The sequence below is a fragment of the Schistocerca piceifrons genome, chromosome 2 (assembly GCF_021461385.2).
Source record: "Schistocerca piceifrons isolate TAMUIC-IGC-003096 chromosome 2, iqSchPice1.1, whole genome shotgun sequence".
NCBI classification, from domain to species: domain Eukaryota; kingdom Metazoa; phylum Arthropoda; class Insecta; order Orthoptera; family Acrididae; genus Schistocerca; species Schistocerca piceifrons.
The window spans coordinates 596746419-596868314 of record NC_060139.1 but is presented as its reverse complement, the minus strand read 5'-3'; the positions used below and the strand labels follow the sequence as shown (position 1 = coordinate 596868314).

General features: G+C 36.7%; 2 protein-coding genes and 1 non-coding gene across 3 annotated transcripts; all 3 read right to left on the bottom strand.

The window, feature by feature from the left end:
* Positions 1–4085: 4085 nt before the first annotated feature.
* LOC124775644 (esterase E4-like) lies at positions 4086–24086 on the bottom strand. Its single transcript, XM_047250473.1, has 5 exons — positions 24011–24086; positions 20850–21031; positions 15489–15621; positions 15240–15360; positions 4086–4340 (listed from the first exon to the last, which is right to left on the bottom strand). The coding sequence occupies exons 1-5, from the start codon at positions 24084–24086 to the stop codon at positions 4184–4186; spliced, it is 669 nt and encodes a 222-aa protein (XP_047106429.1). The 3' UTR covers positions 4086–4183.
* Trnas-uga lies at positions 13734–13808 on the bottom strand. The gene has a single exon. It is a non-coding gene; the product is annotated as a tRNA-Ser (tRNA).
* A 7399-nt stretch (positions 24087–31485) lies between the features above and the next one.
* Positions 31486–69913, bottom strand: LOC124775643 (esterase FE4-like). The gene is made up of 6 exons (XM_047250472.1): positions 69746–69913; positions 69233–69367; positions 62543–62693; positions 50294–50479; positions 31814–32013; positions 31486–31551 (listed from the first exon to the last, which is right to left on the bottom strand). Exons 1-6 carry the CDS (start codon positions 69911–69913, stop codon positions 31486–31488), a joined length of 906 nt encoding a protein of 301 aa, XP_047106428.1.
* Between the last annotated feature and the right edge of the window lie 51983 nt (positions 69914–121896).

The window sequence follows — 121896 nt, the reverse complement described above, 5'->3', positions numbered from 1 at the left end:
TATTTAGGTTGTTCCAATGTAACTTTGTGAGCTTATCATTTCTGAGAATGCATGTTGTTACAGTGTGATTACCTGTAAATACCACATTAATGCAATAAATGCTCAAAATGATGTCTGTCAACCTCAATGCATTTGACAATATGTGTAACGACATTCCTCTCAACAGCGAGAAGTTCACCTTGCGTAATGTTCGCACATGCATTGACAATGCGCTGACGCATGTTGTCAGGCACTGTCAGTAGATCACGATAGCAAACATCCTTCAACTTTCCCCATAGAAAGAAATCCGGGGACGTCAGATCCGGTGAACATGTGGGCCATGGTGTGGTGCTTTGGCAACCAATCCACCTGTCATGAAATATGCTACTCAATAACACTTCAACCGCATGTGAGCTATATGCCAGACATCCACCATGTTGGAAGTACATCGCCATTCTGTCATGCAGTGAAACACCTTGTAGTAACATCAGTAGAACATTATGTAGGAATACATTGCACCATTTAGATTGCCGTTGATAAAATTGGGTCCAATTATCGTTCCTCCCAAAATGCCGCACCATACATTAACCCACAAAGGTCGCTGAAGTTCCACTTGTTGCAGCCATTGTGGATTTTCTGTTGCCCAATAGTGTCATCCAGGATATGGAGCAGCATTCATAGCACACACCCATTGGGCATTTTAATCACAACAGCGATGCACCAACACGATATTGACCTTTTCTGCAATTGGTAAACGGTCCATTTTAACATGGGCAATGTATATGAAGCAAATACTGTCCGCACTGGAGGAATGTTACTTGATACCAAATGCTTATACGTTTGTGACTATTACAGCGCCGTCTATCACAAACCTAAAAAGTGGTCCAACTAAAACATTCATATTTCTTTATGTACTACACGAATATGTAATTAAAAAAATGTAGTTAATATCCGTTTGACCTATGGCAGCGCCATCTAGCGGGCCAACCATAGCGCCATCTTGTTTCCCCCTTCAAGCTAGATGAGTTTCGTTCTTTGTAGTTTTTTTGTTTGATGCTTATTTCGTGAGATATTTGGCCCAGTCACTATCAATGGACCACCTTGTATATAAGAGAAAGCGCATTATATTTCAGACAAATAGTGGGTCTACTTACCTTCTAAAGTTACTCTCAGCATCAGAGTGCTTCCTTCCTTCTTATATAACCTACCGAAAAATGTTTGTCCAGGGTTCATTTAAATGACAAGTCATTGTAACATTATGTTGCTGTTAACTAGTTTTTTTTATTTTATTTGCATGTTCTTCTAACACATGTTAGAACCAAATACTTAACGTTTCTCCAAAAGTACACTGTGCAACTTCCTTACACTATGTTTTTGTTGTTTCTGTTGTTGTGGTCTTCAGTCCAAGGACTGGTTTGATGCAGCTCTCCATGCTACTCTATCCTGTGCAAGCCTCATCATCTCTGAGTAACTACTGAATCTGCTTACTGTATTCATCTCTTGGTCTCCCTCTATGATTTTTAACCCCCACAATTCCCTCTGGTACTAAATTGGTGAGCCTTTGATGCCTCAGAATCTGTCCTACCAAATAATCCCTTCTTTTAGTCAGGTTGTACCAGAAATTTCTCTTCTCCACAGTTCTATTCAGTACCTCCTCTCTAGTTACAAGATCTACCCATCTAACCTTCAGCATTCATCTGTAGCACCACATTTCACTAGTTTTTATTCTATTCCTGTCCAAACTGTTTATCATCCATATTTCTCTTCCATACATGACTACATTCCATACAAATACTTTCAAGAAACACTACATGACTCTTAAATCCATACCCGATGTTAACAAACTTCTTATCTTCAGAAACGTTTTTTTGCCATTGTCTTTGTACATTTTATATCCTCCCTACTGTGACCATAATCAGATACTCTGCTTCCCAAATGCAAAATTCATTTACTACTTTAAGGGTCCCATTTCCCAATCTAATTCCCTCAGCATTACCTGACTTAATTGGACTACATTCCATTGTCCTCATGTTGCTTTTGTTGATGTTCATCTTACAGCCTTCTTTCAAGTTACTGTCTGCTCTGTTCAATTGCTCTTCCAAGTCCTTTGCTGACTGTGACAGAATTGCAATGACATTGCCAAATCTCAAAGTTTTTATTTCTTCTCCCTGGGCTTTAATTCCTACTCCAAATTTTTCTTTTGTTTCCTTTACTTCTTATAGGGGACAAGCTGAGCTCACATATCACTCTTGACGTACTCTGGTTGTGTAAAGAGTACAATATAAAAATTGTAGCATTGCCCCCAAATGCAACACACCTTCTGCAGCCCACTGAATTGCCAAATAGTGCTGAAAAGGCTTCCATCATTCAACATGGCTCGGGAAACAAAACTCACTTCAGTCATCAATGATACCTTTCCCAATCACTGTTTGCAGAAGAGAAATTAAGCAACTGAGAAGGATCAAACAGTGAGGTGTAGAAGGCTGTCCTGCAGGAAAGAGCATTTCTCCAGAAGACATTCTTGCTGCCAGGCTGAACAAGCAATCCACTTAGGAGAAAGAACTAAAACTGCACAGAGTGCTCCTCACCTGACAAATACAACAATAAACAAAGAGGATACAGACAGTGACACTGATGAGACCTTGTCTTTTGTACTTTATGCAGAATCAAATGACCGTGTAACCATGGATGTTCTGGATGAGGAAGATCAATCTGAAGACACAGATTGTGCGAAGGGATGTAAGTAATTGTTACATAAGAAAGTAAACTGTATCCAGGATGAGTCACAAAAAGGACAGGTTACATGTTGTCTGCCATGGAAAAATGTGGAAATAAGTGGAAGTGGCCCAAGAAAAAGATGTTCTAGAATATGATGCAGAAGACTTTATCCAAATCATCAGCCCACCAGAACAAGTTGGTCCTCCAGGTATTTTTTATGTAAAGAAATTAGGACTGTATGAAATGCATTGAATTTTATTAGATGCCTTTTCCATTTGCAGTTTTTTTCATGATTTTGTGTCTTTAGTATCTGTTCACAATTGCTCAAACTCATTGATGTGTTCAATCTACTATCTTTATAAAAATTTTATGTTACTAATTACTTTTATGTCACTGTAATGGAGCCAATACTGGTTCAAATAAAGAGCAGAATAGTTATTTTTATTTACTGATTTTAGCCTTAACAATGACTTGTCCCAGTGTAACCCCCAACTCATGCGGTAAAATTGGGACAAAATCAGGGGGGCTCACTTGAAAAGGAATGAGTACAGAACAAAATGCCTTTCATGTTCAAAAAGATGAAGGTTAAATATGTCAAACTAACCTACATTTAGTCATTTTGCACAAAATCTTTTCAGAAAACGAGGAAAATACTAAAATCCATCGCAAAGTAGCCCAATTTATAATATTTTACTCTACTACATGCTTTACCACATATGTGTTGAAATGAATATTTCTCAATGATTTAAATTTAGTTTTGAATTAGGCACTGAAATCTTACATACTACTAATAATTACAATATGTGATGGCAACAACATGGTGAGTACAGGATGGACAAAGGTAGTAAATAACAAGGTTCTGTGAGGGCATACCATCAAACACATTGGAGAACTTCTTGAACAGTATGTAAATACCAAAAAATGATGTAAATTTAGGCTTATGTATCAAGATTTTATCTCTCTTTACAGACACTGACAAACAGTACAAGTACAGGAAAATGTATAAGTCAACAGAATGGCTCTTAATTTGTGGCATATTTTTGAATTTCCAACTGGTACAATTCCAAGATATTTAAATAATTGCTTCTGACATTTCCAAAAATTCTTTTGTATTCTGTAATCAGTTTTTGTATATTGTTTTATCCACAGTTTTTATAAATTTTGTGAAAGGGTGCATTAATGTTAATCTGAGGTATTAGAAGAAATTAGGAACTTGTTTACCAGACAGTAATATTTCCATATGAACATTCAGCAGTGTTGAATTTATTTTCTAAACATTGGAACTTAAATTAGCTACCTACAAGACACACAATATATAGAAATTAAATAGATTCATAGTTTTATGATATTGGAAGAAGTATTTCGTGTGGATGATTCTCTTCCATCTTTTTGAGGTATATTCTTTAACAGTTTTTGTGATATGATTTTTCAATGCAAATTAAGGTATACAGGTTGCTTATCAGATTTTGTAATATCACTAACTAACTTATGGCATCACACTGTGCCAGAAATCCATCCGTTCCTTGTTGAGCCCTGTACCTGCTTCAAGAGTGGAGCCTATTCCTAGATAATTTGTGCTGTCTGCCTCATATTGTTTCCAGTCTTCTGTAAGTAATTCATCAGTGTCATATGGAATTGGATCACTGAAAGGAGAAAGTTCAGAATTACAGTCAAACTCTGTAATACTTTATTACTGTTGTTTATAATAGGAAGTAAGCTTAAGACTTTATGTATCTTTCCCAATTTTATAATAGTTTGTAAAAATTTGTGCAGAAAGCTCCCTTTGTAACACTGACAATACTGAATCAATATTAGATCCTCAGTCTCTGTAAATATTATGTAAATACTTTTATAATTTAGATTTTACTACATTTGCAATTTGAAATCTGCAACATTGTGAAATAGCAAAGTGTCTTTTAAGAGCCGATGTCATGTAAAAGCTGAGTAGAATTATATATTAGAACAGCAATTCTAAATTTGTACTAGTTTGGTTACTGATGGTTACAAATTCAGCGTAATCTGTTGAACTGTTTTTCCTTGCCTGTGATGTGAATATAAATGAATCAATGAAAACAACAGTTGCAAATCACTGAAATGTCAAGTTACAGTGGGTAGTTACAATTTACTCAATTCTTGACACAAAGCAAAAACTGTCGAATCTGAAAAATATTAAAGTGTAGTCCTGAAATACATTACTTCCCTTGTGATTGTTGGGATACATACTTTTTGTACTGTTTATTTATTAATTTGTACATGACATGTTGTGGGTACATAGACTGTACAGTAAGATGTCAGTCAGTATTTGACAGAGTGCTATTTCTATCATTATAAAACATCATTAATTATTTAGAGCTACAATTCAGATTATTGGTGCATTGTTATTAGAACTGGACCAATGGTTATAATGCTACTATACTTTCAGTTCATAATAATGGTACATTATTATTTGTATTTGTACAGAACATTATTGTTTATCAAAGAATAGTTTCAGACTTGTAAGCAATAGTTAATTAGATAGGCCATCAGTGCAGCTTTGAATCCTGTAATACTCTTTACAGAATGTGTGTTACTCAGTAATTTGTGTGTGTGTGTGTGTGTGTGTGTGTGTGTGTGTGTGTGTGTGTGTGTGTGTGAGAGAGAGAGAGAGAGAGAGAGAGAGAGAGAGAGAGAGAGAGTGTTGCAGAACTCCATTTTGGAAGAGCTTAATTTTTGTTCAGTACATATGGAGACCCATTTTTTGCCTCCTATTGTGGACATGTACAACTTTGTTTCTGAGGAAGATTGCAGGATTTTCAGTCACGTACTGCTTTACGAATACTATGGTTTTATGTATGTGCAAGTATGGAAGTTGAAGGATTTGCAGTTTTTTGGAGAAAGGCTTGTAATATTTTCCTTGTGTGGTCCATTTTATGATTCTTATGAGTCTTTTTTTTGCATTGTGTTTAGCTTAATGCTGTTTGGAGAAGCTCGCAATAAAATAACTCCGTATGTCAGAAGTGACAGAACATTTGCATAGCACGCACTTTTTAGACAGTCTTTGCTGCAGCAGTTATCAAGCATCCTCACCACAGAACGTGAAGTGCTCAATTTCTTTTTGTGAGGTTGTCAGTATGAGTTTCCAACCTGCAGAACCCAAAAAACTTTGTTAGGTCAACTCTTTTTACAGCTTTGTTAGACAACTGGATATTTACATTTCATGGAACCTTTTCGTTGACATTATATAAGTTGAGTGCTACAGTTTTTCCTATATTTATGATTAGCTTATTGCATGTGAAACATTCTTCTATGCTATTCATTGGCTTTGTTGTATTTTCTTGTAATAATTTTGTGCACTGATGAGAAAGCTTGTGTCATCAGCAGACCGATAAGCATTTTGACAATAAATGTTTGTTTGTAGGTCATTTGTACAGGAGGAACAGTGCTGGTCCCAGTACTGATCCTTGAGGAACACCATGTTCACCTCTTGGTAACATGAGAAAGTGGGTGATTTTGTTGTATTCATTGTGTTGTATTTCCACTGTTTCTTTATGTCTACAAAGCCATGACCTGACCCTTCACAGCGGTGCTTCTGATGCCATGTTAATTCAATTTCTGTAGTAGCTTCTCATGATCTATAATACTGAATGTCTTCAACAAGTCAGGACATAAACCAGTAACATATTTGACACTGTCCAGTTTCTGGTAAATTCCACTCAGGAATTCATAGATAGCAGGGTCAGTTGGGCAGTTTTTTTCAATCTACACTGTGCTGTGGACATAATTTGCTCTTTTTGCATAAAGCCTGTAGACGTTTGTGCAAGAAATTATCTAAAATTTTTGAAAAGTCAAACAATAAGGCAATTGGTCTGTTATTGCCAACTACTTCTACATTTCCTTTTTTTGTATATCAGTTTCAATTTAGCAGTTTTTAGACAGGACAAGAGTGTTGCTGATGCCAGTGAACTATTTTTGCATAATTATACCAGTGATTTTACAAGAGCTCACTACACATTTTTTTCTTATTTTTTCAGGTATGCCAGGTACTACTGAAACCTGTTTCATTTTTAAGGTTTTTATGATGTTCAAACTTTCTTCTTCTTTCATTGGGTGCAGATACAGTGAGGTAGCAGAGCTGCTGATCCTAAATGATGAACCTCTTGCACTTTGATTGCTTGGGGTAATCATAATGATTACCTGCCCACTTATATCTGAAAAATAGCTGTTGAAGATATTTTGACTTTCCTTGGGTCTGTTATTTTCTTTTCATCTTGTCATAACTTGATGCTGGTAGTGATATTCAGAAATCTGTGGATGTGTTGTACATTTACAGATAAACAAATGATTATAATTTCAGAAAAATTGATGATTTATTCAAGAGAAAGCACTTCCTAAACTGAGCAAGTTAAAATGTGTTGGTCCACCTTTGGCCTTATGCAAACTTGGCATTGATTGACAGAGTTATTAGGTGTCCTTCTTAGGGATATCATAACAAATTCCATCCAGTTGGTGTATTAGATCATCAAAATATTGAGATAGTAGCAGGACGCTGTCCATAATGCTCCAGACGCTCTAATTGGAGACAGGTCTGGTGACCTTGCTGCCCAGTAAGGGTTTGGCAAGCATGAAGACGAGCAGTAGAAGATCTCACTGTGTGCAGGTGGACATTATCTTGCTGATGTGTAAGCCCAGAATGACTTTCCATGAAGAGCAACAAAATGGGGCATAGTATACTGTTGATGTATGGCTGTAAAGATGACAACCAAATGGGCCCTGCTATGAAAATAAATGGTGCTCCAGACCATCACTCTTCGTTTTCACACTGTATGGTGGGCAACAGTCAAACTGGCACATCTCCAGACACATTTTCAGCCTGGAATCTCAATGATTGTAATAAAATAGTCTTCAGTGATGAATTTCACTTCAAACTGAGCCCCAATGACCAGAAAAGACATGTCTGGAAATGGCCCATACAGTAGTGGGATGCCACCCTGACTGTTGCCGACCATACGGCACAACAACCATGAAGGACGGTGTGGGGTGACTTTTTTTTCATAGGATGTCAGTCAGTATTTGACAGAGTGCTATTTCTATCATTATAAAACATCATTAATTATTTAGAGCTACAATTCAGATTATTGGTGCATTGTTATTAGAACTGGACCAATGGTTATAATGCTACTATACTTTCAGTTCATAATAATGGTACATTATTATTTGTATTTGTACAGAACATTATTGTTTATCAAAGAATAGTTTCAGACTTGTAAGCAATAGTTAATTAGATAGGCCATCAGTGCAGCTTTGAATCCTGTAATACTCTTTACAGAATGTGTGTTACTCAGTAATTTGTGTGTGTGTGTGTGTGTGTGTGTGTGTGTGTGTGTGTGTGTGAGAGAGAGAGAGAGAGAGAGAGAGAGAGAGAGAGAGAGAGAGAGAGAGAGTGTTGCAGAACTCCATTTTGGAAGAGCTTAATTTTTGTTCAGTACATATGGAGACCCATTTTTTGCCTCCTATTGTGGACATGTACAACTTTGTTTCTGAGGAAGATTGCAGGATTTTCAGTCACGTACTGCTTTACGAATACTATGGTTTTATGTATGTGCAAGTATGGAAGTTGAAGGATTTGCAGTTTTTTGGAGAAAGGCTTGTAATATTTTCCTTGTGTGGTCCATTTTATGATTCTTATGAGTCTTTTTTTTGCATTGTGTTTAGCTTAATGCTGTTTGGAGAAGCTCGCAATAAAATAACTCCGTATGTCAGAAGTGACAGAACATTTGCATAGCACGCACTTTTTAGACAGTCTTTGCTGCAGCAGTTATCAAGCATCCTCACCACAGAACGTGAAGTGCTCAATTTCTTTTTGTGAGGTTGTCAGTATGAGTTTCCAACCTGCAGAACCCAAAAAACTTTGTTAGGTCAACTCTTTTTACAGCTTTGTTAGACAACTGGATATTTACATTTCATGGAACCTTTTCGTTGACATTATATAAGTTGAGTGCTACAGTTTTTCCTATATTTATGATTAGCTTATTGCATGTGAAACATTCTTCTATGCTATTCATTGGCTTTGTTGTATTTTCTTGTAATAATTTTGTGCACTGATGAGAAAGCTTGTGTCATCAGCAGACCGATAAGCATTTTGACAATAAATGTTTGTTTGTAGGTCATTTGTACAGGAGGAACAGTGCTGGTCCCAGTACTGATCCTTGAGGAACACCATGTTCACCTCTTGGTAACATGAGAAAGTGGGTGATTTTGTTGTATTCATTGTGTTGTATTTCCACTGTTTCTTTATGTCTACAAAGCCATGACCTGACCCTTCACAGCGGTGCTTCTGATGCCATGTTAATTCAATTTCTGTAGTAGCTTCTCATGATCTATAATACTGAATGTCTTCAACAAGTCAGGACATAAACCAGTAACATATTTGACACTGTCCAGTTTCTGGTAAATTCCACTCAGGAATTCATAGATAGCAGGGTCAGTTGGGCAGTTTTTTTCAATCTACACTGTGCTGTGGACATAATTTGCTCTTTTTGCATAAAGCCTGTAGACGTTTGTGCAAGAAATTATCTAAAATTTTTGAAAAGTCAAACAATAAGGCAATTGGTCTGTTATTGCCAACTACTTCTACATTTCCTTTTTTTGTATATCAGTTTCAATTTAGCAGTTTTTAGACAGGACAAGAGTGTTGCTGATGCCAGTGAACTATTTTTGCATAATTATACCAGTGATTTTACAAGAGCTCACTACACATTTTTTTCTTATTTTTTCAGGTATGCCAGGTACTACTGAAACCTGTTTCATTTTTAAGGTTTTTATGATGTTCAAACTTTCTTCTTCTTTCATTGGGTGCAGATACAGTGAGGTAGCAGAGCTGCTGATCCTAAATGATGAACCTCTTGCACTTTGATTGCTTGGGGTAATCATAATGATTACCTGCCCACTTATATCTGAAAAATAGCTGTTGAAGATATTTTGACTTTCCTTGGGTCTGTTATTTTCTTTTCATCTTGTCATAACTTGATGCTGGTAGTGATATTCAGAAATCTGTGGATGTGTTGTACATTTACAGATAAACAAATGATTATAATTTCAGAAAAATTGATGATTTATTCAAGAGAAAGCACTTCCTAAACTGAGCAAGTTAAAATGTGTTGGTCCACCTTTGGCCTTATGCAAACTTGGCATTGATTGACAGAGTTATTAGGTGTCCTTCTTAGGGATATCATAACAAATTCCATCCAGTTGGTGTATTAGATCATCAAAATATTGAGATAGTAGCAGGACGCTGTCCATAATGCTCCAGACGCTCTAATTGGAGACAGGTCTGGTGACCTTGCTGCCCAGTAAGGGTTTGGCAAGCATGAAGACGAGCAGTAGAAGATCTCACTGTGTGCAGGTGGACATTATCTTGCTGATGTGTAAGCCCAGAATGACTTTCCATGAAGAGCAACAAAATGGGGCATAGTATACTGTTGATGTATGGCTGTAAAGATGACAACCAAATGGGCCCTGCTATGAAAATAAATGGTGCTCCAGACCATCACTCTTCGTTTTCACACTGTATGGTGGGCAACAGTCAAACTGGCACATCTCCAGACACATTTTCAGCCTGGAATCTCAATGATTGTAATAAAATAGTCTTCAGTGATGAATTTCACTTCAAACTGAGCCCCAATGACCAGAAAAGACATGTCTGGAAATGGCCCATACAGTAGTGGGATGCCACCCTGACTGTTGCCGACCATACGGCACAACAACCATGAAGGACGGTGTGGGGTGACTTTTTTTTCATAGGAGAACCCCTTTTTTGTCATCTGTGGCACCCATACAGCACAACAGGATGTTGACAATATTCTGTACCCACTTTTGCTTCCCTTCATGGCAAGCTATCCTGGGCTTACATTTCCGCAGATTGAGACCCACCTGAATATTGTTAGGGTTTCTACTGCTTCTCGCTATGCTTGCCAAACTCTAACTTGGCCAGAAATTTCACTGGATCTCTCTTCGAGTGAGAATATTTGGTGCATTATGGACAGGGCCCTCCAACCAGCCATGAATTTTTACTATCTAATGTACCAATTGCACAGAAGTTGGCACAATATGCATCAGGAGGACATTCAACAACTTGATCGATAAGTGCCAAGTCAAGTAACTGCTTGTTTGAGGGTTAGAGGTAGACCAATGCATTATTGATCTGCTTAATTTGTGAAATCCTTTCCAATAAATCACCTAATTTTCCTGAAATTATAATAATTGGTTTTGCTGTACATGTACATCACATCTTGTGATTTCCATCCTATTTGGAAAATAACCTTTTTTTGTCTTGGAATGTATTTGTTTTCTTAACAGTTTTTTAAAGTATTGTCTTGGATTTTCTGCAGTAGGCAAGAAATTCATCACACACCCACTGTATCTTTAAAATATCATATACTTTTATTGTTTTTTGCTTGAGATCTTAATTCCGGCTGTTATCCAAAACTTGTTTTTGTTATTAAATCTCAATGTGTGTTTCTTAATTGGGAACACATGTTCGAGTAGTTAGTAAATATTTACACAAATCTGTTGTACTTTTCACATGTGCTGCAATTATAATATACTTCATTCCATGTTTCCTTAGCTAACAGTTGTCTGAGGATACTTATAATTTTTTCACGTAGGATTCATTCTTCTTTAACTAATTGTGTTTGCATTGTGGTTTTGGGTTTAGTATGGAAAGCAATATACTCCCTGTTATTGTCACTAAATCTCATATTTATGGATTCAGCTCAATAGTGGTATACGTGGTTTTAGTAATTCTAGTGGGAATGTTTATATTGGTCTATAAATTACAGATTGAAATTATGGTCATGAGATTTTTGCTTTTCATTTGAGTTTTGCTGGAAATTTATGTTAAAATGACCACATACTGTTAAATCTTTTTTTATTAGCTTTAAATTTACTGAGCGCACTGTCTAGTTTCGTAAGAGTGTATGTAAGACCCCATCTGGACTTCTGTAGAGGCAAATTATAACTATTTTTATCAAAGCAGTTTCTATAGCTGAAATTTCAAAGTCTTTCTCCTTTCATTATTATTGTTACACATTTCTGAAAAAGATGAAGCTACAACTACAGGCTAATTGAATTGTATATGTGAAATGCTTTGAGCTACATTTTGTAACATTATTGTTAGGAACCGGACAACAGATGGAAAAGTATGGAGTTTCTGTTTAATGTTGCACTGACACTGAGGCTATTGGAAGTTGCGAATGACACTATTACAATCAAATGTACTAAGTAAGGCATCAGATCTAACACATTACATTAATTCAACAATATGGAAAAGATAGGTTGGTACTAATCACGTGAGAAAGGGCCTAAATGAGAATATTTGGAGCATTATGGGCATGACTCTCCAACCAGCTCAGGATTTTGACTGTCTAATTGCTTATTTTAGTTACTTCCATGCACTGTTGTTGTATGGCATAGTTTCCTGGGATAATCAGCCACTTTCCAAAAAAAATATTCATTACCCAAAAGAGAATTATTAGGGTAATGAGTGGAATCCTGCCTAGACATTCTTGTAGAAACCTTATTAGGAAATTGACAACTACATGCCAATATATCTACTCTCTGTTATGTTTCATTGGAAAAAGTGAGCAACTACACAAAACCAATGATTCATACCATACTCACAATGTCAAAAGGAAGATGGACCTCCATTATGAATTAAAACACCTTAGTATTGTACAAAACGGAGTCCATTACATGAGCTGCAAGGTGTTCAATACTCTCCCACCATCACTGAAATCACTTTCCCACAAGATTCCCAAATGTAAATAACAGCTTAAACACTATCTAATAGACAGTTCCATGTATTGGGTTGAAGCATATATAAATCGTATTCACTCCAATTGATTTTTTTCTTTTAATTAAATCTGATGTAGACTTACGCATTATGATAGTTAGAATCATTGTTAACATTACTAAGTCTTTTGTGTAGCTATTAGGATCTACCTTTATTTTAACTTTTTTAAGTGTAGTTTTGTCCTTACATGTTAATGTGTATTTTGTCTTATATCTCCTCTTTCGAGAGGGTTTTTTATGTGTTCCTTTTTTATAATTTCTAATAATCTGACATGTCCTACATCCATGCAAATCTCTTGCTGTATTGGATTGATGGGATCTAAATTAATAAATAAATAAAATTGAATGGAATTTGTCACAATACCTATAATGAGGGCATTCAACAACTTGACCAATCAATGCAAAGCCAAATAACTGCTTGCATAAGGCCAGACGGGTTAAGTCACAGACAGGCACAATGAAAAAGACTTGTAAAATATTAAGCTTTCAGATGAAGTCTTTCTTCCAAAACAGGTAACTCTGTGTGAATCCTTAATATTTCAGCAGTCTTCTACACTGTGCTTTTCTGCAATTCAATGCCTCCTCTCCTCCTCTATGTGGCAAGTAACAATTAATCCTTCCCATATTGCTGTTATTCCATCCAAGACTTTCCATTATTTGACATTATGTAAGTTCATCAGCTTTGGTGTATTGTCTTCAAGAATTTCAGTATCTTAGAAGCAATGGGCAAGAAGACATATTCTTTATAGTGTAACTGTAGGCAATTGAAGGTATAGATTAAGAAGAATAAGAGAACACTATAAATTAGAATGTTAATGATTAGAGAAGAAATTAGGCCAGTTTTTAGATGGTTGGTACTCCTAATTGGAGGGACAGAAATTAAAAATACTGTTCAGTTCCTTAGACAGTGAATACTACAAATAGGCACTTGATAAAACATGCAATCAGACTACACAGATCAGTCTAAGAAAATATACTGCTGTCTTGTTATTTCTGTAACACTGTACAAAGAAAGTGGAAATTATCAAATTGAAAAAAGAATTAGGCAAGATGATTACTTTTTGCAAGAGTATTTATTGTAATTTTAAACAACTTTTTTGAAATATTTAACTGGGATGAGAGAGCAATTCATCTTACATGATCTTAACTCATAGAAACTGAAATTCTTGTTGACATTGGTTTGAAACTTTCTGGCAGATTAAAACTGTGTGCTGGACCGAGACTCGAACTCGGGACCTTTGCCTTTCACGGGCAAGTGCTCTACCAACTGAGCTACCCAAGCACGACTCATGCCCTGTCCTCACAGCTTTACTTCTGCCAGTCTCCTGCGAACCTTGCAGAACTAGCACTCCTGAAAGAAAGGAGTGAAAATCTCGTTCTGGAAACATCCCCCAGGCTGTGGCTAAGCCATGTCTCCGCAATATCCTTTCTTTCAGGAGTGCTAGTTCTGCAAGGATCACAGGAGAGCTTCTGTAAAGTTCGGAAGATAGGAGACGAGGTACTGGCAGAAGTAAAGCTGTGAGGACAGGGCGTGAGTCATGTTTGGGTAGCTCAGTTGGTAGAGCACTTGCCCGCGAAAGGCAAAGGTCCCGAGTTCAAGTCTCGGTCCGGCACACAGTTTTAATCGGCCAGAAAGTTTCATATCAGCGCACACTCCGCTGCAGAGTGAAAATCTCATTCTGGAAACATCCCCCAGGCTGTGGCTAAGCCATGTCTCCGCAATGTCCTTTCTTTCAGGAGTGCTAGTTCTGTAAGGTTCGCAGGAGAGCTTCTGTAAAGTTTGGAATGTAGGAGGCGAGGTACTGGCAGAAGTAAAGCTGTGATGATGGGGCGTGAGTCGTGCTTGGGTAGCTCAGTTGGTAGAGCACTTGCCCGCAAAAGGCAAAGGTCCCGAGTTTGAGTCTCGGTTCGGCACACAGCTTTAATCTGCCAGAAAGTTTCATATCAGAGCACACTCCACTGCAGAGTGAAAATCTCATTATGTTGACATTGGTTTGTTTGCTTCAGCTACAGAAGAAATTCAACAAGGAACCAAAGAATTGGTTAGAACTAGTATGGTAACAGATTCATATTTGTTTTGTCATGTTGCGAGTCCTTCTAAAGATACTCAGCTTCTTCATCAGATTAAAGTATCAAATTTCATTACTTCCAATGAATAGCACCTATTTATTTATTTATTTTTTTGCTGGTGTGTTATTTGATATGAAATTATTTTAAGATCTGCAATCTGAGGTAAAATTTTCTTATTAACAATAAAACCTCCTTCTGAATATCTTCTTTGTTCTTTACTAAAAGATTCAGTGCTGAGCACAGGTCTTTATGGTCATACCAATGACTTTCTAATGACACCATAAAGTGAGGTGATCCAGAGGTTAAGGCACTATAATCGCATTTAGTAGGAAAGCTTTTCAAAGCCATCCAATTTCAGATTTAATATGCAAGAAGTGCTAACTTATTATAAGGCCTAACAAAGATCTGCCAGATCTTAAGAGCAATGTGACATATGTTAAATCTTGACAGAAAAGAGTCACACAAATTTCTGACCATATACTGACCAGTTCACTACAAACATATACCGAGAATAATATACATAAGTAGTTTATGTTATTTTCTTTTTTGTACCAGTACTAGTACGGATGTATTCATTGCCATTTTAAACATTCTAATAGAAAGTATGAGGAAAAACAGTGAATGAATGAAATGAATTACTTTACCTATATTTCACAAAATTTGTCCACAGTTGTAACAACTGCATTGCGATTCTGTATCCAGCAGAATCTGTTTCTAGTGATGTATAGTAACTCATGTATCTTCTGTCATCACCATGGGAAGCACCTGTGCAACACACACCATATTTTAAGTTGTAGCTTTATGGAAGAAGCATTCTCAAGTGAAATACTTAAAATTGAAAGAGAAAAATCAGATGGTGTAACTGACACTTTGAAGCACGTAAAATTGTTTACCTGGGAAATCAGGATATGCATTGAGAGGTCCACTGAAGGAAAACTGATAATAGTAAACAGGTTCTGAAGAATCCCTACTCATGTTTCGTACAGTGGTGTCTACTGCTTCCACAATCATAAGATCTGATATCATCTGCAAACAAATGAGATTTTCCCATATTATCCATACTTTACAATATGAAAAACAGTGAATATGATAAAACAGTACTGGATATAGTAAAACTTCTGACCATAATTAAATACAGAAGCAAATTACATGTTATTTATATTTGTCACTATTTTAACTATATTAAGAAAAGGATAGTTGCTACTCACCATACAGCAGAGACACTGAGTTGCGATAGGCACAACAAAAAGATTGTCACAAAATGAGCTGTCAGCCAACAAGGCAACAAGGCCTTTGTCAAAAAAGACAACACACACACACACACACACACACACACACACACACACACACACACACACACTCTACTCACAAACACATGACCACAGTCTCTGGCAGCTGAAGCCAGACAATGAGCAGCAGTGCATGATGGGAGAGGCAACTGTATGGTGGCAAGGAGGAGGCTGGGGTGGGTGGGAATGGGGAGGGATAGCAGGACATGGGTGGGGGATGTGAAATGCTGTTAGTGGGAGCATGCAGGGACAAGGTGGGGAGAGGGTAGTGCATCTAGGTGCTGTCAGGTGGGGGAGAGAGGGGGTAGCGGAAATAGAAAGAAGTAAAAAGACTGGGTGCACTGGTGGAATAGAGGGCTGCGTAGTGTGTCAGTGGGAACAGGGAAGGGGTTAGATGGGTAAGGACAATGACTAATGAAGTTTGAGGCCAGGAGGATTACCAGATCATATGATATATTGCAGGAAGAGATACCACATGTATAGTTCAGGAAATCTGGTGTTGGTGGGAAGGATCCAGATGGCATAGGCTGTGAATCAGTCATCGAAATGAATTATGTCATGTTGGGCTGCATCATCAGCAACAAGATGGTCCAGTTGTTTCTTGGTCACAGTTAGTCAGTAGCCATTCATGCAGACAGACAGACAGCTTGTTGGTTGTCATGCCATCGTAGCATGCAGCACAGTATTTGCAGCTTATCTTGTAGATCACATGGTTGCTTTCAGAGGTAATCCTGCCTTTGATGGGATATGTGATGTCTATTACTGGTCTGGAGTAGGTGGTGTAGGAGGATGCATGGGACAAGTCTTGCATCTAGGTCTATTACAGGGATATGAGCCATGAGGCAAGGGGTTGGGAGCAGGGGTTGTGTAGGGATGGATGAGGATATTTTGTAGGTTTGGTGGGTGGTGGAATACCACTGTGGGAGGAGTGATAAGGATAGTGACTTCATGTTGATTTACAGGGTGCAAAAGTAAATGTACCATATGCTATATAGGACGATAAGCATTCAACAGAAATGAGAAGAACATTGGTTGTACCTTGAGGAAACGTAGTAAGACCGTTAGTGTTCTCAACAATCATAAACAGTTATCAGATAGAGACAGCAGAACAATCAGAGTGTTTGCTGATGATGCTGTTGTCTACAGAAAAGTATCATTCCTGGATGCTTTCAAGGAATAATGTAAACAATACTTCATTTTGGTGTAATGAATAGATGCTCTATTTAAATATGGATAAATGTAAGATAATGCCCATAGAGAAGGAAAAGAAACCAAAGGTGTTCAGTTACAACATTAGTGATGAATTTCTGGATTCTCTCAGTGTTTAAATATGTTGATTTCATTTCATATCATTTTGTAGTAATATTGGGATGTATGATATGAAATGAGATCAACATATAACATCAGATGCAGGGAGGGAATCAGAAGGCTTTGAGCTTTTAAGATAATTCTGGGACTGTGTGATGCACCTTTAAAGAAAATGCTCATTTAACATAAGTCCAACCAGTCCTAGATAACACTCAAGTTTTTGGGGTCCTTGGAGTCCTGATCTGTGTAACCAATAAAAAATTAGAGCACAGATGCTCAGACAACTTAAATGGGAATCTAGGGAAGGAAGATGATGATGGTCCTGTAAAACATTTTAGGTAAATTTAGAGAACTTGTATTAGGTGAAACTGTATATCTTATGGCATCATGTTCTGGGCCAACTAGTGATTGAGAGAGAATGTGTCTGTTGCATGGAAGCACATAACAAGGATGACATGGGGTGTCCACTACATAACCCTTCGAACATACAAGGTGTGATTCAGAAGTTTCAAGACTGATTAATTTCTGAGTAGGGGAGCATGCAAAGATTGGTTCCGTTGCGTGGGGGAAGTAGTGGGGGGTCTCACAGAATGAACTGAAGCTGTGGCAGTTGCCTCTGGAATCCTGGAGGCTGCATATCACTTGCAGCATGAGTGCATGTCATTGATCTTGGTTGAAAAGTGGAAGAGGTGGAAATGGAGCAGCCATTGGAACAGTGTTATGCAATTAAGTTTTATGTGTGACTGAACAAAACTGCCATGGACACTCTCGGTATGATTCAAAAGGCCTTTAAGGAAGAAGCCATGTCCCATGCAATGGTTTTCATGTGGCACAAACATTTCAAAGATGGCCACGGGAATGTTGAAGACGATGACTGCTCTTGGAGGCCATCATCAAGCTGAACATGCAATGGTTTTCATGTGGCACAAACATTTCAAAGATGGCCACGGGAATGTTGAAGACGATGACTGCTCTTGGAGGCCATCATCAAGCTGAACATATTAAAATGTGGAGAGAGTGTGGGAACTTTTAAACAATGGCTGTTGTCAGAATGTCAGTGCTCCGACACTTGAGGGATTGAGTTCACCACGTCCACCCAGTGATCAAGGGCGATTGGATTCTCCTCCACGAGAACGCGCCCGCTCACCCGCCTAATAAATTTCTAGTTCTGAGATAAGTCTTGAAACTTTAGAATCACACCCTGTATATTTTTGAACAGTTTTACAGACATATTGACTCTTTAATGATGTAAACACTGAGGTGACAAAAGTAATGGGATGTTGATACACAAATATACAGCTGGCAGTAGTATTGTGTATGCAAGGTATAAAAGGGCGGTGTATTAGCAGAGCTGTTGCTTGCACTCAGGTGATTCATATTAAAAAGATGATGGAAATGGAAATGGAAACGTCAAGTGAAGGGGTAGAAGGTCAAAAGATCAAAGGAAAGCATCATAAGTGAAAAAAAAGAATGCACAGTTATAGGTGGTAGTGATTAGTCCTTTTGAATCACATGTAGTGCAGTTTTGTTGTCATGAGTATTATCAAGCTAGAACTAAAGAAAATATAAGCAGCAATCAAAAAGTTTCCATATGAAGGATTTGCTGCATAGTAAATGCATTGTAATGCATCTATGATGTGTGCATATAGGCACTAATTTATAGGCAAGAGATTAGTGTGGCTTTGTGTCTGTCTGATGTGTGTCTAGTAAATTCAGAAACGTGAGCTATGGTGATATTATTACTAAATGTGTCCAAACAGGACCAACATGCTATTATTACTTTCCTTGCCTCCAAAGGACAAACAATGGAGAGTGGAAAATGTGTACAAAGCAGCATGCTTGTCAGAAACCACCATTATGGAATGATGTGCGAAATTTTGTGCTGGTTGTGCTTCGACACAAGGTGGCCATCACTGATGTTGTAACACAGAAGTTGTGCAGACTGAAGTGGGACATGCTTGAACACTGACGCTATAGTCCTGATTTCTCCCAATGTGATTATCATGCCTTTGGTCATTTAAAAGATGCCTTGAAAGGTTGCTGTCAGACCAGAATATGCAGGAGGCAGTTATGGACTTCTTCACACAGCAGGACATGGTGTTTTATGAAATGGATAAATGAATTTTCTTATGAACAATACTTTTTTAATTGACTTCTCACTCTGGAACAGTAAAATTCTTACTGATATGTTATTGGGGCTGCTTATACTTAGTATATGTTCTCTCATTCTGCAATGAATCGATACTTGGCTGAAGCTGCAATGATCATATGCAGCCCATCGCATTCTGCACTTAATGGCTGAAGTCATACATAGAAATGCTTCATTAATGACTAGCAAAGAGGAAGCTAATATAAAAATGAAAATAATCAATTATTGATATTATAATGTAAATGGGTAGATAAAAATATCCACTCACCAAGTGGTGGCAGAGGAATATACACACAAAAGGATTTAACTTTTACAAGCTTTCAGAAACATACTCACGAAGGGGAACACACACACAAAAGATTTGACTCCAAAAGCTTGTAAAAGTAAAATCCTTTTTTTTGCATACGCTCCCCTGCTGCCACTTGGTGAGTGGGTTTTTTTATCTATCCTAAGAGAAAGCTAAGACAGAGGAGAAAAGGAACTGCATCTGAAGAATATTCATTAATCATAACAGCCTTAATTTCTTGCAAAATATGAATTAGTACATTTATGAACTTTAACTGTTCTCAAGAGCCAACATACTTGCTGCAGTGGTAACACAGGAATCCCATCAGATCACTTAAGTTAAGTGCTCTTAGGCTTGGCTAGCCCTTGAATGGAAAACTATCTGACTCTGCCAAGCACTGCCGGCAAAGGGTGGTGCACTGATCCCTTGTGATGCCAATTGAGGAGCTACTTCACTGAGAAGTAGCAGCGCTGGTCACAAAAACTGACAATGACTGTGAGGGTGTGGTGCTGATCACAAGCCTCTCCATATCTGCATCATGTGATGCCTATCAGTTGAGGATGACACGGTGGACAGTTGACACCCTTGGCCTTTCAATGCCTGTTTGGATGAGGAAAGAGAGAGAGAAAGAGGAAGAGGAAGGGAGAGAGAGAGAAAGAAAGAGAGAAAGAGAGAGAGAGAGAGAGAGAGAGAGAGAGAGAGAGAGAAAACTGTTCATGATATTGGTCATCATATGAATGCTACATTATTTTAATGTGTTACAGCTAAGTGTCTTCCATATCGCTTACACCTCTGCTCTTGTCTGGATGATATACCTACTCTCTTTTGAAGCAGAAGTTCTATGAAATGTCTGTGCCAGAGTTTCAGTAACTGTTGCTTTGATGGGCACTTTTTAACTTCGTCCTCCATCATCACTGCATCATATACAAGAATTTGTTTCTCACGACCATAGCACGCTCATTTACTCTAGAATCCTTGTTATTTATACTGCCTTCTTGCAGCATATGATGATACTGACTGGCCAGTTTGACAAAACTTTTTCAGATACTTTAATTGTTAAAAATCAAGTAATTTTCTTTTGGTTTAAAATATTAATTTCTGTAAAATTATAATCCATTGAATAATTTGTGGATATCCTATTAACTGATTATTTCTTTGTGAATCATAATGAAAATTACTTTAAAAATAAACAACAAAAATAATATTAAGGATTTAAACTTACAGTTGCTGTTGTGTCATTTAATTCTAGTGTTATCTCACTGTCTCCATAGTAAAACTGTCGAATCTGTGCTGATACATTCAATTGCTCTTCTCTGGTTGGAAATCGAAGCTCATGAGCAACATAGCCATCAAAGTTATCATTCAAATTCTGTATACCTTCTTCTGTTCCAAACATCTCATTTTCTGTTAATCAAAAGTAACATTATTTGTATAAATAAAAGAAAATTCCGTGTTCACTAGAATATACATGCAATTTCAGCTTATCTTTTACTTTACTGGCTAATGTAGTACTGAAGAGCAATGAAGTAGGTTAAAGTCTTGATGCGTTTGAAAGTGTTACTTCACCAGGAAGTTTCAATACAATTTATAGTCTGCTAAATGCTTCATTGAGAAACCTGCATTTAATTTATAGTTAAGCTGTTCTCCCCCGTACCATTTTTCCTGTAATGTTAGCCTAACAGTGTGTGCTAGATACCTTCTATTGTGTTTAAAAGTGTAGGCAAATGTACCAGTAGGCAGGAGCTTTGAGTCTGATTATTAGGTACAGTTTGATCGTGCAATTGCTACAGCTATTTTTGTGAAAGGCAAAGGCCTGAGTTGAGTTCCAGTCTAGCATGTTATCAAGCAATGTAAGAAAATGTATATCAGCAACTTTTTGGATGGTTTTCAAGTTTTATGACAGTAATGTAGGTAATCATTTTTTTAACTATAGTTTATGACAGACTAATATTAGTTTGTCTGGAGGTTCCTAAATAATCTGACATAAATAGAGAAATACCTGCATGTATTTAAAGTTTTGGATTGGTTCTGGGAAGGGTAAGTCAGTTTGAAAAGTCTCTCCATCAACTGGGTTGTGGGTGAGGTAATGGAATGGAGAGAAGGAGATACTAAGGTTAAATACACATTTACAAAAATTTGGATCAGCATTTATAATTTGCTATTGGTAGAAAGAAGATTTTGAAGGCTGTATTTTACAAAGAAAAAATTTCAACTGTTGGATGAAGATGCTATTCATAATCAAGAACATCAGCATCAAAAAATGAAACTTCATGGCAGATTAAAACTATGTGGCAAACTGGGATTGAAATCAGGGACTATTGCCTTTTGTGGGCAAGTGTTGTACTGACTGAGCTATCCAAGTCTGATTCACAATCCATCTTCACAACTTCACTTCCACTGTTACCTCATCTCATGCCTTCCAAACTTCTCAGGTTTGAGTCCTCATCCAGCAAACAGTTTTAAACTAACAGTTTTCAATTGGTGCACACTCCACTGTAAAGTGAAACTTTAATCTGGGGATTAACATCAAAACTAGCCACATGAATGTCTACTGAAAGTCACATAGACTGTACACACTACACAGAATAAAGTATCACATACAGATCAGTGGCCAACTGCTACTGTACGTAGAAAACGTGTGTGCCAGTGGGGCCTTGAATGATGCTCCATTATTTGGCATCTGTACACCTTGTTTCTTGGTAAAGCTGATTCTCAAAAATGAAGAGATTCTTGTCAAGGTTAAAGATAAAGTGGAACTGGATCACAATTTCACTAATTCGTGACCGACAGCAGAAGAAAATATCCACTAGTAGACAGGCCATGTGTATATGTATGTTTATATGGAGATGTTGAAGATGAAATGAAACAGATATGGATTTCAGGTAGTTCAGGATGTCATTAGTATCTCTAAGACACAAATGATGCTTATGGATAAAAGATTGCATTGTTATGATTCTTAATCTCCTCTCTACGTGATTCATGATGAAATAGTTCAGTAGTGAATGGTTGGATATCTGGCTATTCACCTGTGAACTACTTTGACTGCATTGTTGATGCTCTAAATTTGCAGTTTTACTGTAGGATTCACATACAGTATTTTAATTTTGCTTTCATACCTTCAAATGTAGCTCAGCCTAAACAAGAATTTTATCAAACCACAAACATCAAATTGAAATTATTCTCCTGTTGCTGTACTATTTCTCAATCCATTTCCCTGCAGTACTTTTGACCTCTTCTATTGCAAAATGTGTCTGTTCCTATCTCTACTATGCACTATCTCAGCTTCATGATGGGAAAGATTTGCTGTCCACTTGTCCAGTTCTGCTCCAGTAATTTTCGGTATATTGGTTTTCCTTTTGGAAATCTGTTTATTTCTGTTCCTATTATGCTTGTTTTTCAGCCTAACCATTGAGTATTTTGAACTTCCCTATCATTTTTTCTGAACTTCCAAATTCACAGGTTTCCAAACCTGCTCTGTTTTATTTCATTCCTATAAACTGCAAAAGTAACCTTGTCAAAGTTTGAAAGACACAAAATCTATGCACTAGCAAAGAATAAACGTTTTAGTTGCATTAATAGTAAAATAATTGCTGTATGTAGATTATTTAACCCACTAACTGTGCTCAATGAACTCAGTTCGAGCTGCCTGGTGATGCTGTGCAGCATACTCAATGAATGGTGCTCAGGCCTAGTGTTGGCAACATTCAGGAGTCTCTACAAAGTGTATTTAGAGTTTTACATCAGCTGATACTTTCATATTAATTTTAAACACTAGGTTGTTAACAACAATAATTGAAGTTATGAACAAATATACTGAACATTTTATAAGTTCACATTTGGGTACACTGAAACAAATTCTTGAAACATATATTGTCCAAAAATGTTTGTGTGTACATTCGCTCATCCAGTAAAAACTTCCATGAGACTGTCAAAGCAGATCAACTGTAATTGCTTATATTCATAGTATACATTCCTACTGCCAAAAGATTTGAATTGTTAACTTACAAGCACAGCTTGATTTGAGAAAATTGCACCAAAATGTGGCAGATTATGCCACACTGCAAGAAAGTGCTGTGAGGTACAGGAGTAACTAGTCAGGTGAGAACAGATAAAGGCACAAGCAACAGCCTGGTCAAGGGATTAATAAGCTAACTACTGAAAAAAAATGTTCTTTAGTGAGAATATACAGCTTTCTGTTTCACAGCAATGTGAATATGCAGAAATTTTTCATTATTAATTGTTAAATTTAATATCACCCTTAAGTTTTCTTTGAGTGCAGAACAGTAGAAATTGTTTGATTTCATTAACTTTTCATTTTATCCAAAAGAAATGTCAACTGTGTTACTGAATGTCATTTTAAATGTTTGTATTTTGTTTTCATACCTTGTGTCCTTATCAGCAATTCATAGTCGGTGACTCCCGTTAGGTAAGGAACATGAGTGTAGCGGTTTTCTGACATTATGACCCATGGCTCTTCTGTCAAGAAGGCATCTTCATGCTCTGGTTCCACGTGTGGTGCCCATACACAGATAAGAGTATTTAATCTATCCTGAAATGCATATTTATTTTCTGAATGATATTTACAGAATTTTAATGTTGTTCTACATTTCTGATCTTGAGTACTTTTTATCAACTTTCATATATTCTTTTATAGAGTACAATAAATAATAAAACAGTAGAACATTGTATAATTTGTTATGTAGTTTATAAATTTATTTGACAAAGAACTGAAGTGATTGTTGGACATACATAAAATGTATGCCACATATCACTGATTGCTATCTTAATAAACAAAGTATTACACTAATTGAGTTACATAACTATCAAAAGAAGAGGCATTTTGAGATACTACTACATACTCTAATGAAGACTCCAACACATAAAGTTTGAAAGAGATTTGATTTGGTTTAAAGTTATTTTGAAAATTTTTGTTTTATTAGTGATATTTTAGGCATACTGGTTAGACCATTGCCAAGTTATCTTGTAGCATACACCTTCAATGGCCACCATATTGCACCAATGAATTAACACTGATAAGCAACACATTTTAAGAATGCTTTCCAATTGATCTCTTTTACTACTAATTCTATAGTGTTCCCCACCTGTGGCTGAACAGATTGCATTAAGTTTGCAGTAACATTACCACAAAAATGAATACAATATTACAGTTTAAACAATGACACTAAAAGGGAACCTGCAAAACAATTAAGAACTAGATCATAATATACTTTACAATTGTTATACTATTATAAGACTAATATAATTTAGTTAAATAACAGAGTTGTTGATGTTGTCATGGCACTGAGTTGTGCTCAGATGGACACTTTTCTATTACCAGATTCTCAATACTGTACAAAAGTTACTCTTCCAATCTAAACAAAATTTTAGTTAAAATTGCTCCACTGGTAACGACTGAATATTGCTAGGTAGTGTATTAAATAGATTTAGGGCTTCCATAGGGAAGCTGATTTGTGTCTTCATTAATCAACATCTTGGCCAGTCTATGTTGTCTTCATTGTGAGCAGTGTGTTAATAACTTATCTTTGTGTGAATGAGGTAGCTGAGAGTATATTGGCTGAAAACACTTAGAACTAACTTGGAAAAAAAAATTGTTTACAATGGTGAGCTTTTTGCTTGAGATTACGATCCTCACTGCTTTCTTTTGAGATAAAAGCACATTCTTGCAACCCGCAGAAAGACCCCACAGAAACAGCCTGTGTCTGATGTGGCTGTGGAATACTCCATACTCCATAGTACACTGTTAGCAGGTGCTTTTCTTATATTGTAGTTTTTAGTTACCTCAAGTGGTATAGGACTAATAAAAGTTTGGCACACATATATTTCGTGTGTGGTTGTCGCGTTAACTTCGTATCAATGAAAAATTCCAGAAGTATAATGATTGCAGTATCATTCAGAGCTCCACTACCACTACCACTGTATATCTTCCTCTGCTTTTTGTCTTCATTAATTTTCATATTGATCTAGATAAAACAGGGATTCCTCTCAATGTACAGGACTTCTACTTGCTGAACAGCCTATAACATAGCAAGCTGGACCCTCCCCACCTGCTGTTATAACACTCCTACCAGTAATTAAATTTCTTTTTCTTTCTTGATTATCATGTAAATGTGACTATTCAAATAATGTATATATAATGCTTACCCAAGCCTGTTCACATATCATTCACATTCTATTTCCTGCTTATTAATTATTCATCTGATGATGTTCATTCCACTGATTGCAGTAGTATATTTATTTTTACTGGAAACTTTATTAATTAAAAGTAATCAATCACTGGGCATTAATAATGTTGTGTATGGGTAAATATGGCGGAGATGATGGATAGTTTTGGAAATATAGACACTACTTATTAGAAAGACTGGTATCAAGAGTTTACAGTAATGTGTTTGAATTTTCTGAACCTCATTAACTTACTAGATAATTAATATTAAACCTCACACACCAAAATTTCTATTGCAAATTAAGTCATTGAGCTTTTTAGATTCCAGCTTCCACCACTATACTTTTGTTGGCGTAATTTTCCTGGAAAGGTTCACAACTTTTACTAATTAATTAAACAATTAATTAAATTTGTATAAATTAATGCAAATGATTGTAAGTCTAAATATTGCTGCCATACCCATAAAGAGGTAATTCACAGAGTAGACACACACAATACATGTGTAACTTTTGGTGCATTATTAGTGCAGTACATACATTGTAAATCAATTTATTGCTGTAGGATACAGTTCACCTAAATTAGCAAAATTTAACCTAGCATTTTTTCAAACTATTGTTTGTGGTAGTTTTTTAAATACTAAAATATTCATACACAAGTCTTTATAAGTCAAAATCCATTCCAAAATTGTCAGTCTGGCCCTGGAAATCTTAGAGGCACCATCTGTGCAACAGTTTGGGAACTTGTGGCAGTGAGTATTATGTGAAAGTCCCATGCAATCTGGCATACAAGCAAGAGCTATGTGATAAGTCTGCCATCAGCATTCATTCGTGTGACATCTATGTGATGAAGAAGGAGTAATTTCATGTGCCATATATCTGTGAACCTCTTTCATCAGCTGTCTAATACTGGGAGGCTAATGTCTGTTTATATTTTGGTGTTAATTGCTCTGTGACAACTATATCCTGGGTGGTTATAATTGAACTGATGATGTTCTCAGTGCTGCAATGCACACTGTATACATTGCAGGTACGATCATTAATTGGTGTGCTTGCAGAATATGCTGAGAAAATAGCAGTTTCACTTTCTGGCACTGAGTGAAAGTATGGTACAGTCAGAATGTGGTGCAGGTGCAGGAAAATTGGTGGAATAATCAAACACATGACAAAGGTGGTAGAGTCACATTTATTAGAATATGGTCACAAATTACAGCATGTACTCAATATGGTCTCACAACTCAGCAATGTGCTGCATCCATAACACAGCGTGGTCAACAGTTACATGCAGCATATCCAGTATAATCAGAGTGCTGTGTCATTGTATGCTATCCTTTAGATCAGAAAGAGTCTGCATACATCCCTGACTGACTCAGTCTTTTAGATAACCAGAAGTCACACAGAATTAGGTTGTGGGATTTGCAAGGCCACACAGCTTGAAATTACCTAGAGATGCTGCAGTCATTACCAAAGGTTTTTGAAGCAAATTTTTCATTTTGTAAGTGATATGTAGTGTCACCCCATATTGCATGAAAACAGCTGTGTGGATACAGTCACATTCATGCAAAGCTGGAATCACGTGTTGCACAAAGGGGTCCTTATAATTTTCAGATGTCACTTCAAGAAAAATAGACTGAGAATGAAGGAACTTGTGAAACCACTTTACACAGTCATATAATCTGTTGCTACACAACATGCAATGGAGGAAAACCCCATATGTGACACTTCTTTGGATTAACAGTAGTGTGCAGAGTAAAACGTGCCTTGTCCATCTAAAGAAATTCTCCAGCCACATGTCACCTACGTTCATCCATTCCAAAAAGGGAAGGGTAAAGTCACAGCATTGTAGTTTACCTTGGTGGTTATTTGGTGCACATTCTGAATGTTGTAGGAATACAAGGGTAAAATGCACCACAATATCTTTTGAACTATTGACCTGGGTAGAGACAGTTCCCGTGACACAGCTGAAGGACTGGGTGCAGAATTTGTCCTGCTACAGAAATGTCAAGTGTTTCTTCAAATTTCTTGATTATATTCTTTGGTCCATTTATCAACTTTGGGCTTCTTCACAGCTGGTTCTTTCAATGATATTCCAAAGCAGTGCCGCTATTGCTGCCATTCTGATAAAACAGCCTTACCATCAGTGCATGGTCTTCTTTCTCAATAGCTATTGCATATTGCATGGAAAACATAACCCTTCTTAATCCTTTTCACCAACAGTCATATTTCAATAGAAACCAACGCAAGTTTCCAGATAACAAATGATATACTGACTTCAAAACAGGAAAAGTGTCATATTCTGACTGCTTCAAGCAGCAAATTTTTACCTTGTGGCAGAAAGTGGAACTATTACTTTTTCAGCATACTTTGTGAGTGAAGTGATTAATGAACATACCTATGACGTTTCAGCATCCTGCAGTGTATATTGTCCATGCTACAGCATTCAGAACGCCATCAGTTTAATTATAACCATTGATACACCTCTGTGCATTAATTTGAATCATTGTTGAACACACTGTGAAATATTTCCCATAAAGTCAATTTAAATGTAATGTGACCAAATTCTTTGATGAGACACCTAAACCAGAAAAGAATTTGCAGGTAGGTAACCTTTCCAGCCTGAACCACATTCTCCCCTTTCAAGAACAAAGTTGAATCATCAATGAAGTGCGAGTAAGCCTGTTAGATCCTATGTCATTAACAAAAATTTAGAACAATCGAGGTCCCAGTTTGGATCCCTAAGGCACACCATATTGTAACTCCTTGTCACCTGAGTCTGCTCTTTGCACTTAAACTATCCATTCAGGTAGGATTCAGAGCCTGTAGAACAAATCTCCCAATACCACATGATTTTAGGTCGCTGAAGAGGTTCTTATGTGGAATACAATCAGATGCCTTACTGTGGCCACAAAGTACCACTGCTATAAACTTGTTGTCTTCAAAGCCCTGACTTATATTTGTGAGTAGGTCAAGTACACTACTGCCATTTACCTGCTCTTCTGAAATATATGCTGTGTATCATAAGAGTTGATCTCTTATGGACTACATCACCTTGGGTAACACTGATAGTATAGATACGATACTGTAGCTTGACACTTCATGTGGATTTTGTAAACTGGCACTGTGTGTGTTACTTTTAGGAAGCCTGGAAACTCACCAGCTTGGAGACATTTATTTTTACTGTCAGTGGTTGAGCAATTTATATGTTGTATAAAAATGAAAAAGCTGGCATACTATGCTTACTTTCATTCCATAATGTCATATGGGATTATTTTCTGGGGTAATTCATCAAGCCAAGCTAAAGTTTTCCGGGCACAAAAACGTGCAGTAAGAATTATATGTGGTGTGAACTCAAGAACATCCTGCAGAAGCCTGTTTAGGGAACTAGGGATACTAACTACAGCTTCCCAATATATTTATTCCTTAATGAAATTTGTCATTAAAAATATATCACTTTTTCAAACCAACAGCTCAATTCATGGAATCAATACTAGAAATAAGAATAATCTTCACAAGGATTTAAAGTCACTTAGTCTTGTACAAAAAGGTGTGCATTATTCAGGAACACACATTTTCAATAACTTGCCAGCAGCCATAAAAAGCTTAACAACCAATGAAATTCAGTTTAAGAGAAGCCTAAAGGATTTATTGGTGGCCAACTCCTTCTACTCCATTGATGAATTTCTGAGGAAAACCAACTGATTTGTATATAAGTACAACATAACTTCTGCACAATTTCAGTGCAGTAATGTGTTCACTGAAAATTTGTGTGTGTGTGTGTGTGTGTGTGTGTGTGTGTAAGTATAATCTAACTTCTGCACCATTTCAGTGCAGTAATGTGTTCATTGTAAATAAGTATTACAGTAGTTGTATTACATGTTTCTTACCTTAGAAATAAATATAAAACTTTTTTATTTTAAATTCAGTGCAATAGTATTTGTAAAATGACTCTTAGTGTTCATTAAAAAATGACGATCATTCCACTTGGGACCTGTGGAATGGTACATTAGCTTATTTGTTTTAGTTTAAATATTTGTCATGTATTGTTGTTTTTCCGACATGTTCCACATCCTGGAGGACCTCCTCACTATGGATCAATTGGAATGAAAGTAAATCTAATCTAATCTAATCTAATTAGTTTATCTTTCAATTTGAAATCAGCTCCTATTCTGTAGCTATTATTTAATCCCTTTGTATCAATTTTTTCAACTGTAAAACAGTTGTGACTTATGAAAGAGATTTGTAAGAAGTTAGCTGAAGTTCCAGCATTGGTGTTACCTTTTAGTGTGGTAATGTGAAACCAGACTCTTTTTTCACCTTACAGCATTCCTTTTTCCTTGCCAGTACCTGTTATGAATTTACTTCTGTTTTTACTACTGATGTTTACAAACGTTTGGATAGTAGGCTTCAGAGTGTATTATTAACCAACTTTTCAATTTGTAGCACAATCTTGTACAACAGTTTCTGCATTGGTTTTGGTCAGTTCTTTTTTTTATTTTTCTACAGTCATATTTCTTCAATCTTCCCACTTGTTCTTCACTTCCTGCCAGTCTGTATTTATGTCTTCTGGAGAGTTTTCGTTCATATGTCTTCTGGAGAGTTTTCATTCATCTGTTTGTTTTCATCTGTATTTTGTCTGTTTTCAGTCATGGATTTTGTTTCGTTGGTGCACTCATTGTTTACACTTGAACTGGATGCCACTTCAGCAATGTTTAAATCTTCATCAACGTTATTTCTCATTGTAAAATTACCACTTGAAGATTTCATAGGCTTTTTACTATTTATCATAAGTGATTGTGGAAGGCACTTCTCTTATGCACTCCAGTATTCCATTTGGATTTTGTGTCTGGTTTGTGATTTTTACATGTTCAGTTCTTCTGTGTTATGCATGTCACTCTATTTTCAACCACCTATACACATTGTCTTTCCAAGTTCCTCAAAGACTGAGCTGCTTCTTCACTTTGTGATAAAAACAGTTCTCACCTATAGTATGTAGCAATCACAGTATCTAGTTTTTCTTGTATTTGTTTGTGATCATTGGTAAGTTTTCTCACCATTTTAAAAAGCAGCAATTTTATACTGCAGGCATCCAAAGCTGCAGAGTTGTGCGTTGATGAAAATGGATGCTTCACAGATATGAAATTATCCTATGCAGTTTTACAATAATGCCTGCAGGGAAGTTCTCTTTGTAGATTTGGTTCACATTGACTTCCATGGTACACTGAATCCCATCATGTTACTCATTCTTCTATTCAGTACTTTAAAAAAGTGTAAAGAAGACAGATGGCTCATACTGAATTATGTGTTGTATCAAATAGACATTATAGTTTGCAAAAACCCTCTGCAAGTAAGCCTATTCTATTGGTTCCTGCAAATTAGTACAATAAAATTGTGAGTTTTTTATGATTAAGAATACTGTTTGCATTTTCATGAAAATGGTATTATTTTACTTGAAGGTTGTTTGAAATGTATCTCCCAGTTGAATTTCTTGCAAATATTTGCTCCAAAATTAGTTAATGTAATCACTGGAACTAGCACAACATAAATACTGCTCTAACTACAAAGAAAGCTAGTAGTTATTAACACTACAAGAAATATTATGAAATCTCAAAAAAATACCAGTTTTCATTCTTTTGTCACATGCATACATGAGCAGTACAGTCCCACCAGCTACTCCTCAAGCTCTAATTTGCACATTTAACAGAGTAATATTGGAATTTGTTGTCATTTGCAAAAAAGTTAAGAAATATCTACATTAAAAGAGGATGCAGGTCCTTAATTTGTATTATAATTTCATTATTAAAACTTTTCCCCAGGTAGTTTACGTACACACACACACACACACACACACACACACACACACCACAGTACAAAAATGAATGTATAAATGTTTTAAATTAATTACGTATCCATTTTTAACATGAAAACTATATTTTTGGAAGCCCAAGAAGGTTAGATAGCTCTATTGTGTTTGCAAAAGCTCTGGGACTGAGAAAAATGTAAAATAACTACCTCTTGATTTAGTGCAGGGTATCTTGCTTCCACCAGGGCTGCTGCATCAACTGTCATCAGAAATTCCATCAGATCAGAAGAGTTCTGTGCATCATGTCCCAAGTATGATGTGTAACGATAGGTCCTGTCTGTAGCATTTTTAGAAAATGACCATGGGCAAAGTGCTGATCCACTTTGTGCTATGGCACGTTTGAAAAGACCTGTGAACAGGGAAAAGTACTCATGCACATCATCAGATGCCAATTTTAATTTTTAGTAGTTCTTCATGTTCTGTACCAACACTGTGAAAAATATGCATTCTCTCTCTTTGTTTGTTTCAGTTTCCTCACAACAAGGGGTTATTGGAATAATGAAAAGGTACAGTATATGATTAACATTTGGTGAATTACGGAGAGAAGAAAATTTTTAGGCTGCTGTGATAAACAACTTTTAACAAGAATAGTGCCAATACTGGTACTTATGAAGAGAATTTTGGCGCTGAGTTCAAGTATACCATTGATAAAAATGAAACAAAAAATTAAACTTTGAAATAAAAGGAAAGTGAATTTCAAAAGATGCTGAAAGAAGTGAATACTGATGGCAACAACTTTATAGAAGCAATTAAACATACTGCATTTCAAATAAAACCATGGAAAATACAAGGAAAGCACATATGGCAGAACAGTAAAAGTGAAGAAGTACTTCGACAATGCTTAGAATGACTAGAACAGTGAGAAAACAAGCAATAACTGAAAAATATATCAGTCTGAGAAGAAGCTTACTGACTAAATTATTAGGTACAAAAGATAAGTTTCGAAAAGGAATAACTTAAAATTACAGATAAACACTTTTAAAAATGTAATACAATGGACTATTACAAAAGATTTGAGAAATACATGTATGATTAAATTCTACAATCACTATGCTTCAAGAAAGCAAATAGAAAACTTGTATTTAACAATCAAGAAAATTGAAAGCTAGTGGCATATTTTGAAAGGCTATGTGAAAACTGATATGATAAAAAGTTACATTAAACTATTAAATCACAACAAACCCCAGCTGAAGATGACCTCACAGCAAAAATTTTAAAAAGCAATAGAGATCTAGGTGTCACTATTATGAAAGAAAAACTAGATCAGGCATGGAACACTTAAACAATTCCTGGAAATGGAAAGGCTATTGTAATTCACTCACTTCATAAAAAGGGGAGAAAACAGAATCAGTAATTAAGAGGAATTTCATCACTACCCTGTTGTTGTTGTTGTTGTGGTCTTCAGTCCTGAGACTGGTTTGATGCAGCTCTCCATGCTACTCTATCCTGTGCAAGCTTCTTCATCTTCCAGTACCTACTGCAACCTACATCCTTCTGAATCTGCTTAGTGTATTCATCTCTTGGTCTCCCTCTACGATTTTTACCCTCCACGCTGCCCTCCAATGCTAAATTCGTGATCCCTTGATGCCTCAAAACATGTCCTACCAACCGATCCCTTCTTCTAGTCAAGTTGTGCCACAAACTTCTCTTCTCCCCAATCCTATTCAATACCTCCTCATTAGTTATGTGATCTACCCACCTTATCTTCAGCATTCTTCTGTAGCACCACATTTCGAAAGCTTCTATTCTCTTCTTGTCCATACTAGTTATCGTCCATGTTTCACTTCCATACATGGCTACACTCCATACAAATACTTTCAGAAACGACTTCCTGACACTTATTACTACCCTTGGAATACAAAATCTTATCAAAAGCTATTATGGATGTATTAAACCCACAGTTAGACGAACAAACTGGTAAGTATAAGGCTGGATTTAGGAGTAGCAGATATTATCCATAGCAAATTCTAAAGATTAAATGAATAATTATACACCTGAAAATATCAGGTAAAAGGTATGATTTTAAAAGGGCATATGATTCAATAGACAGAGACTTCCTTCTCAAAATCTTGAAGTAATTTGCTTTATGTAAAAAAAAAAAAAAAAAAAAAAAAAAAACTTTGAAAATATTTAAACAAGCTCTTACAGACACAATATAAAAGTTAAATGTTTTGTAACAACTTCTTATTCCTTCTAAATTATATCAGGGGCCAGACAAGGAAGTAGTTTGTCACCACTGCTGAAAACATGTTTCTGGAACATGTTTCAAGAAAATGAAAAGCCAATACGTACACAAGGCCAGGTAGACTGAAAGAAGTAGTAATTTGTTTGGCCTTTGTAAATGGACTTATAATAATTGATGGAACCTCAGAGCATGCAAAGTAAAGACTACAAGTTCTGAAGGTATATGGCTATAATTGGAAAAGACAGAATGCATGACCAATGAAAGTAACCCTCTGAGAATAAAAAAAAGAAAAAGAGAAGTACTGCATCACAACATCAAAACACAGAGAATATAAACATTAAAAGTGAAAAAGAAGTAATTAAAAACTGAAGTGAAAAAAACTGAAAAGGGCATATGTGAAAGTGACAAGTCTGTACAATAAAACATGTTCTTACGAAGATCTTAAATTAAGGCATTGTATCATGATTGTGAGACAAGAAGCCATCTGTTGGCCAGAAACATTACTTTTCTCTGGATGCAAAATGGATTTGTAAGATTTGGAAAAGATAAAAAGAATACTATTGCCAAACAATATTATGTCCAATTGAGAATAAAGATGGCAACTGGGATTTGAAGCCAAATAAGGAGATATATTCATTTCGTCCTAAGATAGCAGATAAGACCAAGAAAAGACATGTTGTGCTCTAAGGACAACTAGAGAGAATGAAGGATGATGGACAAGAAATGACGATACACACATTCTCCCAAAATAGGTAAACAGACAGAAAAACTGGATAATCAGGCATGACAAAAAATTACTTAGAAGAAAAGCAAATTGAGCAGATGACTTACTCAACAGAGTCAAATTCTGACTAGAAGTCAAGAAATTCAAAGATTTTTAGGAAGGTAAAACAAAAAGAAAACAGCTGGAATGAAATGGTCAGATGAGGGAAAATGAGGTCATTCTGAGAAAATGAAAGTGATCTGGAGAAGGATGAAGCAAAAGAGAAATAAATAGTTATCTTGATGTGGTTCTTACTTGGCCTGGAACAAGATATGGAAAATGAAAAAAAAAGGGAAACTCTCTCTCTCTCTCTATCTCTCTCTCTGTGTCTATATGTAAGAAAAAGAGAGAGAGCATTTGAACATGCTACATTAGAAGAAACCTTCTCATCCAGTATGGAAAGTCTCCCCTCAAGTGGGTTGTGGTTGACTTTTCGGAACGCTAACCCTTTTTCTAAATCTCTCCAGTCCTTTTCCTTCACGCCTCATCCTTCCCCTTCAGCTGTCCCACCAGAAGAAGGAGCCTCTGGCTCCAATAGCTTGCATATGTGAAACCTTTTTTTATGTGTGTGTTCTCCTTCCATCATTTGGGGAGTAGATATTTTTATCTATCCAATTACATCATATTGTCAAAAATCAAATATTTTCATTGTTCTGTAGGTGTTGCTTCTAATCATCACTCTGGATGAAAATGGATTGTTTAAAGATGAATGGATAAAAAATAAAGTATATTTTGGAGTATTGAACATCAAATGAAAATCTTAAGTATTTCATTTTTATGTAGGTGATTTGAACATGTCTGTGTTATTCTGAGCTGTAAGTTTTAACACCCTATCTTTGGGTTTGCTCTTTAAATCCCATTTTCCTATCTTCCATAATATAATGTCTAATTTGGTGGAAAAAAAATGTGTCAAGTTTTGTAAGTATACATTTATTGTCCTTGACAATATTTAAAAGTTATGGATATGGTATTATTCATTTGAAACAGTCTCAGTTAATGGAGATCTATAACACTTGTTGGAATAAATTGGTTCTAAATCAGCCTGTTATCTTTCTGGAAAGGGTGAGTGATGTGGAAGATTAATTTAAGAAAGTAAAATTGTGTTCCTGTTGGTATAAGGAAGCTCTTACATATATTTAGAAACTGTATTGTTTTATATGTAGGTGTTCTTACCTTGACCATGAGATTCTCAGTTTTTTAGTTAGTAAATAAGTTTTATGTTCCATAGACCATTTGTATGGGTAATCATAAGGACTTGGAATGAGTCATTAAAATAATTACACATTCATATTGAAATACGGTTACATGCTGCTAATTTACAAGTATTTTAATAATATTTATTTTTAATTGTTTATCTTTCTTTTAAATACATGTATAAGTTAATAATTCCCTATCATCACCTTTTAAATATTACAGTAATAGAAATTCCTCTAAAGAATAGATGAAGTTACCAAATATTCAGTTTGGCTTCAAATTTAACTTTCCTGTCTGTCATACATTTTATGCCATTGAGTAAGTAATCAGAAGTTTTGCTGTCAATGTTGTACAACACTTTTTTTGCTAAAGACAACCTTAATGTGAAGTACTGAATGTCGGTTTTATTCTGGTATTTTAATTATCTACCTCATTGTTTTGTTTTGAACTTAAGTGGATTATTTATTACAAGCTTCTTGTCGAAATATATTTATGGTGAAGCAGTAATCAAAGTTCCTACCTCCTGAAACACACGTCTGGAAGGCGATCCTGGCTGAATACCACATATTGTTGTTACTGTATGGTCTTGAGGAATAAAAACTTTTCTTTCTTAAATGTGCTAGTTGGTGATCTCTGTAGATAAATTCTTAAACATAGTGGCAGTTGTACATTCATAAGAAATAATATAAACTTCATAAATATAAAAATTCCTGTTGAAATAATGAAGGAAAAAGATGTAGACCTAGCAGGAGCTGAAATAGTGGACACTAAACTTGTTATTATTTATTTATACAGAGCTCCAACTGGTGACATAAACACTTTCAAAAAAGTTTGGAATATTCACTTAACAGACTAACACAAAGAAACAGAAGAGTTATTCTATGTGATGATTTTAATATTGATTTTTCGAAGGACACTAAAGAAAACAATGAATTACTGAATCTCTTGCAAACTTTTAACATGAAATCTACCATAATAACAGCAAATTATATCACAAAGACTTCATCTACCACAGTAGTGTTTTGAGAATTTCTGCATAAATTCTAGAACTACTCAGCCTTCTACTGTCTGTAACAGCACCAACATGTACTTGTCAATCATGCTAAGGAAGTTGTAATATAAGAACATGGCAGTCCAAAGGAACTTCTGTGTTATAACTTTGACTATTGTACTGATTAAAAAAACAGTCGAGTTGAAAACAGATTTTTAGTAACTTTTAACACAGATGTGCTAGAGGCAAGACTTGTTCATGATTTCCATGGTTGTTGAATCAACTATGTGGTAAATGGATCTTAATTTGTGTCTAATGTGAGACAACATGGGTGACTTACAAGAAGTCTAATGTTTATGTGAGAAATGATAATTGTGTTCTTTATGGAAGTTGAAATACACCAAATGTGAACTAAAAGTGTTCTTTTAGTACCTACCTATTTCATGAGTAGAGAGAGAGAGAGAGAGAGAGAGAGAATGAGTCATATATATTACTTCAATTAGCATCATTCTTCAGAGAAGAAGTCTTTGGAGACTTACATAGCCAGCTATCCAGAGAATAAGATCAACTGTGTATACTAAGTAAGTCTACAGGAGTAAAAGAGGTGAGAAGGTTGCAGTCCAATTTAACACATTCTTGTCATCAAAAACATTAGACCACCATTGATAAGATATTTGTAAATGTAGAAATGAACTACAAAATAGAAACGCTAAACAAGGGCTTTGGGTATCACAAAGCTGAAAAACTCTCTCTGAGTGTGAAAAGTGAGCTGCAATTGCAACAGTGCCTAACAGCCACTGGTAGAAACTACAGCGATGAAAATCTACATCACTTTCTCCAGTACCTGAGCAAAGATCACTGGAAAGAGAAATATAACTGCAAACACACTTTCTCCATTACATGAGCAAAGAACACTGGAAAGAGATTTACAACTGCAAACACACAACTGGAAAATTTAATAACTTTATTAGGAATTTTTCCTAGTATTTTGAATTGTGCTTACCTCCAAAACAGAGCAAAACGTACAAAAGGGAAACAAAAAATAAAGGAATCACTTCTGGGATTCTGGTATCCTCAAAGAAAAAAATATTGCTACACAGATTGTCTAAACAATTCATGTCACCAGGATTTGAGACTAATTTCAAAACCTATAAAAAGATCTTCAAAAATGTCAAACAAGGAAAAATAGAGGCAAATGATACTATATAACAAATTTCACCAATAAGATGAAACCCATATGGAATACTGTAAGGAAGCAAACTGCTGCAGAGCAGACAGATTTCCATTATATTAACTGTCTAATGAAGAAGTGAGCTGTGCTAACTGACCCTACAAAAATTGCAAGTAAACTGAGAAACTTCACATCCTTGCACACAGCAAATAGCATTTCTTAGTCGTATTTATATCCTCTCCAAAACATTTGATGTCATCAGTCACAACAACTTGCTTAAGAAACTTGAATCTATGGTTATTAGGGGCTCAGCTTATGAATGGATAATATTATATCCCCAAAATTGAGAGCAGTTAGTTGAGCTTGCAATCCAAGAACAGAACAAGGTAAAGTCCTGTTGCTCAGAAAAGTAGAGAATTAAGTACAGTGCACCAAAAGGCTCCATTCTAGAACCAATTATATTTTTACTCTTTGCAAATGACTTGGTATCAACCAGTCCAGACCAAAATTACATAAAATTTGCAGATGACACAAATGTGATAACAAAATGAAGGACCAGAGAAGAATTACTGCATGAGATTAAAAGTGTGCCACCCACATTAAAGACTGGTTTTATGGAAACAATTTAGTAATAAATACAGAAAAAAGCAATTACAATGTACTTACACAAAGGGCAAAATATATGTCCACTAACAACAGTCATCAGCTTGTTTACCAGAACCCTTGAAAATGTAAGCTCTAAAAAATTTCTTGAAATATGGATCCAAGAAGATCTAAAATGGGTCCAACATGCAAAACATATTACAAATCAATTGAACACCATTTGTTATTCCATCAAAATTCTTTATGGTTGCACATCAAAAGAGACTAAAAATGTACACTTTGGCCAGGCAGAATCCTTACTGCAATATGGGATAATCTTTTGGGGAAAGGTATCTGTTAGTAACAGTTGTTTAATATGCCAAAGAGTCATAGAAAATGCTGCCTCTAGAAACTAATGCAAGCCCCTATTTTAAGAAACTTCACATCCTTGCACTACCATGTCTAAATACACACATCAAAATAAAGTTTTGCATCACCCCACCTCCCAGAACTCCTGAAGATAGATGTTGACTGTGGATATTGTATCACAGACACATCCAATTTGGCTGTTCAGAGATGTCACCAAAGCTACCCAAAAGTTTAAACAATGATGCATGAGCAGCACCTATTAGATGGAGGGGGTCCGGCAGCCAATCAATTCCAGTCAGTCCATCAGGAAGGAGATACACGGCTCCTGTTGTCTGTAGTTCAACCATGCCTAAATGGTCAATACTGTAGTTCAATCATGTTCACATTGTTACTTTGTGTCAGGAAGGGCTCTCAACAAAGGATGTGTCTAGGCGTCTTGAAGTGAACCACAGCGATGTTGTTCGGACATGGAGGAGATACAGAAAGACAGGAACTATCGATGACATGCCCTCCATGCCTTCTCTCAGGCCACCCAAGGGCTACTACTGCAGTGGATGACCACTACCTAAGAATTATGTCTCAGAAGAACCTTGACAGCAATGCCACCATATTGAAAAATGCTTTTCATGGAGCCACAGGATGTGTGTTATGACTCAAACTGTGCGCAACAGGATGTGTGATGCACAACTTCACTGCTGACGTCCATGGTGAGGTCCATCTTTGCAACAATGACACCATGCAGCATGGTTCAGATGAGCCCAACAACAAGCTGAATAGACTGCTCAGCACTGGCATCATGTTCTCTTCACCTGTGAGTGTCGCATATGCCTTCAACCAGACAATCATCGGAGATGTGTTTGGGGGCAACCCAGTCAGGCTGAACACCTTAGACACACTGTGGCATTATGTGAGGCCAGCATATCGACTGGTAGTCATGGAAGGTGCCATCACAGCTGTACAATTAAGAGTAGTTTTTGTAATATCCAACTGCCGCAGAACCTCTAGTTGTTTTTGCCAATGTAATGTACTTTATGATTGGCTTATGTGGAACTTTCCAACTAATAATATGAATCTACCATCGAAAAGGTTAAATTTTATGTCAGCATTTGGTTGTTTAGAAATTTCAACCTAGATCATCTCTTGCAAGATATTCTTAAAAACAATTGTCCTGGAGTCATTAATTATTATAGATGATTCAATGGGGAGTGTATGTACTGTAAGGTTCTATCCTTTTTGTTCCAATGAACTCCGCATCACAGTCAAAGAGAGCATTTGTTACTGGTTATACACTTATTTTCTTGTTTTAATTTTTATCAAAGAAAACATAGTCAATTAGAACTTACTGCCTTTACGTGCATGTATTGTAAATGTAGTTACTAAGATCAAACTGTAAGTTCGAGATAATGTCTCCAGATAATTTTTGTTATTCCTTAGAAAATCTACATTGAAGTAACCACAGTCTATTAATTGCTTCCTTCTGTCTAACAGACATCTATATGCAACAGAAACAGTTCATAGTTTCCCAGTTACAATTTAAAAAGTTCTTCAATATTAACTCACAAGCATACATTTCTATCAGTTGATCACTATAAAATCTACTTATTTCAGTGTTTTAAAGACTTCCTTTTCCAATATCAATTTTACATCAGTAAGGTGCTAGAGTGTAATCTTTTACATTTAACTTCTATAGCCCTGTTGTTATGTGCAGCTCATATAGGCACAGGATGTCTATTTCTACAGATGTCTCTAAATTTTCCAAACTGACAAGAAGCTCCTCTACCTTATTACTCAGACTTACAATGTACTTACGAAATAAGCTAACCCTACTCTGCACATTCTGAAGCATTTTGTGGGGCTCTTCTGCTGTTTTAATTTATCTCACAACAAGGTGCCTGAATCCTGATTCTAACCTAAAAGAAGATACCCCTTTGGCACCAGTAACCACAGGAATCTTGCAGTATGTGATGCAGTTTCTGCAAGAAGCTCAGGTAACCTACTTTCCCTTTTAATTCAGATGTTGGGCATGTGTAGTGTATCCACATCTCACAACTGTAGCAACAAATGTCAAGCTCAGATGAGATTTTGTTTCATTAAGCACTGGGCTGCTCATATCCATGTTTACGTGGTACACAGCGGTATTAATGTACGGCTTGTCATGGTGTGAAAACACTAGTTACTTTCTGATGATCAAACCAGCTATGAATTCACTGAGGTCATGTCAATGGCAACCTGTAGTGACTGGACAAGCACACAAAATATAATAATTATGGCTCAACTATGTCTAAGGGATGGCTGTGTACTGCTGCACGTTGATCAAAATAATTTAGCATTGATGTGTCTTAGCTTAGTAGTCACTAACATTTTATAGAATTAAGCATATGTTTCCCAAAATTTAAACAAGAATTATTAACAAATGACTGAGGTATAGTATCCCAAAGGAAAATGAGGTAGCCTAATGTGTTGGTTTAAATTCAACTTGTAAATCTACTTGCAAGCAAAGATACATGGAAAACATGTGCAAAAAATGGCCAAACGTTTCTATGTGGACTTGAAGCAGATACTTGTATATATCAATTTATAGAGTGGAGCAAAGTGTGCAGAGCATCTGACAAAACTTTCTGAACACTAACAAATCTTCCAGTTTGTAGTGCATGTAACACAATTTCAATGCTTTACAATATTTCCAAAGTTTCACTAAAACTCATTGATGATTAAATTAATTGAAACACTAATGTCAGTCCTACTCTTCACTTGTTTAATTCTTAAATATCCCTATGTGGTAAACCATAATTGCACCGAGTTCATACTACAACCATCCTGAACCATATTACCACAAGCAGCTTGTTGATCATGCATTCTTATTGACAAAGACCATAGTTCTTCCAGCAACAAGAATCATAAGACCATCTTCACTTCACAAATAACAGTGAAAAAACCCACAAGGCTCCTCTACTTGCAAACTCCAGTGCTTGGACAAATGACCAAATACTGCAGTCAAGTCTGTTACTTTCCCTGCCACACCTTATCAAAAATATTGTTCATGCTGTATTGTATACATTATGTAAATTCAATAAACTATTCTTAAATGTACAAATATTTACAATTTATCCCCTAACTAAATATCTATGCTTTAAACTTTTTATTTATTATTTTACTTTCGTTCAGAAAGGAAATCTCAGAACCTAGACAAATATAAGTCTGTATTCTATTTCTCATTGCACCACTATAAGACTGAAAGTGCATTTCTTAATTTTTTAGGAACATAATAAATAATTTTTACAACCCTGTGGTCATTAATCCCTGTATCCATTTTGATACTTGTCATCAACTCAGGATAATTTGCTGCTAAGAGGTCAGGTGTGTTTTCACAACAGTTTACTATTTGTGTGGGCTCATGAACTAACTGCTTGAGCCTATTTTCAGAGAATGCATTTAGCAGATTTTCTGACGATGTTTTATGTGTACCTCCAGATTTAAACATGTATGTTAAAGTCACCACCAACTATAATTCTATGAGTTGGGTAGATGTTTGATATTATACTCAAGTTTTCTTTGAACCTTTCAGCAATTGTATCATCTGAATTGGGAGGTCAGTAAAAGGATCCAATTATTATCTTACTCCAGTTACCAAGAATGACCTCTGCCCATAGTAACTCAAAGGAACTATCTACCTCAATTTTGCAACTAGATAAACTATTTGTAACAGAAACAAACATGCCACTGCCAACTGTTTTTAGCCTATCCTTTCGAAACACTATTGATTTCAGCTGAACTTATCTCCAGTTTTAGCCAGTTTTCAGAGAAACCACCCAGTCCACACCACACAGCCCCTGCTACCCATATAGCCAAGTCCTGCATATAGTGGACTCCTGACCTATTCAGCAGAACCTGAAACCCAACTACCGTATGGTGCAAGTCGAGAATTCTGTAGCATACATGGTTGCACAATTGTCTGAGGCTCTGATTCAGGTCCCCTCCACTTGGCTCTGTATCAGAGGTCCACAAAGATTCCTCTTGACTATGCTGCAAATTGTGAGCTCTGCTTTCATCTTGCAAGCTAGACTGACAGCCTTTACCACTGCTGTTAGCTGCTTGAAACCAGAAAGAATCTCTTCCAATCCAAAGTGACACACATCATTGGTATTGTTGTGAACCACCACCTGCAGTTGCCTGCAACCTGTGCTCTTCATGTCATCCAGAAGGACCTGTTCCACGTCTGGAATGACTCTATCCAGTACGCACCCAGAGTGCACACTGGCTTTCTTCCCCTCCTTGGCAGCCATGTCCCTAAGGGGCCTCATAATGTGTCTAACATTGGAGCTCCCAACTACCAATAATCACACCTTCTGTGATTGTCCTGGGTTCGCAGGCTGAGAGGTTCCCTCTGAAACAGGGCAGCGACTGCATCTGGCTGAGTGACAGTGTCAGTCACAGACAGCACCTGGAATCTGTATGTCAGTCTGACTGGGGAGGCCTTACGTACAGCCCCTGGGAAGTCTTTTGCCACCTACCATGCCCAGAGGTGACATCCCCTCAATTACAGGTGAGGGGTCAACCTCAGCATGAGCAGTAACTGGGCTGGCCACCAGTGAGGACCAATTGGAGGACTCGGACGTGCTGGATGTCTGTTGGATCCCCACAGCAGGCCTACAACAGTAATGCCCATCCATTGAAGCTTCAGGCTTTGTAACTGAAGCCATCGCAGTTTGGGCCTGAGAGCAGAGTGTCACCAACTCACCTTACATCCGCACACAACAGTCACCGTCTCTGTCCGTACTAAAGACCATAGAAAACTACACTACTAAGACAAATGAACTATGGACACATGCTGCAGAACTCTACTGTAGCCCTGACAAAAATGCAAGAACTGTGCCTAATAAATTAGGTTAATATGCAGAAATTCAAAAACGAAACTACCAAAGCAGTCAGGTCAGACCAAATAATTTTTCCCTCATTAGTAACTTGTAATATGTCACAAAATCAGTTTACTTTCCATCACAAATGAAAACTCAGGAACTATGTCTGTTAAACATTAAATTAATGTACAGAAACTCGAGAAACTAAACTATCAAAGCACACAGATGAAATTATACAATTCGCTCCTAGTTAGGAAATTGTAAAAGTCACAAAATCGGTTACTTTCCTGTTGCCTCTTCTGTTTTGGCTGGCTGCTGGTGCCTGACTGGCTACATAATGCCAACAAGCAATCACTAGCTTTCAAACCAAGTGAAGAAACAACTATTGACTCACACATGGAACTCTACATTAGAGTCCTCAGTCACTTTGCTCAAGCTGTGACACTGTCCAAATTTCCAGTTTCACCTAGGTCATTCAAACACAAAAACAAACTGGCTCTCTACTGCTCACTTCTGTACATCACTCAACAGATTGGCCAATCTGTTTGTTTTGTCAGGATGGTGCTGCTCACTTCTGTACAGAGCTCAACAGTTTTGCCAAGTTTCCCATGTTGAGTGCTGTAGGACTGCAACAAAACTTACATATGTGTAAAGTTGCTAGCTCTATTCCTTCCACATCACCCCTAATGCTGTAATTTTTATCATTAGACAGGCTTTCCCCTGCTTCTCCTTCTCAAGATGGCGGCGCATATGGATGTAGTGGCAAATCGCTCCGTGAATATCGGTAAATTACCATTAGTGAATTGTATGCTATGTGCAAAAAAAGTGATAAAAGGTGTTAAAATATGTGTAGTGGCACATAAATGGTATCATTCTTGTTGTTTCATGGAAACAAATCTCGGTCAACATAGGCCTACATGTGACTGTGGAACTGAGTGCAACGGTCTTGAAACTGCATTTGAAATGTGCAACGCTGGACTCGAAATAAGTGTGAGGGAAGAACTGCAAAGTGACTTAGGTAAAGCTAGACAATATGCAGAAATGCTGAAAAGTTTGATCGACTATATGGACCTTCCCACAGATATGCAAACAAGCAAACGGGAGTGTGTATATACTAGGCCTAAGAAAATCTCTCGACCTGTCTTAAATACTAATGTTTTTCGTGTTCCACTAATGAATAAATACGATGTTCTAATTGCAGACAGCTCAGAATCACGGACAAAAAATCTCAGTGTAACAGATAACTGCTCAGAAAGATCTGTTGAACAAAAAAGTGCCAGCAGAAACACGTTACCATCAAATACTATTAAACGAAAAAATCGTGTGAGAACAGCTTGTAATAAAACTGAATACGAGACAAAAAACGAAACAGAGAAGAAGAAGGAAGAAATATACATATTATCGACGAGTCATGGCAAAGGACTGGCTACAATCATGTCTGATATGCCGTCCGAATATAAAGTGACTGGAATTTCGAAACTTGGTGCTCCTCTACGAGAAGTGCTGAAAAACTGTGAAAGTTCCGTGAAAAGCGACGTCAACTGTGTCGTAATCGGAGGGGCAAACGATGTCTATAAAAATGAAAGCAGCCTTGCTGTAAGAACACTGAAAGAATCGCTAGGAAAAATTTCACAGGCGAAGGTATTTGTTGTAAACATTCCCTACAGACACGACTTAACGGAAGACTCGTGTGTAAACAGAGAAATCTTCATGACAAATCGGAAATTCAGGAAGATTTGTAGTGGTTTTGTGCACACAACTTTCATTGAAGCAACGAGTTCAGTAAGAGAGCATTTTACTAGACATGGACTGCACAGAAACAACCTAGGCAAGAAAGTGCTGGCCAAACAAATTCTCCAGGTGATAAAGACAGCCTATGTAAAAATAGTACTACCTGCAACAGGTTTTCTGCCAATGACAACAGAAAAGAAAAGTGCACCAACAGCATATGAGGAAGAAACATCTGCACATACACCCTACGATGAAAAAATTACAACTGTGCAAACATGTAAAGTGTCACAGTGACCAGTGGCATTATCAGTAGCAGCAGTGGAAAAGGAAGTAACAGTAGCAGCAACAGCAGAAGTTTCACCAGCAACAGTAACTATAGTGCCTCTAAAAATAGAAATGAGAATTGCAGTAGGAGAAGCAGCATCAAGTGTTACGGGTAGACGGAAAACAGCACCTCCTGTCCGTCTAAATGATTTTTTAGTGGAAGGCAGCAAGATGAAGAAGCCCATGAGAAAGTAGCGTAACAAATTTCATAACATCTCACCAAAACGTTCAATCTAAAATAAACAACAATTATGATCTTAAAATTTGCTATCTGAATGTTCAAGGACTAATAGATAAAGAATTTATTGTAAACAGTATTGGACTAGATAACAAATTTGATACTTTCTGTCTGAGTGAACATTGGGTTACTGAGAGTGTACTTCTAGTTGTCAAACTTGATAACTATAATGTAGCAAATAGTTACTGTAGAAAACTGCATATAAGAGATGGTGTGGCATTATATATTAATCAGTCATTCAGCTGCTCCATTGTTAAGTTGGACCTAGATTATTTATGTGAGGAACAGAACTTTGAAGCCACTGGTATAGTTATGGACAGTCTTAAGTTAGTAATAGTATCCCTTTACAGGTCACCTAAGGGTATCATCAATGTATTTCTAGAAAAATTCGACATGCTGTTAGATGTACTAAGAGGGACCAGATGGTTGCATTATGACATAGTAATTGGTGGAGATCTGAATGCAGATTTTGATATAACAACACATAAACGTACTGTGACTGAGTTGAAAAACCTTCTAAGACAGTGCAATTTGCACTCAATCAATAACAGGCCCACAAGAGATAAAGCATGTCTTGACAATATTTTTGTCAACTTTAAAACTACAGAAGAATCATGTGCTGTTACAGCGTTTCCATTTTCAGATCATGGCTCTGTATCTTTAAACTATACAAGTAGTTTCTGTATTGATAATAGTAATATTCCTAAGCCTATCCCAAAAGTTATAATCACCAGACCCGTCACAGATGACAAAATTGTTCAGCTCTGTAAGTCCCTTGCTGAGATAGACTGGTTCAACCAATGTCATGGTGACACAAGTTATAGTCTTACTGCTGATTTGTCAGGGAAACTATTATTTGAGAGATTTTTTAAAACATTTCTGACACAATTTAATGACACCATCCACATAAAGAAATGCAAATTAACTGACAAAGGCTTTACAAACAGGGCTACAAACAGACAAAATTCATGGTTCACTAAACAATTATCAAATATGAAAAACCAAGTTATGGTGTTGCACAATATATGTAGCAATCAGAAAACAGAACATGCCAGATTAGTCTATATAAAATGCAGGAATGAGCATAAAAAAGCCACCGTGGAAGCCAAAAAAGCACATAATTTCAATACCATTGATAATTCCACAAACAAGTGCAAAGCTGCATGGAAATTAATAAATGGTGTTGCTAAAGATGTAAGAAGCAAAAAAATTAATATAAGTCTCCAAAAATTCAATGATTTCTTTATTAAATCTGTTGAAAATGTAGGAAATACTATAATCAAACCTGATATCAGTTCATCAGAGTTACTTTCTAAAAATGTTTGCAGAACACCAACAGACACAGGTACGTTTATGTTCTCCGAGGTCTCACCTAGTCATGTCCTAAGCATTGTAAAATGGATGAAATCTTCAGACAGTGTAGATATATATGACATATCCTGTAATTTACTAAAGAAAGTAATAGACTGTATTGTGTACCCCTTAACATTCTGTATAAATAAATGCGTATCTGAAGGATATTTTCCCGAAGAACTCAAAGTGGCTGGGGTAATTCCAATATATAAAAAGGGAGATATGGACTCACCTTCCAGTTACAGACCAATCTCCAAAGTCCCAGCTTTTTCTAAAATACTGGAATGTGTAATTTATCAACAGCTATCTGTCTATTTTGAAAAATTAGGTATAATTAGTGAATCTCAGTATGGTTTTGGGAAAAAGTTGTCTACTGTGGATGCTATATACTTTGTAGTCAAATACTTACATCAAGTGTTTGAGGATAAGGGCTATGCTCAACTCACATTTTGTGATCTAAGCAAAGCTTTTGACTGTGTAAAGCATAAGCCACTCCGAGAAAAACTGGAATTCTATGGCATTAGACATAACAGCCTTAAATTAATAAAATCATATCTTCAGAATTGTAAGCAAGTTGTTTGTGTAGGGAGAGAAATGTTGAGTATAGAACAAGTCAAGGTAGGTGTTCCGCAGGGATCCGTGCTGGGCGCCTTTTTGTTACTGATAATGATAAATGATCTGCCGTCATTTATCAAGTCCACCACTGTGTTGTATGCAGATGATACAACATTTCTTCATGCTAGTGAGGATTTCAATAGCTTTAAAACTTGTGCAGCAAAGACAATTGATCAAGCATCTTATTGGTTCAAGGCAAATGGATTCCTGCTGAATGAAAACAAAACACAGCAGATGGTCTGTAGTCTTAGAGACTAGCTTCTGTCAGATGATCCAAGTTATGTCAAATTTTTGGGGGCATACATTGATGATAAATTATCTTGGGGTCAACATGTACAATATATTATTGGTAAATTGTCAAGAGTTATTTACCTATTAAGGCGACTTATGGATTGTGTTCCTGAAAAATATGTTAGAACATCCTATTTTTCATTCTTTCAAAGTATAATAGCATATGGAATTATTTTGTGGGGGAACTCTAGCTGTGTACATGACATATTAATACTGAAAAAAAAGCTATTAGGATAATTACTGGTTCTGCATATAAGGCACACCGTAAACCATTGTTCTGTGAACAGAAAATCATGACTGTTATAAACTTGTACATATACTATGTTCTAATTTATACGAAGAAGAAATTACCAGAAACAAACACCAGAGAAAATGTACATAGCCACAATACAAGAAGGAATAGGTGCCTCTATATTCCTTACCACAGATTGTCAAAGTCACTCAATAGCTACAAAATCATGGGGTACAAATTATTTAATAATCTTCCTCAATCTGTTCAAGAATTACCTGAACAATTATTCAAACAAACAATTCATGACTGGCTAGTCCTCCACCCATTCTATGACATAAGAGAATTTATCAACTGTAATATAATGCTATAATGTTAACAACAAACCTGTTGTTTCTTTCAAACTACTAATTGTATTTTAGTATGTATATGACGTTGTCTATTGCTGTAATGGCCGAATGACAATAAAATTATTATTATTATTATTATTATTATTATGAACACCTGGACCTTCTGTCAAAATCTTTGCACAGCTTCCCAATGTTGTCGGCCACCTGGCTAAGTCTGGCACTTTGCTTCCCAATACTTGTGAGCTGGTACTCCGTTTCTAATTTGCCCTATACCATCTGCCTACACCCCTACCATTGCTGTTATCTGGTGGCAAGATTTTTTTCTACACCTAGTTTCTTTGTTAGGTGCATGCTGCACCCTGTTGCAACATGCTGCTGGATGGGACTCTTCCCCTCCCACTTCAGGCAAAGGATCATTCTTATTAGAAACTGTAAGTTCAAATATAGTTGAAGAAACTGAAGAGCTATTCCCCAGTTGCTCACTGTTTTTACCTTTACCCAATTCCTATCTAGTTCAAATTTCATTCAATCTATTTCAACTTGAATGCCACAAATCTTTGCTCCTCATTCAGTGTTACTTTTTTCTTTTCCTTTTTTTCCTTCTTTTTCTTTTTGCATATCTTTCCACAGGGGAGTCTCATTGAGTTCTCAATTCAGATGCCCATTACACTCATCACCACAATAGAACTCCAACCCCCAACCTTCATATACCACTCCCTGTGTGACTACCCTGCAGTGATATCCAAACTTGTCATATGTTGCAACACAGATTAAATACTTAAAAATATAACTACATCATTTAAGACTCCTTAGTTTACTTGATTTTCATTATTTATGAGCTGCAAAATTTAGGTCTAGTGGTTAGTGCTTCAGGTTTATGATGTAGTATACAAAGTTATGTACTCATGTCTCCACTCAAAACAAAGACTCAGTACTCAGTTAACTGCATTATGTATTAGCTAACTTACTCACAATAAAATGTAACTTTGAATCACTATTTACCATGAGTATTACATGATATTAAACAGCATTTACTACTGGAAAAATATGGAATACTACACATAATCTAACAAATTGTTAGTTTAGTTCTCAGAATTATGTATTTAAAATAAGAATCATCACTGATACTTCAAGAAGTTTGCAAGTTTAGAAGAGAGAAAGTAAAATGAAAATCGAGTTATTTTTAATATCAAAATGGAAATAAATTTCAGACCAGATTCCAAAAAGTAACAAATATTGTGTCCAAATTTATTATATTCTATGTAAATATTGCATTTGTTTATATTTAGGCCTAAAATTGAAATATTTTCAAGTATTCATAGTGAATCCATGATTTTATCAATCAGGTGTTATTATTCATAATTTGTATCCTAGAGCTACAACATACCTTTTGACTTGGGTGACATCATGTGGTATTGAACTGCAGCTCCTCCTGAACTTTGGCCCTCAATGGTAACTTCATCTGGATTACCACCAAATGCAAGAATGTTTTGTTTTACCCACTGCAGTGCAAGGACTTGATCTTTCATTCCAAGATTTCCAGGCAGTAAAGAATCACCTGTACTCATGAATCCTGCAGACAAAAAAAGCACTTTCAACTAGAAGACAAATTTGAAGGCTTCAATTTTTAATGTTTGACACATTTATTTTATAAGGTATTACAAATTCTAGCAAAAAGCTACCCTCATCAGCCACACAAAGATAGACATCATGTGACAAATTATTTGAACTGTCTGAATGAATTATTTCTATTTTGAAATTCAGATAAGTTTTCCTAAAAAAAAAAAAAAAAAAGAAAACACTAGGCTAGAGGAACAGTGGATTAATTGCAGCTCTGTGTTAAAGAAATTAATAATGTCCTGTAAGGAAACATGCTATAATTACCTAAATTGTTCATAATGGTAGTAGCTACTAAAAGACTGATTCATAAAAGTACAGTAGCTAGATAATTTATGGAGGAACATTTCTTCTCAAAAACTGGTTTATTTTGAAGCATAATCACTTATAATTTCAATAATTAATTATTGGTAACAGTCAAGATGTGTGACATTATTACAGCTGAGGTGAGGACTGCTGGAGATGTGTTTTGGTACTAATGTGCTATTATGGAATGCAGATATTTGAATTACTGATGGAAGAAGTATGTTCTCTCCATGCATAGCCCTCTGAGCTCCTTTACTGGCTTCTGCAGTATGTATTTTATTCTGTAATCTGTAGACAATGGGATAGGATCAACTGTGTACAAGATACTACACAGAATTGTAGCAAACACTGATCCTGTATTACATTTCTGTGCATTCTCAAAACAATAATGTGCAGCACATTTATAAAGTACAAGCAGGCACTGTAGTTGTCACTCTATACTTTGTATTTGCAAGCACAGAGTAATTACACTGAAGCACCAAAAATAAAAAATGATATTGGTATGCACATTTAAATAGAGATTTGTAAACAGGCAGAATACAGTGCTGCAGCCAGCAGTGCCTGTATTAGACAACAAGTGTCTGTCACAGTTGCTGGGTCAGTTACTGCTGCTACAATGGCAGGTATCAAGATTTAAGTGAGTTTGCATGTGGTGTTATAGTCAGCACCTCTGAGGTAGCAAAGAAGTGGGGATTTTCCCATATGACCATTCCATGAGTATACCATGAATATCAGGAATCCACTAAAGCATCAAATCTCCATCATCACTGTGGCTGGAAAAAGATCCTGCTAAAATGGGACCAACAAAGACTGAAGAGAATCATAAAATGTGACAAAAGTGCAACCCTTTGGCAAATTGCTGCATATTTAAGTGCTGTGCCATCAACAAGTGCCAGTATGCAAACCATTCAATGAAACATCATTGATATGGGCTTTCAGAGCTGAAGAACCACTTGTGTACCATTGATGACTGCATAACACAAAGCTTTACACTTTGCTACGGTCCATCAACACTGACATTGGGCTGTTGATGACTGGAAACATGTTGCCTTGTTGGATGAGTCTCATTTCAAATTTTAGTAAGTGGATGGACGTGTACAGGTATGGAGACAACCTCATGAATCCATGGAACCTGCATGTCTGCAGGGTACTGTTCAAGCTAGCGGAGGCTCTGTATTGGGTTGGGTTGTTTGGGGGAAGAGACCAAACAGCGAGGTCATCGGTCTCATCGGATTAGGGAAGGATGGGGAAGGAAGTCCGCCGTGTCCTTTCAAAGGAACCATCCTAGCATTTGCTTATAGCGATTTAGGGAAATCATGGAAAACCTAAATCAGGATGGCCAGACGCGGGATTGAACTGTCGTCCTCCTGAATGCGAGTCCAGTGTGCTGGGCTCTGTATTGGTGTGGGGTGTGTGCAGTTGGAGTGACATGAGACCCCTGATATGTCTTGATATGACTCTGACAGTGAAACATATGTAAGCATCCTGTCTGATCACCTGCATCCATTTATGTCCATTGTGCATTCTGATAGACTTGTTCAATTCCAGCAGGACAATGTGACATCACACACATCCAAAATTGCTACAGAGTGGCTCTAGGAACACTCTTCTGACCTTAAGCACTTTGACTGGCCACCAGACTCCTCAGACATGAACATTACTCTGCATATCTTGCAGTGTGCTGTTCAGAAAAGATCTCCACCCCATTGTACTCTTACAGATTTATGGACAGCCCTGTAGGATTCATGGTGTCAGTTCTCTCTAGCACTACTTCAGACATTATCTGAGTCTATGCCACATCATGTTGTGTCACTTCTGTGTGTTCGTGGGGGGCCTACACAATATTAAATAGGTGTACGACTTTATTTGGCTCTTCATTATGAAGTCCATGAAACATTTCAAAAAGCTGGTACACATAAATGACCAAGAACAATGTAATAAATAATACCATAAGAGAAAGACTAATTCTCAAAGTTTTTATAATGTTTGTAAATGTTCTGTGTCCACCCTTCATCACATGCACACTTCTAACCAGGCCTAGTATATGAGGAATGAAAATAAGAATAGCTGCTGTTATGTGGTATTGTTGATCTTGGAGGTTCAGTGGTAGAAGCGGGACGTAAACACTATTCTTGATGTTATCCCACAAGAAAAAATTGCAAAGTGTCAAGTCTGTGACTAGTGGACACACAAACAGCACAAAATGAACAGCCACAACATGACATATCCAGTGACATGGTGGCGTCTCATACAGGTAATCTCATACACAACTGTGGAAATGTGGAGGAATATCACTTTGTTGAGAGATGAAATTACTGCTATCGGTTTCAAGTTGTGGCATGAGTCACAATTGGAGAACGTCAAAATAGGTGACGTCATAGAAATTTCTCTCACTGAGGAAGAAGGATTCAGAGACAATCTTGTTGGACAAAGCACAGAACACATCAACATTGTTGGAATCATGGGCATGTTTGAAGTTGAATGTGGATTCTCTTTCCCCCATATGCATGTATTGTGTTGGTGGCCTTTTCTAAAAGATAATAACTGGCTTTGTTACTCAAGATAATTTGCTTGTGAAGTTTACACTTTCAAGATAGTTCTTCACATCAGTGCACAACTACAGACAGAACAATTCATTGTGCATGGCATATGGTTTGGAGAAGCTGCATTTTGTATGGCTTCACTCTTAATTGCTCATGAAGAATTTTCCACACTGTTGACTGAGTTATGTTGATTTCTGCATGAGCTCAGTAGATAGACTCTATGAGATTTTGCAGCATGTTTCTCATATGGTCTGCTGTCTGCTTGGACATGCCTGGTCAGCTCAAAAACTTTGGATCACATGAAGAACCATCCTCCTCAAATTTATTGTACCACTTTACTATGTTGTTGTAAACTAGTGGTGTCTTGTGATACTTGCCATGGGAAACTCTTTCCCCAGTCACTACCAATTACAAATGGACAAATAGAAGCACGCAAAATGCTTTCTCTGCCAGGATAGCTATAATTTTCAACAACTTTGGTCCATGGTGCCACTGTTGTCAGTTTCCCAAAAGAACTTTCTGGCACCTCATCCAAGAAAGCACTTTGTTGTTTGTCTCTCACATACTGCAATATTTGTTTTATGTTTACCATCTAAGTTCAAAGAAGGGAAACTCATTTCTTATTGTTGTGAAATAGAAGAGATAGAGTCATGGATATTACGCACAATTTGAGGTGGAAATCATTAAAACAAAAATGTTTTTCTTTGTGGGTGAGATCTTTTCATGAAATTTCAACCACCAACTATCTCCTCTGAATGTGAAAATATTTTTTTGACACCCATCTATGTATAGTGAAATGATAAATGTAGTGAAGTTAGAGAAATCCGAGCTTTAAGATTTAAGTGCTTGTTTTTCCTGTGTGCTGTTAAAGAGCAGAATGGTAGAGAAATTATCTGAAGATGGTTTGATGAACCCTTTGCTAAGCACTTAGTACTGGTATCAAGTGTGAATCATAGAGTAGTCATGTAAATGTATATGTAATAATTTTTTTAATGTTTCATGCACTTTATAGTTACTCTGTATAGTTTGAAGACAGAATCTTTGCTTGTGTAACAGTTAACCAGCATTATTTGATATGTACTGACACTTGACAAAGACAACTGTGTATTAAGACATAATGAGTAATCCTCATTCTTCTCTGAAAGGCCATATTCTATTCAGTTTCAGTTCACATAAGGCAGGAGAAAAATACATATACACTACTTTGTACTTGGCATTAGCGAAAATATCTGATCTGAGGGTGCCAAGTAATTTATGGAGAGGGGCCTCCCATGGAACTTAAATGTTCTCCCATGTGGGATATGGACCGATTAAGAATTTAAAAGAGCATGTTTAATTGTCACATAGGAATGTTTGCAAAGGAAAATTAAAGGACAATACATAACTGGATTGAATTTATCTTGGCAGGGAGGTTGCAGCATATTATTCAATTCAATTCAATTCAATTTTTATTATCACATAACATGCCTTATACAATCAAAGATTGTGACATAGGTGACTTGTCAGTTTTTACACTATATATAACAATACTAAAAATACAACAAACTAATAATATACATGGTGTAACATCTTCAAAGAGGTATTTGAATTACAATTATAATGCATTGTTACCATTCATGAAATCTTCTACACTATAGTAACATTTATCTTTCAGATATTTTTCCAGGTCTCTTTTGGTGCCTTTTACATTTGGGTCATCCATATCTTTCCATATTTTATTTACAAATTTCATGCCCATATAGTATGGGGTTTTTTCATATGATTTTAAACGGTGGGTAGGTAACATGTAGCTCGTTCTATGTCTTGTATCATATTGATGCAAGAAGAAGTTGCCCTCAAAAAGTTGTGGGTTTCTTTTCGTGAAAGTGAGAGTTTCATAGATGTATATGCTTGGAATGCTCATTAGATCCAGTTTTACAAATAAAGGTTTGCAGTGTTGCTTTGGTTTTGCTCCCACCATTGCCCGGATGATTCTTTTTTGTAGTCTAAAAGCTCTAAGTAAATTTGTTTTTTCAGACCCCCAGAAAATTATACTATACCTAATGACTGAAACAAAATATGCATTATATACAGTTTTTCTTACAGCTAAATCAGTAATACTATACAAGATATTCATAATATATACAAGGCTATTCAGTCGACCCAGTATGTTGTCCACATGGCGACTCCATAACAGGTTTTTATTGACTAACACGCCAAGGAATTTGACACAGTCTGCAGTCTCTAATTTTTTGTCCATATACCTTATTTCACTTATAGACTGTGCAGATTGTTTTGTGGTAAAATGAACAATTTCTGTTTTTGTAAAGTTTAATGTTAAGTTATTGTTTTTGACCCATGCCTCCACTTCCCCAAGTGTTTGTTCAATATGACGAATTAGGTCTACCTCATTTTTACAACAGACTACAGCTGTTGAGTCATCTGCATAGAGGATAGTATCAGACTGGACCTGACATGGCATATCATTAATATAATATAGAAAAAGCAGTGGCCCTAATATTGAGCCTTGTGGAATACCTAATTGAGTGTTTTTCCAGCCAGAGAGAAATTTCTTGCCATTGATGTTAATAAGTACTCTTTGTTTTCTGTTTGCCAAGTATGATGACATCCAGCTAAGAGATTTGCCTTGAAAACCGTAGCGTGCCAATTTTTGGAGAAGCAGGTCATGATTTACTGTGTCGAAGGCTTTGGACAGGTCACAAAAGATGCCTGACACACACATTCTATCATCAAGACATCTGCTGACTTTTGTGACTAATTCATTTATTGCATGGATTGTGCTGCGGCCTTTTCTGAAACCATATTGATTGCCTAAGATAATGCTGTTAGATGAATTGTGATTTTCAATCTGATCACATGCAGCTCTTTCAAATATTTTTGAGAAAATTGGTAACAGTGAGATTGGCCTATAGTTGCCCAATTCATCTTGTTTGCCTTTTTTGTGTATGGGCCGAACTTCTGCATATTTTAATCGATCTGGGAAACATCCCTCATCAAATGATTGGTTGATTATGAAAGAGAGTGGATATGCAATACTGTGACGGACTATTTTCATTATTTCAGTGGGGACCTCATCCCATCCCGCAGATTTTGAATTTTTTAGGGACATTATGATTTTGATGACATCTGAGATGGAAACATGAGAAAACTTAAAACATGTGCAATTGCTATCTGTCATATTGGGCTTTGTATTTGGTGGTGAACAGTCGCCAAATTTGTTACAGTTTATGAAAAAGTCATTGAATGATTCACAAATGGCACTGGGTTCTGTAACAGCTCTACCATTTATCACTATTTTAGAAGGGCATTTTCTCTCTGCCTCACTGCCAACTTCACTTCTTATAACAGACCAAACAGCTTTTGATTTGTTTTTTGCATTTGAAATGAAGTCGTTATTTGCAGTACGTTTTGCTAGTTTAACTATTTTGTCAAATGTTTTTTTGTATGTGCTTACATACTTAACAAATTGAGGGCTTTGATTTACTTTTGCCTCCATATGCAGTTTCCTCTTAGTATTACTAGACACTCTAATTCCTTTTGTTACCCAGGATCTACTTTTTTGGGTCCTGGTCCTCACTGTTACAAAAGGGAAGCATTCATTGAATATACCCAAGAATTCAGTTAAAAAGTTATTGTAATTGTCACTTGTGGAAGTGTGTTTGCTGACTGTCCACTTGGTTTGGCTTAGTTTTTTGCAAAATACTTCCACATTTTCTTGACTGAAATTCCTACATCTTTTTGTTGTGCAGACTGAATTTTGCTTCGGAAGTGATACAAATAGTGCTTTATGGTCTGATACTCCTAAATCTAGAAGAAACTTTTCTTTTATATAATAATTATAACTACTTACAATATTGTCAATACATGTTGCAGAGCTTGCTGTAATTCTTGTATACTGATCGAAATTGAGATTTAGACCATTTGTGGCTACCAGGTTCTTTAAATGTGAAGAAAATTTGTCATCAGTGCTTACATCTATGTTGAAGTCAGCACATATAACCACTTTCTTGTACAGTTTCTCACATTTTAATTTATGTAGCAATGTATCAAACTTATCTAAAAATACAGAGCTTATATGGTACCCAGGGGTGCGATATATGCTGATGATTAGTGTGTTATACTCTTTAAGTTCTATACAACAACTTTCAAATGTGCCTTCTTCATTCAGATGGCTAAAATTCTGTCTGATATCATAGTCTACCGTGGAATGAACTAATATGCAAGAGCCTCCATACCCATTGGTCCTACAAAAGCTGGTAGCCAGTTTATAACCTGTAAGTTTATTTAGGAGACTGATATTTTCAGATTTTAGCCAATGTTCATTAAGGCATATTACTTTCACAGATTGTTTCACACTTTCTAGCAAAATTTCTATATCGTAAAGCTTCCTGATCATTCCTTCAGACAGACCTCTTATGTTCAAGTGCATAACGAAATTACTACTGCATATATTATTAGGTAGAGGGTATTTAAAACTAATTTGACTATAAAGTAACGGAACGTCCACCTGAGTGTTGACTGCTTGTTCTGGATTCGTTGTATTGGGCCAAATTCGGATAGAACTGGCCCCCTTCATCAGTTTCCCTGTGTGTGAGCATCTGGATGATGAGTAGGTACAGTTTTCTTGACGATAATTTCAGTCTTTGCTGTATGTTCTGAGGCTGGTTCTGGCACCGTCTCATCTTCTGGACGTGATGTTCCTGTTTGAGCTGGCGCTGTGGCTGCGATTTTGAAATTGTTTTCTCGTTTATCCATTTGCTTGGTCGAAACTGGTTGCACAGCAATTGGTTTTCTTGCAACGTCGTCGTCTTTTTGTATTAATTTCGCTAGCATTTTGCCAACGTATGACTTGCCAGCGTTATTATAATGTAGTCCATGTTTTGTAAACAAATCTCTTGCATCTGGAAGATCAAGAAATGTTACATTTTGTTGGGACTTGCATATTTTGTAGAATTGTCTGTTTACTTTTGCAAGCTCCAGATTTACGATGGAATTGTCTTGCAGGTCGTATCTGTGAGGCAAACTAGTTACTATGATGTTCGGAACTTTCAGATCAAGTAATGTAGTTTTTAAACACTGGGTCGCATGTTTACTCTCATTTCTGTATACATCATTACTTCCACCCATGATTATGACGGCATCATTCTTAGATAGCTCATTAAGTGAGTTGCTGCTCTTAATAATCTCAGTCAAAGGTGCACCGGGTTTCGTCATACCTGTTGCCGTGAATAACGTACTGTACTCATTTATTTTTTCGGCAATTTTCTTGGCGTGGCTATCACCAAGTACAACAACTCGTCGTTTGATGTTCACTGGTTTATTTTTCGTATTAGATGTTTTCTTGGCTGCGCACTCGATTGGAAGTTTCGTCACTGATTTTTGTTCGTCATTGTTCTTTGTCTTATCACAGTCTTCGTCTAGTGTTGTGAATTTATTTGCTAGCGGTATCGCCGGAACTGTACTCACTGTCTGTTTGTTTGCTTTTTTCGGCAAACGCCACGTTTTTTGCGCAGAACGACGGTTAACAACACTGTCTTGTGCTAGACGATGATCTTGCTCTATCTCTTTGTATTTCGTTTCCAGTTCTTGATATTTCTTCCGAAGTTCTTCATATTTCGTATTTATAGTCATTAAATCCTCTGTAAGCACACTTATTATTTTTTCTTTTGATTTTATCGTGTCCATTACCTCGTTTTTCGTGACACTCACAACGCACTGACGGCATGTCCAGTCATGTTCGTCTTTTATATATTTTAGATTCACTTTAACACATTTGTCGTGATACCACGACCTGCACTGGATGCATAGGATATCTCTCTTTACCTTTTTTACGCAGATTTTACACACGTCACTATCACTTTTTAAGGAAACTGAGACATCGTTACAGAACAAAGTTTCATTCGGCGCCATCTTCCTACAGATTCTTTGATAAAGTGCCATGGAAGAAGTAAAAATAACTTCAGGTATGACCCAAATAAATATATTTGGTCCTTTACCATACTAGAAGACAGTGTTAATACCAATCTCAGACGTTTTTCAGATTGTACAGTAATCGATGATGAAGTAACATAAAAGAAACACTATTAAAATATTGAGGCAGATATATGATAAAACAACAAAACTGTGCAAAAATTTTCTTATTGCTTGAAACATACAGTAATATAAAACTGTGCCCTTAACTAAGTGCAGGAAAGTAGTACTGGTATCATACAAGTACAATATCATTTAGTCACAATTGGAATTGGTCAAGTCATACAAATACCCAGGTTTAACAATTTCTATGAATATGAAATGGATTAATCACATAGGCTCATCCATAGATAAGACAGGTGGGAAACATTGCTTCATGTGCTGGACAATGATCATTCTACAAAAGGGACTGCTTACAAATCACTTGTGCATGTGTGTCCCATCTTGCCCAACTGCATGAGGCCCACAGCAGATAGGACTAACGTGTTGAACATACTCAAGTACAAACAGCACAGTAAAAGAGTTTTTTGATTAACTACAAAATGTCACAAAAATACTGAAAAATCTTGAATCAGCAGATGCTTGAAGATGTAGACAAATCTATATAAATAAAATTCAGTTGCTGCACATGTGAAAGAAAATCACTTGGAAACAGGTCAACTGATTTGGCTCACTTTTTTTTTTGTTCTGTTCATAATTGTCACTACAAAGTTTGTAAGAAAGAAAATTTTGGGAAATCCACTGGAAAAGTTGAAAATCTGGATGTTAATTTTGTATGAAAATGCCATTGAAAGAAATGTGATGGTTGGTTTGACAGTTCTTCTTAATTTTGACATTCAGTTTGACAATAATATCACATGTTTTTATAACAACAAATTCCAGATTGAATATTGCTGTTTTGCAAAAAAGATTACAATTGAAAACTATTTTCAGTGTGCTATTGGTGGTGATCATATCTTCAGTGTGTTGCAAGGATTGAAGTGATGTCACTTTGTGGTAATTTGGCATGTTGCAAACCTTCATTTTATTTCAGTTCATGGTTTATTTTCTTGGAAAGAATGCCACCAGTAAAGTGTGGAAATATTCATCAATGGACACACAGTGCAGGCCAACCACATCAACACTGAGTCAGTGACACTGATAAAGAGCATAGACAGTCTTTGGAGGCAAATAGAATAAGAAATTCTCAAGTTCAATCAATTATGACTGTGGAACAACAGATACTGTCAAGTTCATCTTGCTCAGTTGGAGCTTTGCACAAAATAATTTGGAACATCAGCAAAACAAACATGGTAATTTGAACTTAACATTTGGCTTTCAGATAAAATCTAACAGTCAATTAAACCACTGATATATTTGTTGACTTCAGAACAATGAACAATGTTTGTCATCACCTCAATACTTTGAGGTTTCAACAGAAACCACCAGGATTATGTTTTGTGAGCAGGAAGATCAAATTACACAACTGATACCTCCACCCACCAGAGCCACTTTCTGGGCAAGAACCTACATCAAATCATTTCTTGCAGAATATACAAAAGTACAATAATTCCTTCCAAATGACATAATTTGGGGTGAATATTATCAAGGAAAAAGGTTTTAACCCAACTTTTGAGGTAAATTCATTTGAATGAACCAACTGACTGACTGACTGACTGACACACAATGCACAGCCTAAAGCATTGGAGATATAGACATGTTATACAGTAAGCAGTTTCTGTTAAACTAGCTGCAACAAACAACATTCTAAGCTGCACTGTGAAAATGAGTGGTTTTGTTTTCCTTTTCACAGTCATTTTTAACAGGAAACAGGAAAGTTGTGTTTATTGCTAACTTTATAATTCTACCTATTTATACATTAAAACCATATGCATTACTGTCATTAAAACTACAATCCTCACAGATCCAGCAACTGGAAAGGTTTCTCATATCCCGTGTACTGATGGTTCCAACCAATTTACCCATTGATTCTGACTTCTGTTCACAATCGAGGTTTCATTTGTAATAAAAGGAGGAGTTGGACTGAGAAAGGAGGAGTAAAAGTACATATAAAAGGGGGATAAAGATACGGACAGAGAGATGAGGGAGGAGGAGATGGATAGAGAGAGTGTGGGATAAAAGATGTATGGGAAGGAGGGGGAGGTGATGGACAGAGTTAGGGGGGAGGAGGAGGAGGAGGAGGAGGAGGAGGAGGAGGAGGAGGAGGAGGCGGAGGTGGACAAAGGGAGATGGGGATGGATGAGAGGGATAGAGAGAGGGGAGAGAAGGAGATTAGGAGGTATATCTGATTTCCATATGTATTTAGTAACAGAACATTAATGGGCTCTCTACTTATTTTATCAAAGTCTTTTACAAAGTTTCAAGAACCAGTCTTAAGAGAAAAATCTAGAAACACAGTTCATGTCAAAGCATATTGCTATCATAAGGATTGAAAAAACAGGATTGACTAATTACAGTGTGCACAGGAGCATTTAAGCAGTCCTTCTTCCTGTGCTCCATAAGTGATTGGAATAGGAAGAAACCATAAAATGTGATACAGTCATAAGAACCTTCTACCAAACACTTCTCAGTGGATTTCAAAGTATGCAATTGCAAGTAGATATAGAGGCAATCACTATCCATAACAAAGACATCTGTCTACACTTATCAGTTGTATGAATTCTTAGGGAAGTACAGTATATGAGGAATGGAATGATCCTACAACTGTTACCCTGGTGAGAATATGTAACTTGGCCTCAGTTAAAAAACTGTGCCCACTCTCCCCCACCCATGACATACACCATCATTTTGTGGCTTTTTTGGGTTGGCAAAAATTCCTTGTCTCTTGTCACAACTTACTTATGCAATTCTAATCATATCACTGTAATTATGCCTGTTGCTCAACACACTGCATATCAATAGTATTAACTTAGATGTGTGAATAGGCCATAAGCAAACAATAATATGTTGTTTTCCATTCAATATGCAAGTACTAATTCCTCCAAATTTTTTGTAGATATTATGGTTTGTTGCTTGGCTCTTAAACAGATTTAAAATATAACTGTTGGTGATAAATTTTTTCATTAAAGTTTGTTTTCAATGAAAATTCAGTATGTCATACTTCAAGATATTTTAAGTTATTACAGTGTGTTTAATAAATAAAGATTTCTTAGGTACAAATGCTTAGTGTTATTAATCATAGTTTAGCATAATCTTCTTACCCAGAGCTCCAAGACGATACTGTATGGTAACTACAACAATCCCATGATCTATGTAGAAATCTAGTGGACGTTCTTCAGCATAACCTGTCATAAAGCAGCCACCATGTATCATCACTAGTACGGGTCTTGGGACACTAATATTTGATGGTAGCTGCAAATAATTTGAGAATAAGTACTATGAAAACACATCAGCAATCCACTGTCATCACGATTGAGTGTCAAATAAGAACATAAGCTAATAAATGTAATAACAATTTTTTTCATTGTTTTGTATATTTTGTAAATAAATTCAGCTGATTTTTTTTTTTTTTTTTTTTTTTTTTTTTTTTTTTTTTTTAAAAATCATGTGGTAGTGGATATTACCATGAAAGTATAGCAATTCAGTCTTTTAAACACTTTATTCTTTTTGTTTCATACCTTTTGAGTATGTATATTTGCTGATTATATGTGTCTACTTAGCATACATAGTATACCTAATTATAGGTGAGAGCAATATAGCAGTTTAATCATTATTAATTGTTGACATGAACTGCAGAATTAATTTTTAGTGTGTGGTTACTTGTTTCACATCCATGAAGTTTATCATTTTTAATGTGATTAAAACATGATGATACTCTCCCATTAGGCACCACCGCCTTATCATAGCACTGTCCGTGTGGGCGGGAGAGTTTGTGTGCTCCAAGGAAGCTGAGAGCTATATCAGCGGTAGCGTAGCTACTGGCAGTTCCGACCTAGCTGGGCAGGTCTCAGCAGAGGAGCCAGACAAAGTGTGCCACACAATGACCCGTCTTATATCCTATATCCTATTCCCTACACTCTCCTCAGTTACCATTCCTTTTCTTTCTCTAATTACCTTTACACACCACTGGCTTGTGGTTGGTCTCAGGAGGGATGAATGCTAAGGGAGAAAACCCTGAAAGAAAATCTGGAGTCGGGCTCCAAAGGCGATTGGAAGGTGTAATATGTCCCCTTTTGGCAGCTCCTGCAACCGAAGTGATACCAGACATATTGGCTTGCCTTTCCTCTGGATATTATAATTTACGTTGAGAGGGAGACTGTGATGATTGGGCAACTCACGTGTCTTCATATTTATTGTTCAGACTTGTAGCATCCTGGAGAGGACACTTCAGTGATGTCCAAGGACTTCGGCACAACACGGGAAGAGGCAGTTACTGGTCATGAGCTCTGTCTGATTGGCGTAAGACTTGAGCACCAGGGGCCACTTCTGATGGTGGGAGAGATCATTGCATCTCATTGGACAGCTACTGCCCGCCTCAAGCTGGGCAGCCCCCAGCCAATAAGGTGCTATCCTGCCACTATCCGCCTGCTTCACAGGGTGTGTGGAGCTTAGAAGTAATCTTTGACAAGTGGGTTGATTAGTACACCTACTAAAAACAAAAATGAAATAATAAAGAAATCACTATTCTGTATTGCCACCTGGAATGTTAGGACCATGTGTCCAAGGTACATTGACAATGCCCAAGAGGTTTATTTCATCCATAAGACTGCTGCAATTGACTGAGAGCTCCATCGTTTGAATGTTGACACTGCGGTATTGAAGGAGACGCGGGCTCCATCAGGGAGGATAATTAGGGCAGAGTGGGGCACTCTGAACCACAGGGCACAATGAATCAGGTAGCATAATTTCAGTATAACGTGGTAAATTATTTTTTTCTCTGGGCATACATTGTCAGTACTGCTCTACCGACTGCCATATGTTAGTTTTGCGACAGTGAAGTAATTTTTGGAGACATAGATAGACTGAATTTTGTTCAATCCTTTGTCACCAAATTTTAGAGAAAGTAAGTCATTGTAACAATATCAATACTGTATTTTAATTACATAGATTTTCAAATATTAACAATGTTCATACATAACCTCACATGAGCTTTGTTTGAAATATGTACTGTTGGGGCATATTGAATCAAGCTGTCCCGGGGCACAATGAGCCATGGTTCATTGTACCCCAGGGTGGTCCATTGTGCCCCAGGACTCTTTTAACTGTCCAATACAAGCACTCTGTACTTTATTTCCTTAGCAAGGGTAAAAATATATGTGTAGGTATTTAAGGCTTGTGGATGTGCCTGGTGAATCTGAGTACAACTTTGAAGACTTGGACAAATTACCAGAACCAGATGATTTTGTTTTGACCAAATTTGAACTGGAAAACAAAACACAGGTTTACTATGTGGGGAAGATTTTGAAACTGAAGGATCACGCAGGAGAATATCAGGTATCATTTTTGAGAAAAAGTGAAAAAATGGGAGGGAAGTTTTATTTTCCTCAGGTAAAGGATGAAGCTTTTGTTCCAGCTAGCAACATACTTTATATGCTCCTATGATCTGCTACTGATGGTGTGAGATCAAGACAAAAATCATATTAAAATCTGGAATCAGCTTTGAGTCCATTGATGTTCGTTAATTCCAAAATAATGTACATGATTGTGTGCCTACAGATTTAATTATATGATTCACATGTGGAATATATGTAAACATTATGTTTAAAGTACATTTACACTTACTTTCTATGCTAAATAGGTTCTTTCAATGAACCTGTTTAAAGTGGTTCATTGTACCCCACATGTGGGGCACAATGAACCATTTACCAAATTTTCTTCAAAGGTGTGCAGCTAAAAGGCAATTAATGACAATGCAGTCATAAAAGGCCATTTGATACTTGAAGGATTAAACTGTAACATCTGTAAATGTCTACTCTGTAATAAAATTATTAGATGAGTAACACGGGGAAATATTTTTTATGGTTCAATGTGCCACACTCTCCCCTACACATTCTTTTAGCAGGGAAAGTCTCAAGTTAAGCCAAGACATCATGGCATAGGATTTGCTGTTAAAAACACCCTCCTGGACTGTATTGTGCCACCATCCAGTGGAACAGAGTGAATTATTGCTTTAAAAATATGCTCCTCAAGCAGGACTGCCAACATCCTAAATGTGTACGCTCCCACCTTATCATCCAGCATGGAAGAGAAGGATCTGTTTTATGAATAACTCAGTGACAGAATAGCTAATGTACTTAGCAGCAAGACACTGTATATTCTAGGGGACTTTAATACTAGAGTTGGATCAGATAATGACATATGGCCGAATTGCCTGGAAAATCATGGGGTGGGAAAAATGAATGAAAATGGCCAAAGACTGCTTGAAGTTTGCTGCTTTTATGGACTCTGCATTACAAACACATATTTCCACCTTAAGGATCAGCACAAGGTGTCCTGAAGATACCTGCACTCTCATCACTGACATCAACTTGACTTAGTCATAGCTAGGCGTACTGGTCTCAAAAATGTGCTACTGACACGAAATTATCATACTGCTGATTGCAACACTGACCACACCCTGGTGGCATGCACATTGAGGCTCACTCCTAAGAGGTATCACCATGCTAAACCAAGAGGTCATCCCCGTATCAACACAGATCATGCTCATGAGACACAAAGAAAGCAGAATTTTGCCAGTAATTCTGAAATTGCTTTCCCAGGAAACGTCCAAGCAGAAAGGAATGTTGATAAGAAATGGGCAAAACTCTTGGGTGCAATCAACAACTCACCAGTATTGGCCTATGGAATAAAAGGAAAAAGAAATGACTGGTACGAGCAAAATTTGGAAGAAATGGAACCAGTCACTGAGGCTAAATGGAAAGCCCTGCTTGCTTACAAAAGAAACCCAAATGAAAGAACTTGAGATGACCTAAAAAAAAAGCAAAGAACAGTGCACAGAAAACATCCAGGAGATGCACAAATAATTACTGGCTGAATTTATGTGCAGGTATACAGAAAGTGGCCGATTCTGGGGATGCTAAGGCTATTTACGATGGTATTAAGAAAGCAATTGGACCAACTGTCAGAGAAACAGCTCCTCTGAAGTCCAAGATTGGTGAAGTCATTACTGATGAAGGCAAACAAATGGAAAGCTGGGTTGAACACTACCTCGAGTTGTACGCAGCAGAGAATGAAGTTAGCAAGGATGCGTGTGACTCCATCAAACAAATGCCAGTTATGGAAGAGCTAAATGCAATGCCTACTACGGAAAAACTCAGTAGAGAAATAGTTTCTCTTGCTAACGGAAAGGCCCCAGGTGAAGATGGGATCCCTGCAGAGGGTATTAAGTATAACAAGTCTGTTGTTCTCAAGCATTTATATTCACTTATCACAACCAGCTGTGAAGAAGGTTATGCCATGAAGAGTATGCAGCATTTGAGGATAGTTACTCTATATAAACAGAAAGGGAACAGAAGTGACTGTAACAATTACCAAGGCATTTCATTACTAAGTGTAGCCGGGAAAGCTTATGCAAGAGTCATCCTAATGCGATTACAAATCTTAGCTTCCAGAATCTACCCAGAATCTCAGTGTGGCTTCAGGCCTGGCCGATCAACCGTAGATATGATCTTCTCCTTAAGCCAGCTACAAGAGAAATGTCATGAGCAGCAGAGGCCACTTTATATTGCGTTTGATTTAGTGAGCACAAATGGGCTTTTCAAACTGTTGCAGAAGATTGGATGCCCACCTAAACTACTACAAATAATTGTCTCTTTCCATGAGAAACCACAAGCAACAATCTGCTTCAGCGGTAAAACATCAGAAGCATTCCCCGTTAATAGTGGTGTGAAACAGGGGTGTGTGTTAGCTCCTACACTATTTGGGATTTTCTTTCCCCTTCTGCTCAGATTTGCCTTTGAAGACTGTGAGGAGGGAATGTATCTGCATACGAGGTCTGATGGAAATCTTTCCAACATTGCTCGCCTCAAGGCCAAGACCAAAGTAAATACAATTGTTATCCATGAGCTGTTATATGCGGACAATGCAGATCTAGTAGCGAACACATAAGATGAGCTGCAGTATATAATTAACAAATTATCACATGCCTGTGAAAAATTTGGTCTACTCATCAGCCTTCAAAAGACTAAGATCATGGCGCAGAGCACAACAAACCTTCCATCCATCAGCATTGATGGCAATCCTCTCCAGGTAGTTGATGACTTTACCTACTTGGGATCCACAATATGTAGCAACTTGTCCATGGACACTGAAATTACTAACAGAATCACAAAGGCATCATCTGTCATGGCTAGATTGAAAAACAGAGTATGGAACAACGGACTGCTTACCACAAAACTAAATTAAAAGTCTGCAATGCTTGTGTTATAAGCACCCTGCTCTATTGTTGTGAGACGTGGACAACTCTTTGTAAGCACAAATCTTGACTCAACAGCTTCCATCTCCGCTGTCTCCGGAAGATCCTTCAGATCTCTTGGAGAGATAGAGTACCCAACACAGAAGTCTTTCATCATGCAAGCACAACCAAGGGTGTGAGGCCAGTGGGATGATCGCATCTTCATTTCAAGGATGTCTGCAAGAGAGACCTGACCAAGACCAGAATCAATCCAAGTTGCTGGAAAAGCATTGCAGATGATAGTGTCAAATGGGGAGTAACTGTGCGAAAAAGCCTTCACAAATGTCTACTTGTGTCTGGATATATGCGGATGGATATGTGTGTTTGGGCGAGTGTATACCTGTCCTTTTTTCCCCCTAAGGTAAGTCTTTCCGCTCCCAGGATTGGAATGACTCCTTACCCTCTCTCTTAAAACCTACATCCTTTCATCTTCCCCTCTTCTTCCCTCTTTCCTGATGAAGCGATTGTGGGTTGCGAAAGCTTGAATTTTGTGTGTGTGTGTTTGTGTTTGTTTGTGTGTGTATCAACATACCAACGCTTTCGTTTGGTAAGTTACATCATCTTTGTTTTTAGATATATTTGTCCCACGTTGAATGTTTCCCTCTATTATATTCAAAATATTACGTGGTATAAATATAGCAGTGTTGTATCCTACTAGCTTATAACTGCCTCTACACCCATATCTATGCATAACAGTAAGCCTTAATTTATCAGCATTATTTGGTAATACCCAGTTATAAGGTAAATAATTAATGTTCTCATGAATACCACAGGGTACATACTATTTGATTTAACATTAAATCACTACCCCTACTTCCACCTTCTCACTGCCCTCCATCACCCTCCACCCCCCCCCTCCCGCACCTCTCCTCCCTTGACTGCACCTATCTACCCTACCATCTTTCCCCCTCACCCCTGTACTCTCCAACAAGCAACACTTTAGCGTCCTGCAGCCCTACCCAGTTTTCCTTCCCTACCCCACCTCACCCTCCTCCTTACCCCCCCCCCCCCCCCCCCACTGATGACCTTGCTGTTTAGTGCCCTCCACCATAAATCCTCATCATCATCCTTACCCCCATCATGGCTGGCTCTCCCATCATGTGCTGCTACTCTGCTATTCACAGTCTGGCTTCAACAGCCAGAGACTGTGGTCATGTGTGTGTGTGTGTGAGTTGCATTTGCGTGTGTGTGTGTGTGTATTTGACAAAGGTCTTGTTGGCCAAAAGCTCACTTTCTGACAGTTTTTTTTGTTATGCCTCTCTGTAACTCAGCATATCCGCTATATGATGAGTATCAACTATCATTTTCATAATATTGTTAGTATATGAACTATTACCTTTAATCTGTATATTGTTTATGACTGTCAACACTTCTCCTTCAGGCAATGCCTATGGTTTTACATGTAAGCGTTTGAAATATACTCACTATCATATACACTCTGTTATTGAGTTTTAGGATAACTGAAAAATAAAGAAAATTAAGTTAGTTGTGTAATTACCTCTGGGGTAAAGACATTTAGGTAGAGACAGTCCTCAACTCCTTCTATGGTTCCATCACCAAGCCTCTGTATGCACCTCTCAGGATATGATAAAGCATCCTTTGTGTCATTCCAAGGAGACAGGGGCACTGGAGGCTGGAAATTGCAATAAAATGACAAACATGAGAATAAAGTCTCATCACTAATTTTATAAAAACACTTATTTTTAATTGCTTTTAAAGATAAATAATTAATTAGGCACAGCAGCAAAGACTTCTGTCACTTTGTAACAGACCAATGTGGCTCTATACTACTAGTTTTTAGGTCACTCCTAATGCTAATATTATTTTATCCTTTTCTGATCTGTTTTTGTTAATAATAAATATACAATAGTTGCACAGAATAACCAGTTTCTTATACAAGCAGGATTTCATTAAAATTTATTATTCATTGTATAATGTTCAGTCTGTTTAAGACAATAATATAGTCTGTTGACATAGAGGTATTTTCTTTAAGGAAATTTTCATGATTTACTGTGTCATGGCTTTCCAGTATGATTAACTTTGCTAAATGTCTTGGCCATTCAGTTTCATTAGTGTGATTGAACACTTGAGACTGGGCAGAGCCAGAGAATATGGAGGCAGACTTGGAAGAGTAAATACACCTATGGGTATGGTTCTGGCAATGAAACCATACATACATCACGCTTGTACATCTGGCCACTAAATCACAAAAGTTGTACCATATTTTACAGACTATAAGATGCTAAAGACTATAAGATGAACCTTAATTTTAAGCAGTTTTTTTTATATAGCGTTTTCACCATTTTTATTATTAGATTGCAAAACCAGACTAAAAAAAATTCTTAGTTTATAAAACTGAACTGATATTTAAAATAGCTGAAAATCATCATCTGAAGTTTCTTCTTCTTAGTCTTTGTCATCATCATTGTCCTCATCATGCATAAGATGGTCTCCACTACCCTCAAGAGTGTTACTTATGCCACACTTCTTGAAAGATTTAAAAATAATGACTTCTCTCTCTCTAGTCCATGACTGTTTTATCCACTGACACACTTGTCTGGTTGTGGGTCGTTTTATAACTCCCTTTGGCATGAATTCGTGTTGTGTTTCATCCATCATTCATTTGTTCCAGTTTTCTCATACATACATCTTAAATGGTTTATTTATAGAGACATTGCCGCACGGGGTAGCCGCGTGGTCTAAGGCATCTCGTCACGGTCCTTGCAGCTGCCCCCATCGGACGTTCAAGTCTTCCCTCGGGCATGGGTGTTTGTGTCATCCTTAGCGTAAGTTGGTTTAAGTTAGATTAAGGGTGGGACTAATGACCTCAGCAGTTTGGTCCCAAAAGACCTTACCACGAATTTTCAATTATCAGACATCAAGAGGTTGCAAATGCAAAATAAGCCCTCCCAGAATAACAGCAAGTTCTGTATTTCCTTGTCTCAATTTCTCTTTCATATGATTTTCCAAATGACTACTAAACTGATCTAACACAAGAAGAGAATTGTTTTTCAGTAAGGCACCTCTCCTTCTCTCCCACACTCTATTAATCCATAATTTCATATCAGACTTGCCCATTGCCCCATAGTCATGTACGGAAATAACAATACTAGGTGTTTTTTCAGAATATTTTGGCATTATTTTGTGCTTGGCAATGGTCATTGGATTAAGTTTAGTACCATCAGCACAATTGAAAGGACAACAGTGAAGTGCATTTTTGCTTGTTGATTTGTTTTCTTAGTTATAGTTTTAGCATCTTTCATGGCAACAGTTCTGTTACCCGGCACATCAAATTTCAGAGGAGTTTCATCTGTATGCATTATATAGCTTAGTTCCATACTGGTTTTCTTTTAGTGTTGAACAATAAAGTGATGGAAAGATAGTATTTTTTCTTTGTACTCTTGAAACATTTTCTGAGATATTTTGATTTTGGTTCACTTCAAAGTCCATGATGCTTCATAAACCTGCACCATCAACAAACTCCATCCTTAAAGTCTGTTAAGTTCCACTGTAGGAATAGCCTGTGGGCATGTATTCGAATCATTTCTGTATTGATTCCAGTACCATTTTGACTGTGTTCTTGACTCCACTTCAATATGTCGTCTTCTAGTTTTGGCCATTTTGCATTCAGTCCTCTATTTGCACATTTAGTCTTTCACATTTTTTTCGGTTCTTCTTTACTAGCCTGGCAGTTGGGAATGGTTTCTTCAGTTGGTGGAGGGCTGAAATGCCACTTACCTGCCCTGTTTCCATGTTCTTCTGTATATCCTATTACTTTCAATTTGTAACCCTCATCATACGAATACCTTTCTTTTTTTCCATTACAAAACTAGCTATTAACGAAAATATTATACTATTACTGATAACACAAATCACTTTCAATTCCAGTTCAGTGTCAACATAGATTGCATCATAGGCTAGACAGTGTTCTGGGTTCATGATGGTGAGGAGGGATGGAGGCAGTGCAAGTGTGCTGGTGAATCCCTGCAACTCATATTCATCACATCGGTGCACTGCTGCTGCCAGTTGAATTTAATGTTGCCAGAAAGCAATAGATTTCCTGTGGCATAAAATACATGGCCATTTTTAAGACTGGTGGAATATTAAATCAAACACAGGACATTCTTATATTAATTTTGAGTATAAGACACGCCTGAATTTTAGAGGCAATTTTTCACAGAAAAAAGTGTCTTATAGTCTGTAAAATATGGTAGTAAGCCACCTGGGTTTGGACACTTCTGTAACTACTGTGAAAGGTTTCCAGAATTTGGAAAACCAATCAGAGAAAGAAGCAAGTAAGTTACAAGATACCTGGACACAAAACTAGTAGTCAATGGCAGGCTATAAATAGGTATCATAGAGAATAAGTGGCAGTAATTCACAATATGTATCTGTCACTGTGACAGTTAGTTAACCATGAGGTGCCACTGTAGTACAGTTGGAGATGGGAGGTGTACCAAGATGCCTGAAGAACAACAGTACAGACTTGATGCCCCAGAACTGAGAGTCACAGAAAACTAAGCATCCTACAAAGAAATCTGTATCCCATTTCAGTGTGCAGCTGAGTTATGAAGAAGATTACTGGATGCACTAGGTGGGTGTCTTCATCTGTGTGTCACATAACAGTAAGCAGATCAAGAGCATTCTGCACTTGTCTCTATTAGTGATCTAATACAAGTGGTTGTGTAAAGAATTAAAATGAGTCGTGGAATACTATACATCTCTGGCAAAGCTGAATAGTTAAGCAAACAGAGTGAGGTATATGTATTCCTTATAGATAAGCAGAATGAGTCATGGGAAGCACTTGTGTCTGCTAGCTAGGAACCAATGTTGTTAAAGTAATTTGAAGAATTTGCTATGACAAAATTGCTCCTGAGGGAGCTAGGTAAATGAGCCATAAAGGCAAAGACACATAAGACATCCCTCCCAGAAGCCAAATATTTGACTCAAAGATAATTGTTTAAATATATCCTACTCTGTTAATACCCCTTCCATACTCTTCAGCTTCCCTAAGTAACTGAGGAAGGCATTTCTTCCTTTTCACTTCCTATGATGTTACAAAGGAGCCAGCACACCATGAATTCTTACTCAACTCCTGTCAGCAACTAACAGGGATGCAACAGCTATACATGTTAACAGTGTGAATGTAAGTGTTCAAGGTTGCTAAAATTGATTTGTTTCAAAAATGTTGCTGATCATTTGAAAGCCCTCATGCTAGTATTTTTAAGAAATATTTTACTTTTTCCCAAAACTTCATTGTTTCAAAAGTTACTTACACAAAATTGTCATGTTCTAGAATGTTAAAAACTTAAAATATGATTAGTCCCCAAATTCAGTACCATAGTTCTGTAGTCCTTATTTTCCTGTTTTCATTAATGTCTACTTTCATTAAAAACTTGTTAGTGTGTTAATTATTCCAATTAGAAAATTTCACTTTCTGGAAACTTTTTAGTGAACTTTGGGACTTCCCTATCACAATGAATTCCTCTCCCATCAAACAGTACTTACAATTTTGCTATTTTCTAGTTATGCTGCTATTATACAAACAAACACACTGAACTGCCTATCTATCTTTGTCTCTCTTAATTTTCATTTTTTTTCTTTTTGTGTATGGTGATCCACAAAACTACCATCCAGTATCATTATAATCAATTTTTTTGCAGAATCTTATGACAGGTGACTACAGTGTTATAAACACGAAGTCAAATAGGGGTAATGCAGGAGTAGGTTTAATAATGAATAGGAAAATAGGAATGCGGGTAAGCTACTACAAACAGCATAGTGAACGCATTATTGTGGCCAAGATAGACACGAAGCCCATGCCTACTACAGTAGTACAAGTTTATATGCCAACTAGCTCTGCAGATGACGAAGAAATTGAAGAAATGTATGATGAGATAAAAGAAATTATTCAGATAGTGAAGGGAGACGAAAATTTAATAGTCATGGGTGACTGGAATTCGAGTGTAGGAAAAGGGAGAGAAGGAAACGTAGTAGGTGAATATGGATTGGGGCTAAGAAATGAAAGAGGAAGCCACCTGGTAGAATTTTGCACAGAGCACAACTTAATCATAGCTAACACTTGGTTTAAGAATCATGATAGAAGGTTGTATACATGGAAGAACCCTGGAGATACTAAAAGGTATCAGATAGATTATATAATGGTAAGACAGAGATTTAGGAACCAGGTTTTAAATTGTAAGACATTTCCAGGGGCAGATGTGGACTCTGACCACAATCTATTGTTTATGACCTGTAGATTAAAACTGAAGAAACTGCAAAAAGGTGGGAATTTAAGGAGATGGGACCTGGATAAACTGAAAGAACCAGAGGTTGTACAGATTTTCAGGGAGAGCATAAGGGAAAAATTGACAGGAATGGGGGAAAGAAATACAGTAGAAGAAGAATGGGTAGCTTTGAGGGATGAAGTAGTGAAGGCAGCAGAGGATCAAGTAGGTAAAAAGACGAGGGCTAGTAGAAATCCTTGGGAAACAGAAGAAATATTGAATTTAATTGATGAAAGGAGAAAATATAAAAATGCAGTAAATGAAGCAGGCAAAAAGGAGTACAAACGTCTCAAAAATGAGGTCGATAGGAAGTGCAAAATGCCTAAGCAGCGATGGCTAGAGGACAAATGTAAGGATGTAGAGGCTTATCTCACTAGGGGTAAGATAGATACTGCCTACAGGAAAATTAAAGAGACCTATGGAGGTAAGAGAACCACTTGTATGAACATCAAGAGCTCAGATGGAAACCCAGTTCTAAGCAAAGAAGGGAAAGCAGAAAGGTGGAAGGAGTATATAGAGGGTCTATACAAGGGCGATGCACTTGAGGACAATATTATGGAAATGGAAGAGGATGTAGATGAAGATGAAATGGGAGATACAATACTGCGTGAAGAGTTTGACAGAGCACTGAAAGACCTGAGTCGAAACAAGGCCCCCGGAGTAGACAACATTCCATTGGAACTACTGACGGCCTTGGGTGAGCCAGTCCTGACAAAACTCTACCACCTGGTGAGCAAGATGTATGAAACAGGCGAAATACCCTCAGACTTCAAGAAGAATATAATAATTCCAATCCCAAAGAAAGCAGGTGTTGACAGATGTGAAAATTACCGAACAATCAGTTTAATAAGTCACAGCTGCAAAATACTAACTCGAATTCTTTACAGACGAATGGAAAAACTAGTAGAAGCCCACCTTGGGGAAGATCAGTTTGGATTCCATAGAAATACTGGAACACGTGAGGCAATACTGTCCTTACGACTTATCTTAGAAGAAAGATTAAGGAAAGGCAAACCTACGTTTCTAGCATTTGTAGACTTAGAGAAAGCTTTTGACAATGTTGACTGGAATACTCTCTTTCAAATTCTAAAGGTGGCAGGGGTAAAATACAGGGAGCGAAAGGCTATTTACAATTTGTACAAAAACCAGATGGCAGTTATAAGACTCGAGGGACAAGAAAGGGAAGCAGTGGTTGGGAAGGGAGTAAGACAGGGTTGTAGCCTCTCCCCAATGTTATTCAATCTGTATATTGAGCAAGCAGTAAAGGAAACAAAAGAAAAATTCGGAGTAGGAATTAAAATCCATGGAGAAGAAATAAAAACTTTGAGGTTCGCCGATGACATTGTAATTCTGTCAGAGACAGCAAAGGACTTGGAAGAGCAGTTGAACGGAATGGATGGTGTCTTGAAGGGAGGATATAAGATGAACATCAACAAAAGCAAAACGAGGATAATGGAATGTAGTCGAATAAAGTCGGGTAATGCTGAGGGTATTAGATTAGGAAATGAGACACTTAAAGTAGTAAAGGAGTTTTGCTATTTGGGGAGCAAAATAACTGATGATGGTCGAAGTAGAGAGGATATCAAATGTAGACTGGCAATGGCAAGGAAAGCATTTCTGAAGAAGAGAAATTTGTTAACATCGAGTATAGATTTAAGTGTCAGGAAGTCATTTCTGAAAGTATTTGTATGGAGTGTAGCCATGTATGGAAGTGAAACATGGACAATAAATAGTTTGGACAAGAAGAGAATAGAAGCTTTCGAAATGTGGTGCTACAGAAGAATGCTGAAGATTAGATGGGTAGATCACATAACTAATGAGGAAGTATTGAACAGGATTGGGGAGAGGAGAAGTTTGTGGCACAACTTGACCAGAAGAAGGGATCGGTTGGTAGGACATGTTCTGAGGCATCAAGGGATCACCAATTTAGTATTGGAGGGCAGGGTGGAGGGTAAAAATCGTAGGGGGAGACCAAGAGATGAATACACTAAGCAGATTCAGAAGGATGTGGGCTGCAGTAGGTACTGTGAGATGAAGAAGCTTGCACAGGATAGAGTAGCATGGAGAGCTGCATCAAACCAGTCTCAGGACTGAAGACCACAACAACATGACATAGTCTTAGCTAAAATGTAATGAGTTGTCTTGTACTTAACGACTTTCCTTTATAACAATCGACATGGATTCACTGATCATGTGAAAGCCAATCACACTTTCCTCAAATACTCACTAGGAAGTCAATATATTGCAGTAATTCTTGTTCCAAAAAGAATTTCATTCGGTACAATATCAATATCTGTTATAGAAATTATGATTCTATTGGTTGCCAAGAAAAATTTATGAAAGAAAATTTATGACTGGATTCATAATTCTTTGATATGGAGGACTCAGCATTTCATTTTGTATAGAGAGTCACTGACAGATGAAGAAGTAACTTCAGGTGTGCCCCAGGAAAACATGTTAGGACACTTGCTCATCATGTTATATGGGGTGATTGTAATTTAAGTTAAACTTTCAAAATGTTGTAGAAATACCACCACTGGTCAGAACATTTAGTGCATGGAGAATTGCTCAAACATTGGACATACATGTGAACATGGTGCATAAAATCCTATGAAACATCCGTCTTTGCTATCCATTAAAAACTAACGATGTACGTAAGTTGCTTCCCATTGACCTGCCAGCAAGAGAGACCTTTGCTTTAGAATTTCTTGCTCACTTGGAAGTGGACAATGATTGGCTGTGGAAGATTTTGTGGACAGATGAAGCCAACTTCCACCTGACAGGATATGTCAACACACAGAATTGTCAAATTGGACAATGGAAAATCCACAAGCAAATAAGCCAGTGCCACTTCTTTCTGAAAAGGTCACTGTGTGGTGCAGGTCTACAGCATCATTTATCATAGGGCAATATTTTTTCGAAGAGACAGGTGCTTTCAGTCATGTTACCTGTGCCATCACTGGTAAGCACTATGAGTGTCTTTTGCACACCCACATCATTCCATCTGTCCAACAGCATGGACGGGATCATTTTTATGCAAGATGGTGCACCTCTGCAGATTGCAAATCCAGTTAAGCAGCTGCTGAAGTGCCATTTTGGAAATGCTAGAATTATCAGCTGCCAATTCCATACAGCCTGAGCATCCTGATCAGCTGATCTTAATCCGTGTGACTTCTGGCTGTGGGGCTATCTGAAATATTTTATGTTCAGTGTTCTGACTGCAAACTAAACTGCATTGAATGCATGCATTGTGCAATACATTCTGAATGTGACCCTGGAAACACTTCAATCTGTTGTAAAACATGCTGCTTCTCGATTTCAACTTGTTGCAGAAAACATTGGAACAAATTTTGCACCAGCCTCATGGAAATTAATAATCCAGTTTGATTTTGATTGATGCTTTTTATGCAGCTTTTAGACTCAGGCAACTAAAACCCAATGTGATTGATGATTTTTATGCAGTTTATGGCCTCACAACAATTAAAAACTAGTGTGAGTGATGATTTTTATTGGTTTTTGGCTTCAAGACAATTAGAAACCTATTTTTCCTATCTGATGTGATTTGACATTGCCATGGTGGATGGGCTTACATAACTAACAGTGTCACACCTGTAAACCCATGCACACTGAGTAGTACAGTTTGTTTGACATCAAATACACACCTTAGGCATTGTTGTATGATTTATTTTTCATTTGTAACCAACCACTATTAAATTATGATGCTTACAGCACAATCTGTTGCTACATTTTGTAACTATTTATTTTTCTTCTGCCACGTTTTCCCCCTTCTCTGATATTCTTTGATATGGGGGGACACAGCATTTCATCTTGTATAGAGAGTCATTGACAGATGTAGAAGTAACTTCAGGTGTTCCCCAGGAAAACCTATTAGGCACTTGCTCATCATGTTATATGGGATGATTATAATTAAAGTTAAACTTTCAAAACACTGTAGAAATACCACCACCAATTTGATGTCACTCTGACCAGTGGTGTTATCTCTACAGAGGTTTGAAAGTTTAATTACAATCACCCTGTGTATGAATGACCTTGCAGAAAATGTTAATAGTAACCTCAGATGTTTCACACTGACATGAACTAAGCATATGACATTATCATCTGGGAGACTAAATATGGGTTTTTTCAGTCACTTGGTGCAAGTCTGTCAATTTGACACTATTTTAGTGACTTTCACATTCAGTGTTTTTTTTTACAGCTGATGCAATAATGTGTAATGAAACAATGTCTGGAAAAAGCTGCACAAATAGTCAGTCAGCTCTTGATGAGTTTTCTAAATGATAATGAGTTTTCTAAATGATATGAAAATTAGCAGCTTGTTTTAAATATTTGGATTGTAAAATTGTACACCTCACAAAAAGAAAAAAAAGATAATATGCTAAAACTACAATATAAATGAGCCATTGCTGAAATTGGTCAACTCATACAAATATTTAGGTGTAACAGTAGGTAGGAATATGAAATGAAATGATGAAAAAGGCTTAGTTATATATAAAGCAAGTGGCAGCCATTGGTTCATTGGTAGAATACTAGGGAAATGCATTTAGTCTGCAAAGGATTCTTCTCTTGCTCTCAGAATATTAGATAACAGAATAGTCTATAGGTGTTTACTTCTAGTTTAAAGTGTTCAGCGGGCACAATACTGTGGTGACCAGAAGTGTAGCCTTCATCAGGTGTTCTGACTAACTGATCTCCTGGAGTGTTTGGCTAATTTATGGCTCCTCACTAGGATGATCCAGATGTGTTTGGTACATGAGGATGCATGCTAATGGGTGAAGAAGTGACTGCATTGGTGTTTGTGGCTGTCAACACCCAGCAATTGCCCTAGCTGAGGCAGTACTCCACACAACCTGCTCACCAAACCTTTCCAAGACCATAGTCATTATCTCCGGTATGTATTTCAATCATTTCTCTAGCAATGCTCTCCCTGTATTTCAACATTCTGTGCAAAAAATGGACCCATTTGCATTCCATCACATGAGTCTTAGAAAAACAGTGCTATGTGTTCTCTGAGTTGTTAGGATACATTTGTCAAGTGTGTTCCTGGTCTTCTCAGTGACAATCTTTGATGGTGTTTGCTGTTTGTCCAATATGTCTTGCCATACTGACATGCAATCTGGTATATCATGGACTTCTGTAAACTGAGGTCATCCTTGACACTCCCCAAAAATGATGCTTTGTTGTATGGGTGGAAGACAGTTTGTACCTGGCGATTTTTCAGTATGTACTTGATTTTTCCTGACTGCCTGCTGGTGTATGGTATAAAGGCTGCAGCTGCCTCTTTCCCCATGACCAAGTCCACCTCTATAGATTGTAATGTTGTGGTGGGGTGTAGAGCACACCTAATTCACCATTCTGAGGCACCATTTTTCTGGAACATAGTTCTGAGATATTTCAGTTTTCATGGGAGGCTCTGCATATGAGACAGTGCACACCCTGAGTACCAGTATTTGGTGCACCCCAGTCCTCTGCATAGGATGGTGGCAGCTGTCTGGGTACAAATACAGGTCAGTGTGTGTTTTCATCCTGAGTGCCATCTGCTCTTCTCTTGATCACGACATCCAGGAGTGGTAGTTTTCCCTCTGCCTCAGTCTCCACAGTGGATCTGAATTTGTGATGTATGGAGTTTTGGTATGTGTGGAAGTCAAGGAGTTGTTTTTCCATGGGACCAAAAGATGGATTTTGGGACATAGCAAGTTAGAATTATTCCATCTGTTATGGCTTCAACTCCTGACAATAACCAGATTTCTTTTCTATCTAATCTTTCTCCTATCTGGAAATAGTTACTTACATAATTTACATGTGATATGTGCATAAATACTACAAAATGTTATCTATGCTGAGTTTCATTTGTAGTCATTGTTTGGGTTATTAATTTTAATGCATTGATTTTTTAATGTATGTAGTTTCCATGAAAATGTTATTTCAATAGATATAAATAATTATACTTTTAACTGCAGTATGACTTAGCAAATATCATGTGAGCTAATACATATTTATGGGCTTAAGGGGACCACTCATTATAAAAATTGGATTTCCGTCTTTTCAGTAACATAGTTGAAATTCTGTGAAACCAATTAACTTACCAGATAGTTAACAGCAATGTTCAGAAGCAGTTACATTTTCAGATGTGTATGCAGATTTTTGCCTCTGTGCTTGTTAGATATCAATCTTTTCTGTTATACTTTCATTGATATAATTTTTATGCAGAAGGAGGCATACTTCATCAGTTGATTAAGTCATTAATTATGGTTTCTGCATAATTGCTTGTCCTTCTAAATATGGTATTCTCAAAGTGGATGCATAAAATAGTTTTATAAAATTTTCTAAATTTCTAGACCACAACATATTTCATAAACAAATTTATGGTGAATAATTGTAGTCCATAATGAGCAATAAAATATAACCTAGGAGGTTTGCAAATGGCTGTGAAGTTTCCAAAATAGCAGTTTGTTCATATGCCATTCTTAAAATAGTCGGACATCACCCAGAATAGCCAGTTCTGGTTGAGTGAATAAACAAACAACATCGGTGTTGAATTTGTCCATGTTAATCACTCATGTAAGAGCTATGTTCAATCTGTCCATGAAAATACATGTATCAGCAGCCACAAAAACTTCGTAATGTCAGTGCATAAGAACTTACAAGCTATTTCTTTAATTCAAGTGTTTGACTATTTCGACTAAACTGTGTTGAAGTTGGTAGGAGGGCCAGACCATTGTTGTTGTTGGAATGACTGATTGCTGAGTTTTAATTTTTGTTAAGGATGGGACTAAGTGAAATATTGCAGTGAATTTTTCTTTGATGAATTCCTGCAAGGTATTCCTGCAAATACCTTCTTCTTAAGTTTTTTAGGATGGGAAATCCAAATATGATACTTGAAAAACTGTATCACTCACCATTTCTTCACATTTTACACTTAAATTTATTAAATTAATATGTATTCTTTAGTAAAAAGAAATTAATTTCTTAGCACTCTGTACATACAGTTAAAATTACTCTTCTTTTAAAAATATTTTGAAATTACTTAAAATCTGGTACACTTAAAATTCCTGTTATTAATTGCACAATCTAACAATAATTTTTAAATTTATTCCTGGACTCATTTATAAAATAATGATATAATTTGGTAATGATTCTTCCTCTGTCGAGAAAGTTCGTAAACTCTTTTGCTTTGTAAGCTCTATGGAATATTGTGAATACCGCAGAATGTTACATAGTAGCGGAAATGCCTCTGATGGAAGTAGACAAATTTCTAATCATGTCAACAACAATGTGAATTCATGTTCTGAAGTGGAATTGTAAAGTCAATGTGATATAAAAAAAATGGGATAAAATAAAAAGCTATTCATAGGAACAGGCGAATCTCCATCAGTTATTCAGTTCAACAAAAACCCGCAGTGTTTTAAAAATTATAGCCCCAAGAATGTACCCCAGACAAGATTCAGATCCAAATACAATGAGATAATGAAGATAAGTAAGAAGTTTTTGTGTTGTATATTTTATGACTCTCAAAGCTTTGAAGATGTTGAAGTGTGGGAGAGTAAGATTTCATTATTCATGTTGCTTCTGCATAATGTTACATTGTTTGTATCAATACACATTTGTATTGCTATATGTTTTGAAATTTTGAACATTTGCAAGTGCAATGGTAAACTCATACTGTATGCTTAAATTTATTTATGCTCCTATAACATTGTTGAGAACAATAGGCCTGTCATTCAAAACACTACATGCAAAACAGGTTATTTTTAAGAATTTTTGGACCATCAAAAAACTACTTTTTTTAATATATTTTGTAAGTTATTAGTGTTTTGGATACATAATTTTGTAACAAATCAGTATTTGTGATTGACAGTTAGTGTCAAAGGACACATCATCCCAAATTTCATTCCATACCAGCACAAATAAACAAGTAGATATCTGAGAATTTTCATAATTTACCATTTTCCTGTGCAACTCAAGGTAATTTGACATTTGTGATTTAGTTACTTTAGCACAAACACTGACCAGCCAGAAGTACCCTTGATATAAACCCATCCAGGTGATAGCAGCATCATGTGGTGAGGAATGATTGCTAGTCAGACACCCACATGGTGCACATAGTGTCAGTGAGCATGCTGACCACGTGTAGAATGGGGAAGGTGTGTGATCTATCTGAGTTTGAGCAAGGGCAGATTGTGATGACCCAGAGGCTTGGCATGAGCATTTCAGAAACTGCACAACTTGTCACATGTTTGAGGAGTGCTGTGTTACATGTCTTCAACATGTGGCAAAAGCAAAGTGAAACTACAACCAGATCTCATGGGATTGGGCGGCCACCCCTCATTACAGATATCAGACATTATTGTCTGGGTAGACTGATAAAACAGGACAGGTGGTGAACTGTGGTGGAACTAACATCAGACTCTAATGGTGGAGAGAGTACAAACGTGTCTGAATGCACAGTGCACCAGATACTCCTAACGATGGGCCTCCGCACACAATGACCTATGCATTTGTCAATGTTAACACCGTGACACTGGCAACAGTGACTGAAATGATTGCATGACCATTGGAACTGGATGTTGGTGCAGTGGCAGAGCATTGCACAGACTGCTGATTTCTAGTACCTTCTTCATCATGCTGATGGGTGAGTGCAAATCTGTCATCATCTGGGGAACAACTCCTTAACACCTGTACAGCAGGATGGAGACAAGCTGGCAATGGCTCCATTATGCTCTGAGGAACATTCACATGGCCATCCATGGGTCCAGTGGAGTTCATGATGGCCAAGACAAGGAATATTGTACACTGGTTGCAGACCATGTTCACCCCATCATGACCATCATGATTCCTGATGGCAGTAGAATTTTTAAATAAGATAATGTGCCATGTCACACAGAATGGAGTTCAATGGAGTGGTTCAAGGAACACCGTGACGAGTTCCAACTGATGTGATCAGTGTATTGTAACTATTGTATTATGTTAAATGTAGTTTTTGCTTTCAAGAGAAGTACATATTATCTACATTCCTCATAAATTAACTTTATATTCGAATTTGTAAGTGATTAACCTCAAAAAGATTTAGGAAACCAAAATCGTTTTCTGTTGCCTTAATAGAAATGTTGCTTTGTGTAGTTGCTTCAATTCTTATACAGAATTAATAATTTTTTAACTTAACTGACTGAAAGATGATCATCAGTCTTATTTATTCACTGTCCTGTAAAACATTACACCAACGACAATGCAGCCCCACTGTGAACGCTATTCTTGAAGACAGTATGAGTTAGTTGATGTTTGTAAGCAGCTGGAAATCACCCTGATTACTGTCAAAGGATTGGTAGCTGCTGTGAATCAGAATGTTGGGAAACTTCCAAGAGTCATGCACTGTCACCTGAGGTACCAAAGGTACTTCAGCACTTACCCTCTCCTATCGATCTTGTCTCCTCTGCAAGATGTGTCACCACTCATCCCCTTAACCATAAGTGGCATGTCGGTGGTACATCTAGATGTGCTGCACAGGGTAGACAGAGACCAGCAAGTTTTGAGGTGCTGTTGTCCATTAAAACTGAGACAGAGTCAGAGGAATTAACTTCATTTTTTGGGAAACTGCCTTGTCCTGTGTTAAGAGAAGGCAAATCAAAAGGGTATGTGTTTATTCATTTTCAACAGTTCACACATATGGTAAATAAGGGTACTCCTTAGGGAAATGGCAGGAAAGGGCAGGAAAGAACATAAGATGCACTCGGGTTGTATGTCTGGGATTTCATTCACATGTTGAAGAGTCTGCACCAAGAGCCTTTGAGGGACCAGAGTGCAGACAACTGCAAATAGTGGCACATGTTGTAACAGACTACGCTTGCCGTCTGGGATCTGAGATCACACATGCATCATTCCAGTGATTGGCAGAGAAGACTGAGAAGATAAGCCTTGTGCACAGGATTTCAACAAAGCTTGCAATTTGCAGCATTGTCCTTAGAAATGATTGTTGCCCCCCTAGTTCTAAGTTGAGAGTGAGAACTGAACCAGAGATTTTGAAGGTTCTGTGACAATTTAAGCTGTGACTTCCTGGACTTGTGCCATGGGGTTAAGAACTGTAAGCTCCCATAATTGGGTCAGGTGTGCACTACATGTTAGAGAATGCTACCCAGGTAGCTGACTGTGTGTGGTGTGCACACAAGGGTGTTTTATATTATGTGACTCTCTATCCAGTCCAGGTAACATCAGCTGTAGGGGACCCAGACGTATAAGTTTAAGATTCCAAAGAATGCCCTCCACCCCCACCCCCCACCCCCTGGCAAGAGCATTAAAATCATAGTAGTAACTGTTACTGTTGACCACCAGACTTAACTCTTGATTTAACCAAGGACTCCACAGAAAATCTTTCAGTTTGTTTGTACATAATTTTCTCAGTCTTACTGAGATCACTGGTGGAGACTTTCATCATCCAACAATCAAATGGGAAAATTAAAGTTTTGTTAGTGCTGGTTATGACAAGACATCCTGTGAAACATTACTAAATGCCTTCTCTGAATACTACATAGAACAGTTCAAAACCCCACTCATGATGGAAATATATTATATCTAATGGCAGCAAATAGACCTGACCTCTCTGAGGATGTTCATGTCAAAACTAGCATCAGTGATGATGAGGCAGTTGTGGCAACAATGGTAACTAAGCTACAAAGGACAACTAAGACAAGTAGAAAGGTATATATTTTCAGTATACTAGATAAAACAACATACAGTGATATCTCAATGGGTAACTTGAAACTTTTGCACAGGACAGGAACATGTAGAGGAACTATGGCTGGAATTTTGAACAATAGCTGACCATGTCCCCAGTAGAACAGTTCATAATGGGAGGGAACCACCATGGTGTAAAGTCACTGTAAGGAAACTTCTAAAGAAACAAAGAATGTTGCATAATAGATGTAAAACAAAACATGGAGTTATAAATAGAGAGATGATGAGTGAAACACATTTGGATATCAAGAGAGCACTGTGTGAAGCCTTTAGTGACTACCTAGCAGAATACTGTCAAATGATCTTTCACAAAACCCAGAGAAATTCTTGTCTTATGTAAAGACTATTATTTGTATCATAGTTAGTGTCCAATCTCTCACAGATGAGAGAGAACATGAAACTGACAGTAACAAAGGAAAAGCTAAAATTCTTAACTCCATTTTCAAATATTCCTTTACAAAGTAAAACCCAACTGCCCCAATTTAAGGTTCGTACCAATGAAAAAATGAGTTAATTAAGTGTTAAAGTCAGTGGCATGGAGAAATAGCAGGAACTGTTAAAACTGTGCAAAATTCCAGTGTCCAGAGGAATTCCCCTCAGATTCTATACTGAATCTGCAGCTGAGTTAGCCACTCTTTTAACATTAACCTATAGTACATCTCTCAAACAAACGACTATGCCCAGCAGTTGGAACAAAGCACAGGTCACACCTATTTACAAGAAGAATGGTATAAGTGACCCATAAAACTATCATCCAATATTCTGGACACTGATTTGTTACAGGGTCTTAGAACATTTCCTAAGCTCAAACATAAAGAGCTATCTTGAACACACTTACTTCCTCAATGCCAATAAGCATGGATTTTTTAAAAATTGACCATACAAAACCCAATTAACACTTTTCTCACATGGCATACTGAAATGTTGTATCAAGGCAGTCAGGCAGATGCAACATTTCTTGATTTCTAAAAACCATTTAACTCAATACCACATCCATACTTCTTATAAAAACTATGACTGTATGGAGTAGCAAGTGAAATTTATAACTGGAATGCAGATTTTTTTATAGTGAGGATGCATCAAATTTTCTTGGATGGAGAGTCATCATCAGGTGCAGAAGTAACTTTGAGCCTTCAGGGAAGTGTGCTAGGACCCTTGCTGTTCATGTTGTGTGTTAATGAGCTTTCAGGCAACACAAATAGCAACCTTAGCCTCTTTGCATAAGATACAGTTATCAGTAATGAAATATTGTCATAGAGAAGCTGCATAAATTTTCTTTCAGATCCTTGATATGATTTCAAAATGGGGCAAAGATTGGCAACTTTCTTTAAATATTCAGAAATGTAATACTGTGTACTCCACAAAAAAAAAAAGAAAAATGTCATATCCTATGATTAAAATAACTCAGAATCACCGTTGGAATTGACCAACTCATACAAATACCTTGATATAACAGTTTGTAGGGATATGAAATGGAATGATCACATAGGCCCCATCATGGGTTAAGCAGTTGGTAGATTTCAATTTATTGGTGGAACACTAGAGAAATGAAGTCAGTTTCTAAAAGAGATTGCTTACAAATGACTCTTGTACCCATTCCAGAATATTGCTCAAGTGTGTGGGACCCATACCAAATAGGTTAATGGAGGATATTGAATGAACACAGAGAACGGCAGCACAAATATCACAGGCTTGTTTGACCTATTGGAGAGTCTCACAGAGATGCTGAAGAAACTGAACTGGTAGGCTCTTGAAGGTAAACGTAAACCATCCCAAGAAAGCCTACTTACAAAGCTTCAATAACCTTCTTTAAAGATACAGGGTACTTATAAATCGTGGAATAATCAAAATTTTTATGACTTTATTAAATTCTATAGGCTTTCCTGATTACATTGATATATACATTATAGGGTTTCAAATGAAAAAGACCTATATACACCGAATTTTAAAGTTACGGTCATGTATGCCGCCACACCCCCTTTATTTCTGTTATGGAAACCAGTATGATTTCAAAAAGAACTGTGAACTTTCTCTTCCCAGTAATTATATGTATGGTACATTGTATATGTTGGTAACAGTGCAGGTTTCTAGTGTCTGTAAATGATTATCTTTGCCAGTATTTACTTTTGTTTCACTAAAGCATTTTGTTCATGTGTTACTGAATGTTTGTTGCGCAAGTGCTACATATATTTGAGGAAGTACATATCCTTTAGTGTGCAATAAATATGAACCATGCCATGCATCAAGAAATTCAATGAAAGGAAATTCTGTGGTAACAAGGACACAAAAAAAAGGAAGCCACACTGTTGAAAGTAACCAATGTATCAGTTCTTCAGGGAAGAAACTCCCATATGGCACACCTCCTGGTGATTAAAATTTTTGTGTTGACAATGACACCGTTTGTAGTGGATTTGTTGTTGATGTGAGCATCTTATCTTCTTTGATAAAGGAAGTGGAAAAATGTAAATAATGTGATGGTGTAGGCTGTATGGAAATATCAAATAACTGAACAACAGAATAACAGGAAGGGTTTAGATTCAAAATTAGTTGTTCTGTGCAGATCCTGCAATATCTTTACCTCAAAAATGACTTCAAACATTGTGCATAATTCATATGAAGTGAATTTGAAGTTAGTGTAGCAATGCGTGCAATAGGAAAAGGCTGCTCAAACGTTTTGTGGTTTGATTGACCTTCCTTCTCCTCCCAGTAGGTTCAGCAAGTACGTAAAAATACTTTTAGGTGCCTTGACGGTTATGTCTAAAGCATTTATGAAATGTGCAGTAGAAGAAGTAGTATTTATGGTGATACCTTGATAACAAAACTGGAGTGTTGTAGACATGTGCAAGAGAGGATGGGTCCTAAATTGAGGAAGCTACGAAGAGAAATGAAAGGAAAGTTGCTATCTGATGGAATATCTATGTCTGGCTGAGGAAGATCGACAGAAACTTAAATAGAACTTCTTCAGAGTTATTATGGACTGGCCATTAGATGAACTGCACCTCTGAATGAAGTTACAGCAATGAGAAAAGCTGTATGGGCCACCTACTTCCGTATGTTGTGCACAGATGACCACCCTGTTCACAGACTTAGCCCTAAAGGTGCAGATTCTTGGTGTGGCTACCAAAAAGCAAAATAAAGTGGTCAAATATACCATCATAAGCATTCTCAACCTGATCCTGTTATGAATGAAATAAATCCAATTTTTAGAGACCTGAGTTATCCTGTTTTGCTTAGTAAATGTCTTCATGGGGGCACTCAGAATACAAATGAAAGTTTCAACAATTGCATTTGGGAAAGATTACCCAAGAATTTTTTTTTGCAGGACTAAATACATTAAAAGTTGGTGTACTAGATGCTGTGATATGTTTCAATGATGGAGTGATCAGAAGGTTGGAAGCCCTGAGAAATTTAAATATAAAATGTGGCTCTAATATGGAAGATCAATTGCTTGCATGGACAGACAATGGGTGCATGAAGCTGAAAGACTCATGCTTCACACTACCAAAGAAACAAGTAGTGCTAAAAGGAATGCCAAGAGCAAGCTTGAAGATGAAGCTTCACTGTGAGATATAATGAACCTGAAATTAACTTTTGTAATTGCAAATTTGTTAAAATTGTAATTTCAACAATATACTGTCAGTCCAATAGTTGTCTTTATCCATAGGAGATGGGTTTGAGCAGTACAGTTACAAGAAAAACATAATAGAATTTTTAAAAACTATTTTATTTTTTCTTACCTTAAAACGCAGTTGTCCTACTGGTGGCTCAGCATATGGGATTCCTCTGAAGATATAAACTGGATTACCTGATGTAGTGTTAAATAATCGTCCTCTAATCTGACCCAGAGGTGTGTTAACTGTTTTGAATATTCTTTCTGCACCCTGCGAATGAGGTCAAAATAAAGTACACTGTAAATTACTAAAAGGAAGACCAGATCTGATAGGAACTACAGGTAGAAACAAATGCTTGGTAGGTATTAACAAAATTAAGAGAAGACTTTTTTTATATGTTACACTACAGTATAAAATAATTGAAATTGAGATTCAAATAATGAAATTTTTCAAATTAATGTTTTTCACATAAGTAGGAATTAGTCATTAGAAGATTATAACAAATGATTTCTTACCTGAACATGCTTCACTGTAGAGTAAATAATAAATATCAGTGTCAGGTAAGCAATTTTTAAGTGAAACATTGTTGCAGCTTAAAGATGTTAATGGCACAGACTGCTAGGCAGAGAGGAGTACAGGTTGGAAAGAGATGGCATTTCTATATATACCTATCTCTATCTATAATTATAATTTTACTCTCAGATAAGATAAACATTAGGAAAAAGAACCACATGTGAGTCTGTTATTTAGTGATAACATGGGTTACTTATTGTGAAATCTCAAGAGTAAACTGTGGGAAAATATTGGTGATTATATAGTGTTGAAGTGCTGCAAGTAATTATCTCACACACTTTAAAGTAAATTACCTTGTCCATATCTGTGACATCAGGCTTTTTCTGATGTGCTGATTACATGATAAACCTCTCTAAACCTGACACATATGAGCATAAATAATTCTTGTTGGCAGGCAATAAAATTCTAATCAGTGATTTGATTTGATTTTTTATTTGGTCCTGTTGATTACATACTGTACAAAGGGTGTACTAATAATACAGGATAAATCAAATGAAATAATATAAAACTATGTGAGCATTTTATATATTGTACAAACACTTAAATGATAATAACTAAACACTGGCTGAATGGAAATGAGTAGAAAACAGTGAAAATAATGGATCATGTATTAGTTGCAGAAACATGTAGAAATCAGTTTTCGTATGGAGGGAACTGCATACACATGAAGAAAGATAACAAACTCAATAACTTAGATATTATTGAATCCTTAAACACTGAAAAAAGTTTTGAAATATTGGGCATAGAAACTCCAGCATTCAAGTTAATTATAATATGTTTATACAGATCTAAAGATAGTCACTTAAAAAAATTCAACACTCATCCTGATACGTTGCTAAATAAAGTAGTAACAAACCAAAAAAGAGTTCTTATATGTGGAGATTTAAATGTAGACTTTAATAAGCCAAGCAACTCAAAATTTGAGTTGATGAACGTATTAACAGACAATAATTTGGAGATTACAGTCCATTCCCCTACACATGAAATGAATTACTCTAGTACGGCAATAGACCAAATAATAATTAGCTCCAAAACAAAATATGTCAGTAGTAATTAAAGCTGGACTGGCATACCATTATGCAGAGGCTACAAGCTTTTGTGTAAACACTAATTCATCTTATAATTCTATGAGGAAGACTACACATGTGGGCAGAACTTTCAGTAATGCTGCAGTACAAACATTCCAGAATTACCTGCAACAAGAATCATACAGAAAATATTTCTGATGAGTTTCAGACATTGATGAATTTATTTATTTATTTATTTATTATCATCCCAATGATCACATTTGTGATATAGGATTTGTCAGGATACATTTCAACAACTATATAATATCTTTACAAAAAAATTTTCTATGCTGAATTCATATGAATCTATCTCATGTTTAATACAATATACAACTAATAAGTGTTTTTATAACATAATTTCTTATCTGCTTGACAGACCTATTCCTTGATGTTGTGATTTCATTTGTCACATTCAAAATATCATATATTCTTATACAGTTGAGCAGAGCTATTCACTTATACTGTAGTAACATTTGTTAAGCATGTGGTTCTTATTCTTCTTATGTGCTTGACAGACATACTCATTGATGTAATTTCGTTTGTCACATTACTTTGAACATGTATTCTTATACAGTTGCACAGAGATATTCACTTATGATGTAATAACATTTGTCAAGCATGTGGTCCTTTATATTCTAATACAGTTGAGCATAGAAATTCACTTACACTGTAACAACATTTATCAAGCATGTGATTCTTTATAACAGTTTTAAATTTATCCATATTTTCCAGCTCTTTGGTATGTTTTGCTAGTGCATTAAAAAGGTTGATGCCTTGCTTACATACATGTTTCTGACTTTGGGTCCTTGTTATAGCTTGTAAGTGGAGATCTTTACATTGCCGTGTATCTTAATTATGGTAGTCTGTATTGGTTTTCATTTTGTCCTGATGTCTTTTGATCACCAGCAGACGTTTCTGAATATATAATGATGGGATTGTTAAAATTTTCAATGCTTTAAAAAGGAGCCTACAATGTGTTTGAGGTGGGCTCTGAGTCATTATCTGAATAGCGCATTTTTGTAATTTGAAAATCTCATTTAGACAACAATTTGTTTTTCCCCAGAATACTATCCCATAGGATGCAATGGACTGAAAATAGCCAAAATATACTAATCTGGTAAAGTAATTACTACAAACTCCTGAAATTATCCTAAGTACAAAACATGCTGAATTTAGTTTTAGTGCTAAGCTCGCCACATGGTCCTACCAGTTTACCTTCTCATCAATGTGCATACCCAGGAATTTTGCACAATGTACTCTTTCAAGTTGTTTGCCCTCCATGGTGGGATTTAGGTTGTCATGTTCACTTATTTTCCACATTGCATATAATTAGTTTTTTTTTTTTTGCATTCAGTGTTAGCTTCTTTGCACTAAACCATTTTTGTATAACTTGTTGGGCATGGTCCACAGTACTGTGCAATGACTGCTTCATATTACTAACTATTAAATAGTGTCATCAGCAACTAACATGATTCTAGTTTTTCTCTCTGACACCTGAATATCATTAATGTAAATGAGTAACAGCAAGGGGTCTGATACACTTCCTTGGGGTACTCCTACTGTGACCTCCCTTGGATCTGATCTTAGTTTAGTTTTTTGGTTAATATTTGGTGCTGTAATTTCAACCACCTGCATCCTCTTTTCCAGATATGACTCAAACCACTTTTTTTTCCGGTCCTCTGATACCTATAGCTTCAAGCTTTTCCAAAAGTATGCTGTGGTCAACAGGTTAAAGCCTTTTGACAGATCTAGATTCATCCTGACTACACTTTTTCCCTCTTCCAATTTACTGATTATTTCTTTTGTGTATTCCAGTATAGTTGTTTCGGTGCTTCTCCCAGCTTGAAATCCATGCTGATTACTGTTTATCAGATTGTGGATATTAAGATAATGTGTGACTCTATATTTCATTAGTATCTCTAAAACCTTAGAGAAAGTTGGGAGAAGTGAGACAGATCTGTAGTTTTCTATTTTAAGCTTATCACCCTTTTTCAACTTCAGAAGTTTTCAGTTTCTGTGGAAACATGCCCTTAGCCATTAACAAGTTTTCTACGAGCGCCAATGGTTTCACTATTTGATTAACTGTTTTCTTTACTAGTATTATTGGTACCTCATCTACTCCAGCTAACATCTTGGACTTCAGACTTTTAATCACTTTTAAAACTTCCTTTTCATTTGTTGGGACTGCCATCATACTGCTGGCTGCCTTGGGCGCTGCTCTCTTAATCTGCTCCCCAAAATTCCTGCTTACTATCTGGGGTATATTTAAAAAGTAATTATTTATATAGTTAGGCATGGCATATTTATCTACCATTTTATTCTCCTCATCTTTTAGATTAATTTCCTTATCTTTGATAGGTACCTCAGTATCTTTTCCTACAATATCCCATGCTATTTTAGTTTTATTTCTGGGCTGTTTTATTTCCATGTCATTACTTAGTAACTTTGCATTTGCAATTACTCTGCAGTATATTTTCCTATATCTTTTTACATATTCTATAAAATCAGTATCTGCACAGTCCCTCATCTCTGAATTGAGTTTTTTCATGTTTTCATATGATTTCTTAATGCCAAGAGTCATCCAAGAACTTGACTTTATGTGTTCAGTAGACTTGATTCTGGTCAGTTTCTTTGGAAAAAACATCTCGAAGTTCATCATATAATTAGATTCAAATACACTATATGCCTCATCTGTACTTGTTTGTTTCATAACATCTAACCAATTTTCTAAGATACTTATGAACTGATGACAGCTGTCCACAGAAAAGTTTCTTTTGTAAATATTATTTACACCTTTATCTTCCCTTGACCTTAAAGGGATTTCGATGGTGACAGCATTATGGTCAGACAATCCTAAATCTATGTTTGTTACCTCTATGTCACTTGATGACATATTTGAGAAAATGTTATCTATGAGGCTATTGGAGGTGTTTGTTATTCTAGTTGAATTGTTTATGTGTGGTGACACACTAAAACTGTTTAATATGTCCAAAAATTGCCTTTTTTGTTGATTTTAAACTAGAAGATTAACACTGAAATCACCACAAAGAATAATCATAGTTTTTTTTGTTAAAAAGTATTTAGCAACAATTCTAATTTATCAAAAAAGATTTCTATGTTTCCACATGGTGACCTATACACTGTTATGACTATGACTTTTTTCATCAGGCCATATAACTGGACAGCACCTGCTTCAAAGAACTTTTCAATACTTAAGTTCTCTGCTTCACATCTCTTTTTAAATTCTAACTCTTGTCTAAGGTAAATACCAACTCCACCACATTTTGCAATTTTCCTACTATAATGATTTGCCAGTTTAAATGGATTAATATGAATACAACTAATTTCATGGTCCTTACACCAGTGTTCAGTAATACACAAGACATCAGGTTGGGTGTTATTTACTGCTATTTTGTTTTCACATTATTTGGTCTTGAGGCACTGCATGTTTAGAGTCATAATCTTTAGAACAGGGGAGTGAGCACCGATGGTATTTCTCCTTTCGTTTAACAGTTTTAACTTGGAGTTTTCATTAAGGCTGGATAGCAAAAATCCTGTTGTACCACAGGTTTCTTGTTTCTGTTGCTTTTTCTACTTGAAATGGATGATGCTGATTGCTTGTTTATACTAGCTGTGGCAGCTGATGACATTTTTATATTAACTGTAGCAGATGTTGATGTTTTTAGTGCTTCAGCAAATGTTGCTCCTGTTAAGGTTTTCATTTCTCCTGCTTCTGCCGTCATTTGGAGTGGGATTTTAGGGAACTTTTCTATTGATATATGGCTTATTTCTTCTATTATCTTTTCATTCATCATCTTTTTTTCATAATAGTTCCTGTGCTGTCCATGCCTCATGAAATATTTTCTCTCTGAGTTGTTTGCATCCACAAAAGTTGCACACTTAAAAGCACAGCAGATCTTCCTAAATTTATTATTTGTTGACTTTATTTCTTTGTTTACACATGATTCCTTGATTAGATCATGTCTATGTGGCACACTTACAACAAGAACCTTTACATTTTGATCAGACAGCTTTTTTAGGGTTGTTTGAAGTGCCCTTGTCACTAGTTGGCTTTCATTTTTGTATATGTCATTTGCTCCACCAATTAGCACACAGCATGTTCCATTCTCAACTAAGTTCTCACAATTATTTACTATTTCATTAAGGGGAGTGCCAGGTTTGACAATGCCTGTTACTGTAAATTGGAATGTCTCACAACCATCTCAACCACTGCATCCCTTTCCTGCCCCTCAACTCTTATAACTGCCATACGGTTTCAGTATGAATTGTAAATAGCCATACACTCCTTATATTTTAGCCCTGCCAGCTCTAGAATTTGAAAGGGAGTATTCCAGTCAACACTGTCAAAAGCTTTCTCTAAGTCTACAAGTGCTATGTAAATGGAGGTTTGCCTTTACTTAACCTATTTTCTATGAAAAGTTATAGGGATAGTACTGCCTTGTGTCTTCCTACATTTCTCCAGAATCAAACTGATCTTCCCCAAGGTTGGCTTCTACATTTTCCATTCATCCGTAAAGAATTCATGTCAGTAATTTTCAACTCTCACTTTTTAAACTTATAGTTCAGCAATTTTCACACCTGTCAGCATCTGCTTTCCTTGAAATTGGTATTATTATATTCTTCTTGAGGACTGAGGGTATTTGACCTGTGTCTTACATCTTGCTCACCATATGGAGGAGTCATTGTTGGCTCTCCCAAGGCTATCAGTAGTTCTAACAGAATGTTGTCTGTTCCCGGAGCCTTGTTTCAACTTATGTCTTTCAGTACTCTGTCAAATTCTTTATACAGTATCGTATCTCCCATCTCAACTTCATCTATGTCCTCTTGCATTACCCTCAAGTTCATCTGCCTTGTATAGACCCTCTATATACTCGTTCCATCTCTCTGATTTGCCTTCTTCAGTTAGGACTGGTTTTCTATCTGAGCTATTCATTTCAAATAGGTGGTTTTCTTTCTCCAAAGGTCTCTTTACTTTTTCCCATATGTGGCACCTATCTTACTTGTACTGATATATGCTTCTACATCCTTACATTTGTCCTCTGGCCATTCTTGCTTACCCATTTTACATTTCCTGTCCATCTCATTTTTTAGACATTTGTATTTCCTTTCTCCTGCTTCATTTACTGCATTTTTGTATTTTCTCCTTTCATCAGTTAAATTCAATATCTCTTGCATTACCCATGGATTTCTACTAGCCCTCATATTTTATCTACTTCATCCTCTGCTGCCTTCAGTATTTTATCTCTCAAAGCTAACCTTTCATCTTGTACTGTATTCCTTTCCCCTGTTGTAGTCAGTCGTTCCCTAATGCTCCCACTGAACCTTTCTACAACTGCTAGTTCTTTCATTTTATTCAGGTCTCATCTCCTTAAATTCCCACCTTTCTGCAGTTTCTTCAGTTTTAATCTACAGTTCATAACCAATAAATTGTGGTCAGAATCTACATCAACCCCTGGAAATGCCTTACAATTTAAAACCTGGTTCCTAAATCTCTGTCTAATCATTACATAATCAATCTGAAACCTTCTAGTATCTTCAGGTCTCCTCTTCATATGCAACTTTCTTTCATGATCCTTAAACCAAGCGTTAGCTATGATTAAATAATGCTCTGTGCAAAATTCTACTAGGCACCTTCCTATTTCATTCATTTCCCCCACTCCATATTCGCCTACTACTTTTCCTTCTCATCCTCTTCCTACTATCATATTCCAGTCCCCCATGATTATTCAATTCTCATCTTCCTTAACTATCTGAATAATTTCTTTTAGCTAATCATACATTTCTTCAATCTCTTCATCAGCTGCAGTGTTAGTTGGCATATCAACTTGTACTACTGTGATGGGTTTGGGATATGTCTCTATCTTTGCTACGACAATGCATTCACTATGCTGTTCATAGAAGCCTATCCGTGTTCCTATTTTTTATTCATTATTAAACCTATTCCTCCATTACCCCTATTTGTATTTACAACCCTGTATTCATATGACCAGAACTCCTATTCCTCCTGCTACTGAGTTTTACTAATTCCCACTATATCTAACTTTAATCTATCCATTTCCCTTTTTAAATTTTCTAACCTACTTGCCTGATTAAGGGATCTGAGATTCCACACTTCGATCTGTAGAATTTCAGTTTTGTTTCTCATGATGATGACATCCTCCTGAGTAGTCCCCACTCAGAGATCTAAATGGGGAACTATTTTACCTATAAAATATTTTACCCAAGGAATGCCATCATCATTTAAACATACAGTAGAGCTGTGTGCCCTCAGGAAAAATTATGGCTGTAGTTTCCCTTTGCTTTCAGCCATTTACAGGACCAGCCTGTTCGCAGTACCAGCACACTAGAGCTGTTACAAAGCCTGTTCAGTCAGTCATCCAGACTGTTGCCCCTGCAACTACAGAAAAGGCTGCTGCCCCTCTTCTGTATCCATATGTTTGTCTGGCCTCTCAACAGATATCCCTCTGTTGTGGTTCCACCTACAGTATGATAGCTCTCCGTATCGCTGAGGCACACAAGTCTCCCAACCAAAGGCAAAATCCATGGTTCATATTCATATAATAGTTCATCAAAGTAAAATACAGATTTTCTGTATATGCTTTTACGATTTCCGTATCAGTTCTGCACTGCTTTAATCTCCTCTGTTTATTAACGGAGAGCCTACTTGTGTACTTTCATCATCAAGTAGAAAGAGAGATCCTTTCAAGGACTGGAAGAATAACAAATCCTCCCCAGTAAATGAAGTAGACCTTTATATTTAAGATCCCGAGATGATAATGACAATATCTTAAAGTGATGGAGCAGGCAAGAAGTGCCGGTTACCTAGCCATTGAGTGCCCATAAACTGCTTACTCCCAGTAGACATGAAATGGATCTGCCTGCATTTGCAACATGTTTTTTATGTATCCCAGAAACAAGTGCTCCTAGTGAATTGTTCTTTAGCACAGGCATGTTAATAAAAGTCACTGCAGACAATTAAATCTAGAATATGTGACTGATGTACTGCTGTTCAACGGCACCTATTAATTGTCATCTCTTGCAAACAAGACAAAAGTGTCTAATGTTACTGTTGTTAATACTTGTGTATATATACTTTGTATGTTTTCTTTAGAAAGACAGCATCTCCTAAATTTCAGGGATGGTATTTATATAATGTACATGAAGTTTCCTATTAATGAAAGGAAGAATAAATATTCATTTTGAAAATTGGTCTTATCTTTTCTGTGATTGTACCTAATTATCAAATTATTTTCCATGTGTTGTTAGCTTTGTTATGTAAGCGTACTAAATTGTCCACATTGTTTAAACTGCACTATGAACAGGCATTTCCAAAAGTATGCATATCTGTATCAACATCTCACAAAATCAGATGGATAACAGCAGATATTAAGAAGTCCTCCCAAACACTTAAATGCTTAAACACCATGAAAACGATTCACAATGATTCAGAATTCTAAAATTTCTATCATAGATACAAAAAGATCTATAAGTAGGTGCTGATTGCTGTAAAAAAGTCATTTAACAACAAAATAATATATAATGCAGAGAAGAAAAGCAAAGAAATCTGGAATGTTATAAAAAAGGAAATGGGGAGAGGCAAATGCAAAATAACATACTGCTAAGGGAGGGGGATAAAGTAATAAATGATCCACAGCACTTAGCAAACTATGCAAACGAGCATTTTTCAAGTATTGCAGAGAAAATACAGCAAAACTTCCCCCAAACAAATGTAACACCTGTAAATAATGTTGCACCAAATACAATGATGTTACTCCCAACCACAGAGAATGAACTCAGTAAAACAATTCAAAAACTAAAAAATTAAAAGTCAGTGGGCTTAGATGAAGTACCAATGTGTGTACTGCAACAATGCATGGGGATTATACAAGGCCATTTAACAAATATAATAAATGAATCCTTCACATCAGGGACATTTCCAGAGCAGTTAAAACAGGCAAGAGTTGTACCTTTGCTTAAGAAAGGTAATGCAGAACACATAGAAAATTTCCGGCTCATTTCCCTGCTGTCAGCACTCTCAAAAATAATAGATGCAATTATTAAAGACAGATTAATTAATTACCTGAATAAATACAATCTTTTAAGCGAATCACAGTTTCGTTTCTGAAGTGGCAAAAATACGGAGACAGCCATAATAGAATTAACAAAAATTGTACTTGATGCTCTTGATAAAGATGAGTGTGTCACAGGCATATTTTTGGATCTTTCTAAGGCGTTTGATACAGTCAACCCCAAGATTCTATCAAATAAATTAGAAGCATTAGGAATAAGAGGGGTAGCTAACGACTAGTTTCGATCATACCTAACGGTTAGGATACAAAGAGTAGAGATATCACACACTTCAAATAGATCTAAACATTTAGTATAACACTTATCAGAACGAAAATACATTAATATAGGGGTCCCACAAGGTAGCTTATTAGGATCAATACTGTTCCTGATATACATCAGTGACTTTCGCAGTAGTGTTCCTCATGGTGAAAAAATTCTCTTTGCTGATGACAGAAACATTTTAGTCACTGAGAAAACAAGAAAACCTCTTGCTGAGAAATCAAATGAAACTCTCAAGGTAGTTTATGATTGGTCAATAAGTAATAAAGTGACATTGAACATAAAGAAAACTAATGCCATGAATTTCAGTTTGAAGAGGAAAAATGACAATGTTAAATTAAATGTAGATGACACCTCTATTGACTGTGTAACAAATGCAAAATATCTAGGAATGGGCATTGATTCTCAGTTGAAGTGATGTGAACACACAAAGATAATTGCAAACAGAATGTCATCAGCATGTTATGGCCTTAGAACCCTATCATCAGTGTGTAACATGCAATGTCTTTTAGTTACATATTATTCTTATATACACTCAATTCTTAGCTATGGAATTCTCTTTTGGGGAACAAATGAACAAAATATGAAGACAATTTTCAAACTCCAGAAAAGAGCCATAAGTGTAATAACCAAAAACACTAGTCAAGCTCATTGTAAAGATCTACTCAGAACACTGGGGATTTTAACTGCTCCATGTGAATACATTTACCAGTCAATTGTACACATCAAAAATAACATTGGTAATTACTGCACAAACAGCTCTGTCCATGATCATGCAACAAGAGACAAACTCAACTTACATTTACCAAGCAAAAATAAACATAAAACTCAAAACAGCATTTTCTACCAAGGAATAAAACTGTACAATAAATTACAAAAAGAGATTAAAGAAATTGCCAAATACACTTATTTAAAAAGGCAACTAAAAGTACCTGTTACACAGTACATTTTGTACACTGAAGGATTACTTAGCTAAGACAGAATAGGGGTTTGATAAAAAAAAGTTTATACAAATAAATAATAATAATAATAATGATTATAAAATATCCAACATTCCACTTTATTTTTATTTCCTTCTTTTTTTCCTTTCTAGAAATACTTACCGCCGTGCTATGCATACCACAATACTGACATCTCTTCCTCTTTCTGAGCTCAACATCTCATTCATTATGGAGGGATGCTGACTCAGTTTTTCAGGATAGCAAATGGGAAGTTGTGGTACTGAAAATGGCCCAGAGATCACCAGTGTGCATGTGCATGGTGTGTGTGTGTGTCTGTGTGTGTGTGTGTGTGTGTGTGTGTGTGTGTGTGTGTGTGTGTGTGTGTGTGTGTAGTGAGTGAAGCGATATGAAACACTGATAGTGAGATATGAGTGAGCAATGTGGCATTACATTATTTAATAAGTTATTTGTAAAAAAAGTATTGTATACCAGGAGTAAAGCTAATGATTGTCTCTGACTAGAAGTCTGTATATAATGTGTATACGAATTAGCTTATTTTAAATTGATCTAACTTTGTAAATACTTTGACATGTCCTATATCCTTGTAAAAAGAGATCTACAGACGAATAAAGCTACTACTGCTTGGAAATGGTGCTGTTGTGTTAAAAAGGAAAAGAGAGAGAGTGGGAGGGGGGGGGGGAGGGAGTCAGACAGACAGACAGAGAGAAAGACAGAAAGAAAGAGAATGAGGAGGGGAGAGAGGTGGGGGAGACAGACAGACAGAGAGAAAAACAGAAAGAAAAGAGAAGGAGGAGGAGGAGAGAGAGAGAGAGAGAGAGAGAGAGAGAGAGTGGGTGGGGGGCTTTGAATTTGTGCAGTGCAGTGAGGCAAGGCAAGGACATATTAGACACAAGTGAAATCCAGTCATGTTTGATTATTCCCATGCCTGGAGTCCAGACAACTTGCATGGAATGAGTAGATGACCAAGCAGCGTCATGTGGGAGTCATATGGCTCAGTCTCCAGGTGAGAAGTGGCAGGTCAAACATAAAGCTGTGCAGCACTCTATTAAAAATGTTTTCATAATTTCACTAGGAAATATGTATTCATCCTATCATATTATGGGTAACTTGACTAGACCTATTACTTTTTGTACCTATGCATAGAAACAGATAGAAAAGCAACAATAAAGTGCTATATGATGCCAATAAAAATTAGATTTACAGGAGTACTTGTAACAGTTCTGGAAAATGATCTCATTAATATTTAAACTATCAAGTTTATCATTTAATCACAATTAATAGTCTTGATTTATGAGTAAATGGAGAGAAAATATCTTCCCATCTATTGGCACAAATTCATACCAATAATATAATCATAAATGACAGGAAAATCATAGCATTTGATTGATGCATGTTAGCCAATCATTAAGAATTTGTTTGGTTGGGGACCTGAAAAGCAATGTTACAGACACAGAGAACAACTTTGTAGTAGGAGTAACTCATTGTTAGTATGCTGAGTGAGAAAATTGAGATTTAATAACCTGTTAGACATAAGCAAGCAGCTATCAATTGTTATAAACTTTCAAAGAACCTGGGAGCAGTTGAAGAGCTGTCTAATCATTTATTTACTTTGTTAAATGAAATAAAGTACTTAGCTCTCTCTTGTTAATGAGGCAGCAAGCTGATTAATTGGACACCTTGAACCAAACAGCTAGAGAATATGTAGAGTGGATGTGGCATGTTATTCAATACTCCCTGAATGCCACATTATACAATTATCACCATATCTTGTCTGGTTATTCTTCAATTGTTCTAAAAGTGAGAGAGCAGGTATATGGTTTTGTAACCTACACAATTACTGAATTTCTTTTCAGAATCATGCTTACTGTGCACCCAGGGTGTAAATGCATGCATATATTTTGAAAAAGATTGAAGGTTGATGCAAGATGTTTTATGACTGTGTTGTATTTTTGGTGCTTGATGTATTTGTTTGATAGGTACAATAAAGCTTGTTTCAGTTAAGTCTCCTTATCATATACCTTATAGTCAGATGATATTCTGAGAATTTTGTGATGATGGAGAGTCCTGACAGAGGCTTGCATCATACTTGGTAACCCACAAATCTGGGTGCTGCATGATTCAACCTACTGTCCAAAGAGTCCCACAAAAATCATCCAGGTGCAGATAATGCTATCTCATGTGTGTGTGTGTGTGTGTGTGTGTGTGTGTGTGTGTGTGTGTGTGTGCGTGTGTGCGTGCTTGCGTGTGTGTGTGTGTGTGTGTGTGTGTGTGTGTGTGTGTGTGATACCACTGTGTCCTTCACATTGAGCACTCAACATCTCACACTGTTGACACCTCTTAAATACCCTACAAGTCCTTGTAACAACACTAAATGTGAACAACACTAATACACTGTGGTGGCAGTTTTACATGTCACACATAATTGCATAGCCCATCATTTTCATACCAACTGATTTTGTGTAAATGTGCAAAGTTACATTTGCATTGACCATGCCTTCTGAGTGCTTCTAATTTTTAACACACAGAAGGAATATGTGTGAATATTTTTTTTATCTGCTTCCACAGCTGTGTAGTCACCACACCTGACAGCCATGTGGAGGAACCTGGTAATGGGACTCACTCAGCATGTGAATTGGAAGTAGTGGCTCCAATATCTGGAAAAGTGATAAGAGCCAGGAGAGTGGTGTGCTGACCTACTGCCTCTACAGATCACAACTGAATGACCCATGTGGTGGATGGGCCTGATTACCAAAGATTAGTATACATATTGCTTCAAAAGGGTGTTTTATTATTTTTAAACAGTGGAAATCCAATATAGAGTGTAACAGTATTATGAGAAGGAAAGTTGCTACACACCACGTAGCAGAAATGCTCAGTTGCAGATAGGCACAACAAAAAGACTCTCACAATTATAGCTTTTGGCCGTTAAACCCTTCATCAACAATAAACAGACATACACGAGTGCGCATGCACAGACACACACACACACACACACACACACACACACACACACACACACACACACACACATACACACACATGAAAGCGCAAGTCACCCAAGTGTGAAGTGTGGCAGTGTGGTTTCAGTTGCAAAAGACTGTAGTCATGTTTGTCCATTGTTTCATATCAATATTAGAAATTTTCTGTTCTGTTCCAGTTACATTTTGAGAAAGGGAAAAATGACTGTCTCTGTGCTTCTTTGTACCTCTAGCCTCTCTTATCTTATTCATATGATCCTTATAAGATTTATATAATGGTGGTAGCAGAAATGACACATAACATTGTTAGAGGACTGGAATTCTAAATTTCCCCAAAAGCATTTTGTGAGAACAACATTAACTCCTGTGGAAGTCCCTCAACAATCTCTGTTACAAATATATAGAGTGTATGCTAACTTCTTATGATCCTAGCTCATGTCAGTGAATCTGACTGATTTTTGCTGTCAATTCCAAATACTTGCTCTAGAACTGGTCACACAAGCATCTTGTATGTGATTTTTCCTTCATGTGCTCTGCATTCTTCCAGAAACTTTCCAGCAAACATAAATCTTCCTTTTTCCTTAACTGTTGCAAATTTTTGTGTGTATGTCCCATTTCATATTTCTTTTTAGCAGCACTTACAGTTTTTGACACAAATCTTGTAACTGGTAACTATAGGTTCCTTTCTCTTTGAGAGGTTCTTTCTCATTTGAAGAGATCTGCTACTCATTAAGCAAAATGGGAATTTTGCATATGTGTTTCTGAATTTTCTCTAAATTTTCCAGCAATGACTGCATTGCCAGAAAATAACCTGATACTTCTAATGAACCCTTTTGACAAATTGTATATGTATATTGAGATCACTGGTGACACTGATATATTTTCTTTGGGACCATCTGATATTACATTATTTTTGTTGAACAACATCAACCAATAAAACATTCTGAGCCTTGCTAGTCCTAAATTTATTTAGTCATTCACATGTCTGTGATGATACTCTGTATGATAATAGGCTGGTTATTAGACAATTATATGGAACAATGTTGAATACCTTTTGGAAATCAGTGTAAATGAAATCTACCTTTCCACCAGCATGTATTGCGTATACAAAGGTAGCTTGTTCTTAAGGGCCAGAGAGGCTTGGTTCCACCAGACATTTTGAGATACAATTTTATTTTGTGTATTTTTTCATCATATAAAACAGTTTTTGGTGTAGTATGAATGACAGAGACCAGAGGCAATCAGACCTAGTTTCCATCATTCCGTTGCAGAGACGTGATGTTACTCTGAGCTGCCTGTAGCTGAGCATGGTCTTGCCACCAACCCCCTCTTATCCCTCTATCCAGCATATTCTTCCACAGGGATGAACCTATTTTTGTTTCACCATCCCATATGTACAACACCACAGGCCAGTGCCAGGTGGCCTGTACTCCACCTATGAATCTCAAAACTGCAGTCATAGTGACACTTAAAATCTGTTTCCATTTCTCCATGCCAGCCATTGTGGCCGGGCAGTTCTAGGTGCTTCAGTCTGGAACTGTGCGACCGCTACTGTTGCAGGTTTGAATCCTGCCTCGGGCATGGATGTGTGTGATGTCCTTAGGTTAGTTAAGTTTAAGTAGTTCTAAGTTCTACGGGACTGATGACCTCAGATGTTAAGCCCCATAGTGCTCAGAGTAATTTGAACCTTGAACCTTTCTCCATCTGACCCTGACTTCTTACCATAGTACAGCTTATGGCCAACTGGGTGGGTTTGCTGGATGAAACACCTCACTCTTACCCCATTTCACCGCACCTGAGTGAACCCTACTGTCTCTCTCCCCTCCTTTCACACCTGTCCACATGTCTATACAATATCTGAGTCAGCTGGCTTGCAGCCATAGCGAGAGCCATACCAAGGTGATCCTGTGTCCATGGCAGAACTTCCAAAGCTGCCCCTCATGATCCCCTACCCTCCTGTCAAAAAAATTATCTTGCCGCAATTTTTTTACACAGATATAGAAAATTTTGTAATTTGTAAGGTAACTTTCATAAAAATGATGTTATATTGTGAAATATTACTTAAGAGAGCTATATAAACAAAAAATATTGCCCTCCACAAATTAAATTTATCATTTCAGTAAATAAATTACAAAATGGCACAACTTTCTAAAAGAACTGAAAATGAAACAAAATCTATGTCTTATTGTTTGTGGCAGCTAATCTACATTGATTTTATCACCAAGTATAATAGAGAACAGATTTTCTTTGCTCCTATAACCTTATTACCAGTGTATGAAACAGCAACAGTAAATAAAAGAGAAAGGGCTAGAATGAAGTGCTTAGGACACGCTCCTTTCCAAGAATTGTGTTCTAATTGTAACTTTAGCTTCCATTTCCTTGCTTTGAGTGCAGAAAACTCATTGATAATGTCACTGAGGCCAAATTTAGCAGCTATGTCATATTCTGTCAGATAGATACCGTAGTTGAATTTGACAATCTACTCCATCTATAATTGATCTTAATTAGTATTTTTATCACATTTAATTTGCTGAAACTTCATTGAGAATATCGCTAATGTCCTCAAAGCTATTTTGATGTTTGGATACACATCTCATAACCTGTACTTCAAAAACAAAAAAAAAAGCATTCAAAATATCCAAATGGGAATTGGTCAATGCTTTTCACTCAGCTCTTTCTACTAGTATTTCAAAGCAGCTGTTTTGTTAAATAGCTATTTTGCATCAATATTACTGTTATATTTGGCACCAACATCTGTTGTATATTTTTCAAAATAAGATACAGGCATCTCATTTAACACTTGCCTGAGAGGAAATTAAAGTGAGGTGAAGTATTTGAGATCTGTTTCCCATTTTAGTCTGTCAAATAGTTTGAAGCAGTCTAGCTTAAATAGCTTCATCCTTTGAGATCCTACAATACCGTAGCTAAGTAGCAGCAAAAACTCCACTGCTGAACATGAGCTGGCTGTATAGGCAGCAACTATATGAAAGAAGTGCACTGTTGATACATAAACCAAGTGATGCATGTTTAGTAGGTCATTTCTTTATATGCTACTTGGGCAAAATGACAGTTTGACAATGGCATGCAACTTCAGTTTTGCGCTAAGAGAAAGTCTTCTCCTGATGGGAAGAATAAGTAATTCTTAAATAATCCTTTTTTTAACTTGTTAGTTTTTACACTCCCTCTGTGCCTGCACCTTCAGTGGGGGCTTATCTCACCATTGTCTTGGTATCATACTACGCATAGTCCAAATTTTCACTTGCATCACTTTACATGCCTACCTGTAGTCACTGTCATGTGCCTTACTGCAATCTCCCCCCTCCATCCCCCCCCCCTCCCCCCCTCACCAAACACACACACACACCCCACACAACCTCTATTGCCATTTGTCAACAGGAAATATTGCAAACAGAGCCATCTCCATATTCCAGGGCTGCATGATTGAAACTCTAGTAGTCTTAAAGTGATTTTAAAATTAATAAAGTAGATTGTGTGCCAATAATGCCATTTAATTTGATAAGTATAGATGAGAATCTAGAAATCAAATGGTTAGGCACACATCAACTAACTGCAGTATTATACACACAACAATAAAATTAAAAAATTCTTGAGATCACTTTTGAATACCGGGTGATTGTTATTAATGATTGGAAACTTAGATGATGCTGAGACAAGTACTTTAATATAAGACACATGGAGCACTAATGTCAGTAAATACCCCAAAAGTGGACGAGAAATGTTAAACATGTGATGTTGCCACATGACATACCTCATCGCTCATAACAGTTGACCTTGTCGATCCTACCCTAGCTGGTAAGGGACAGTGATACACACCACTCTGTTAGACTACTCTGTTTTCATTCTTGCATTATCTTACGCGATACTGTTGTGTTCACAGTAGTGTTAATACAAGATTTCGATAAATAAATTTACATTCAGGAACCCTGCAGATATGCCACCCTGTTATGGTCCCAGTAAGTCTAATGTTCTTGCAGCAAGACATATTCATGCAGAATGTACTCCGCAGCATATTTTAGCTTCTCACATAACATTTTCTACTGTGGCTCACTGAATGAATGAAACAGTGAATCTGCTCATATGTAAGCACTGACGGCAAAAAATGTTCAAGGGAAGACAGTGGTCAGACACGCTTTGTTATGTAATCAAGATCAATTATCAGACAAGATCTAATGTATGAAACTATTTCTACTTTATTGCTGTTTGTTTTATGAGATTTTATGTGAACACTTAAAATATATGCTTTATAAATATGCACAGTAATTGCAAACCATACTTTTGGTATGAGTGTTTAAACATAAATGTCACTACAACTTTTCCAATACTACTGTATTTCAAGATATTCTCATCATGAGTGGATGTTTATCACTAATTTCAACCTTCCAGTGACCCAGACATGTTTGTAAATGGTAAATTTGGGATTCACACATGTGTAAAAGACCAGCTGGAGGAAGCTGCTTTGGGAATAGTGCAGCAGGACCCTGAATGAGTACATGACAAGTTGTGGACCAATTGTGTGCTTCACAGGCCATGGTATCGCATGTATAGAATGCAGAAGGCCTAAAAGCCTACGACAAGGCTGAAGCACACAAGTTGACTGGAAGAGATTATGCATTTTGTACAGAATTCTGTGAACTGATTTGTGCTTGGCAGCAGTTGTACCCTAATTTTTCTTCCATGGTTATGCTTACCAATGAAGCTACGTTTAATGAAGAAGGAACTTTCAACACCAAAAATAATATTTTCTACTCTGATAGCAACCCTCATCAAATATATCAGCATGACTGCCAAAAGAAATTTAAGGTTAACATATGGGCAGGAATTTTAGGCAACCAAATAGCAGGACCACACATTTAAACCTATAATTTAAATGGACATAACTACTCAGTCTTCCTGAGAGACTTCCTGCCAGGGCTGCTTGGAGATGTTCCTCTGGGAGTAGCAGCAAAATGTGGCTAGAGCAGGATGGAACTCTGCCACACTATGTCACTGCAACAATAAATAACACAGATCAGGTTGTAACATCTATCTGAAATTGAAGAGAATGAATATCAGATTTCTCCTTTATGTTTTGTTCAAAAGTTTTGGGATACTATGTATAATTATGATGTAAGTGTTAATTGCAAACCAGAATGTGAGATAGTGAGAATTTTGATGTAGCATGTACTAATGATTTCTTCTCTTGGTCCAGAAACAGTTTTATTGATGTATGTAAATCAGGTGATGACTGTATTAGATCAGAACTAGGTGGTATTTTTTATGTAGATGTGAATGAGAACTGTGAAATAATTGAGGCTGGCAAGTCTGAGACTAGTGGCTTATTGCAAATGAATGTAGATGAGGTAAGTGAGTTTAATAGAAATGAGACTTGTATTGTTAGTGATGTTGTTGACGAAGTAATTTTGGAGGAATATGATAATGATGCGTATCAGATTTTTGTGGAGTTTAGGAATAATGAAGTTTCAGAGTAATTTGTGAATGATGTTGACAATACAGGTAACAAGATGTATGTGATGTAATAAGTAAGAGTTATGGAATATCAGTCCCGCAAAACAGTTTTTCATTAATGTCATGCATAGTTGTGATTCAAACAATGAAGTGAGTATTCTGTGAGCCTGGAGAATAAAAGTGAACTCGTTTTGAAGTTTGTTTGGTACCATATTGATGATAACATAGATAAATGTGCATTCTGGAATATGTTAGCTATGGTTATTCAGAATTTATATCGAAACTGGTGCAATGAACTAAAAGAGAACCTAAGGAGGAAGTGTAATTTTGACATAATGTGTTTTGTGTCCCTTCTGTCACATGTGATGTTAGTTGTACCATGGAACCTATTCATTGTCTTCAATCTTTACCTGACAACATGAATAATCAAAGTAACATAATGATACCAGTAAAGTTGATAAAACCTTGTGAAGATAGTGTGGATGTAGCATTTGATTAAATTGAAAGTGATCTTTTGTGTGAAGTGTTTGACAACAGAGTGGATGATTCAGATTTTGGGTGTCCTTACATTAAAATCAAGACTGATCAGTGGGAAGGTAATTGTCTGATAGATTGAGGTTGCCTGATTTGTGGTATATCTGAACAATTTAAAGATAATATCAAGTAGAGTAAGAATTTTGTGGAAATGTATTTTGTAGGTGTAATGATAAGAGGAGCTACAGGTAAGCAAAGCCAATTGGTAGAATCTCAAGTACTGTTAACATTTAGTATAGAAGACAAGATCTTTGGGTAAAATTGTGAGTGTTGTGGTAAAATAAGTGAAGACTTGATTTATTCATGTGTACTGTAAATATTAGGAATAGTATCTTAAAGGTACATATGTGCAAACCAAACACAAATATATGTTAAACACAGATTTCTCATATCAGTACATCGTGGACTACGGTCCATACCTCATTTTGTAGGCATTTGTCAGATACTGCGTCAGTGCAGTCCAACTTGTCTTGCTTGTGTACATAAATTTTTCTATCCTGCTAATTGCTAATTAAATATTACTTTGGGACATCTTTAGTATATCTGTGTATATTACCTTACTAGAAAATTTTTTCATTGCATTTAGCTCTGTTTATTAATGGACCATCTATGTGAACATGTTTTAATCCATTCTGATGTGAACCCTGTATAGGCAAAACATTTGCAATGTGACTGGATGGAGGTACTGAACAGCATACTTAGTACATGTAACGACGTTTCAGGATTCAATGTGAAAGCTATACTGTAAGTTATCTATCTGCTGGAGTGTGTGATGAGAAATCTGGGGAGGAAACTGAAAGATGTCTGTGGATCCACTTCCACACTCATGTTTGGCTCTTGATCCAGTTGACAAGAGATCATAGGTGCTGGGTAATGTACTCAAGCATCTGTCAGCTACTTCAGTCTTGTGACTGAAATTTGTAAATTGTTAGCCAGGAAATTATCCTATATGAAAAATTCATGGAACTATTTGTTTAGAAAAGTAGTCACTACTATGGACAGTGTTATTTTACATAAACATATGGTTTTTTTCAGATAGGGGGATTAACTTCCCAATACATTATGTAACTTTAAATATTGTTGTGGAAGGATGATTTTCTATGACTGTTGATTTGTTATGTTCAACACAGGAATATGAAAACTTAAAAAGTTCAAGACTAAATTCTATGAACCATGTTGTAAATAATTACCAGAATCTGATAAAATTAGCTTAGTAGTCATACATTTCAATTAATTTCCTTATCTCAACACTCAGTATTTATTTTTTATCACTTGTAAATGAATCTTCTAGGCTTCTATGTACATAGGTTAGTTTGTATGAACAGTCAACAAGTAGTGTGAAGACATTTACGATTTTGATCATAAATCGAGTATAGACTGTATAACGAGATGTATTTATCCTGAGTACTCCATTATTGTGTATCATTGGAACTTGAGTTGTTGTCAAACTCACGCTTAATTCTGTTTTGGGTATCCCTGGTCATCATGACTGTGTGTGTGTGTGTGTGTGTGTGTGTGTGTGTGTGTGTGTGGGGAGGGGAGGGGGGGGGGGGTGTGTACTCCTCATTGAGTGAGGCTAGAAGCTTCCCATAATTATTCTTAACATATGATTGAACTTATTGATATATGATTATGAACTTTATTCATTTTGTTGTGTCGAAACATTTCTGCTGGTATGTACCCTGTGTGGTTTGGATTCTTCAGTCAGCCCCCACATCATAAACTTAGGCCCTAATATTTTTCATTATTTTCTACTTTCATGAGTCAACATATCTTTACATACTGTGGTTTATGTGGCTGATTGATTTTGTGTTATATTTGTAGTCATGATTGGTTATAATCTTCTGGCCTGTACCCATTGTTGTAAGTTTTTCGAATCGGCTCGCTCATCATCCACTTAGGCTCTGAATATTTGTGACTTTGTAGATTTAAACCTACAATTTGTTATTTTAGTAATTTACATTGCCTCTGGACTTATCTCTACAATTTAGTGTTGTAATGTTGTAGTTTCGACTTCGCATCATTTGTCTTGGGACAGAATACTATGTCCTCATATATGTATAGATCATGGCTTGTATAGTAGATATTTTTCTTACATTTTCTGTAATATGTTATGTACCAGGTACTTCTATACATCTGTGTTCTATCTTTTGGCATTACTTTGTACACCGTTTGGAAAACCTTATAGTAGGTCACAAAATATTGTAAACACATTGTTTCCATATTATGTGAGAGGCTACTGTAATGGGTCATCTTCCTCTAGCTTTACTTTTCCTCAACAGTAGTTGTTGATACCAGTAATATTTTTTGGATTTTGGACTTGTCAATATTATCTCAGCCGCTTTTCTGTAAAATTTCATATATTTTATACACAATATACACTATACATCTGTGTTCTATCTTTTGGCATTATTTTGTACACTGTTTGGAAAATCTTATAGTAGGTCACAAAGTATTGTAAACACATTGTTTCCATATTATGTGAGAGGGTACTGTAATGGGACATCCTCCTCTAGCATTACTTTTCCTCAACAGTAGTTGTTGATACCAGTAATATTTTTCAGATTTTGGACAGGTCAGTATTATCTCAGCTGCTTTCCTGTAAAATTTCATATATTTTATACAGAATATGTTATATTGCAAGCTAAAATTTATGAAAAGGAATTACTTTATTTTTGATGTTACACATGTTATTTTCGATGACTACTAGTTCTGAATTACTATTTTTCAGAAGTATTTGAAATTACAAAATATTTGGGCCACATAAAATTCCTATTTTTAATTACACTACTACTGTTTACTATGTTTATTTCTGGATTTATTTATGAAATAATAATCGAAATTAATAGAAATTCATTTGTCAAGAAAAATTGTAAACACTTTGGAATATGATTATTATCACAGAGTGAAGTAGTAGTAAGCATGCCTCTGATACAATCAGACATATTTTTGTATTCTGGCTGAATAATGTAATTTTTGCACTAATCTTCTTAGTTCTTAAACAAAATTTTATAGCCTACATTTATAACTTTTAGCCTGCCTGTTTTTTTTACTTTCTATTCTCCATACAATAAGCCTATTATCACTTGCAAACAGAAATTGCTTTGGAAGCATCAAATTTTATACAATTCATTTATTATTTGATAGTATTTTCAGTTTTGCTTTTTATCAAGTCCATTTTCTATTTGTTTTTGACTTGAAAAATGTGTTAAGGTCAATCATGGTATTCTTTGCTGTAAGACCTATGTCAGTCCTGCTCTCAGTGTTTTTCACTGAAGAATAATTCTTCTGGTTTTGTCCCACTTTCGCATTTGAGCAACTTTTTCTCACTAAGAATTGAGATTTCTTATCATTTATCTGTTTATGTTACTCTTCTACTTCCTCATGAGAATGTGAGCATATTGTTGTGGAGACTTGTATGATTTTTGAAATAACACTTGCTGTTCTACCTGAGATTCTTTCAGTGTCTATAATATTGTCTTTAATTTTCTTGCACACATTGAACACCTTCCTCCCATGTCCTCCATTCTCTGTTAATCTCTAATAGAAGTTATGACCTGATCTTCATTGTTTCTACCATTGTCTTACCAATATACCTCTGATAAACTGAACATTTGATATTATTTAATTTCCTTTCCAACTCCACATACATGTATTTGCACCCTAAAGTTCCAGAATTAGAGTGTATTCCATGATCTTAGGCCATGGTGTGTGTTTTTTTGTCATCCAATCCCTAAACTCTTTTATATGATCAGAATGCATGTCTCAAGAGCTCACATATCACTATAGGACCCCTGATACTCCTGTCCTGATGCTACCAGTGCTATGCTGTGCAATGCTGTGCTTCTGTTACAGAACATGGGATATGTCCAGTCCCCATGCTGATCATTTGTAGGTAGGAAAATCAGCAATGTAGGAAAAGATGGGTTGCTACTTACCATAAAGAAGACAAGTCAGGTTGCACACAGGCATCACTAAAAGATACACTCATATATAGCTTTCGGCCACAGCTTTCATCTGTAAAAAGACACACACACACACACAAAACAGTCACATACACACACAACATTCACATACACACACAACAAAGTAACCTCATATGCACATGCCCTCCAAATCCAGCATTACAGCCTGAGATGCTGGAGATGGTGGTTGTGTGTGTATAATGTATGCATGCTTGTGTATGTGTGTGTGCGTGTGTGTTTGTGTGTGTGTGTGTGTGTGCGTGTGTGTGTGTGTGTGTGTGTCTGTGTGCATGCGTGTGAATGTTGTGTGTGTGTGCACATCTCTTTTTTACTGATGAAGGCCATGGCTGAAAGCTATGTGTGAAACTCTTTTAATCATGCCTGTCGATAACTTGATGTGTCTTCTTTATGGTAAGAAGCAATCTATCTTTTCTTACATTGTTGATATAGGAAGTAAGACATTTAAACTTTTAAGATTTGCTATTGACTCAATGTTGACTGAGGGAAAACACATCACTCATACATGCAATAAATATCAAGGGTAATATAAGTGATGTGGAAATTGAGAGAGGTAGTTACTTCTTATAGATGGCTGGTATGGGGCCCTCTCTACACATAAGTGACATAAAAGAAAGAGAGGAAGAGAGAAAGAGAGAGAGAGAGAGAGAGAGAGAGAGAGAGAGAGAGAGAGAGAGAGAGAGACTTGTAGGGCTGGACTAAGACATCACTGTCAGTGTCTGCTTATAAAACTTTACCTCTATGTGTATATCTCAGAATTATAATTTAAACTGAATGCAAAATAATTTCAAGTAAGAGGAGATATTGTTGAGCACAACTCTAAGGGAAAAATTAAAATGGATATTCCAAACTAGCAAAAGCAGCCAACTCATGCATATTCACCTATCTAAAACTCTTCAGTAAATTACCACCCTCAGTAGGATCCAAGCCATAGAAATTACTTCAATAAACATTTTTATAGCTGGTTCGCTAATAGTCAGTATTACAATACAACAAAATCTGATGATGTGCAGACTGTGAATATACTTTAAAATTCAAAATATGACTAAATGTCTGCAACTATGTGTGTAATTTAGTATATTCTGTTGTAAATATGGTCAATGGTGAATGCAGATGAATAAATTTGGTGGTAGAATCGTAAAGGCAGTATTATCACATATGCCTTTTGAAATGTTCACACACACTTGAGTTGAAACAGTGTCATTTTCTGTGTTTTTTTTCCCCTGTCTCTGTTTTGCTGATATTCTTTACAGATTTGATTCTATTATTGAGCTGTCTCCTAACAGGGAATATATAACTGTAGCATTTCTTTGATGTTTATTAATGTATTACAGTACTTTTGCATCAAAATTGATTCAGTTCATTCTGAAGACGTTCATATACCTATCATTATTCAAATGAAATTACAACTTCCTAGTGTTGCAATTTTCAAGGAAGTGTAATAGAAGAATTAGGAATCCCTGCTGTCAGCATCATAAGTAGGGTTGTCCATTGTAGACAGGCCTCTACACTGAGGTGACAAACATCATAGGATAGCAATATGCACATAAGCAGATGATGACAGTATTCCATATACAAGGTATAAAAGGGTAGGGCACTGATAGAGCTGTCATTTGTATTCAGGTGATTCATGAGAAAAGTTTTCCAATGTGATTATGACAGCTTGACAGAAATTAACAGACTTTGAAAGTGGAATGGTGCTTGGAGCTAGATGCCTGGAACATTCCATTTTGCAAATTGTCAGAGAATTCAATATTCCAAACCCAAAGTGTTAAGAGCATCCAGAAACTACCTCTTAACATGCATAATGCAGTGGCTGACAACCTTCACATAATGACTGAGACCAGCAGCATTTGCATATAGCTGTCAGTGCTAACAAACAAGCATCACTGCATGAAATAACCCCAGAAATCAATCTGGGATATACAATGAATGTATCTGTTAGGACAGTGTGGTGAAATGTGGTGTTAGTGGGCTGTGGCAGCATGACATCACCTGTGGCACTTCTCCTAGACCCATGACCATATCAACTGGAACCTACATGATTGGAAAATCATTGCTGGGACAGATGAGTCACAGTTCAGTTGGTAAGAGTTGGTGGTATGCTTTGGTGTGGTGCCGACCCCATGAAGCCTTAGATCCAAGTTGTCAACAAGGTACTGTGCAAGCTGTTGGTGGCTCCATAATGGTGTTGTGTTTATATGGAAAGAACTGGGAGCTTCGGTCCAACTGAATCGATCATTGACTGGAAATGGTTATATTCAGCTACTTTGCAGGTGATTCATGTGAAAAGGTTTCTGATGTGATTATGGCCACATGACAGGAATTAATAGGCTTTGAACATAGAATGGGAACTGCAGCTAGAAGCATGGAACATTTCATTTTGGAAATGGTTAGGGAATTCACTGTTCTGAGATCCTCAGTGTGAAGAATGTGCTGAGAACAGCAAATTTCAGGCATTACCTGTCATCGCAGACAATGCAGTGTCCAGTGGCCTCCACTTAATGATCGAGAGCAATGGCATTTGCATAGAGTTGTCACTGCTAACAGACAAGCAACACTTCGTTAAATAATTGTAGAAATTAAAGTGGGACATACAAGTGTGGCAAAATTTGACATTAATGGGCTATGACAGCTATCAGCCAATGTGAGTGCCTCTGCTAACAGCAAGACATCACTTATAGTGCCTCTCCTGGGCTCGTGACCATATTGGATCCTATGACTGGAAACCTGTGGACTGGTCCAATGAGCCCTAATTTCAGCTGACAGTAGGGTTCAAGTGTGGTGCAGACCCCACAATGCCATGTATCCAAGTTGTCACCAAGGGATTGTGCAAGCTGATGGTGGTTCCATAAAGGTGTGGGCTGTATTTACATGGAATGGAATTGGTCTTCTGGTCAAACTAAATTGATGATTGACTGGAAATGGTTATGTTTAGCTACTTTGCAGCCATTCATGTTCCCACACATGTCACCAGGCCACAACTGTTGGCAACTGGTTTGAAGAATACTCTGGACAATTCGAGTGTATGGTTTGGCTACCCAGACCACCCAACATGAATTCCATCAAACATTTGTTGGACAGTATAGAGAGGTCAGTTCATACACAAAATCCTGCACTGGCAACACTTTTGTAGTTATTGACATCTGTAGAGAGAGCATGGCTCAGTATTTCTGCAGGGGACTTCCAACAGCTTGTTGGGACCATGCCACCTTGAATTGCTGCACTACGTTGGGAAAAAAGAGGTTTGACATAATATTCAGAGGTATCCCATGACCTAAGTGTACTTTTATGGTACACACAAAAATGATACCTATTAACAATGATTATAGTAGCAAACTGAACAAAAAGCAAGAAGTAATAGAAGCACTGTTGTATAAGTGGGAAGCTAGCACAATTTTTCATAGTGGGAACAAGTATATTCAATTTGTAAGGTCGTTTATTTCTACTGTTTATAAGAACAGATAGTATACAATAGAGTATTTTAGTGATATGCTTACATAGACTATAAATGTACATAAGAAATTTAAGAAGAATTTGACCTTTTATCACTCTTTATCTTCTCAGTAATGGTTTACTGGAATTTGTCCTCAATTAGCAAACTCGCTCTATATATTGACACTTGTTAGGAATTAGAAATACACTCTCTGAGCTTAGAAAGAGATATTAACTGTTAATTAATAAAACAAATGGTTCATTAGCAAATGATGTAATATGGGATGCCTCTAGCTTAGTAGATCCATTGAGGTTGTGAGAACCAAATTTCATGGACCATATACGCAAAAGTAGCTACTATTGTGTTATAGTACTGAACCATGTACAAATAATATGAAAAAATATTTGAGGGCATTTGGTGCGCTTGGAAGAAGAAATAAAAAAAAAATAAGTGAGTGAACTAACTGTCAAAAAGAGGTAATCAAACAGGAATTGTAAATTTGGACTGGCTTCTTATGATCTGAAACACGAGAAGTAAGTTTAAACAGTTTTATTAACAAAGGCTGATTATGAAACATCCATGCTACATGCACCCATTATCACTTTGTCTGCATCCTAATGACGATCATATTGAAAGGCTCCATCATGAGCTAAGAAAAGAGACATATTCGTGCCCGAGGCCACGCTAGTTAACAAGGTGTGCTGCGGGCGATGGCCAGAGGCTTACTCCCTACATCGCACAGCGGGCGGACGCAATTGTACTGACCAAGCAAATTGTCAGCGTTCCAGATAGGTCACCTGGTGAGCGCGCGTTACATACCGTATGGCTGCATGCAACCTGTGGACCCTTACACAAGTATTTTTACTGAAAATGACTGCTCATACTGTACATAATAGTAATTTAATTTCTGTTTTCTTTTGAATACTGGTGTTAAGGAAACATGTTTAGAAATAAGACATTTTTACTTGCATTTTGATATACAAACTAGCAGGTAAGTGAAATTGAGAGGGACATTAAACGATACAGCCCTCCACTTGACATTAAAAACGGTGAAGTAGAGAACTTACGATGCACACTATAGTGTAAACATAACAGTAAGCTACATCAGCAGATGAAGTGAAATCAACAACTCACACACATACACATGTAAACACAGCCACAGGAGACTTAATTATTAGGCATCTGACATGATACATGACCTCCCGCTAACACAATTAAACACAACTGGCCCACACACATTTTTATAGGAAATATATACATATCGGAAGAAGGAAGGAATAACTATATTATGACTATAAACTTATGGTGGATTTTTTTATATATATATATATATGTGTGTGTGTGTGTGTGTGTGTGTGTGTGTGTGTGTGTGTGTGTGTGTGTGTGTGTACAATGTTGAACTAAGGAAATGTACGAGAGGCTACGAGTAATATCTACATAAAATGATAGTGCTAACCTAGAATATACAGATATCTGTAAGTGTTTACAGAAAGTGAACTACAACATACATTTAAGGATATGAACGATGGCAGCTGAGATGAAAGCAGGATACAGGGGTAGAAATACAAGTGTCTCACGCTTTATAGAATTTTTATATATTTTTTTTACTGGGTAAAGGTAAGTGAAGCTGGTGGTGTACTGTGTAGAAGAGGTGAATAAAACATCTGCACACTGACATAAAAGAATGACTGAATCAATGGCCACTGAACTACTACACATTTAGTTTTGCGTTAGTTTTACGTTCTTCTTTTCAGCACCAGTGCGTCAACATGGGATGAAAGAAGAGTTGATTAGCTTCAAGAGTGGCATGGTGCCATACAAGTTTAACGGGCTGCACCTAGGTTTGTTGCTACCCAACAAGTAAAGGGCTGACCTACATACAGGGCACAGTCACTGCTTCAAAAACTCCCAATACCCATTTCTCTTTCTGCGATATGTAATGTGCATGATCATAATAACAGGATTAGTATTTCTACATGTCAATGACAACAACATTTATGGCAATTAAACACGCATCATCTGAAGTAAACAATGTGTATTTCATGTAGTAGGAATGTAACAATAATATGAATAATGCTGATTGAAAGTCTTCTTGTAACTCAATATATGAGTTGTACGTCCTTTCCTTAGTAATCTGATAGACCTGTAGTCAAATAGATCCCTGTCTTCATTCCTAGAGATGATGATGCTAAGAGTAGTTAGACGAGCAGCACATAGTGTATTTGAAGTAGATGCTGATGCTTTCTGATCTGCTCCATAAATAAATAACAAGTTCCCATGAATAATGTGAAGGGAATTATGTATAATGTTTCTTATGTAAAGATTTGTGATATACAAACATATGGATGTGTGCATGTATATAAGGATGATTGAAGTAACTGAGGTTACGCATGTTTAATCTATAGTATGGTTGTAAGTGGAGCTATTATTTATGAACTAAATTTATATGACTGTTTATGAAAATAACAAAAACAATTGGTAATGAAGTAAATTTGAGTAGAAGGTCAGCAACAATGTTTAATATATGAATGTATTAAATTTGAAACTATGTAAATAATAGTGTGTTTAAAGAGTAACAGCATACATAAGCAGACACTTTATGCAAAACAAGTAGCTAATAGAGTAAGATGGCAATTCAGTAAGAAACCTGTATAAAAGTGATTTTTCTTTTGAAAAAGTAAAGTGTGTTGACACTTAGTACATGTGTGCAAACCTACAAAAATTTGTACTAAATTACACTCAACTCTGAATAAATGGCAAAGTGTACTATAAGGAACTTATCTTACCATCAGGTACTGATTGACGCATTTCCTCTCCACTGAATAAGCATGTTACAATAGGTAAAAAATGGGTTGCAGGCCATAAAATTGGAGGTCTTCTGTCACAGCATCAAAATGACCCCAACCACACACACCATTTCCAAGAAGTGAACAAATTATTTGTGGAGGAATCCACAGTGCAACACACAAGATCTTCACTGTTTCACTCCATGTGAAATGGACACGCATGAGTTAAAAGTATTCATCAAGGATGCAACTGTTGAAGTGCCACTGCATTGCACACATGTGGGAGCAACAATGAAAAAGACTTGACCAAGCATTGTTGAATACACACAGTATTTGATGTTTGTAGCCCATTTCTTATAACTTGTTTTCTTTTTAATTATTTGTATTAGTATATGTAGGTATAATATGGTCAAACTGACATCTCCAAATAACATGACATAAGTCTATCGAAAAGACCGAGAAATAAAGGGATCTGACCCCCCTCACATCAGTAATAGATAGCAACTGATTAATCATAGGATACTGCCTAACACTGTACACCTCCATACAATGTCAGTGTACAGTGGGTTGGGTGCAGCAATAGTGTAGTTCCTTTTCTTTTTTTGTAATATGAATGTTTCATTTTCCTCATTAGTAATAAGAAATTGGTATATCATGGCAGAAGACAGGATTTTAAAATAACGTTTGTAACAAATGAGAAATGTCAGGAGAATATTCAATTTTTAACAACTTTTGTTTCAGTCTCGCCTGAGAGTACTTATGTTTTAGATTTCATACAAAAAGGATGTGTAATTTTTCCTGGTGCGTCAACAATGTAGTAATAAATTATATGTGTGATAATAATAATAATAATAATAATAATAATAATATCATGACTTTGGCCTGCAATTGTAAGAGGAGGCAGTAATTTCTTCCATATATCGTCAAGATTTAATGGATGGACTGTGTGATTTGCAAAAGCTGAAAATTAGAGGTAACCAAAGAATGTTAGCGTAACTTAATAGTGACTTCTATTAAATATATATGTGTGTACTATCCAGAACAACTGACTTTTTGTTAAGCACCAAGTTGCTGCAAATACGGTTTGTGTGACTTCAGTATTGGTACGTTGCATTGTACTTTTCTTACGTTGTGAGGAAGACTGTTCACGGCACCAAATTTAGTTTCAACAAGAATTCACACATTAATTCCAGTGCTGCAAGTAGTAATTATCCATCATTATGTAAATTCCATGGCGATTCATATTCTTTGTGTTAGCTGTTGGGTTTCCTCTGAGCATGGTTATTCCAAAAAGCGACCAACAGAGCTAACACGGTGTGTGTGTGTATGTGTGTGTGTTGTCTATTTCTGACAAAGGCCTTGTTGGCCAAAAGCTTATGTTGTGACAGTCTTTTTGTTGTGCCTATCTGTGACTCAGCATCTCCACTATATGGTGAGTAGTAACTTTCCTTTTCGTAATACTGTTACGCTATATCCTGGAGTTTACATTGTTTGAAAGAATGATATTGTTGAGATAATAGTATGAATGTACATTAATACAGTGAAAAGGGGATGAAACAGGGCATAAGAACAGGGGTGAGTGCAGATGTGGGACAAAGGCTAGTGGAGATAGAACCAGAAAAGTTGTAAGATTGAAGGAGGAGGCTGTTACAAATGTAAATAAACATATTGACATTGTGTCCAGGCAATAAAGCATCTGTCAATGAATCTGAACCAAATATGTATTTTAAGACCATGGATGGTTAGGAAAGATCCCTCCAAATGGTTTAGATATCCATCACTCAAAGGAAAAAGAGTTTCAGGTGGAGATACAGTTGTCATGTGTATAAGGACTGAGGTTGTGGACTGGTGTGTGTAGAATTTTGGGAGGGATAGTGTTCATCGGCAGCAAGGCTACTGAAGCTGTGATCATGTGTTTACATTGGTATAGCTAGTCTATTGGCTTCAAAGAATGACATGATTCTTAAGCATCTGGTTCATGACCCTAATCATAATACCGCTAATTGCCATTGGTGTTAAAGGAATTACAGTGTAACTCTTAGATAATGACAATGTTTTATTGAATACAAGATTCAAATCATGTGCAATGGGACACACAACCAACACAAATAAAAGTGGTGGTTGTATTATGCAAATGTAAGAAATTGGTCATCAGTAAACCAGAAATAAAGGCTGCTTGAGGACACCTTAAAAATACTGACTTCATTTCAGCACAGAACTATTTCCACTTATGTTTGTAAGTCATTATCAAGACTAATTATCTACTTAATTACCACATTTACAACACAAAATAGAAGAAATATTTGTAGCCTTAAGATGATGGAAATAGCAAAGGCATAATCAATCCAGTATTTAATGTGCATAATTTCTTTATTTATTTTTCATTGCTCTTACATACTCTGTTGTCAATAATAGCTCTTGTGATGTTTTACTGTGCCTCATCTGTGGCATAACACTGTGCCAGAAATCCATGCGGACCTTGTTGGGTGCTGTACCAGGTTGAATAGAGCAGCCAACTTCCAGATAGTTAGAGTTGTCTGGCTTATATGCACTCCAGTCTACAATAACTTTTCCACCAGTGTATGGAGAAGGATCACTGAAAGGAGATTATTCAAAATTATAGACACACCACAAATAAGCAGCTTGCCTTACACAAAATTAAATGTATGCAGTAGGTTAAATTTTGCATCACTGACATCGAACTTTTTAGAAATCCTGTACCCCCTTAAAAAAGTGTTCGCTGGACTAAGACAGTATCATGGTACATATGTGAAACATTAATACACACATTAAAAAAATTTTTGCATCACCATGGTTCCCAGAACTCCTGAAGATAGACATTGACTGTGGATATTGTATCACAGACACAGTCCCTTTGACTGTTCAGAGATGTCACTAAACCCACCCAAAGATGTAAACAACAGTGCGTGAGCAGCACCTATTAGACAGAGTGGGTCTGAAAGCTGATCAGTTCCAGACATTCCACCAGGAAGGAGGTGCATGGCTCATGTTGTCTTTAGTTCAACCATGTCTAGACAGTCAATGCCACGGTTTGACTGTGTCCACTTTGTTACTTTGTGCCAGGAAGGGCTCTCAACAAGGGCAGTGCCCAGGCATCTCGAAGTGAACCAAAGAATGTTGTTTGGACATGGAGGAGATACAGAGATACAGGAACTGTCGATGACATACCTTGCTCAGGCCGCCCAAAGGCTACTAGTGCAGTGGATGACTGCTACCTACAGATTATGGCTTGGAGGAACCCTGACAGCAATGTCACCATGTTGAATAATGCTTTTTTTTCAGCCACAGGATGTTGTGTTATGACTCAAGCTTTGCGCAATAGGCTGCATGATGTGCAACTTC

Bases quoted from the DNA above. Each gene is read 5' to 3' on its own strand.
- LOC124775644 (XM_047250473.1), bottom strand. From the start codon at position 24,086: ATGTCAGAAAACCGCTACACTCATGTTCCTTACCTAACGGGAGTCACC. The intron at 21,032-24,010 runs GTATGAAAACAA...TTTGATTAACAG, and splicing joins ATTGCTGATAAGGACACAAG to AAAATGAGATGTTTGGAACA. The intron at 15,361-15,488 runs GTAAACAATTTT...TGTGTTGCACAG, and splicing joins TGCATATCCTGATTTCCCAG to GTGCTTCCCATGGTGATGAC.
- LOC124775643 (XM_047250472.1), bottom strand. From the start codon at position 69,913: ATGTATGTATGGTTTCATTGCCAGAACCATACCCATAGGTGTATTTAC. The intron at 50,480-62,542 runs GTAAGAAGATTA...TTTTGTCTGCAG, and splicing joins GTATCGTCTTGGAGCTCTGG to GATTCATGAGTACAGGTGAT. The intron at 32,014-50,293 runs GTATGTTGTAGC...CCCTGTTCACAG, and splicing joins GATGTCACCCAAGTCAAAAG to GTCTTTTCAAACGTGCCATA.